The sequence below is a fragment of the Lissotriton vulgaris genome, chromosome 7 (genome assembly GCF_964263255.1).
Source record: "Lissotriton vulgaris chromosome 7, aLisVul1.2, whole genome shotgun sequence".
Taxonomy (NCBI): domain Eukaryota; kingdom Metazoa; phylum Chordata; class Amphibia; order Caudata; family Salamandridae; genus Lissotriton; species Lissotriton vulgaris.
The window spans coordinates 800,446,046-800,590,224 of NC_141695.1; the positions used below are offsets into that span (position 1 = coordinate 800,446,046).

A 144,179-nucleotide genomic window follows, 5' to 3' on the forward strand; every position below is an offset into this window, starting at 1 on the left:
CCTTGAACCCTACCTAGTTTTTGTAACTAGACCGTTTCATCGCTTTCTTTTAATCAGATTTCGTTTAAATTTGATACATTTGCTGCTTGGCTCCTATGCTACGTGGGATACTCCTGTTAACGCAAACCCTTGTGATTGCGACCATTTTTCTACACAGGACACATTACATTTCACCATGTTTTGTGAAATCTATGCACAAATTAGAAAAAAATACCTGTTACCAATTTTGCGGGAGGCTGGCTTTTTACAGGTCAGGCCAGCGCTCCTGTTTTTACAACTTTTGTCCAGTGCACGTGTAACTTTTCATGTAGCAAGTTTCTTAGTGGCAGGTGTTCCCATAAATAAGAAGCGCTTTAATTTACGGCACCAACATATTACAATTGAGTCATCTTAGTCGTGCTGGCGCTTTCTTAAAAACTAGGAAGTTAAATGTCGAATGGAAATTTTTAATGATGAAAGAAATAATTTAAAAAAAATGTTTTATTGAACTTATGAAATATGCTAATTTTAAACCTGAAATGTTATTTATATTTACTCTTTATTATGAATTGTTTGTATTGTTGCATTGTATTGTTTGTGGTTATCTGTATCTTGTGTCTTTTTGTGATTTTTATTAATCGAATAAAAGTGATTGACTGACTGACTGGCAGCAGATACCACATTTTTGCACACCATGTTGTTTTGCACATTTGCACAAACGTTGTCATGTCTATAGTGACATAAAACTTTTTCCTGCAAAGACATAGTGGATGTATTTCTGTCAAGTCGAATCTGAGCACATTTACCGATAATAGTTTGTTTGCAAGTTAAATTGTAACAAATGTCACCTTCAGTAATTTTAAACTTGATTACTTGTGCTATGTTCTTCCAATCATTATCAGTAGTTTCCGGACAAAATCGACAAAATTCATAAAGTGATATATGAGATCTCACATCATGTTCTTCTACAGCCCCGCCTACATTTGTGACATTAAAAGTCTGCAGAAGCACATTAACAGGGGTAGGCACAGTTACGAGGCATATGGAAACGCCATCCAAAGTACTTTTCACATTTGACATGCAGAAATATGATCTGTTGAGAACAGTCAGTCGTAGGTATGACCAGACATTGTCACGTTGAGTCATCAGCGCTGTCAGTCTGCGTGGTCAGCTGGCCACTTCGGGGTGAAGAACCAGGCTTTTAGAACCAAACGGCGCCAGGGGCACGCCCAAAGTCTTCAGATTCACCTGTATTGGTTTACAGAGACACAGAATACTTCTGGGTGGCGTCAGAGACCAAGTTTATTAGCTGCAGCCAATAACAGTGATCCAAGAAATACAGCATGAAGGTATTTCAGGAGACTGCTCACATTCGTAGAGCAAGACATCTCCTTTTATACACAATATTCACATTTACAAGCATACAATCCCACTGCGCAAAAAGTTAACCAATGAGGTACATTCTCAAACAAAGTATCACATGATGAAAAGCTCAGTTTGCAACATCCCAACCCAAAGTTAATCATTGGGAATGTCCCAAATCCAATCTCCACAAGCAGGACAAACCCATAATTGAAAAGCACAATGCATGTAATAAAGAACATAGAAAAGGAAACAATGTCTGATAGTGAGCAAGGTAATTATTATTATTATTATGTTTCTTATATAGCGCCAGAATCGACCCCCGAAGGGTTATCTCCGCGCTTGCCTTGGGAACCCGTCCTGGCTTTTCCCTTGAGATAGCCCCTACAGGGCATCCCCAAGGTGAAAGCCAGGCATCCCGCCGCAGGGGGCGTTGTGGAGATTAAGCAAGCTTAATGCCCAGAGTTGCAGAGTGTGAACCCATGATTAGGTCAGGCACCGAAGCGAGAATTATCGAGTCCATGGACATTTGAGCTCAAGACCCTGCCGCGTCGGGAATTGAACCCTGGTCCTGGGTCTGACCTCTGCTTCAGGGTCTGCCTGCTCTAACCAGTGAGCCACACTTCTCCAATAAGGCATGTGTAAGGAGACTAAAAGTTAACGATGTCCTGAACAATGATTGGCAATCTCCGACAACGATCCAACCAGGGAAATTGACTCGGCAGGGTCAACTTCAGGTGAAGGAATCAGATTCTTGCAATTCACCTCAAAGTCAAGAAAGACCCTGTTAATGTATACCAATACATGAAAGCCAGGTTGCTTCATTCGTTCGACCATACTCGTCGGCCTGCATGATGGCAAGACAAAATGGAGGCTTAAACAAAATGGAACCCATGTTTGAAACAAAATCTCCAAATACATGGCGAACTCGCTAGCTAACGTGACAAATTCACTCCACATTAGCCGCATTCACTAAATACGGTTCGACATCACCAAAATCGTGACGGAACCATAACCTTATGTAACAAGGCCCGTTTTCACCGAACCACAGCACCCTCCTTTTGCCATTACGTAGGCAATAACCTAAACTCACGTCAATCTGAATCTAGGTCTATCATCATCAGACCATCTAGGTGTTGCTGGAGCATCATCCTATTACTTTCTACTTCTCTCGAGACAGGTCTCCGCACACACATCGTAGCACAAAGACCACAAACGGTGGGAGCACACTGGATGCAAAGACAACAAGAGAAGAGAATAGCTAGAGCCATACCAAGGAAAATCAGAACTTTCCATCCCCATTTAGACAACAATTCACAAAACCATCTAATCAACGACCAGTTTCATTCCTCTACATGAATAGACTCAGAAACCTTATGCAATCTGGAAATGGCTTGGTACACTGTCGGGGCATTATCTGGTATATAAATACAGCAACAAGATTGGATCAATTTGCATACCCCTCCTCTATCTGCAAGTATAACATCTAACGCAACACGATTCTGCAATGTCATAACACGATCAGCCTGTAGCTCCACTGTAATATTACTGAGAGCACCTGCAGTTTCATTTATGGTGGCCTCAACCACCCTCGTAAGCTGTCGTATGTGTCTGCTATTGGCCATAGGACCCCAAAAGGGTAGGAAACCCTTGAAAAAATCTCCTACTTCCTGTGCTGCGGTATCTTCCTGATCAAAGACACCTCTAACATATCTTGTCCTGTGGTAATCCATAGCAGCCGTGTATGTAGGGGAAGCAAAAACGCCACATAACATGTGCCTGAAAAATCAGGTGGCAGCCATGTGTAGGCTCTGTCGTGACATACAAAATATGTACCTTTAGCTGGCACAAACGGAGGAGAAGTCTGGGATGCATAAACGAAGGTTTGAGCACACACACTCTCACCTAACTGAGCTCTCGGATTTCGACCATTACCACGTAAACAAAAGTGGCCTCGATGGGGTACAATCCAAATCGGGGGAGACCTCTTTCGTCTCTCCTTCTCTGTCAAACTAGTGCTATAACCAGTGACATTCGAACCAATATATGCCTTCGCTTTATCCTTAGGGATAGCATTGTATGCATCGATATCTCTGATCATATCTACTATTCCCTTTATCAAAGCACTATTGCTTGGGTTGTCTCTCATGGAACGCATAGGGTATACCTCATTCGCATAAATGAACATGGTCTGCAAAGCCCATACAGACCCATTAGAAGAAAAAGGCAAAACCAGATATGGCATACCTCTATCCGTCGTATGGGGCATAAGACCACATACCCAGCAATTTGTAGTATTGACTACCAACTGATGCTGATGGAAAAGCTGTACAAATGAGTTGTTTACAAACTCCGATCTTCGTGTCTGTTCATGTTCAGGCAACGTATAGAATTTGTGCAAAGAAACAGTAGTAGAAGAAAGCATAGGTTGGATGGTGGGTGCAGAAATCAATGATGTGGCATATACAATCCAACCCTCAAAAGCCAATGTGATACTCAAAAACACAAAAGAACACAGTATAATAAAACATTTGTTATGAACCAATGTACACAATCTCATTTTAAAATTAATTTTCTCAACAACTCTATCCATTACAAAAGACTCCATCCTCTACCGTGCTGCTCATGGCAATTTTCCCTCTTCACTTAAGTGTGCGTCCAGGCGTCCTAGACACTCCCGGAACCGCAGACCTTGTGTCAATACGCGGTACACCCCTTAAGATCTTACACCGTGACCCTGCAGCTAAACCCGGATGGTGGTTCGAAAAAGAAAAAGACAAAAAAGTCTCTCTTCTGATAGAGTATAGTTCACCAAAAAACATAAAAAAAACTCGCAATCTTTATTTGTCCTTTCTGCTTCGCAGATTATAGAGCTCTTTGCCAGACACAGTTTGATCCTGGAACAGTGCCTCTGGATTTGTAGTGTTGAGTCTCATCGGCGGAGACACAGCTTCTTGCAAAACGTCATCATCCTCACGTTCCGACTGAGTCCATGTCAAATGCGCATCACTAAAGGGGACAAACTCCACAACTCTCTCACTTTCTGAATCGGGAATACCATCAGCAATGTATCGGTCATATGGCAAGGGAAGTGGAATCTTCTTGGTGTGGGTGGCATGCACCCAATTTTTCTTCCCTGAAACTTTGACGGCTGTTGGAGTCACTAAAAGGACTTGCAATGGGCCGATCCACCTGGGCTCGAGATTCTTCGTCCTTTGGAAGTTCCGAACCAAGACCCAATTCCCAGGTTGGATCGTGTGACCTGCATCCACAGAAGCTGAAGGCAAGGTATCGTGCACCTGTTGGTGAAGAACACGCAATTTAACAGTCAGATCATGTAAATAGTCAACCAACATAGGGTACTCGATGTCACTATACTTCTTTGGCCCCAGCATACCCCAAACATTCGCCGGGCGACCAAACACAACTTCATATGGACTTACTCCCATACGAGAATGCACCGTCGTCCTTGTTGACAAAAGTGCCGACGGCAAAGCATCGGGACATGCTAGGCCAGAGCTCGCTTGTATCTTAGCCAACTTCAACTTAAGGGTGCCATTGTAGCATTCAACCAAACCAGCTGACTGGGGGTGATTCGCAGCATGAAATTTCTGCCTTATTCCCAAACCTGCACAGACTTTCTTCATGATCTGACCCACAAATTCACTTCCGTTGTCACTCCATACCTTTCTCTGCAAACCAAATCTAGGGAAAACTCCTTCAAAAGAACCTTCCCTGTAGATAAGGCAGTATTATCCTTGAGAGGGTAAGCCTCTATCCATCTTGAAAAGGCGCAAACAACCACAAGAACGTACTTTAGGTTGTTGCATCTCTCCATATGAATAAAGTCCAACTGTAGAACCTCAAACGGATACGTCGGAGTAGCAAAATGACCTTCTGGAGTTGGGGTTCCCTTACCAGGATTGTGTATCAAACAAACCATACAATTTTTCACCAGATTCTCAGCACATTTTGAAATTCCAGCATGCTGCATACTGGAGCTAACAACTTACATATCCCCTTCACATTGATGTGAGCCATTCCATGTGCCATCGTAACCACTGGAAGCACATACTCATCAGGCAACAACCATCGCTGGTGTTCTGACAACTCATTCCAACAGCCAGTCAAATCCAACATTCCCGTAGTCTCTCTCCACACACTCAATTCTTTCTCAGTAGCTTCCGCCTGAATCGATTTCACACTCTCTATTGTATCTTCACACATTCCTCTTTCCGGAACCCATCTAGCAGAGCCTGCAACATACTTTCGACTCGTCACATCTTTTGCTGTTTCTCGCGCTACTTCATCCACAAACGCATTACCACGACCAACATCATCCCTAATCTTCTTCTGTGCACTGCATTTCACAATCGCAACTTGTGTCGGCAAAGTAAGTGACTCAAGAAGTTCATTCACCAACTGTCCATGCTGAATCTTCGTACCATGAGAAGTAAGAAATCCTCTCTCTCTCCACAAACGTCCAAAACTATGAGCAACACCAAACGCATATTGGCTATCGGTAGACACAGTCACTCTCTTTCCTTTCGACAACACACATGCTCTCGTCAGTGCAATCAACTCTGCTGCTTGAGCTGAATTCTTTGGAATACGTGCAGCTTCAACAATCGTGTGCAAAGTCGTAACCGCATACGCTGCAGTCGTATCTCCATTCGGAAGCTTAAAGCATGAACCGTCTACCCATAAGGAACCATCAGAATTCGAAAGAGGAGTATCTTTCAGATCAATTCTACCCCTCGTTTCTTCCTCTGTCCTGAGAAAGCAATCATGCTGTTCCTGAACTTCTGTCTCTACAGAAATAGGCAACAACGTAGCTGGATTCAACGTGTTGCATCGTTTTATATGCACATGACTCGCCAAAAGCGTCAACTCATAAACTGACAAACGTGCACTAGTAAGGTGCTGTGTCTTTGTCTTATTCAATAAAGTATCCACTGCATGTGGGACCATCACAATCAACGTATTATCCAATACCAGACCAGCAGACTGTTGGATAGAAACAGCCGCTGCTGCTGTAGCTCTCAAACGACTCGGCAACGCCTTAGCTACTGGATCTAAAGTAGCCGAGAAATACGCGCATGGGCGTTGCTTGTCTCCAAACTGTTGTGTCAACACTGACAACGCACATCCTTCTCTCTCGTGCACGTACAGCGTAAAAGGCTTACTGTAATCGGGGGTACCCAACACCGGAGCTAAACACAACGCATCACGCATTCAGAAAAACTCTTCTGACATTCGTCAGACCAAGGAAGAGGATTCGGTGTATCCTTAAGAGTAAGTGCCAACAGAGGTTTCGCCAATATAGAAAAATTCGGAATCCACTGTCTACAATACGAGGTGATACCCAGGAAAGCACGCACTTCTCTCTGTGTGGATGGTACAGTCATTTGAGCAATCGCTTGTATACGCTCTGGGGTCAATTGTCTTCCCTCCTTCGACAAGAGATGACCTAAGTAGGTTCACTTCTTGGCGACAATATTGCAACGTCGAAAGCGACACTTTATGATGGAGGTCAGACAAATGCCGTAACAAAGAAAGCATAGCTTCTTTACAAACCTCCTCATCATCAGCAGCAACCAACAGATCATCCACGTACTGAATAAGAGTCGAACCAGAAGGCAAAACAAAGGAATCAAGCTGAGTTTTTAAAGCTTGACTATAGATTGATGGACTCTCACAATAACCTTGAGGAGCACGCTTAAACCGGAAGCTTCGGCCTCCTAAAGAGACGCCAAAAATATCTCTACTCTCTTCAGCAATAGGAAAACTAAAGAAAGCATTCTTCAGGTCTATCACAGAAAACCAAGCAGCCGAAGCTGGAATCATAGTCAATAAAGCAGTAATGTCCTGGACAACGGAAACTGCGGAACAACAATGTTATTCACTTCTCGAAGGTCGATCACAAACCGATACACAGGTGGCTGAGAAGAGTCAGTACGTTTAAGAACAGGCAAAACAGGACTGTTACACACATTAACTCTCGTTTCTTCAATCACATCTTTCTCAACCAAATCATTGATAATCCCTAAAAGAGCTCTCTCACCATCATTCGATATCCGATATTGTGGAATGTGAGGCAACTTAGCATTCGCCTTAAGGGTAACAACGTATGGTGGAATCTGCAAAAGGCCAACATCATTTGGACCCGTAGCCCAAAGAGTATCAGGGAGAGAACGCAATTCCAGTGGAAACCGACCTTTAGACAAATACATCGGAGAAATCACTCTCTTACCCAATGTAAGATGTACTCCCGCAGGAGAACAATACAATGTCGCATGCAATCTTTTCAACAAGTCCAAACCCAACAGATTCTCACCACAACTTGTCGTTAGAAACAGAGGTGCTTCCAATTCACGAGGCCCAACAGAAAGAGACAAAGGACAAGAAACCGGGTTACGAACTGGGGCGCCAGAACAACCTACCAAAACATTCGTCAAGCCAGACAAAGGTCTGCCAGGGAGTTTAGAGTGCATGATAGAACTCTTTGCCGCACCAGTATTCAACAGTAAAGGTTCTGACACACCTGATGTAATCACTTCAACATAAGGTCCACTCTGGTCTACTGGAACTGACACTACTCCCTCTCTTTGTCTATGGCTGTCCTAGCTATCATTAACATCAGCATTCTCACTCTCAACATAGTAATCATCAGCATAGTATTGAGTCGGCTGACCAGATGCAGCATTCTGTTGATCAAAACAATTCATAGAATTCTGTGGGGGAAAGGAACGTCCATTCTGGGGGAACACACCACGTCCTCTACCCCTACGTACTTGCAGGACACCGCGACCTCTCACACCAGACACACCATTCGCACGTTGTAGCAGAATCAGGCAACTATGCTTGAAGTGGCCCTCTTCCTTACAATAAGCACACTGATTAGGGCCTACCGGAATTCGCTGCGGAAAAGACTCAGGCTTCTGCAACACTCTCTGAAACAGTGGAGGTTGCTGAAACTCACGCTGATTAAAACGAGGCGGATATGCCTGCTGTAAAAGAACCTTCGTCTTCAATTCTTTAGTCTTTTTCTCTGCTTTATCCTTCTCATCTTTATCTCTATTCTCGTAATATTGTGCAGTAGCCAATATCTGAGCCGAAGAAGAACCAGCCCATAAACTCTCAGAGTCCTTCAACTTATTACAAAGGTCGGGGAGCTAATTATAGACAAACTTAACCACAAACAACCTTTGGCCACCTTCTGTACTCATATCTTGACCACTATGATCGATGAACGTCTCTTCAAACCTAGTGAAGAAATCAGATACACTTTCATCTTTCTTCTGCTTACATGCTGCTAACTGATCCCAATTCACTCGCATAGGAGGCATCAAAGTCTTCATCAAAGTAATAATCTTACCAGGGAGTTCTGTAACTAAAGGCTCAGATTTAGCCCCTCCACCTTGACGACCATCTGCAGCAACAATATTAGCCCACGTATCTCCCAACTCTACTGCATGATCCTCGTGATGGATCTTTGCCCAAAAAGGTTGAGGGACTACATTCCCCAACAACATATCTACATCAGCTAAATTCATCACTCACGCATCAACTGTCTGGGACAACTCTTTATAATAACCTGCAGGATTTTTACGGGGGTCAGGTAGAGCCTGCTTAAGAGCCAGGACTTCAGCTCTCTTCCAAGGAATATGTACCCAAACACGCTGAAAATGAGCCGGTACTCCCAGAATACCCTGATTAGGGACAGCCACAACTTCTTCTCTCCATACCGGAGGAACCTCTCTCATCGGATACTGCTTCACTTTTCTGCTAACAGAAGGATCAGGTTCAAACAATGGCTGAGAAGGAAGTCTACACCTAAACGCAAGAAGCGTCTCTACCGCTTCCTCAACATCGGGACCCACTATCTTCCCTCTACCAAATTCGGACTGAACATCAAGTAACTTCGATGGAATCGGACCCAATTTTGTATCGCCCCACTCTTCACAAAGAAAAGTACACATAACATCAAAAACATACCTTTGTTTCGGTGCTTCCCACTGTGGGAAAACATCCATAACCGTTTGCAGATCATACCTGGAGGCATTCAAAACCCATCTACGAGCAAGGAGATCTAACACAGTCCGCTCCTCGGAACTAGGGAGCTGACTACGCGTTTGTTTCCTCACCGAAACTGGGGTCATATTAAACGACCCAAAAAGAGGAGACAAAAGGCTAGTGACAGTTTCAGCCATTCGTTGTCGAGTAGAAGGAGAAGAAGTCAACATGAGAACAGGAGACAAAGTGTTCTGAGAAGACACAGACATAGGGTCAGTAGAAAAGGAAGTTAAAGGCAAAGGAGTAGAAGGCAAAGGAGTTTGAGGCAAAGCTGGCGGCACTAGAGAAGGCTGCGGCAGAGGTGGGAGAACCAACTGTGGAAGAACCGGTGCCTGAACAACAGCAGGAGGTTGAACAACTGGGGGTTGCCCAACTGGAGGTTGCGGAGGTGCCGTAGCACTCTGCATATAAGGGGGGGGTGAACTCAACAAATGTGACATCAAAGGATCCTTTTCAGGGTCCTTAGTCACATTCGAGACGAAGGTGGCAAAGCCGGATAACACTTATCAATGGCCATGCAACGTTGTCTATCTGACACCTCAATCACACGATCTTATTCATTTTCCTTATACTGCCTAGCAGCTTGCATTATCAACACATTCTTGTCTTTCCTATCTCTTTTAGCTTTCTTAATTTCTTGCTGTTTGGCTTCCTTACGCCAGAGGCGGTAAGAGTCAAACATCGCCGGCCGGGCTTTCTTCCTAAATAGAGCAACTTCCAAATTATCTAGAACATCTGATTCGAAACTACCATGTTGTGGCCATTTTAAAACACCATCTTTACGTGTATTGCGGACCCATACTTCATTATACGTAATGGGACCCACACCATGCTTTGAATAGAGCTCATAAGTCGGAGTTCCAACCAGAGGTATCGGACACGAGTCCTCCAATCGGGAATCCCTGTTGCAACTACTACAAAACAAATTCCTAAGTTTGCTAAGACCAGGCATCTTCGCTCTCTAATCTAGCTTCAAACTTCAAGGGGTTATCTAACACGATATATACTCGCAAATGTACGAGCCACTCGGCTTTGGTATTTGCAAAAACCAAATCAAAGAACCCAAGAAACAAAACCAAGTTGTGGGAGCGACCCACTTATACTTAACCAAAATGTCTTGTCACACCACCAGAAGATCGTCTATCGTCTCACTCTACAAATCATCACAAAAGGGTCCAAGACAGGGCGACAGTCAGGGCAGCAGTCCTTCGTAGCCATCGGAAAGGGGAAGCCTCGCAGCAAAAACCTTCAGTCCACATTCGACATGCCCGGGTCGATGAAGTGGGGGCCCTCTTCCAGAATTTCCTCACCATCTTCGGGCTTGGACCGGTACCGCTGAAGTCGCCGCACGTTGGGCGCCAACTGAAGAACCGGGCTTTTAGAACCCAGCGGCACCAGGGGCACGCCCAAAGTCTTCGGATTCACCTGTCTTGGTTTACAGAGACACGGAATACTTCTGGGTGGCGTCGGAGACCAAGTTTTTTAGCTACAGCTAGTAACAGTGATCCAAGAAATACAGCATGGATGTATTTCAGGAGACTGCTCAAATTCGTAGAGCAAGACATCTCCTTTTATACACAATATTCACATTTACAAGCATACACTCCCACTGCGCAAAAAGTTAACCAATGAGGTACATTCTCAAACAAAGTATCACATGACGAAAAGCTCAGTTTGCAATATCCCAACCCAAAGTTAATAATTGGGAATGTCCCAAATCCAATCTCCACAAGCAGGACAAACCCATAATTGAAAAGCACAATGCATGTAATAAAGAACATATAAAAGGTAACAATGTCTGATAGTGAGCCAGATAAGGTATGTGTAAGGAGACTAAAAGTTAACGATGTCCTGAACAATGATTGGCAATCTCAGACAACGATCAAACCAGGGAAATTGACTCGGCAGGGTCAGCTTCAGGTGAAGGAGTCAGATTCTTGCAATTCACCTCAAAGTCAAGAAAGACCCTGTTAATGTATACCAATAAAGGAAAGCCAGGTTGCTTCATTTGTTCGACCATACTCGTCGGCCTGCGTGATGGCAAGACAAAATGGAGGCTTAAACAAAATAGAACCCATGTTCGAAACAAAATCTCCAAATACATGGCAAACTCGCTAGCTAACGTGAGGAATTCACTCCACATTAGCCGCATCACTAAATACGGTTCGACATCACCAAAATCGTGACGGAACCATGACCTTACGTAACAAGGCCTCTTCTCACAGAACCACAGGGGTAAGGGGCTCCTCGTCCCCCCGGCCCTACCTGCACGCACCCAAAAGGAGTCCAGTGAGTGCAAGCCGAGCACAGACATGCCATACTGTGATCTAAAAGAACAGAAACAAAACAGGTATTACTCATTCTCACAAATAACATTTGTCAGCTGACACATGCTCCCACTTCTTGTGCCCTGGCTTCATGATTAATAGCGGTACAAAAGGGGTGGTGGTGATGAACGGAGCATCTGAATCAATCAAACACTCACACCCAGACAAGAGATCTGGGTATAATCCATCACCGTTCTTTAGCCCACTCTGCCACCCCAGTTCAGACATGGCTATATGCAAATCAGTCTGACCCTGTGCCTCATGGGAACAGTCCAGCCCGAACTGCCAAGCCATGTCTTCCCTGGACCGGAAACAAGCTTCCGAGGACCGGTTTCTGGCATTCCAGCCATCGTCAGCCCGGCTTGCTTGAATCCAGTGGCAAAGTGAGCAAGGGACTCATGTCTGAGCATACCCTGCCACACTTATGGCGGCCAAAAGCTGTACAAAAGGGGGTGGTGATTAATAGGGCATTGTCCTTTCCTGTTGCAATGATTTCTGCCTGTTCAGGGGGTCTATTTGGAGACTCTACCCACACTTTGGCTCATGGATTTCTATCAGTTGAGCCAACCCTCCTTCCCCATGTACGGTGAGGAGGGCTGGGGCAGTCCCCTTCTTAACTACCCCTCCGTACACTGGCATGATCACCATTTGAGCCTCTCTGTCTCCAGATTGTATCATCAAATCAGCATCTCCACTATTAAGTAGGATAACATTAATTTCACCTTGATAATCTGCATCAATGACTCCTCCCAGCACTTGGATACCCTTTAGAGCCAATACAGATCGATTTCCCACTCCTGTCTCAATGAGTGTAATGTCTCTTGGTTTCAGTCTGTACAGTTTCAAGGCTCTGTATGGAGCCAAAGCTCCAGGAACGGTCTCCCAATAAAGAATGGTATTAGTGGCCACATGAGGCTGAATCTGCAAAGCTGAAGTTAACATTCGCATTAAAGGCGTTTCTGCATTTGCTAAAGGTCTATTATTTAAAATTTGCAATGCTTCACTCAAACAATCTCTCCAGTTTTTCAGAGCCATCAGGCAACTTTCTCAATTGATCTTTTAACAATCCAGTAATGCGTTCAATCAAACCCGCAGCCTGTGGGTAATATGGGATGTGAAAGATCCACTCAACATTGTGCTGCACACAATATTCCTGCATCAATCCAATCTGCCTTTGAAATGAGACCCATTGTCACTTTGAATCTGTAATGGAATTCCATAATACAAAATCAGAAAGCCTAATGTTTTCAATGTATTCACCTGAGTAGCACATTTACATGGAAACACAATCAAATATCCAGAGTATGTGTCTACAGCCGTGCACACATATTGACATCCTCGACTAGGTAGCAGGGGCCCAATGTAATTTTCCTCTTCCTAGCTGACCTCTCACTATCTGTGGGACTGATCTATGTCGGGCATGCTGACAAACAGGACACTGCAAAATCACAGTTTTAATCAAATCTAGGGGAATGTGTATCCCTCTGCTCTCTGCCGACCTGCTAGTAATTTGTTCTCCAAAGTGTCCGCACTTCTGATGTGCCCACTTCGCAATCCCAACCAGGTCAGAATCCTGCGTTGCCACTTCGGCCTCTGAAATCTTAGCTTTTTCATCTGTGAGGGAATTAAATCTGCGGTCAAGTGAGTCAGCGGAACAATGAGCATCTACATGATATACGATAACTGTACTTTGTGTTAACAAGGTCCAAATCTCTTTCCACAATTCCTTGCCCCATTTCTCCTTTGCATTTATAATCCAATTATGAACATGCACGTGAAAGCCAAGTTGCTAACCCATTAGCAGTGGACCATGAAACAGTGTAAATATGTTCCTGGCAATTCTTGTTTCAAAGCTTGATACACAGCATATAGTTCTGCGAACTGACTACTCTTTCCTTCTCCACTAGTGGTCAACAATTTCTGAGTCACAGGATTGTATGACACCGTCTTCCAGTGACTCATAGCTCCTACATGCCTTGCTGCACCATCAGTAAACCACACATGTTTCTTATCCTACACGGACAATTCGCCAAATGGCTTAGTCCACTTTACAGGAGATTCCTGTATCTCAGGTACATCATGCAACACCTCTGTCTCTTCCATTGGTGCCTACGCCACCTGCTCATGCAACACTGTGGTGCCTTCGGGACCTACTCTGGACCTACTGTATATACCACTTCCATTTGATTATGCTGGCTTCCTGCGCATTTCCTATTCTGTGAGTTTTGGGGGAACTCATCACCCATTGCATTAATGGAATTTCAGGTCTCAAAATCACATCATACCCTAGGGTCAACTGCTCAGTATCCACTAGAGCCCAATCGCATGGAAGTAACTGTTTTTCAAAGGGAGTGTACCGCTCTCCAGCATCCAGCATCTGAATGAGTAAGTACCCTCACTTTGGTTTCATAGAGTCAGAGGAGTCCAATTACTGTTTATTTTATTTTAGCTCAATAGCATATACGTAATTGTTTCCTTCTCCCCCCAGCAGCTTCCCCAAGCCCACAACTCCAATTGACATTGCAGAGGTTTCCCGTCCCCCTTCCAAGTAGGTAGTGATCACCAGACATACCAGTAGCACACATTCACATCTTTGTTTCCTTATGTAATCTTTCCTATCACTCACAGGGGCTCTTCTTAGTCCTGATGAAGACCTCACCGCAAGGATAACAATCAATCCTGCCCACAGGGATCGAAACGTCGACAACACACATACATCATACTACACAAACTCTGGCAACAATGTTTTGAAATAATTGCTTGTCCATTAGAGCTATGTGTACTGTTGGGAACATTTGACCTATGAATAGGCTGGAAAAGTTCATATCATGGAATTTTGATGTTCACATGTCACCATTACCTTTTCCCTGTCCACCACCCACACGTTACCACTTAACACACATTCCCTTCCTTCTTTTCCCATTTGCACCAAGAGCACTGGAGCAAGTAGAGAAACTGATTAAAGAGATCTACGATCTGAAACTAGAAATAAACGTTGACTTCGCACTTACCAACCATAAGGAAACACTTGAAAGACCTGAGAAGACCATCAAAGACCTTGAAATAAATACACAAACAAAGAAACTAGACAAACAAGCCAAAGACGTGCAGTTTTATGACTAATAAACGGATTGGTGTCATTACAACGCATACATTTACAACGACATACCATTACAACGGAACTTTTACAACGCAAAAACTTTTACAACGCATGTATTTACAACGCATGTTTTTACAACGCAGGTACCTTTACAACGCATACCATTACAACGTAAGTATTGGTAAATATATATTAATTTTATAATCGTAAATTAATTAAAAAAATATAATTTAATGTAATTTAATTTCATTTAATTTCATTTAATTAATTTAATTTAAAATTAATTTTAATTTATTTTTACCCTGTACCCCTGTACCCCAAAAACCCAAAACTGACCCTCAACCCCAAAAATACCCCTATGCACAAAAACCCCAAACTGACCCTGAACACCATAAATACCCCTTTACCCAAAAACCAAAAAGTGACCCTGAACCCCAAAAATACCCCTTTACCCAAAAACCCAAAAGTGACCCTGAACCCCAAAAATACCCCTTTACCCAAAAACTAAAAACTGACCCTGAACCCCAAAAATACCCCTTTACCCAAAAACTAAAAACTGACCCTGAACCCCAAAAATACCCCTTTACCCAAAAACTAAAAACTGACCCTGAACCCTAAAAATACCCCTTTACCCAAAAACTAAAAACTGACCCTGAACCCCAAAAATACTCTTTACCCAAAAACTAAAAACTGACCCTGAACCCCAAAAATACCCCTTTACCCAAAAACTAAAAACTGACCCTGAACCCCAAAAATACCCCTTTACCCAAAAACTAAAAACTGACCCTGAACCCCAAAAATACCCCTTTACCCAAAAACTAAAAACTGACCCTGAACCCCAAAAATACCCCTTTACCCAAAAACTAAAAACTGACCCTGAACCCTAAAAATACCCCTTTACCCAAAAACTAAAAACTGACCCTGAACCCCAAAAATACCCCTTTACCCAAAAACTAAAAACTGACCCTGAACCCTAAAAATACCCCTTTACCCAAAAACTAAAAACTGACCCTGAACCCTAAAAATACCCCTTTACCCCAAACATATAACATTTAAAATATAATTATATACTTACCAATACTTACGTTGTAATGGTATGCGTTGTAAAGGTACCTGCGTTGTAAAAACATGCGTTGTAAATACATGCGTTGTAAAAGTTTTTGCGTTGTAAAAGTTCCGTTGTAATGGTATGTCGTTGTAAAAGTTGCGTTGTAAGTGATGTTTCCCCTAATAAACAACATACCCCTATCTCCAGGAGGATTATTACATACAGGACACCCATGGTTGCTTTTTCAACAGAGGGAGAGGAGCATATAGAGACAACAGACGTTTCACAAATTTCTCAGATTCATCCTACATCACAGGGACCGACAGTGAAAAGCAGGGCCCAGCAGTGGATACCAATACCAGGAACCATGGTACCAACCTCCTCAAGGCCAACACATGTCTGGAAGTGCTTTTAGAGGATACTCAGTGGAGCCCGCCCAGGAGACGGGGTTACAATTGGAAAAGGCCATCTCGACGCGGACAACACCAACAAACATGGGACACTGGACGACCACAGGGAAAGAACCCGAAACAGGTCAGGTCCCAGCCAGAAAACCATGGCGACATCAACACCAGATGGAGAACATACAGATGGTAACAAGGGATACAAGTCCAATCATCAACCTGTCAACATACACCCTTTCGGATGACAAAACCAGCATCCTTACAAAGGTATTGTCCTTTGTACCCACATCATTCCCCAACCGCTTTAACCTCAAGGCAGAACTAAACTGTTTCTTCCGTAAAGTGCGGTTGCGGCATTTCTAGAGAATTCCACCCCATCACTATCTACATCACCCACTGGAATGAGACCACCTTCTACATTCATGCCACCCAGCCACATGATGTCGCATAAAATCCTAACTTTTGAAAGTGTGGTAATTCGTGATGTCCTCAAGGTATGCTCAACCAAGTCATACGTCAAATATACCATTATGAAAAGAGAACGAGAAGCACCGAACACACTCAAGAACATCAAGAACATAGTCATCAAACCAGAATACAAAGGCGTGCCATTGTGGTCCAGAACACCAGTGACTACACAAAGGAAATCGACTCGCAGTTTCAAGATGGGATAAAGTATAGGTCTGTTACCACAGACCCTACTAAAGAAGTAAGAAGACATATCCGTCGCATAACTGAAGATGGTAAAGAGGCTGGTTTCTTGTCAGAACGTGAATTTGGCTACCATAACAATGCCCAACCACGCCTCCCTATACACACTACCCAAGGTACACAAGAACCTACAGACACCGCCTGGAAGACCAATCATATCAGGATGTGGCACCTGTATGCAAAAACGTTGATTTCTTCATGAAACCTCTGGCGGAAACAACCAAAACATACCTCAGGGACATGATGCAGATCGTCAACCTGTGGACGAAATGAAGTTCGACCCAGAATCACAGTTGTTGGTAACCCTAGACATTATATAACTCTACACGCAACAAGCACTAGATGTGATGAGACAGGCGTTAGATAAAAGACCTCAACCAGCTAATGTACCAATGGAATTCATGGTGGATCTCCTTGAGGTGGCCATGATGCAGAACTTTTTTATCTTTCAAAATGACTTCTACATTCAGACCAAAGGAGTAGCTATGGGGGCAGCCTTCGCCCCAGATCTAGTGATCCTATATATTGACAATTCTGAGAATTACCACATCTTCTCTGATACCAATCCATACAAGGTAAATGTCACACAATGGCACAGGCATATAGACGATAGACTGATGATTTGGTCAGGAGATGAAAATAAACTACAGAGGTTCTTTGAGTGGCTGAACACCTGCTCCGAAGACATCAAGTTCACCAACCCTTGACCCTTCCAGGTAGGTCGCTCCCCCTCCGCACAGCTCTGCCTGTGTGCCCCTGCCGCTGATGAGGTCTCGCTGGCAAGTGTGTTTCTTCCGTTTTGGTGCCCCGTTTTTATTGCCTTTTGTGCCACTGTTTTCCTCCTCCTTGTGACCCGTTTTTTAGCCTTCTGTGCCACTGTTTACCCCCTCGTTGTGCCCTGTGTTTTGCCTTCTGTGCCACTGTTTTCCCCCTCTTGTGTCCCATATTTTGCCTTCTGTGCCACTGTTTCCCCCCTCCTGTGCCCCATTTTTGCCTTCTGTGCCACTCGTCTCCCCCGCCGCTGTGTCCCCTGCGGCCTGCCCCTCTGACTAACCACTGCCCATTCGCTTCTTCCGCCTCCCAGCTGCTTCTCCTTCCCACCTCCCCATATATGCCGGACCCTACATGGCCGCGCTGATGGCACGCCTAAGGCAAGCCCGTCTGCACCCGCTACAGACCCCCAGGACCCCGACCGCAGTTCTGCGACCCCATCACTGACCTCGTCAGCACACACGCCCTCGCCTCCATGGACTACATCCTCCTCGGGGACCTGAACTTCCACCTCGAGAACAACAACGACGCCAACTCCTCCACCCTACTTGACAAACTCGGCAACCTCGGACTCAGACAACTCGTCACAGCAACCACACACTCCTCTGGCCACACGCTTGACCCCATATTCTCAGCGAGCACCCACGTCTTCTTCAACCGCACCACCGAACTCCACTGGACTGACCACCGCTGCATCCATTTCACTTTCCGGAAACCCACCACACACCACCGCACCCAGCAGATGCCTTGCCTCAGCTGGGGCTAGATCACCGAGGACCAGCTAACCGCCGCCCTTGCCCAGAACCCACCTGCAGACCCAACCGACCCAGACGCTGCAGCCCACAGCATCAGACAATGGATCAATGACTGCACCAACACTATCGCCCCGCTCAAGAAACCCCCAAACACCCACACCAGCAAGAGAGCCAGCTAGTTCACCGAAGACCTCCAGGCCTCCAAGCGAACCTGCCGAAAACTAGAAAAAAACTGGACCCGCGAAAGAACACCGGAAAGCTACACAGCTCACAGGAACGCCACCCACCGACACCACCAAGTCATCAGATCTGCCAAAAGGAGCACCTTCAAAGACCGCCTAGACAACAACGCACACAACAGCAAAGAGCTCTTCAGCATCATGAAGGAACTCTCCAACCCCAGCTCCAACACCAACGACATCCCACCGTCACGAGACCTGTGTGACTCGCTGGTCACCTTCTTTCATCGCAAGATCACAGACATCCACAACACCTTTGACGCCGTCACCACCCCGGCAACAGCCTACACCCCCCTTTCCACGACCACCACCTGCACCAACCGCCTGCGTGCCTGGACCCACATCAGCGACAACAACACCATCAAGATCATGAACACCGTCCACTCCGGATCCCCGGAAGACCCCTGCCCACACCACATCTACAACAAAGCCAGCAGCACCATTGCACCCCACCTCCGGAAAACCATCAACATCTCCTTCAAGACAGCGGCCTTCCCGGGCGGCTCGGCAGCGTAGATGAATGCACACGCTCCGGAGCGAAATCCACGAAACCACGTGGACTGCGAGATTTGTTCGTGCACCTTGAAATGTCTCAACCGGACACGAAAATACCAAACAGACTGATTGGAAAGCGTTTGATGTCCCAGTTATATTCACCCACAGAGGAACCGACGATGGTCCAACTGTAAAGGCCACTGAACGGCCCACTAATAAGCGCTCCTGTTCTTTTATGTCCTGAAGAAGACCCCAGCATGAGGCTTCAACCAACCCTTAAACCAGGGGTCAAAACGTACACCAGACTATACCTACCCTCTAACCATAGGAGAAATTAATGGAGTAATACAGATCCTATGTTAAAGAGCCGATTGGAACTACTGATCTAAACTAGACTGTAAAGGCTGCACTGAATATCACTGTGATTGTTTTATGGTCACAACAACCTTTACCCAGTCCTCACCTTTACCCCATCACACCCATCCCACCTTACCACCTCCTTTCTTTATCACTTTGAGCGCGTTGAGTTGTCACAATGCAGATAACATGTGTTATTCTTTATCTACATACAAAGTCTATATAAGAATTCAATTGAGACCTGTGTCCTTAAATATGTGTTTGATTCAATGAAGTAATTGATTTTTCCATATGTTAAACTTGTATTCTACTACCTTTGGTACTTATTGAATGATACTAAGCACCCAGGTTACTATATGCTAAAATAAATGCTTTTGTACTACACGTATGGAATCTTGATAATTCATTAATGTTAATATTCCTATGATACATTTAATGTTTCAGTCAATCAATAGACCCTGATCACTGTATACATATCCACACCACATCTACAACAAAGCCAGCAGCACCATTGCACCCCACCTCCGGAAAACCATCAACATCTCCTTCGAGACAGCGGCCTTCCCGGGAGCTGAAAGCACGCAGAGATCAACGCCCTACTAAAGAAACCCAAGGTGGATCCCAAGGACCTCAAGAACTTCCGACCCATCTCCCTGCTCCCGTTCCTGGTGAAGGTCATCGAAAAGGCTGTCAACATACAACTGACCAGCTTCCTCGAAGAGAACAACATCCTGGACCCATCCCAGTCAGGGTTCTGCAGCAACCACAGCACTAAAACTGCCCTCATCGCCGCCACCGACGACATCAGGAACATGCTCGACAACGGAGAAACTGCGGCCCTCATCCTCCTGGACCTGTCAGCCACTTTCGACACAGTCTGCCACCGCACACTAAGAGCACGCCTCCACAATGCCGGAATCCAAGAGAAGGTCCTGGACTGGACCACCTCCTTCCTCTCCCGGAGAACACAGAGCGTCCGCCTCCCCCCTTCCGCTCCGAAGCCACCGAGATCATCTGCGGCGTACTCCAAGGCTCATCTCTCAGCCCAACGTTGTTCAACGTCCTCATGGCACCACTCACCCACATCGCCCGACAGCACGACCTAAACATCATCTTCTACGCCGACGACACCCAGCTGATCCTCTCGCTCACCAAGGACCCCCACACCGCCAAAACCTACCTCCATGAAGGAATGAAGGCTAGAGCCGACTGTATGAGGAACAGCCGACTGAAGCTGAACTCGGACAAGACAGAGGTCCTCATCCTCGGCTCCCCTCCCTCGGCCTGGGATGACTCCTGGTGGCCGACGGCACTAGGAGCACCCCCTACACCCACCAACCACGCACGAAACCTAGGAGTCATCCTCGACTCCATACTCTCCATGACAAAGCAGGTCAACGCAGTCTCCTCCTCCTGCTTCAACACCCTCCGCATGCTTCGCAGGATATTCAAGTGGATCCCCACCGAGACTAGAAGGACGGTCACCCAAGCCCTCGTCAGCAGCAGACTGAACTATGGCAACGCACTCTATGCAGGAGCCCCGGCCAAACTCCTGAAATTACTCCAGCGCATCCAGAACGCCTCAGCACACCTGATCCTCAACATCTCCCACCACAGCCATATCACACCCCACCTGAAAGACCTGCACTGGCTCCCCCTCAACAAGAGGATAACTTTCAAGCTCCTCACCCACGCCCACAAGGCACTCCACAACACCGGACCAGCGTACATCCTCAACAAACGACTCAACCTCTACACCCCCGCCCGCCCGCTCCGCTCCGCAGACCACCCCCTCTTCACCGACCCCCCTTCCGAATAATGACCGCCGGAGGCAAATCATTCTCCCACCTCGCCGCCAAGACGTGGAACACCCTCCCCATCCGCCTACGGCAGACCGAAGACCTTCTAACCTTCAGGAGACTCCTTAAGACCTGGCTCTTCGAACAGTAGCAGCACTCCCCCCCCTAGCGCCTTGAGACCCTCACGGGTATGTAGTGCGCTTTACAAATGCTATGATTGATTGATTGATTGATTAAACCCATGGGGACAGACATACAATAGACTTTCTGGGTATCACGATTAGAACAATGGATGACCCCTTGTACACAACACTGTATAGAAAGCCAGCTGAAAGGAATTCTCAGCTGAGATATACCAGCCACCACAACAGAAGCCTAAGAGACAACCTTCCGCTCGACAAGTTTCTCCAGATCCGGAGGAACTGCTCCTTGAAGGAGGACTACTTTCGGGAGTCAGATAATATCATTGACACCCTGAAGAACAGAGGATACCCCGGGAGTCTTTTAAAAAAAGAGCCAGAAAAAGGTTCCACAACGGAGAAACACTATTGACCCCCAATCAACAAAAAACAAGCACCAACAGAATGATCTGTGTCACAGCGTACTGCACCCGAAGCAATGAGTTCAAGAAAATAATGAATGGCCAGTGGAAACTTATATCTGATGACCTGGATATACAGGATTCTCCCATGCATTCTTTCAAGAAAGCAAAGAACATCAGAGACCATGTGGTCCGCTCACTCCCTTACACACCACCAAGACCAACAATCCAAACTATGTGGAACCTTCCAGAAGTAGTGGGACATTTCAAATGCACACAATGTAAGGCATGTAAAATGACGATTGAAACCAAGACATTTACTTATAAACACCGCGTCATTCAACTCAAGGCACACACAAATTGCAATTCTAGTGACGTCATTTACGCCATCTTATTCACATGTAATCTACTATATGTGGGACAAACCAGACAAAAAGTTAAGACACGGATACTGCGACGCTGCAGCAGGATTTGCTGCAACACCCCTGGGACCCCATTAGTGGAACCTTTTCAGGACACACACACACCCATCAGACTCCATTAGATGGCAGGTCCCTGAAAAAGTAACATTGGGATCAAAGGGTGGTGATCTTGTGCCTATCTTGAACGTCAGGGAGTGCAAGATGATGTATCTTCTTGATACAGTTAATAATGGACTGAATGAAATAGATGGCACCAATGCACAACTGGCGGGTCTCACCATAGAATAGCTGACAGTCAGTTGTAGCTAGGTTAACCCACCCTTTGACAATTTAGTCTTTAACTGACCCACAATGCAGACAATTCCAGTGTGCTCCTCTAGAAGACATACTCCACTAGTACAGCACATACCACAACAGGCACACAATGATAGGGAGTCTGTGCTGCGCAACTGTACATAAACCTTATATCACTCTATATCATGTGATATCTGACCACGTACTCAGTGGTAGCAGGCAATTTCGGAAACACATCCCCTACTCCCATGAGCTGGGTCCCTCATTGAATGTCATGATGTTTTTATGTACTGCAAAACTGCCTGAGCATTGATACTACATCAGTGCACAGCGAGGAGTTGAGATAAACAACCATGTAAACTGTACATTGTAATTGTAATACCATCCACATTGAACTATGAATGATATTGACTCGGTAGGAACAACATGTTTGTCATTATGCCACAACAGTTTTCACTAAGACTTTGTGTATAATGCTAATCATAATGAACAGTGGACACTATCAACTCTTTATGTGCGACGAGGGTGCATAGTGGAACTACAAGACGTGTAATTGCTATTAGTACTTACCGTTTGACACTACCAACTGCGCATATCCCACGTGGTTGTCATAGTGCTTAATCATCCTTTAAGTATGACAATGTATTTCTAGCACAGCAATGACTAACCGGGATGACAGGATCAATACTTTGTAATACATGTGTGGCAACCAATCATGCATGAAGGTATCTAGTGCGCAATGTATAATGCATATGGTAGGGTTTATCATCTATTGAACCATTTACTAGGATGCTCGCATCATCGAAACACATGGAGGTAAACACACGCATCCTTTGGTCCTGGGCATACCAACACTACAGCACTATCGCCACAGGGCCTTTTCGTGATACATTCCTCCCACATACACGACATGTTTTTTGTACTTGTTCCCAGGTTAGACTTTTAACATACTCCCTACGTAAGTTGGAGTATGTTCTGACACTTCCACTATGGAAGCTAGTGATGATGGGCGAAGTCACGTCCTCGTGCACGTACACCACAGCTTACTTTAAATTACTAACAAAAAGTGAGCGACCCAAATAAACCCTTGAGGGCTTGGGTAATTAAACTGAAAAGGTAAAAGTGCCTTCAAGGGAATTTATTTTAGTATGTATTTTGTAATTTGTGATGGCTTTAAAAGGATGAATTCATAATCCTTAATGTGAACAAATCGAGTGCTATTAGACTCTAATTCAATGTAAACTCAATTTTAACAGGACACAACATATAAACAAAACACGAGGTGTATTAGAAAAATAGATTTTTATCAAAAGGCACTTTTACCTTTTACTTTAAATTACGGCATCTTTCCTTTGCCGGCCTCCTTTCAGATCGACAGCCATGAAAGTCAGGTAAGGAAGACCATCCAACCCTTTCGATTTACTGTGTGAGCACCAGCCGTGATGGTCATTGCCAGGACATTTAACTCATCCGCGACCTCACGTTTAGGTTATCCTTTAATCACTCTGCCTATTAAATAGCAGGGTCTAGGCCCAGACCTTACAGCAGGTTCCCATAGTAGTCTGCAGGTTTTCGGATCTTTGCCTGATTCACTTTGACCTTGCACGATCGATTAATATAATCTGAGCACTAAAACGCTCTGTTACCCTGTAAGACTGCTGCATTAATTACGGCTCTTCGGCACTCACCCATCCTACTCTCCCCTCGAACCAGCACCCGCCAAGGGGGATCGTTGATGACAATGTCCACCTACAGGGATCCACCTTACAACACACTAGGGGGTCTCCATTGAGTCACCATGCTGCTACAAGCCTTGTAATCACTTGGGAATCAGTTGACATTTTGTTGTCCCCATGGGTTCCTCTTGTTTTTACTGAGAACCACTTTGATTTCTCTTTTATAGATATAACGGGATTGATTCCCTTTTTCTTGCAAGTTGGTATGATACCGCTGCAGGTCCCAAGATGCATATGAATGAGTAAGTACCCTCACGTTGATCTCATAGAGTCAGAGGAGTCAAATTACTGTTTATTTTATTTTAGCTCAATAGCATATACGTGATTGTTTCCTTCTCCCCCCAGGAGCTACCTCAAGCCCACAACTCCAATTGACACGGCAGAGGTTTCCCGTCATCCCTTCCAAGTAGGTAGTGATCACCAGACATACCAGTAGCATACACATTCACACCTTCATTTCCTTACGTAATCTTTCCCATCACTCACAGGTGCTCTTCTCAGTCCTGATGAAGACCCCACCGCAAGGATAACAATCAATCCTGCCCACAGGGGTCGAACCGTCGACAACACACAGACATCATACTACACATACTCTGGCGACAATGTTTTGAAATAATTGCTTGTCCATTAGAGCTATGGGTACTGTTGGGAACATTTGACCTACAAATAGGCTGGAAAAGTTCATATCATGCAATGTTGATGTTTACATGTCACCATTACCTGTTCCCTGTCCCCCACCCACACGTTACCACTGAACACCCATTCCTTTCCTTCTTTTCCCATTGCACCAAGAGAACTGTAATATATTGTGCATTAAGCATTATGAGCAATGGTGTTGCCTTTATTCAATAATGCTTTCAATATAATCGCATTAGATATTTTTCAACTAAGTAAATAAATTGGACTTATGCCACAACTGATATTTTGTGTTTTGCTACCACTATATATTGTTTAAGAAAGAAGCTCTGCGCTACCGCGATCACGTCTTATTGTACTGTACTTATTGACCCAGGTCAGGTAGTATTTATGGGTTACCCCCTTAATACTCAATGCTCTCCAGCACCTGGCAGTTTCTTTGTCCAGAATTCTAAAGGTATTTTCGATCTTCCCTGCTTCAGCCACAAACTCCAACTAGCGTACGATCCTTGCGCTGTTGCATTCAGTTCAACATCTCTCTCCCTATGGTACTGTCCATAAATCCAAAGCGTGCTTTATAGCCTCTTTTGCTAGTTCAAATGCAGTTTGCTGCTGCTCTCCCCACTCAAATGCATTTTTCTTTCGTGTAACTCTGTACAAATGGGCCACAATCTGACTCAAGTGAGGAATAGGCTGTCTCCAAAAACCAAACAAACCAATAAACCTCTGAGCTTCCACCTCTCTGTGTCCTTGATGATACTGAATACCCAAAATCTCCACACTTTGAGCGGGTCCTTGAAATTTGGCGGGATTTATTTCCCATCCCTTGCTCTGCAAATGCTCCACAATCCTGTCTGAGTTTGCACTTGTTATTGTATCTCTCCCTGTATCATCACATCATCAATGTAATGACAAAGCCGTACTTCAGGAATAACTGATACTTCATCTAGATTTTCTGCCACTAGGCGGTGACAGATAGTTGGACTATGCAAGTACCCTTGAGGCAAATTTTCTTATGTCATTTGTCTACTATTCCATGAGAAACTGAACTGCTCTTGACATTCAGGGGCAATTGGTATAAAAAAGAGAGCATTGGCAACGTCAACAGTCGCATACCAAGTCCCAGGGGGCTTCTGTATTTTCTCAATTAAAGTAACAGTGTCTGGGACAGCAGCAGTCAAAGGAGGTGTATGCGTATTCGATTCGCGATAATCAACTGTCATGCGCCAAGAATTATCACTTTTGCGCACGGGCCACACGGTATTATTCCAAGCGGTAGTGATTGGGGGACACCAGCCCTGCCTCTAACAAGTCTTGTATCGTTACACTGATCTCTTCATGCCCACCTGGGATTCTGTACTGTTTCAAATGAATTACCTTTGTAGCCTGGGGCACCATCACTGGGGGAATCTATAAGTGGTCCACCCTTAAAGCGCCAACTGAAATGTACTTTTTGATCCAAATTGATAATGCCCATCTTCCAAATACAAAGTCATTCCCTTCAAAATATCAATTCCAATAATATATTCAGAAAGGGGCACAATCAATACAGTGTATTCTCTTTTTGGTATTCTCCCTATTTTAATGTGAACCTTTCTCTGCACTGCTGGTGTCTCTTTACCACTTAAGCCTGTAACTGTGAAATATTGTCCTTTAAATTTTCTGTGATTTCCATATATCAAAGTGGCCTCAGCTCCGGTATCTAATAGGGCTCAGGCCCTCTGAACATTACGATGTTTCCAATAAATCTACATATAAACATAAGTTCTATTGTCTTTGCGAGTCCATCTCTGCACCTGAGCTTGACCTATTTCCTAATCTTCCTTGTATCTGTCAGTCTTTGCCCAGGTCAAATCCGAGTACAATCCTTCATATCTTTTAGGCAGGAATTCATCCTCCTTTCAGTTCTCATTCGCTTTCTAAGTCTCTCTCCAGACCTCTTTTCCAGTAGATTTCCCACAGACTTTTAGTAGTTATTTCATCTATCTGTTCTTTTTCCACACCAACGTTTAACAGAGCCATAAACATATCTCTTCTAGACAGCCTGTTATTGTCTGTATGAGTCTCAGACCTAAAAGCTCTCTCAGTTTTCATCCATTCCCCCAATTCTCCTAACTCATGAACTGCCTCAACCACCTGCGCAAAATTATTACCAGTCTGATTGATCAACAAAGTCATCATCACTTGTTTGTATGCAGCAGGACCTGTACAAATTATCCTATTTTGCACAGATGCATTCAATAGCCCATCCATAAACCTATGTGAGTTGTCACGAATAATAGCAGTTTTCATCACCTCTTCCTTAAGCCTCTGCATAGCAACTCTCAATTTATACCAAGGTTTATCATTAACTGGCCAATCTGACTCTGTCACGTATTTATGACTACATCCAATCAAAGCCAACTGCAACAAGCTTATTTGATCATTGTCACTGTAATTCCTAAACTGCTCCTGCACTGTAGAATCCAAACTGAGCGTACAAAATTTCACTGCATCTCCGTGGTCTACTATCACACCAGCAGCACCGAGAAAAAACAACCGAACCATCCACGTAAGCAGAGATTCTCCAGGTCTCTGTCGAAATCTGTCTGAAATGTCATTAATCTCCTGCTGAGTAAAATCCTCCATACTGTCCATCGAAACCCCCATGTGGGTAATTTGGACCACCCTGTATATCTCGACGATAAATGGGTTGCGCCTGAATCACTTTGTGTCCCACTGACTCACCCTGCCTTTCAGCCTGGTTACGCTCATCAACTTTATCACATTCTCCACTGGAGTCTGAAAACTCTGAAGAATCCCAAATATTTCCATCCCACGTTTCAGGGTCCCAGTCAATTCCAAACTTTGCAATAGCTAAACGCACTTTCCTCTTGTTAACTCTTCCTCTCCTGTTCCTATACTTGTATTGCACGATACAAACTGCTGCATTTTCTGCTACAGCTTGGTAGGTTTCCAACTTATCTTGTAATAATTTATTCTGACAGGCTAACATTGTTGTAGAGGTATTTTTGGCTTTCAACAAACTGCTTCTCTAATTTTTCACATTCACTTTGCAACTGAACATATTTCTCATGTATGATTCTGTAAGCATTTAAGAGAATCCAACCTCTTCTTCCTAATGTAGAAAGTTCCTCTTCTTTTTTGACAGGCACTTTTGACAAACACGCAACCACTTGTGCTGGCACAGTGTCAGCTAAACACGCTCTCCAATTTTAACTTAATCCAGCACAATTAGCCCACTCATGGGCAAGCGCACCCTATGGGACTATCTCCCATTTTAGAATCTCAATTTGTATCTGGGAGTCTGCTTTTGATTTTGTACAAACATATTTCTTCCCCTTTAATCTAACCTTTCGAATCCTGTGAAAGTGACACCAAGATGTAATGAATGTGCTTTTCGCTAAAAGAACACACCCTTACCCAACACCCCCAAAAGGCAAGTCAAAATGCAGCACTTCCTTAAGGCGGGTTAAGAAAACACACCCAAATGTAGGTAAAATAACATATACAAGTTTATTAATGCAACAGTTTCAAAAGGCAGGCCAAATACATCAACCATGGGAGGCTCCCACAGATCAGGTAAATCATTAAAATGAACGATTGAAATAGAATGCAATATGTACACAGGTAGCAAAGAATAGAAAATATATACAAGAGAGAGAAAGAGAGAGTATGGTTATGAATACCTCACCGACTGATTCTGCAACCTCCTTGCCAACTATAGCTGGGGGAAGTCCTTTTCAACAGCCCAGTAAGGAGTTCGGTCAGGACCCAAGTTCCAGCACCAATCCACAGCAATACGTCGATTCTGTGGTGAACTTCCACCTGGCCCACAAAAGCTTCCAGCTTTAATACCATTATTCAACGTGGGATGAAGCTTCTAGAAAACCCTGCCTGCCAAAGCCTCAGTATTTTGACTCAGAGACAAAGTTGTACATTCTACAGATAATATCCAGTTCACTCTAGTCGGTAAAGAGCGAAAAATAAGTGAGGAGCGAAAAACATGCCCTCCCCACTTTTGCAGCTAAGTGCGAGCACAGAACATGGCTTAAAATGGAGTCAGGTTTGCAAGCACTGCCATGCACACAGAGAAGCTTAAGGCAAAGCAGAGTTAGGAAGTTAGATGACATGAAGCCATGTCAAAGCCAAATAGTAAGCACTGCCGTGAAGCAAAGTGAAGTCAGAGAGCAAGATGACATGAGGCCATGCCAAAGCTAATAGTAAGAACTTATAATATAATGTACTGTTCTACTATGCAACAGCTCCTACTGATAAAGGGCCGTCCTACATTAAGGCTAGGATAAAATAACACACTAAAGTCAGTTTAAGATGGTGGTAGTCCACTGTCATCATGGGGTGCTCAACCACAAAAGTGGCTCTTTTACTACAGTTCTGAAAACCAACAAAATAGATCCCTATTTCATTATTCCTAGCCTTAGTATTCAGGCATCTGGCCTGCTTTGAACACTCTAATTTTTTTCAAAGTAAACGATTTTGACCCTACAACAACAGCATCAGAGGGGAGTCGAGAAGCAGTGGCTGGATTTGGATTTATGGGACTGTCAGGCATGGGTAGATCATTCAGCCCTGTTTTTTTCTGTCCATTCTGTGACCCTCAGGTCTATATATGTGTAAGCATAAGCGTAATTACCAGAATTCAAAGACTAAATCCAGGAAATAGCTACTTACACATGTGTGAGAGCAGCAGCCATTACTGAGTTTTTAAACCACATACTGTGCATGCCGGCCCTTTTCAGTTGTATGTAACTTTATCTACCTCATTTACATCACCTTAGTACTACATCGTTATCTGCACTACATCACTTACCCTTACACCATCCAATTAAGTATAGTATTTTTTTTAATCATTTTATTAACTACCACTAGATCATCCCTATCTTTTTTATTAAAGTTTGTTCAAAGTTTTTTTTCATTTTTCTAATTGCTTTCATTTTTTTTTGTTTAAGGTTACATTTGCTAATGTAGGTACTCCAGACTTACTTTAATGTAGCCATATCTACATATCTGTATATAGCTACGTGTACACATGAAAAAATACTGTTATGGTTCTGGCTTAACCACATAAAACCATAGAAATTTGCCTGTTATGATTCATGCTGCAAACCATAACTCACATATTCCTGTTGCATTGCGAACAACATTACATATGATATCATAAGTGATAACATTGATTACATTACTTATGACATCTCTTCTTGAAACATAACTTGTGCCACTCCCTGTGCTATGCATGACATCACACATGACATCATTGATGTATGTATGTATATGGTATTTCTATAGTGAAAATTTATCCAAAAGGCAGCTGTACAGAGCACTGTACATGGCCAAAGACAAGTATAAAGTCAATGAGTAATTGGAGAGTAAGCTGCGTTGTGGACGGTTAATGCACCGTGATAAATGATCTTGAGTTGATGATATCACACAGTGATCTTTCAGGAGGAAGCATCCTTCTGGTTGTCTAGCCTTTATATCACTCTACTCATGGATGTGGATCCCACATTGCCCAACCTCCTGCATGGACCCCTAATGAAGCTATCCCAACCCAAATGGAGAAAGTGTTTTTGCAATCAGAACACACTGGCAGTTCGCCCTCCATAACAGGTCTTACACCCAAACCTAATGTAGATATCCCCAAGCATTTGGAGACCAGGCATAATGACTTTATGGCCGGTTCGACCTCTATAACTGATCATACGCCCTCACCTACTACCTACTTTTCCAACTCAGTCTGGAGCACTCCTATTAGTGAGTTAGCCACTGGTCTACCCCATCTCATGGATGAAATGCATAAGCTTTCTACTATCACTAAAAAAATTCTTATCTTACAAAGAGCCACCAATGACACTGTGAATCAAATCAGTCTCCAAATGAGAAACTCCACCCCCACGAAGTATCATTCTGAGAACACTAGTCAGTACAACCAAATCAAAGTCCAACACACTAGTCACATACCCAGGTTCACACTCCCTAATAACACTAATCCAGGTTGTTTACCCTCCCCTTCATGGCCTAGGAGGTCATGTGATGAACTATCAGAAAGTGACAGAGACAACCTCCTCTCATCCTAAGCCAGGGATATCGACAACAGGAAGTCTCAAAGTGACATCATTCAAACCATTGCTACCAATCCCCTTAGACAACCGACTCTCAACAACAGATTTATAAACAGAGATAACCTCACAAATATCAATCTAGAACAGATTACCTTAAACCATTCTATGAACAAGTTAAAGTGTGGGCTCATTAATTGCAGATCTGCTAGCAAACATGCTACGGATATATTCAATCTCCTTCTAGAGAACGATTTAGATATTATGGTCCTCACAGAAACCTGGTTAAATAGCTCCTCCTCACCCATCCTCTACTTACTTGTTCCTCCTTCCCACGACCTAATATGATTAGATAGAATCGGGAAACTAGGGGGAGGGGTAGCCTGCATTTATCTTAACTCAATATCAGTCAAGCAAGCGGACTCTATTTGGCTTATCTTACTGTGATTATCTATGCATTAATATTTCCGAAGCTAAGCGCATCACCAGCAAGCTACACATATTCTACCACCCCTTAGGTGATAACTTGACTTGTATTGATGAGATAATGGAGATCATGGCATCTAATGCCAACTCACAAGTTCATCATATCTTCTTGGGTGACTTTAACCTCCATTGGAACAACACAAACAATCATATTGCTGGCTGTCTTAAAGAGTTTCTGTCAGTACAGGAGCTATCTCAATTCTGTGACAGCCCAACTCATAACAAGGGAGAGACATTGGACCTCATCATTGCTATAACCAAACATCGTCTTACTAGAATCCATCACCCCTTGCGATTGGTCTGATCATTACTGCATCCTCTTCTCCATCAATAGCGAAGCTATCCAAAAAAAGGGGCCAACCATCAAAAACAAGGCAATGGAAAAGGAACTTACGAAATATCAACCCCATCACCTTGGTAAACCGTTGTAACTCCGCTCTGACCCCCATGATGGACATGACTGATGTACATGACCTCACAAACTTCTACAATGCCTTGTTGCTCGAAATACTGGACTCCACAGCGCCCCTACAGGAAAAAAACGTCACCTCTAAGATTTCTAAACCATGGTTCAACGAGGGATTGAACGCAGAGCTTAGACACCTAAGAGTTGCAGAGCTTCTATGGAAATCGGCTCCTATCACTGATAACCTTGAGCACCTGATAAGGTTAAGGAATTCTTACAATAGGAAGATGCTTAAGGCAAAGGCAGATTTTTTCAGAACTCAGCTGAACTAAGCTAGCAACCGGCCAAAAAAACTCTTTGAAATCGTCAAGCATCAATCATGCAATACAACTAACTCTATGGAATTAAATGACCCGGCCACACCTACCTGTGATGTGCTTGCCAATTTCTTCCATGAAAAGACTAAGTCCATCAAGCTTGACATACAATCCAAGATGGCGCTACAGCAAACTATGGGCCAAAATTCTAACTGTGGCAATTTTTTCAAAGTACTTTTTAATAATCCATGGGAAGTCACAAAAAACAATGCCTCTTGGCACACCTTCTTGCCAATCTCCCAACAAATTATCGACAACACTCTTCAAGCAATCTCCCCCTCCAATCATTTCTCTGACCCTCGCCTCCCGCCTTGTTCACAACTTAAAAATCATCTATCCTACCACTATGGGCTAAAATTGTAAACGCCTCCCTGAGTCAAGGTGTCATTCTGGAGTGCCTTAAAATTTGGCAGGTCACACCTATACTTAAGAAAGCTGACGCTACTCCATCTGATCTAAACAACTACTGGCCTATAACCAATATCCCCACTTTGGCAAACCTATTGGAGAAATGTTTACAAATTCAATTATGCAACCACATTGAGAATTATAAACTCTTAGATATTTACCAATTGGGCTTCCACCAAGGATACAGCACAGAATATGCACTCACACATATTATGGATGACATCCTAAAATTACTTGATTGAAATGAATCATGCCTATTGATACTTCTTGATCTGTCCTCCGCCTTCGATACGGTCAAGCGTGATAATTTTCTGTCCCTATTGGAACGAAGATAGTGGCTCTCGAGCACAGTGCTGCAATGGTTCGCCTCCTTCCTGAATAACAGAACTCAAAGATTCAAGATGAGGAATTCACTCTCGCAATCCTTTATGGTCACCCTGGGTGTTCTTCAGGGATCTGCCCTATCACTCATTCTTTTAAACTCCTAACGGAGCCTTTGGCGAATGCATGAAATCTGCAAACATTCTTTATCGATCGTACGTGGATGACACCCAACTGTATCTGAAAATTACCTCACCAGAAGAGTTCATTGCCCTCGACACTATTCTACTGAACACGCAAAGCTGGCTCACTAACAACCACCTCATGCTGAATACCAAAAAAACTGAATTCATTCTCATCTCGCCACCGAGCCACACACCAAAGCTAGACTTATAGTTAAAACACCTAAACTCCTTTGACTGTGTCCCTCTCATCGTTAATCCAGCAAAATCGCTAGGAATCACCATAGACAAACATTTGAATATGCAGTCGCACATCTCTATTGCCTCCAAGGGAGCGAATTACAAACTGAGTACATTAAGGAAATTCAAACCCCTCCTCCCTCAGGCTGATCTAAAAATGGCAGTACAAGCCCTAGTGCTAACCAGTTTAGACTACGGAAGTACCACCCTCTGTGGTCTTCCTAAAAACAAGCTGGCTCTGCTATGAGAAGCACTGAATGCTGCAGCTAGACTGGTATCAGGAACCAAAAGAAATTGTCACATCTCTCCAACCTTGAAAGCCCTGAATTGGTTGCCCTACGAGGCAAGAACACATCTTAAAGTGACCTGCATAACACACAAAGCAATTCACAACAATACACCCAGTTCCCTGGCTCTAAAGTTGGAAAGGTCTGGAGTCTGGAGACGACTTCGGAGTGCGAGCACTTTCCTTCTGAAACCTCAATCTTTCCATAAGAAGAGAATTGGTTGTAGAGGTTTCTCAGGGATTGCACCAAGGATATGGAACTCCTTACCTCAGTAGTTTGTGGAATCACTTCCTTTACCGCTTTCAAAAAAGAAGTAAAAATACTACTAATGAACAATTATTTGCCGTAAGTTGTATTTCTAGGATGTCACTGAGTCATCTTTATGATCGGAATAATATTGCCTATCTCAGGTGGAATGTTCTTTAACTGTATATTGTACTACGTCCTGCAGTTTCATGGTCTGCTATGTTTGTGATAAAGTGAACACAGAGAGGTAAAAGGAAGGTGAAAGTTCTCAGAAAAAAGAATGAGTAGGGGCAGAAGACATAAGCAGAAGGGGAAGGAGAAAGTTGGAGGGAAAGTTAAGGTCGAGACTTTGAGAAGGGACTTTAAGTGTTGAAAGAAGTGCTAGAATCAAAGGGGGATGGGAGTCAAAGAGATCAGATTAGAGTACAGTATAGGAGAGAACAAGTTAAGTAGGGTGAAATTTGAAGTTCGAAAAGAGAGACAAATCTTGAAGAAAGGGCTAAGGAGAAATGGGAGAAGACATGGTGAAGAGTGAGCGAGCGAGGGCAGAAAGAATTGGAAAGGGAGACATAACAGGGCGATTTGAAGAGGGGAAGGAAGGAGCAAGCACATATGGTAAAACATGGCTGTGAAGTAGTAAGCAAGAAAAGGAAGGGGAGGTTGAGGAAGGTCGTGTGAGAGTCAGAGTGACAATGTGCAAAATACAAAAGAAGTTGAAGGTAGGGGTAGAGTATGAAGGTAGATGCAAAGGGCATGAAATGTGCGATGGGTGTGGACAGAAATGGATCATATCCTATGGCAGAGGGATACTGAATCTAAAGATGACACATTTAAAGAATTTAGTGAGAGAAAGTTTAAACAAGCATTTTCAATGCAATGGTTTCGCCTTTGGAAAAGTTTGAGCTATTTGCATTGTTAATGACCCCATTTTTATTTATGTCTTGGTTTTGAAAACAGATAAATAAATGGCATTGTCACTTACATTGTTATTAGCGTAATCTTTGCAGTCTCTAGAACTCTATAGCACTCCCTAGTTACTCTACACTCCCTAGCACTGTGCACTCCCTAGCACTCCCTAGCTTCCCTAGTCACTCCGCACCTCTTAGCATTGTGCACTCCCTAGCACTTTCTAGTCATTTCCTAGCACTCCTTAGTCACTCCCTAGCACTCTGCACTCCCTAGTACTCTGAACTCTCTAGCACTCTGCACTCTCTAGTCACTCTGCACTCCCTAGTCACTCTGCACTCTCTAGTCACTCTGCACTTCCTAGTCACTATGCACTCCCTAGTCACACATGCACTTAGAGCTACACACACTCCCCCAGAGCCACGCACCCCTCCCAGAGCTACACACACCTCCCCCCAGAGCCACATACACACCACCCTAGAGCTACACACACACCATCCTAGAGCCACATACACACTTTGAGCTACACATATATATCTAGAGCCACACACATACACACTGATTAAAAAACACACCCAGAGCCACACCCAGATGCACACACATACAGAGCTACACATACATACCCAGAGTTACACACATACACACACATAGAGTTATACATACACTTAGAGTTACACACACATATACACACCCCTACAGAGCCACAAACGCATACACACGTAGAGCCACAAACACACACCTAGAGCCACACAAAGACTCCCCTCTCCCCTCTCCCCTCCCCTCCCCTTTCCTCCCCTCCCCTCTACTCTCCTGACATTTTTGGCCACATTCATAAGTGATGACATTTGTAGTGGTGGCTTCGGACGAATTATTTGGCTTTGCAAGCGAAAAATGAAAACTGTCCCCAAACACCAAGTGTTCATCAAGGCGATAATGAGCTGAGAAAAAAAGCAACGGCAGAATGGATAGAAGAGCAAATCGGACCCCCTCGATGTCCCCACCCGGCCCGTCACTCCCCACGCCACATGACATGCCAGTGCCGCAGAATAAAGTCGGGTTTAGGCTGAGTGATTCATGTCAAGCACTGCATGACACGTGACTGACTGACTCCGTTCCAGCCCATGTGCCCGGGGGTCCGAAGTGTCTGGAATCTCAACCTACACCCGGTTCCATTCTAGTGACGCGCTTCAGTTGTCCACATGTTCTATCAATGTGCTACCCATACAGTTTTGTAAATCACCGAAACATCACCTAGGTCAATTCAGAGCGCTAAGATGTGACAACCATATGTTCGTCTAAATTGGCTTTTTTTAAGTTATCTCATATGGAAGGTGTTCAGCTATGGCGACATGGCAAGATGCAAACATCAGAAACCAGCTAAACCCTGCCACCTCCGTGCAGAGCCCAGACTATTCCGGATTCCACCACAGCCCATTCTGAACAGACTGTGGGCAGTCCTTTGCCTAACAAAATAATAAAGTGATCTATCTACATAACCTCAATCACAGACCACAGCCCAAGCAAACTCCCAGAAAGACACAGAGCAAGATGTTGAACGACGCCCACAGGCACAAGGTGTGCACAATAACCTGGATTACAAGCAGGGTGGGTTTGTACCTCCAGCTACTAAACTCACACTAGTGCACTAACCACGCAGAGAGATTTCACAAAGCTTTCCTCACGTCTTCCAAAGTAATGATTTTGCCAGAACACCACAGTCGCCCCAGAAGCTGAAGGAAACGCACAGCTCACCACAGCAACGGGCACACGGACAGCGGGAGGTGGGACGGCACACGGACAGCAGGAGGGGGGAAGGCACACGGACAGCGGGAAGGGGGAAGGCACAAGGACAGCGGGAAGGGGGAAGGCACACGGACAGCGGGAAGGGGGGAAGGCACACGGACAGCGGGAAGGGGGGACGGGCACACGTACAGCGGGAGGGGGGACGGGCACACGGACAGCGGGAGGGGGGACGGCACACGGACTGACACCTTCGAGTAAAGTCTGCGCATTATAAGAATGCATTAAAGAAACAAATAAATAAAGTAGAAGAGCAACGCACAAAAAGCACAACTGACCGCACCAGGATACAGAAAGACCAGCAGGCGTGCGCCAGACCTGAAATATGCAGAAAGCCAAACCCCTAAAAATAAGGAGAGGAGTAGACCAAAAGCTCAGGAAGTAGAGCGGCGAAGCCGAGACACAAACCGGCAACCCCAGCCACAGGAACGAGTACACTAGCCACTAGGCTATCTTCCAGCTCACTCACACGCATGCATAGTGCACAGAAGTATGCAGGAACAAAGGGGAAACCAATACCCGCAGAGCGGGAAAAATAACCCCAGGACAGGAGAAAGGCGTACACAGACTCATGGCCGGAACGTGAGTCCGAAAGCCCCAAAAGGAGAGTACGTGGAATCTGACGCACAGCAATGGGACACCAGTGCCCAGCTTAGAGAAAATGTCATATGTAACAAAACAAACGGGAAGCATTCATCAGAAACGAGAGCCCCTTTCAACAGCACTCGCCCACTCCCCTGACAAAAGTAAACCAGACACGCAGCTGGAAAACTAAGCGGAGCGCAGGCGTAAGTGCAAGCTCCAACCAACTGGAAACACCGGAGGCTACAAGCATGAAGGAGATAGACAAGAACCCTACACAGCCCACAAGCCGCACGCCGACATCCAGAGGCATGGGAAAATATGCGGCAACCCTTGGGACCGTCTGAGGCAACGGCCGCAGAGAAACCGGGCCAGCAAGATAAGCCCAACCCGCAGAGTTCGCCCACGCCGGGCCGCAACCAGAGTCTGCTAAAGCAGTGAAAAAAAAAAAAGACCCCAAGTCGAGGGGGTGGGGGGGTGGAAAGCATACAGCAGCCCCGGGGAAGGCAGTGAGCGGCTTGCAACACAAAGCGGCAAACATTTTCACGAGGCAGGAGCCAAAGCAATCGGCGGGCAAAAGCGGCCCACGCATGACAAGCGCAGACAGCCACTGGAGCGACATAAAGGGAGCCCTCACAAATACGAGGCACAATGCCCACAACCTCCCGCAGTGGGTACAACGTAGCACTGAGGTACAGCAGCTGTCGCAACGCCAGCACCGGGCCGAGAGGGTGGACTGGAGCGGAATACAAGAAACCCCATAACAAAGCCTGTAGCCCTCCCGGGGGCCGAAGGGACCCCGACAGAGAATGTATCCACAGTGCGGTCCAATAACCGAGAGGTGGGGAGGGACTCCCAGGGCTATGTGGAGCAGTGAGGCAGCTGAGCCGAACCACAGAGCCCGCAAAAGCAGGGCAAACGGCCTCAGAAGCTGAAGGAAACGCACAGCTCACCACAGCAACGGGCATACGGACAGCGGGAGGGGGGACGGCACACAGACAGCGGGAGGGGGAGGGCGGGCGGACACACAGACAGCGGGAGGGCGGGCGGGCACACGGACAGAGGGAGGGGGGCGCACTCACCTGGATATTGATCCGGCAAATGATCAAAACATGGCGTCGAAAAAAAAAAATAACATCCGCCCACAGCCGCATGACGTACTACAAGGGGCATGATGAGAAAAACATTGCCGGAACGCCCACGAATCGCCTCGGTGAATGACGGACGCCTATGTCTTCCAATGGTTAGCCTCCATTTATGGAGCTAGCCAATGGGAGACAGAGGCGGGATTAACCCTTACACTGTAGAAACATAAGATTTCTCCTGGGCGGAGCTAGGAGCTCCGGACCCAGGCGAAACCTAAAAAGGGGGGTGCTTGTACCTTAGTGGTGTCTGAGCACAGTTGAGTAGCTCCTGGAAGCGAACCTGGCACCTACGATTAAGTAGTGAGAGCTTGGATTAGTGTAACTATATCCCAGGAACACTAGGGGTACAACTCGAAGTGAATGAGATTCTAAGAATGAGATTCTGAAGAGTTAATTGTATTAGGAGGTTACATTTCCTCGTATCCGGATAACCACAGCCGGCGGCAGATCCTTCTCCCACCTCGCCGCCAAGACCTGGAACACTCTCACCACCAGCCTACAACAGACTCAGGACCTGCCGGCCTTCAGAAGACTCATCAAGACCTAGCTCTTCGACCAGTAGCGGCCCCCCCCCTCGCCCCAGCACCTTGAGACCCTCATGGGTAGGTAGCACGCTTTATGGGTAAGAACAACACGCTACAATTTAAGTAATGGCAAGATAAGGACCTATTTTTGTGTGCCTGTAGTGCCCAACTAAATTGCATAACTGATCTAAGTATTTATTGACCATGATACAATTTAGACACTTCATTTTGTACAATATCAATGACAGAAGCATTGTTATCTAGAGTGTAAATAGGAGATGATAATGTAATATTGCTGTTGTGGACAACAGCAAGCATTTTGTCTAAATTGTCTTTATCGATTTGATGTAAACGCACAGCAGCTTCCTTTAGCGACAATTTCCAAAACTCATTATATGCTGCATAAACATATCGTTTGGCACGAGGGGATTTGGGACCTAATAGGAAATAAGAAAGGTTTATGTCATCCAATAGGAGAGAAAGATGCTGTTTCATGGAAGAATGTTGAATGTTCTAATCCTTGTTGACACAATTTACCTACACAATAAGTGGTAACAGTGTGTGGAAGTGGGTAATGCAGTACAGGTCTATGTATCGTAAATCCTGAAGTTGTGTTCACAAAACGAGAATGACAAACATTCGTGTTCAGAGGCCATAATGACCATCCAGATGGGGATATAGCAGTGGAGTTAAATGTACCAATTTGTATCATACTATTGAGTTGGTCCACAGTATAATTGGTATAGGATTGCCAATTGTCAAAAAGGGCCAAGGAAGGAAAAGTAGGAATATTAAATTCTTTCATTTGGAGAATGGTGTTTGGTAATATTTACATATGAACCACAAGGTTCAAAAGTTTAATCTGTCTGCAAGTAAATACTACTGTGCAATCTAGTGATTGAGCTGCAGTCGTCTCTGTTTCCACCTCTTCCTGGCCCACTCCATCTGCACATCACATGCCACCTCAACAGCGAAAGAGTTCAAAATAATTAATTACACGCCCATGCGCTCGAGCCAGGTGGGCATGTGCTCTTTCAGTCAGAGGGGTAGCAAGGTCAGGTGGTACCCGCTGTGGACAATTTCTTGTCACCCATGAATCACCGGTTGTATACGTCTCGCTCGAATACAAACTGCAGAGACAGACTTCACCGAAAGAAACACCACCTCCCCTTCCTTATCCATACGCTCTCCACTACACAGCGAGTTCACCCGCATTTCGTTGCATTTTTTTGACTGAACTAAAAAGTTTCAATATGTATTATGTTGACTTGTGGAGGTTAATTAATTGTCAGACGAAGTTATTAAACTCGTTTTAAATATTATTATTTTGCCAAAAAAAGTGTTGCGAGAATTTGTTTTTTATTAAGTCACCCCCCTCAGTTATGACACCCTTGGCGGCCCGCAGCCACCGCACCCCCCTTCCTACGCCTCTGCTTTCAGTAGCGGCACGTCCTTAAGCATTGCACAAATAAACTGGCTTAATTAAGGACGAAAGTGCCGGGACAGGGAAGGGCACTAAAGGTAGTCTGAAAGAGAAAATGGATGACCCTATTCACAGCTGGGTTTGTGAGGGCGGCCATTACTTATAAACGGTGCTCCTTGTGCCTATATACCAGTCCAGGCCCATTTTCCACTGTGCCTCCAAAGGAGGCTCACTGCTCCCCTGCCATCTCACAATGTGCTGCTGTGCCTCTGCCAGGCCACAATGCAAAAGAGTGTAGTGTATTTGGGTAGCCTTTGGTAACCCCCTATCCCCTGTCGACAGTGGTCTAGTGATTATCGGGTCATCTTCTATTACCCCGGACAGGCATCTACTCCCTCCCGACCAGAAGGTTTGTATTGTGGGGCAGTTCCAAAGAGTGCGCGCCGGAGTGCTGCACTGACCACAGTTTCGCTAGCATTTACCCTCTCCCGCCCTACCCATACAAAGAAGACAGTGTTGCGTGAAGTATGCTGAGTGCACTATCTTCAGTTACACTAGCCTGAAACCAATCATAATGGCTACCTTCTGTGGTTTGTGGAGCCTCTCTCCCCAATCCTAATCCCACAGCCTACCCAGGTTAGCCTCCCACCTGTCCCATAGTTTCGTGAGGAGTGGCTGGCAGTTAGAGAGCAGTGTCCAATGAGTTTGGGGAATTGCATGTCTGTTAAGGAGGGCCCCAGGGATCCTAAACTCTAGCGGGTATTCCTCCTCCGCCACCCGGGACGCCTGTACCCCAATCATGTACCACTGCATTTTATACTTCAGTCCCCTAAACTCTCCTAGGCCCGCCGAAATCCTATATTGGGTGCTCCACTGTCAGCCGTCCCTTACATCCCATTTTGGTTGTGGACACCTTCCAGGCATTAACCACCAGGTCTGTTGGGGAGGGGTCTCTTGTTGGGTGGATTCCTTCATAGAGCCATTGTATATTCCCATGAGGGGCCATGGATTCCCTGTCTGCCCTGAGTCAATGGTTCTTGTTGTCTGGCGAATACCCAGTTATTCGCAACTAGTAGCTGGGAGGCAATAGAGATATAGATCTAGGATTGCTGGCCGTTCTTCAAAGGGGCCCTACTCAGCGTTTGCAATGCAATCCATGGTGACCCCTGTTCCACAAGAGCGAGTGAGTCACGCCATCCACTGCTCAAACAAATTGGTTGCGGAACCTGAATGCGTGTTCTGCAATTGTCATGGAAATTTGGGGTGCGCAATTATTTTGTAGGGGGTCGCCCTACCCATCAGAGACAGGGGAGGGACCTCCAGTGACTCACATGTGCTTTGTAACCCTCCAATACCCTGCCCAAGTTGGAATTCCGAAACTCCATTGGGTCCACTTTACCTGGATTCCCAGGTATCGGAAACAAACTGAGGACCACCTCAGCCAGCATGTCCAGCCCATGGGCGGAATCCAATCTATCAAAGGGAAGGCCACAGACTTGTGCCAAGGGTTTGTATTCTCAAGTACTCACCATAGATGTTCAGACTTTACAGGGCTTTAGGAATGATATGTCCATACCAAACCTCATCTTGGCCAGTACGGCAAGGAGGAAGTGTCATTTGACTGAATTGAAGGTCCTCTCGGCATCCAAGGACACCAGGACAGCGGGCGCCCTAAAGGCCTGTCACCTTGCCGGGCATCCAAAGAGTTGCCGTAAGTTATGGCAGGTGGAGTGTGTGGGCATGAAACGTGATTGGTCAAGTCTGATCAATTTGTCGATCACTTTGTTTTTTTGGCAAGGATTTTGACCTCCGTATTCAACAGCGTAATTGGCCAGTAAGAGACACACTGGTCCAGTGATTTACCCTCCATGTGAATAATGACCATGGCGCCCGCCTAAGTTCATATGGTAGACATCTCTTTCCCCTGGCCTCATACAACATTTTGCGAATCAAGTCACTCAGTACAGCAGTGGAATTCCAGGGGAAAGCTGTTCGGTCTGGGCACTCTCTCTCTCTTAAGCTATACTGATTAAGCTTAACTCTGCAAAAGTACCTTTGTTGGAAGTCTTCTGACTCGAGAAGATGTCAGTGCTTCAAAGAGCCCTCGGTTTAACTAGCTTTGCCATCAAACTTGCTTTCTTTGATGTTGGGGCTTTCTGTTACCATTTAAGCCAGCTATCAGGTATGGACACTGCCAGGAGATTAACTGTGGACATTTGGATTTACTACGTTTGTTAAAGATATTCTCTCTTTTTTAGGGTTCTCTGACCGGGTCTCCATACTTAAATTCTAATATAGGCTAGCTAATTAATTCATAATTTGAACAATAATCGCTCACACCCATGGACTTCAGCTGTGCTCTGTAGATAACACTATAAAGGAGGCAACCACATACAGCTAGGACACAGACAACCCAAAACAAAGCCAGAATATTGGTAGGAAACTGCTGCATTGCGGTATCTCTGAGAAGGAGCAAGTTGTAATTATACCAGTTGAAAAAAACGTAAATAACCATACCCAAGAAAGAAAAGAGCAAATTATGATCCAGAATACTTTAAGAGGGCTACAGTGAAAAGAAGCAGACAAGTCATATTCCATCCCATGGTTTATTGCTCATACCACATTTACAATACTCATTTCAGCTTTGGTCACCGCTTTATAAAACCGCCCTGAAAAGCCACAGAAAATGAATACGGAGAAAAGAAGTTAGAAAAATAAAGACAGAAAGTCTAACAAAAACGAATATAGCTTCAGTTTTTGTGGGCTGGTGAATGTTGTTTGTGGAGTTGTGGGTCTGTGGGTATCTTCGTCTGCACGTGTGTGCTTGTGTAAGCCAAAGAGCTGGCGTGTGCGCGAACAGGAGTGTTTTTAGGGGTAACTATGCCTTCTGAATCGGATTGTCGAATGTGTGTTTCTGTACATAGGTTTGTGCTGCTTACCTCTGCAGGGAGTGTTGTCGTGTGTATACGAGTGCAGGGGTGTTTTGGGGTCTCATTGAGCTTGTGTAGGCAACTGGTCAGCCCCGCGTCCTCGTGATTGGGGCTCCAGTCTCGTGCTCTCTGAGACATAGGTCGTTTATTACTGACATTCCCTCCAGATACAACCGGGAAAGGGTTGCATGTCTGTCTTCAGCTCATTTCAGTTTTGCAAAGATGCTGGAAAGGGTTTCCAGGAAATTGGTTGAATGCGCCCGCCCCTTTCACTGTAAAAACTCGCATATATTTTAGTAAAAAAGTGCATATATTGTGGTACAGGATGCAGAGTCATTAAACCCATTCCCCCGCCCCCCACTTCTCCTAAATTCAATGAAATCACAGTCTTTGATACATTTCCGTGCGAGGCAAATCCAGAAGTTCCAGGGTTGTGGTTTCTGCGAGACAAGGCGATCTTTGATCTCGAGGTTCAGCACTTCCAGCTTCACAGTGCTTGAGGGTCTTGAAGCCAGCTTTAGGTTTTTCTGTCTGTGTTATTTCAGCGCCCCCAGTCGAAAATGGTTCCCAATGCCCTGGTTTGCGTGTACCTCAGACTTCCTGCCACCGGACTGCAGCGCTGCTTGGAGAATTCTAGGACCTGGCAACAAAAAAGGAACACGTGACACAGCTAACAACACACTGAGTGGGCACATAGGGAATATGGGGGCAAGGCCTCTAGTGCTAGGAAGCACAGCCTGTGCTAGAAATACAGGGCCTCCCACCAGGGCCGGACTGGCCGTAGCGGGCACCAGGCAATTCCCCGGTGGGCTGCCAGGTTGTGGCCGGTTTTGGGCCCCTGGATGACCGTTTTTGTTACAGGGCTGTTTTTGCAGCATAGCGGCAATATCGCACCCTGTAACAAAATCAGCCACAACCGGCCCTGGCAAACAGCTCGTCTGCACCCCCAACCCCCAGGGGGCGGCCGTCCGAGCACTCTGTCAGGGCCGGTTTTGGATCCCAGTCCGGCACTGCCTCCCACACTTGGTGGAGGACCCGTAGTAGTGGGGTGTGGGTGAACTTGTGGCGGGACATCCGCAATGAGAAACTGCAATGTGTGGGTTCTGCTCCACAAGTGTGGAGGCCCTTTGTGGATTGGGCCCTCAATATCTCACTGACTCATGGGGCTATCTTTGCATGTGACCAACTGTCGCCGGGTGCAGGGCCTATTTCAATGACATTGTTAGGGGGCAGGACCCGCCTATAACAGAAGCAGTTCTGACACCATTTTCAGAGTGTGGGCGTTACTATAAATGTTAGATCACTAGAGTCATATGAAAAATTCAAGTGTCGCACAAAGAACAAGTGTAGCAAATTAGCAGCACCCATTCTGTTGCAGAGTTGTTTGGGTGTAGTATGTAGCCGAAGATGCATTTTAGATGCGCACTGTTGTAAACATATTACCAAAGCCCTGTGTGCAGCAAACTGTCATTTACAGATGGAATATTTTCTATTGAAATTGCCATTAAATTTGCACAGTCATACAGTTCTACTGATACAACTATTTAGTGCACAAACATTTAATGTGTGGAAAACAGGTTTCAGCGAATCTTTATCATTTGCACATCACCAAGTAAAGTGTCTTGAATAATTTTGACCCTTTTAAAATCTTTGTTTCCTCAACACTTCAAAATTAAAAATGGGCCTCATTTTTTGCTCACTTCGTTTATAGGCATTTACATTTTGTTGTATTGGAAAAAATGCCAAGAGCAAGATTGTCACATAGTTCCTTTACAAAATCCTCTCCCTTTGCAGGAAAAGAAAAGTGAAAAACGCCATCTCTTTAAAAAGAATAAGGAACAATTTGTCGGAAGACATAAACCAACATTTGATCTCTGTCTTTGAACACATTGCAAATAAGACAAGACATAGACACACTTTGAAGGCTCATTCACCTTCTGAACTACAGCTTGATTATATGGGGGTGCTGCATCACCGCCATGCCCCTACCTCCAGCGCCTATGTATAAAGAAAGATTGTCAGTGCTGCGTCTGACTCTTTAAGTGACAGGTTTTTGTGTGCAGAGTATGTCTTTGAAGTGGCAGACTGTGAGAGCGTTGAGGGCATGTGTCTATAAATGGCAGATTGTAACTGTCTGCTTCTACTAAGACGTCATTGAGTAAGCAGGCTCTCTTTACAAAGAGAGCCTGCCAGTGAGTGCAGAAGTCATCTCTACTAGTGACAGCATGGAATTGTCCGCTGAGCCCATTTTTAGGTTTTGCCTAGTGGGTGCATGCGCCTATATGAGGCTTTTGTTTACATACAGTGCACTGACAGCCCATCCATAGCTTACAATTAGTTAGCTTCAGCGTTGCTCTCACTTCCTTCCTCTCAGTTTGTCACAGTATGCCTACGTCATGTCCCATTCTTGTGTTTGGTCCTCCCTTGGAGCATGGAGTAAGTGCGTGTGTCCATCCACTACTCCTTTTTTTGAAGCTTCTCACACTCCATATGAGTGCTTGTGTTTTCAGTCCATCTCCCATATCCCCGTCCATGTAGCTTCTATTCCTTCCCACCTGTCCTCCTTCCATGTTGCTTCTTTTTCCTCCCAACCCTTACCCTACTTTCTAGGCCACTGCACTCTACTTCACACCACTGCACTCTACTCTGCACTATTCTACACCACTGTATTCCACAGCAAACTACTCTACACCACTGCACTGTACTCTGCACAACCATACTCTGTGCCACTACACTCTAATATGACACTCTGCTCTTCACCACTCTACGCCACTGCACTCTACTCTGGACCACTCCACGTCACTGCACTCTACTACACCACCCTGCTCTTCACCACTCAAGTTTATGCTGCTAAACTCTGTGGTACTGCACTTTGTACCACTCAACTCAATGCCACTGCACTCTGTGCCACTCTACTCTGCACCACTTTACGGTACTGCAATTTCTGCTACTGCACTCTATGACACTCCTCTCTGTCCCAGTCTACGACACTGCACTTTATGCCACTGTACTCTAGCCCACTGTACTCCACTCAACTCTACTCCACTCTATTCTATGCCACTGTAATCTGTACTCCTGCACTTTATGCAACTTTATTCTACTCTGCACCACTTCACGTTATGCCACTGCACCCCACCCCACCCCACGCCACACTACTCTATACCATTGCACTCTATGACACTCCACTTTGCACCGCTGCGCTTTACTTATTGGCACGGTACTCTATGCCACTCTACTCTGTACCACTCCATGCCACTGCACTCACTCTAAGCCATTGCACTCTATATAACTGCACTCTACTCTGCACCACTGCACCTCTCTGCTCTATATCACTGCACTCTAAACCAGTGCACTCTACCCTGCATTACTTCTCTCTATGTTGCTGTACTTTACACCACTGCATTCAATACTACTCTACTCTACTGCACTATACACAATTATACTCTGCACCACTGAACGCTACTGCACTCTACGCTACTCTCCTTTTCACCACTCTACTGTATGCCACTGTACTCTACGCGAGTGCACTCTACTCTACTGCACTCTGCTCTACACCACTTTACTCTATGCCTCTTCACTCTGTGCCACTCTACTCTACACCACTCTACTGCATTGCACTATCCCAATGCACTATATGTCACTCGCTTCTGAACCACTAGGCGTTACTATGTCTACACCACTCTACTCTATGCCACTACATTCTATGCCACTGCACTCTAATCTATGCCACTCCACTTTGTGCCACTTCACTCTACGCCACTCTACTCAATGTCATGCCAATCCACACAATGCCACTCTACTCCACTCCACATAATGCCAATCTACCCTATGCCTCTGCACTCTACTCTGCACCACTCTACTCTATACCACCGCATTCTAGGCAGCAGCACTCTATGCGACTGCAATCTAGTATGCCACTCTGCTGTTCAGCACTCTACGCCTCTGCACTATACGCCACTGCACTCTGCTACTCCACTCTGCGCTTCACCACTCTATGCCACTGCACCCTGCAGCAGTCTACTCTATGTTACTGCACTCTACTCTGCATCACTTCTCTCAATGCCACTGCACTCTACACCGCTCTACTCTAGTCCACTGCACTCCACATTACTGTGTTTTATGCCACTCTACTCTGCACCACGGTACACTGCTGCACTCCACAATACTCTACTGTGCACCGCTCTACTCTGTGCCACTGCACTCTACACCACTGCCCTCTATTCTACTGCACTCTTCTCTACGCCACTCTATTGTACTATGCTCCACTCTATGCCACTGCACTACTCCACTCTACTCTACACCACTTCACTCTACTCTACACCACTCCAAGTCACTCTTCTCCACTCTGCACAACTCTACTTTACGCCAATCCACACCACACTACTTCAACCACGCTGCTGTATAACATGGCTAAAAGACATTGGCAAGGCCAATAGCTCTTCCGTAGGCGAAGCCTATTGGCTTTTCCAATGCTTGTTATAATTGTCAGTATTGCGTGGGTGTCTCTATAAATGGCAGAGTATCACAGATGTGTAAAGGTGGGTCACCCGTTCAAGCATACAGTTTGACAATTTGAGCCTGTTGGCTGGATATGTCTGCTGGCCTCGGACATGCCAGAGTGGTGAAATTAAATAACTGCACACAGCCAAACTGCAGCAAAATGGCTAACTGCAATAAGGATGAAAGGCCATGGATTACAAATGTATGAATCAGGATCATTGTTTGAATGCAATTACTTGGCATTAACGGCTGCGCATGAGAGATGCCTTAATTTGGAAAGGTGCAAACGCAAGCTGTCATGGAGTAGAGGACCCGTCTATAAGAGAAGATTGTTGGTGCAGAGGACAAGCATTTTACAGCTGGCAGCAGGTAAAAGATTGAAATGGCATTAAAAACGGTTCTAGCAACATCTCTAGCTCAAAACTCTTGCAGGGGTGCATCTTACTCCATATTGAATGGGTAAATGAGGAGGTTCCACAGGAATCATACCTACAATCTCTATTGTTTACCATCCCCATTTCCAGATGCAGGACAGAACACCATTTGTACTGGGCTCCCACAGAAACTCTCTGACACGCTTCAAAGGCTCCATAGCCAAGCGGCCAGAATCTGCATGAACTTACCACCTCATGAAACCCCTCTTAAAAGTTCTCAATTGGCTCCATTCAGAAGATGCAAGAACAAAGTTCGAAGTTCTTAGCCTCATTCACAAGGCTTAAGGGCCCAAGACCAAGCACACCCATTGAAACTCGCAGCAAACTCCATGTACAAAGGAAACAGTCCGGGGCTAAGGAAAACTTTACATCAAATGGAAAGACGTGAAGGGAGGTCCCTGGAGTTCATGGAACCCATTGAACCACAGCCTCAGCTTGGAGCCAAACCTCCTCTGTCTCAGAAATGGCCTAAACTCTGACCCGTTCAATGCGATTTTAGCTGAACCCCACTGTCCAAGATCCGTGATAGCAGAATATCGGGCCAGACCCATGCCTCACTGGTTGGATTTAAGTTTCCCCTTTCCTGCATTTTGTATTCTGTACTCTACCCAGTGGGCTGAACCAACTGGATAACTACATGTAGCGCCGTATGGAATCTCTACATAAATAAATACGTTTGTATTATACCTATACCATCCTACAGCTGTTTCAAAGCGCTGGGACTGGAGTGGACATGAGCAAGGGAAGCGATATAATGCATACATGACAACAATTTGAAAGAGAATAGTGGGATGGGAGCTTTAAAAAAAATATGAGAGAATGTATTTCCCCCAATGACTTCTATTGATGCCTGATTCGGGTTTTTGTCATGTATTGGACTTGGAAGTGTGCTGTTGTCGGATCAGATGTTAGAAATGCAAATGTATGTTTTTTTTATCCTTCCCTGTCAGGAGCACGGAGAAAGCGCTGTGGCATTTGCCTGCAGGAGCAGGTTACTGGCATTGTATACTCTGAGTCACACCAGACCAGTCCCTGTGGGCTGAAGTCCACCGAGGAATCAGGTTTTCGCCTGCAGGAATTGGGAGGTGGGAGGCTAGCCTTGAAATCGGTAGTCTCCCGTCTGATTCGGGAGGGTTGACATGTATGATAATGTTGTGTAGGCCTTATGCTTGTGGAGGGCTGAAACACGCCTGATCTGTTGCTTGAGTGCAGAGGTGATGTGATTAACTGGAGGTGTAGTCTCAGGGACTACGAGGGTTGTCTGAGTGACAGGTTTTCAGGGGAGGCAGACGCCCTCTTAGTGAATCTAGCGGCAGTTCTTGACAAGGGCTCATGGAGTGCAAGGAAAGCCTCAATGCGTTCAAGGTATGCCTCCGTGAGTGGAAAGCAGCTGCACAGGTGCTAGTACCACAAAGTAAGAGTGGTCTGCACTCACCGGGCCCGATTCACAAAAGTAATCTGAGACAAAATCCTAACTTTACGACATTCGGTACTCAGAAAAGGCATTTAAGAGTAGTAAAGTTAGGAATCCTAACTTTACTACTCCTAAATGCCTTTTGTGAATACCGAAAGTCGAAAGTTAGGATTTTGTCTCAGTTTAGGAGTAGTAAAGCTAGTGATCTTAACTTTACCACTCATATATGCCTTTTGTGAATACTAAAAGTCGTAAAGTTAGGATTTTGTCTCAGATTACGTTTGTGAATCGGGCCATATCACTAATAGTCAAACTGCTCCAAATTATTAATACATTAAAACAGAAAAAAGATAATGGATAAATGGGTAAAAGGCATCAATGAGTCTTGGATGGCCTCATTACTTGCAAAACACATCAGTGAGCACAGGGCTGGTCTCGGCGACAAGCACCCAGTGAGTGACCCACTTGGTAAGGGCAGAACCCATCACTGAGTTAGGGGACAGTATCAGTGACAGGATATTAGTGAGTACAATAGAGGTCTCAGTGACGTGCTGGGTGAGAGGCTATCAGTGAGTGCAGCTCAGGTCTTAGTGACAATCTGCCTATCAATGAATGCAGTTGAAGTTGTATTCGCCGTGAACATAGGCACAGTTGTAGAGACTCTCACCTACTATTCCTCCTCTTCACAGCAGTGATGATGATGCTTGGGATGAAGATCAGGAGCAGTACTCCCGTAACTGAGGCCAGGCCGATGGTCACGTGAAACAGCAACTCTGATTGGTCTGTCGAAGGGCAAACAAATGAGAAAGAAAGAGTGCAGAGATGAATGGTCACATTTAAGGTGAGGAGTCATAGAAAAGAGAATAGTTTGAAGCTCTTGTCAAGGTTCACAACAAAGATCAGGGTGCATAGCCCTAGGTCATGGTTCACAGTAAGGTCACCAGTCAAAGCTAAGGCCAGGGTCATCCAGCAACCCGTGGAAAGCATGTACAATCAATCGAACGGATTTCACATCTGAGCAGCGCGGCCAATGCAGATAAGAGCGGTGGGCCCAGTGGGGGAAAATCAAATAAATAATTAATTTTCCCTTGTCATCGTCCATCGAAATCCCTCCACTGGGCCCCACCGCCCTTACCTGCACGGTTGCATCTGAGGTTAGAGGATGCAGCTGAGGTCACAAATACATTCAGGTTTTCCGGGTGCCATGAGGGTTCACAGTCAAGGTCAAACTTCACAGAGAACATCAGGATACTCAATCGTGGCCAAAGCTCTCAGCCAGGGTTTAGCACAGGGTTCACAGTTAGTGTTTGCACAAGAGGAAAGGGATCACAGCTCTGAGAGTTTAAAGGAGATGCCAGAGGTCTACAATAGTAGTTAAGCATTTTATATTGTACGTTAAAAAAATAACAATACAATAACATTTGTAAAAAAGGAAAGAAAAGGCTACATTTAATTTGGCTCATCGTCCTTTAACAACTGGTATTACAAAACAGAAGTTAAAAACAATATAAACACTCCCAAGAAAAAATTGCAAGATTAATATTCTCTTTGTAATAAATGTTTTTGCTACTCTTTACACCCCATATGTATTTGAGACTCTGAGTTCGGATATTTCAGGTTGCCAATTTTACAGACTCATACAGGTAGAGTTTCAAGTCATCAGGAGTCGGTCTCCGGTTGTCCTACTTTGCCAAGTCTCTGCAGAGTAATCTGTCAGCATTTCACAAAGCTGCTGATGGTTCCATTACTGTTGCCGAGACACATACTGCAGGAGCTGCTTGTATGGTCCTACACAATTCTCCATTGATGGTTAGGTGCAGACCTTTTTTTGCCCAGATCTGGCAATGCAGGGCAAAAATACATTAGGCGGTCGAGGGCACACAAGAAGCGAGGAAAGCTGTTTTTGCATGAACCCTCAAAGAAGATACAAAATAGAGAAGGCTGCCTGAAACGATGCTGTTGTTAAGTACTTGGATCCTCGGTTTTGTGTTGATTTCCTTTAGCTCACACTCAAATAGCCATTGCCTCGAATTGTACCTGAGAAGCCCTTTCCATTTGGCATTGGATATGTTCTGCAGGGTTTCCCATCTTCCTAGTTAGTATTGCTTCGTTAATAGGTCAATCTTGGGAAATGAGTAGTTCCCTGGCTTGATCCACCACCTAAAAGTTGGGCTCCAAGGGTGTTTAGAGTCGATCTGGTGCACGCTGTGTAGCAGATCAAAAAGCTTTTCTTGATGGCTGGAGAGACTGCCATTAGAATTGGTTCTAGGTCTACTTTGTGTTGTGTAGTTGATTAATGAAGATTTAATAGTTGCTGTAAATAGTATGTCTAAGTTTTTATCTCGACAACCAGTGAACCTAGCTTGCCATTTGACTTATCTGGGTTGCCTTTGTCAATGCTCTTAGTACCTCTTAAATGGCGTGGTCACTGTGTGAAAGAAGGAATCATGTGGGCCCTACTGTGATATTGTAACATATGTTTAATAGAGATTTCTTGCGTGCTTGACCCACTGATGTGTCAGCCTTCATACCTGGCTTATTGTATTGGTTGACCATATATATTTTTAATGTTTATTTTCCACATACAGTTTCCAGTTGTGTCTAATAATACCATGATTTTTGTTTTTGAAAGAATTATTTGAAGGACGTTTGAGATCTGGCAGTCAGCCAGATTGTTTAGTAGTCTCTGTAACCCAACCTGGTGTATTTGAAAACAAGACTAAATCGTCAGAATAGATCAAACTGGAGATGAAATACTAAATGAATGTAGCACTTACATAGTTCAAACTTAGACCTCAGAAAAAGGTATCCCAATGCTTCACATGACAAGCCGTTCTCTGTGGACCATCAGGAACATGCAATAAAACAGCAATAATTTACAATGGTAATAGAGTTTAAGATCAAACAGGTAGGTCTTGAGTTGTTTTTTTAATTTTAGGAAATTCGTTTGCAATTTTATCCTGTAGTGAATACTTTCCAGGCCTTCAGTATGATTACTGACAGCGACAGACCCTATATTCTAGATTTTGTTTTATCTGGGAATGGCCAATAGGTTTTGGAATGCTGATCTAAGTATTTGGGTTGGCGCATGTCAGACAAAAAGTGAATATAGAATACTAAGGGAGAAAAAGAGTCTGAAAAAGCATGACACCTGCCTCTTAAATAACTATATAACACAAAAATGCTGTGGTGTCCTTTTATTGGAAGCTTAAGGAGGGAAATGTCAGCAGCCAAAGCATATGTCAATTATTTTTTATGTACAGAACAATATTATGTTTGTGTGCCTCCTACTGAGAATGTAAAGTCCAAGAATTGGACGAGGTGGGCTCACTCACGCAATGGGGCATGCTTCATCATAGGCCACCTCATCCCACCATAGTAAGACAAGAAGTGAAGTCATGTAGTTGTCCCATCTGGGACCATGCAATGTTCTGTGACATAGCAGGGTGCCTTGAAGAGGTTATTTTTTGCAATTGGTAACCAGTGCAGATAGCAAAGATGGTCTGAGAAAGATGCCGTGCAGGTCTGTCTAAGAGCTAATCTTGCTCCAGCATGAATTAGCAAGCTGACCAGGGTAATTCTAGATGATGCTCAGAGCAAGGGTAGAATTTACGAACAACTCTTACTAAGCGCATACACGTAGTGGCAAGTGTAGTTAGTTATATGAGGCTTAAAGGTAAAGATTGAGTCAAATGTAACTCCCAAATTTCCTGCCTGTGGTACCGGAATTGGTGAGGAGATCAGTTTTGATGACCACAAGGCTAGGGTTCATAGAGCCACAGATAATACATGGGTTCGAGCCAGACATAACATGTAATGACCGATGCCGAAAAAACTTCTTGCTCACTCTGGAGATGACCTTCACTCGAATATTTTCTGTGAAATTCTGGTAATAGTAATTTGGAAATTTAAATGAGTGGGGGGTCATTTTTTTCTCCCAGTGCTGCACGTTTTGCGTATTTGGTTTAATTTTGTTTTGAAGTTAATGAATTATTTTTTTTTTTATATTTAAGCAGGCGTCATTTCTTCCAATTTCATTTCCTGAGAATATCTCTCTTGACAACTTCACTTCCTGTGATTAGGCATGGGCGAATTTTGCGAATCTCGCGTTCGCGAATTTTGCGGATTTGCGAACTCGCAATCCGCAAAATCCGCGAATTCTCGCAAATTTGCAGATTTTTTTTTTTTGTGTTTGCGCGGGTTTCTGCCAGGTCGTGAGGGTTTTTGTACAATTTCGCAAACGCGAACTTACCTGTCGGGTCGCAAGTTTTGCGAACTTGTTGTTTCTACGTGTCCAGCCTGTTTGGGACACTCTTCTTCATCACTGCCACCCTCTGTCACCACATGCCACCCTCTGGCTCACCCATGCCACCCTCTGTTTCATCACAGCACCCTCTGGTTGTCCAGTGTACATTATTGTGGCAAAGCAAAGCACACCTTCCCTGCCTCAAGAGACCTGAATTAATTTGGGGCTGATTAATGTGTCACAGAATATTTTTTTAGCTGGCACCTGCTTCCTTAGTGCTTCCTGATTAGTGATCTTTTGCACTTGCTAAGTGCTTTCATTGTTGCAAAATTAGTTACAACACCTGCCCTGCCCCAACTGACAATAATGAATTAGGGGCTGATTAATGTGTCACTGGATTTGAACTTCCAGCCTGGCTCCTGCTTGTCTCCCTTAGCTGTAATTCAGGACCTTTGTGGCACATGTGTAACTATTCTGAGGGTCAGAGCAGGGTCACGTAATAGTTGCAAGTAGGCAACTGAACTCTGGAGGGGCCCCTCAGGAAGCACTACAGGAAATGGCTACTAATGATGAGCTTGAACTTTTGAACCTGGTAAGTAGTTTCAGTTTTGCTAAGATCGTATTTCTGCAATTTAGCGCTTATTCGCGGGGCGCGAAGTTGAACTGGGAAGCCGCGAACTCACGCGAACAGTGCGAGCAAGCCATAAAATCCGCTGCTTGCGGATTTGCGGATTTTGCGGGAAATTCGCGAATCTCGCGGATTGCGAATTTACCGAAAATCCGCAAAATCCGCGAGCGGAACGGATTTTCCGCCCATACTTACCTGTGATGCAATCAACCAGAATACTAATTAGTGAAATTAGTGCGCTTGTAAATACAGCCCTGGCAGACAGTGTTAAAATATAACCCCTATGTGGCTTTGAAAAGCTGCTCTGCTCTGTTGTTTTGTTTTTTGGTGATCGGCCATGTTTTCCCTTTTTGGACTCAAGAATTAATGCTCTGCTCTAGTCGTTTTTAGAAGAGAATAACTATAGTGAAACGAGGTACACTCAAAGTGTACGCTCCATCCTGAATGAAGGTCGTTATTGCCCATTTACACTAGGCTATGAGGGGAATAGTAGTAGTCGTAGCACAATGTTAGTTCTGTGATACAGGCACCTTCATCTGTAGCTCTGTGAGGAAACCGCCCTCTGGCTCTCCCGAGTAAAAGTACAGTCTCCCCACACCTGTACAGTGCCGCCTTAATCAATGAATCAAAAAAGTGGGAGCCCTTGAACCATGGTAAGGGTTCCAAGGGCAAGGGAAAAGCAACAAATGTAGATAAACGCCCCTTAACAACCTGGATTAGAACTATATAACTGATAAAGATATAAACCTGAGGAACGTGTGAAAATATAGATATGATCTTTAATTTATACGATACATGAATATAATATTAAATTGATGGGGTCTAAAAACCTTCTAACGCTTAGAAATAATCATAAATACATCCGTACAAACAGAGTGTTCAAAAATACAGTGGAATACAAAGACATGAGACATAACAGGAACAGGGCACATGAATTAGATGACGCATAAATAAAGAATATGCACAATAAAAAATGTATGTAATTTGTTTGCACAAAACAAGATTCTAAATCACAGCACAATCCGATAGTCATCTCTATAATCCCTTTAAGTGAAATGAAATATGATGCAAAATCCAATATAGACTATGAACGTGGCAGCAGATTTGGCTTAGCTATCTGTCATGTAATTCATGTGCCCTGTTCCTGTTATGTCTCATGTTATTGTATTCTTCGGTATTGATGAACATTGGGAGAGAGCTTTTAAATTTGAAAAAGCAACAATTTGGTTGGTCCAAGCTTCCTGCTTCTGTCTTCAAAGTTGAAGAAACACTGCCCTCGGGTTAAAGTAACTTATACTTCATCTAGACTTCAAAATAACTCTGTGCTCCACTGTTGAGCAGGTGTTTACCTCGGGCAGACCCGGTCTGCTCCTACTATTTATGCTTGTTTTTGACCATGGACAGTGGTGTCCTGCCTTTTGTCTAGGTTCACGCTATAGAAGTACCACATACATACATATATTTCCAAGCCAGGACCAAGACTACAACCAGAAACGGGCTGCCACTGCGCGGTCACCACCCGTTGTGGAAAGGAACTGTGGTTCATCATATGTAGGGACCATGATTAGTTCGGTCCAGTGGGGGGTTCAGGTCTTATTTGACTCGATGGACCTCTGGAATTGAACACATGGCGCCTTCACCATAAGTAAACACGATATGGAAGGTATGAGATACGGTAACAGATAGTTCATAAGGATCAAGAAAATGTTTCTTTATCCGTGGATAAAGTATTGCGTGCTGCAATGGAGTGTACTTCCATGAGTAAAAGAGAAATTTACCAGATTGTAAACCTGCCGTCCTACGACCGATACGAGAGCTTAAAATGCAAATATAAGAGTGCTGGCACTTACTGTCCAAGAGTACCAGTTTGCTACTACGAAGTGCTGGTAATCTCTCATAAAAGTGTTGCACCCCAGCTGAGAAGTGGTGGTACAATCCCTTCCAAATTAAAGAAGTGCAGTTACTTCGTACCTGACAGTCCCTGCCCATTTAAAGTGCCTCGCCACTGGAGAGCTTGACTGGCAGTTCATTAACTTACTGAAAACTAATTGCTTTAGATTCGAAAATGCTTGTGTAATTTCAAGAATTGAGGCTCACTGCATGTCCTAATATGCAAGAAAGCGAACAGTGATGGTTGATTATGGTAGGCTGTAATTTTAGATAAAATACAGCTGGCAAAGTCCTTAGAGCATTCCACCAAAGCAGGTATCATATCAGACACACCAGTATTCATAAACTCGTTTGCAATCCGATAAAAAGCCTTTTGCATATTTCTGATGGAAAAAAGCTCTCTCTTTTGGTATAATAATCTGTTTTGGCCTTTTCAGCATAATCTTCACATGGCCTTACAAGTGGCTGAAACTAATTCAAGCATTCCACACATTCGTTTTTAGGTCTCGCTGAGGCAATGCATGCGCTGCTATGCGAGATATTTAGTAGTAGGCCTTTAAAAGTGCTATCCCAGGCTTCTGCTGGCCTAGCGGTTGCGGTCACGTGCATCCACGCAGCAGCCAGCTTTTAGCGCCCGAGGCGCCATCTAGAGCATGATTACTTTCTCTTTTGCCACTGCTACGCGCGCACCACTCGCTTGTGACTGCCGTCGTGCGGGCACCCCAGCTTTTACTTTTGCCGTCTTGCGATCACTTTCACTTTCACGGCCAATGCTTGTTTTATTTTAAAGGCAGCTTATCATATTCTGTATGTTATATTAGAATACTTTTGCATGACTTACATGCTAAATATTGTCAAGGGTCAGTTCGTGCACAGACTTTTAACTGCAGAGCCCGCACTTGGTTCGGCTCTGTTGTGGCTCTTACTGTTAATTTGTTGGCTCGCCTTCTTATCAAGCACTAGCTCACATTGTGTGCCTTGGTGGTGCTGTACACATAGAGAGCAGGAGACACGCTGCAGGGCACGGCTGGCTGTTGCCTTGCTTCTGCTCCTGGCATGTATGCAAGTTACCTTCAGCGCTAACAGTTCCCAGTTAATTATAAGGCGACTTATTAATGCAGCACTGAAAGGGAGACAGATGGGAGAACAACAGCTTATGCGTCCACACAGCATCCAAAAAAAGAGAAACTAAAGCTCATGCAGCCCAACATTTCAGTGCAACAAGCACCTGACACCGCCCAACCCCCCCCCCTCTCCCCCACAAACGAAACGTGAGCTTGTGCGCCCCCTGCACAAAGCGGAGTCTTGACGGGACGAGAGTCTCACCCAGACAATAATTACAACTGTCCGTTTCACCCACCTCGAGAGCAAGACTGTGATAGGCTCTTTTCCCCTCTCCTGGTTACCAGAAGCTTGTGGTGGTTGCTAACCACTAACCGGAAACGCGCAATCTTCTTGTCCGCTTATAGAACATATTGGACTTAGATTGCTTTAGACTCTGAAAGGGAAAATATAGAGGCGAGGTGGAGCGCTTGAAATTTTGCTTTCGTATATGCTTACACAGGCGAGCAACTAGAGCCAAATTTTGGGGGGGTGGCTGGAAAATATTTCGAGGGGGGGGGGGCTATTTCTTCCAGCACAGACAGAGAGACTGTAAGAAGGGGTGAACACACAGCAAAAGCCTTATTTACAGATAAATGCTCTTTTAAAGACCTGTTAAGTACTTGGGTGCGGCTGCAATTTGATGCTTGCCAGCCCGCGAAGCTGTCTCCCCTCGGGCTGACAAACACAACGGGGGGGGGGGGCTGAAGCCCCGTGAGTCCAATGGGTGTTGCGCGTCTGCGCTTACATAAGGCAGACATCTTTAAATGATGTCCATGTCTTACTGCTAGTCTTAAGATTTAATGGGTTGGGGAAGGTCCCTGGGACTTTTTTCTGCACAGAACCGTCTTGATCAAGGACAGCATGTTGGTGATTACTTATTTTAGCAAGAGTCTCACATCGCGGTTGCATAATATGTATTTTTTCTCCCAAGTAATTGTCTTGAAACTGCTCGAATTATTGAAAGGGTAGGCATAAGCGTTTTGTTCTATGTCAAAACAGTGTGCGCATATTTCTCATTTAAGAGAGGTTTATGTAAAGAAGCAAAAGGAAAAACTAGTTCAATCAAATATATTTCACTAGTTCGCATACATGCCAATACAACCGATTTAGGTGGGAAAATCCCGAATTTTGGAGCCACTCCCCTCTACTCCAGGACACAATACTCCATGACACCCCCCCTCTGTGGCACTCTACACCATTTCACATTCGGCCAGTCTATTCCACTCTATGACACACAACTCTATTTATTTATTTTAATGCAGTTTTATTTACTGCAGACTTTACCCAAAGGCATACATGCCAACATTTTTAGGACAGGGATGTGGGAGATTTAAAGTAAACAAGCACTGGCGTTGCCAATAGGTTTCGCAGTAGGAAAGTTGGAGCTATTGGTTTTGTAAATGACACATTTTATATTTATGTGTTGGTTTTGAAAATCGCGAAATTAATAGTTTTGTCATTTACAATGCCAATACTTTTAACTTTTGCAAATGTGACACTCATAGTATTTGTAATGCAAATGTTTTGTATTTACATGACTTAGATGTATTGATATTACAAATAACAATGGTTATGAAATTTTTAAAATAATTAATACTTAAATAAAAGTTATTGTAATTTATAATGGCAATAGCTTAAACTGTTGTAAATACCTTTTGTGAAGATTATGTTCAGTGTATTTTACTGTGAGGAAAATAAAAGAACAGAAGTGAAGTATTAATGTCTTTTTGTGACATTTGTGTAATGTGAGAGAGTGTGAGTGTGAGTGAGTTTGAAAAGGGTGATTGATTGTGATATGATGTGTGATGCTGATAGGGTGTGTGAGTGTGTTAGTGTGTGTGATTTTTGAGAATGTTATTGAGGGTGTGTAAGGGTCTTTGAGTCTTATCGTGTGTGAGGGTGAGTGTGTGTGAGGTGGTGTGAGGGGGAGGGTGTGTGTATTCCGATGGTGTGTGGTGTTGTGAGGATGAAGGTGTGTGCATGTGCCTTTGTATGATGTAGAGGGTGTTATGGTGACGGTGTGTGTGTGAGGTGTTATGAGGCTGAGGGTGTGTGAGGGTGAGTGTGTGTGAGTGTGAGTGTAGGTGCGGCTGTGTGATAGTATGTGTGAGTGTGAGATGGTGTGTGAGTTTTAAAGTGTCTGTGATGATGACATTGTTTATGAGTGTGAGGTGTTTGTGAGCTTTGGTGATTGTGTGATGTTGAGGGAGTGTGTGAAGCAGAGGGTTTTGTGAGTGTGTGGTTTTTTGTGGGGTTGTGAGAGTGTTTGACGTTGTGTGATGTTGAGGGTGTGAGGGTGTGTGAGTGTGAGGGTGTTGTACGTTTGTATGGATGTGTGGGTGTGAGCTTGTGTGTGTGTGTGTGTATGTTTTGTATAGTGGCTTATAAATAATAGTATTTCTTTTGTTGTGTGTTTTGTGTATGGAGTGTGTAATAGTATTGTCCTTTTTCCCTTTTTGTGTATTTTTTTCAAAATGGCGCAATTGATACTGTCCCCTAACGCTACCTACGTTTTTTTAGGTTAGCGGTCTAGTCTTTTTTTTTGTTTTTCACCCCCATTTTGATTGACGTTTTTTCATCCAATCTCATTGCTACGTTGTGTTACGTAGCGCTGTAATTGGGGCTCGTCATTTGGGAAATTCCCAGATCCTTGTGCCCGCCATTTGTGGAAGGCGTGCCGTGTTTCCTGTGTGGTTGCTGCGTCGGCTGACAGGTAAGTTGTAATTTTTTTTATTGCTTTGTGTTTGGTTATGTAGTCTCTCTCCTGTAGATATATTTTGTACGTATATATTTTTTTGTAATGTATTTTTACCTTTGTTATACCTATCGTAATCGGCGTGAGTATGTACTTAATGTATACCTGTAGAAGGTTTATAATATAATGTTTAATATGTATTTGTGAAGTGTTTGTATTAATATAGTCCAAAATTTGTTTTGTTTTTGATATACTACTGCCAAATGTTGTTAAACTGTGTGTTTGACACTATTTTTTTGATGCTAATATTTTATAATATGCACTGTGTATTGCTTTTGCTTATTTTTTCTTTTTCGCCTGTTTTGGCTTGTTGTTTAAAAGTTATAATTTGTGATTTCCCCTCATCCTTAAGTATTATTAGTCAGTGTAATGGTATTGAGCACAGATTGTGTATTTTTTATTGAAACATACATGATTTAAAGCGTATGAGCTTGAACTCCATCTTAGTCTCTTGTTAATTTTGGTTTTGGGAGGCCTGGTAATTGTCGTTTGTTTTGCTTTATGTTTGAGCTAAATACACATTTGTCGGTCTTGAATTACTTCGGTAAGGCTGTGAAGTCTCTTGCCCTTTCGATGAAGCACTCGTCAAGACTCCCTTTTTTTGGTAATTTCCCCTAGTGTTTTAAAGGTATTTCTTTGGTGAAATTTTGGATTGACTATATCTCTTAATTATATTTGTTTTATGGTTCAAGTGCTCCATGTTGTGAATCTGTGTTTCTTACATGGACAGCCTTTCTTTAAATTTGTCTAATAATCTCTGTGTATTTGTATTGTTCTTCATTTGGTTTAGAGGTATTGTGTTGTTGTTCCAAATGGATAATTTTGGATTTCCTCTCTGCATTATAAATTAGTAATCGGTTCACTGTTTTTGCAAAGACATTTTTTTTAACATACATGTGTTTAATTGGATGATTTATATTCCTACTCCTGACTTTTAACTCTATTTTGCAGCGTGTGTGTGTGTGTGTGTATATTTTGTATTGTGTAATTTTATTCCTAATTTTCTCTTTGTGTGTTTTGTGTATGTGTGTGTATTTGTTTCGCAAGTTGATAATTAATTCCTTTTGTGTGTGTGTGTAGTATGTGTGTATATTTTTTGGAAGTATGTGAAAATGGAGCCTCTGTTAATGTCCCCTAACGCTATTCACGTTTGCTCTTAACGGACGGGTCAAGTGCAGGATGTTTCGAAAGAACACACTTTCTCTTGCTTCTTAATGTTCTCATACCACTTAGATCTGTCAACTGTCGACAGAGTTCCGTTTTCTTTCGGGCCATTAAATGGTGTCCTTTTCTCTTTACGGACGTAGCGCTGCATGGATTAATGTTGAAATGCAGTGCTTTCCTCCTCAGTTAATAGTGCTTTTTTTAACGCACTCATTCTATTTCTTGCTAATGCTATAAAGCAACACAGAGCTTTTCTGTTTTTACAGAGACATGCATTGTTTTGTGCATTAAACGCTATTTTTTGCTCTTAACCGAGCTCTGCGGAGCTTGGCATTTATTGATTACACTTGTGCTAGGTAATGTATGCAAGCTCTTTTTGACCCTATGCCCGTTTGTTGAATTTTTCATAGAACTTTGTTCATTGGAATTGGAATTAAACTGTTTTACATGAGAAAATGCAGACCTTGTTTACTATTGATGAATTATTCCATTAGTTCTCTATATCCCAAATCTCTCCTGCTATTGAAAGAGGTGACAAAAATCATCACTCAATGTTTGTATGGTAGGTGCAGGTGTAGACACATTAATGTTTATATGTTCAGGCAATCCCGCTTTCTTTTGACTATAGTTGTTATGTGGTTAGAGATGTGGTTAGAGCTGTTGCGGCTCTGGTGTTGTTTGCTCCTTTTGTGTGTGCTAGGATGGTGGTTGCTAGTGTGGTGTGGTGTAGGCTTGTGTGGGCTATGGTCTTTGCGGCTACTGTGTTTGTGGCTAGTGTGTTTGTGGCTAGGGTGTTTGCATCTATGCTTATGGGTGAGAGTGTGTTTGCGGCTAGTCTAAATGCTTGCATAGCGTTAAACTACTGAGAAAAGAAAGTATATTTGTCAGTAAATAAGCCTGCATCAAAGTAAGATGGGAATTCTCAATGTGTGGACAGGGAAGAGCCAGTGAAAAGGCGCCCAAAAGTTAAAAGACGACTAGAGCAAACATATGGAGAGGGAGGCGTGGGCTGCCTGCAACTTGAACGAAGAACATAGGGAGGAGGGGTTGGGTGGCAACAGAGAGAGAATGGCGCACGCATGCTGGAGAGAGAGGGGGTGGTCTGCCTGTTTTGTGTTTGTCAACAAACGGAGAGCGAGACGCGCGCTGGAGAGAGAGGGGAAGGGATGCCTGGGCAGTGCAATGCGTGTGGCTAGAGACAGATAGCGTGGCGCGCGCACACAAAGTGTGTAGGAGACAGTATGTTGTTGTGTCCCTGAGTGTTGTGTTGGTATCCATGAGTGATGTTGTTGTGTCCCTGAGTGATGTGGTGTCCCTGAGTGATGTCATGTCCCTGCGTGATGTTGTGGTGTTCCTGAGTAATATGTTGGTGTGCCTCAGTGGCGTGGTGGTGTCCGTGAGTGGCGTGGTTGTGTCCTTGAGTGGCGTGGTTGTGTGCCTGAGTGGCGTGGTTGTGTCCCTAAGTGATATGGTGGTATCCCTAAGTGATATGGTGGTATCCGTGAGTGATGTGATGGTGGCCCAAAAGGATGTGGTTGTGTCCCTGAGTGATGTGTTGGTATCCCTGAATGATATGGTGGTGTCCCTGAGAAATGTTGTGTCCCTGAGTGATATGTTGGTATCCCTGACTGATGTGCTGATGTCCCTGAATTGCGTGGCGAGGTGGTGTTCCTGAGTGGCGTGGTTGTGTCCTTGAGTGACGTGGATGTGTCCCTGAGTGGCGTGGGTGTGTCCCTAAGTGATTTGGTGGTATCCCTGAGTGATGTGTTGGTGCCCCTGAGTGATGGTGTGTCACTGGGTGATGTTGTTGTGTCCCTGACTGATGTTGTGTCCCTGAGTGATGTGTTGGTATTCCTGACTGATGTGGTGGTGTACCTGAATTGCGTGGTGGTGACCCTGAAGTAGAAACGAATTGGGGCGCTTAAATGCACAAAAATATGTATTATAGAGTAAATCGCCATGCATAAAAGTACGTTGAAACTAAACAATGCGTGTGAAGAAAATAGCCAGTGTGAACACGCTAAGCAGCAGAAAATGGGCCCAAGGGACCATATAGAGAGGGAGGGTGTGGGCTGCCTGCAACTTGAGAGCTTAAATGAAATAAAAACAACAAAACGTGATTCTTGCCCATCATCGGTGAAGTGTGTTGCTTTCATTTACGGGTGCTTCCGTACTGAATTAATGAATGAATTTACTATGGACAAAAACCAAACAAACACGATATAAGTGCGTCCATCCCAGTGACACCCGTCCAGCTCAGAATTTCACAGGTGTTATTCACATACTGAACACGTAGAACTCAACCAAATGCATTATGGTCAATGCAGTTCAATCGGGTCCTTTTATTCACATTTAGGTAGGTTTAGTAGTAGTTTTAGATGTTAGTATTCAAGTACTTGCCCCACCAGTGCTAGAAATCTCCTTTCAAATTGTTGGTGTCTCGTGCCACTTATTAGAGAAAACTATTCCTTCCATTTGAATGTGCTTGCAAGCTGCTTGCAGAAGCTCTGAGGTGTGATGCGAGCCAAACCCAGGGCTCTCTGTATGTTGAGAAGCGACACAAACCGAACTTGGCAGGAGGAACGTGGACGGACCATTCGGGGATTTTATGCACAAGTGAGATATACAGACTTATGGGGTAAAAGAAAGCTCTGTCAGGCATGTGGGCCAAGTATGTGCACGTCTGCCAAACCTACCAAATACTGTTTTTTAAAATCATTTTAGTGTACCCATCCGAGTTGGCTCAGTAGAGACAAAAAAAGTAACCTGGGTGGAAAAAGAACGTAAAGAGGAGGAAGTAGGAATGCAACATGAGGGCGAGGGTGAAACAGGAATGTCAGGTGATGCAAAACGGGTGGGGGAGCAACACAGAGGGTGCGGTGGGGGAAGCAACATGGAGAAAGAACAAAGGAATGGTGGAGGCAAACAAACAAGAGAGCGCAACATGGAGTTTAAATGCACAGGAGAGCGGTCGGAAGGGTGAAGCTTTATAAAAGTGAAATCGCACTGCAGCTCGAAGGGCAAAGTTGAGGAAATTTTTTTTTTTTTAAGTTAGGAAAAAATATGCCGAGGAAGTGAGAAAAAAACGGGGGAAGCACTTTCATGATGCTTTAAACAAGTTGTGATTGAAAGAAGGGACAGAGAGGAGGAAAGGTGGGAGGGAACACGGCCTGGGGAGGGGGAGGAGAAATCCAAGTAAGGCTGTGTGCGGGGAGAGGGAGGGGAGGTGCTGGAGCTGGGGAACAGCTGTGAAAGTTTATGGCCCAAAAGCGCGTGCCTGTGGCCACGTGAACTCGAAGAAAACCGCACGAAAAAACCTGTGGTTTCACGAGTATTTTGAGCACTTGAATTCTCGCCATTTCCCATTCCTTCGGAATGGAAAAGGCGAGACCTAAAAATATCGAGAATGAAAATTCCCCACTGACTTCTATTGTAGAAAACAAAATTTAGGCGGGAGACAGCTGAAGTAAAGCCATTTTTGGCTTGAAAAATCGGTAGTCTCCTGCCTGAATCGGGTCTATTGGCATGTATGCCCAAAGGTGTCAGAGCGCTTTACAATAGAGCCAAGTAACGTTACATAAGGAGATTTTCACATTAACAAGTTACAAATACAGTCAGTATAATTAAACAAGCATTGGCATAGCCAATACGTCTAGCTTTTGGGACCTTATTAGTATTTAGTTATGCAGCACAATATCCTTGGTGCAACAACATCAACTGTTGCATGGCTAAACACGTATATGGTCCCAAAGGCGAGACCTATTGTCTATGACAATGCTTGTTTGTTTTTCTCAGAGGTGCATGCCTGCTTGGAATGTGTGGGAGATGTAAAACTGCCAGGAGGGTGTGTAATACATATCTGCCCAGATAGTCGACAAGTAGAAACCTGCCTGGAGTAAGGGGCAGTACATATCTTCTTAAAATATGCAGAAGTACATATATGTAGTGTGTGTTGTATACCTGTTTGAATCTCTCTAATGGAGCTTAACTGCTAAAATGTCCTCCTTGGTGGGAGCACTCCATCTTTAGGGAGAAGCAAAGTCCGTCTTTTAGGAGCAAGCCCCCATTTCACTAACCAGCGTTCGTTCCTCTTTGGGAGTCCAGAACCCCCTCAGAGGAGGCAGGTCGCAAACGACCATTTTGATTGCATTGTTCTCTGCATCTTTAAACTCCATTGAATTGTACTGGGAGGTGAAACTTTTGTTCATTGTCATTTCAGGTGCTTCTATTTTTAACTTTCTAATAGAGGATAGGGTGCCTTTAGTACCCATTTATATATGGCGTTTACTGACTGTTGCAGTCACTCCTATTTCATGGAATTCAAGTTTTGCCAGAGCTAAGATGAAGCGAACCTATGAGTTAGACCACACAAGCCGCAAGTTAGCCCTTTCTGAATTCTTCTATGTGGAAGACCCACAGCAAACCAGCAAATTACAAGCCTTTACGTTATGGGGGTGAGCGGAGTGTGTTGGTGTGGGGGTGGGGGGGGGGCAGTTTCTGCTCCCTTAAAATGTTTCTCGATCAGTACTGTGCTTGATGGCCATTTTTCTGTGCATTATTTCTCTAGCATAAAAAATTGACCAAATTCATTCACACACCACTAGTCCTCTCTAAGCCTTTGTCAAGAGATTTATCCCGTTATCAACGCAGCACTGGCAGGGGTAACAGCACAATTAGGCACTTTTGAAACAAGCATTGGCAAAGCCAATGGGTCTCGTCTACCAGAGCTATTGGCTCTGCCAATGTTTTGTTATCATATTGTGCACCATCGTGTTTGTTACGAATAATTATAAAAAAGAGCATATGACATGGCCAGCGCTGGTCTTTCCTAGCGCTTTTTATGGCTACCCTGAGACAACATGGAGGGATGGGCAGCACACCGGCAATGCACGGTGTGCGGAAGGGACTGGAGGCAAGCGGACAGACAGGGTAAGGGAGGGGGTAGGGGAGAAGCTGGGGCAAGTACAAAGGCAACGGAAGGTGGTTGGGAGGGGCTGAGGGTAAGCATCCAGACAACAGATGATGGGAAGAAGGGGATTGAATAGGGCAGGGGCCAATCGAGGGTCGGCAGGCGAGAAAACCTGGGGGAGGAACACAGAGGGGGAGGAGTACATAAGGGAGACAGCTGAAAACGCACTCTCTCGTAGAGTGTTTAAACAAAAATAAAATAGTGCCTGCAAAAATGTGCAATTGAAGGACACAAGTAATCCGTCTATGATCCAGGGGAGGGACAAACACACAAAGAGGAAGGAAGAGCACCGCTTGTGACCAATAGGGAGCAAGCAAATGAGAGTCAGAAGGAAGCCAAACTATGGTAAGCAATAAGACCCCGGTAAGATAACAAAACGTCTCTCAAGAGACCGTCTTAGACGAGACCTAAAAAGGAAATGAATCAGTAAGGAACTGGAATGTAGTGTGAATGTGAATTTGCTGCTATCTACTATACGAACAAAGGAGGGCGCCCAAAGAGAGGCAAAGAAAAACATCGATTCTCTCCGCCAAACACAGTTTGTTTTCTGTAAATTAACTAGTCGGGCGCTTCAAGTACTTTATTATAAATACTAGGATACTTCCACCAGGGTAAATTTAGCGCCACAGACTCCAAGGAATGCGCCCACACAAATAGAGAGAGAAATTCACAGAAATACTTCCTCATACTCAGGAAGAGATGAGATGGGCAGGCAGACGTCCTCCCTCAAACACTTTCAGACACCCACAGGGCGGCAGCAATCATGAATAGTCAAAGTCTAGATGCACAGAAACATTTTGTACACACAGACCTAGAGACACTGACATTCAAACACACACGCCCAGAGTATAAGTAATAATTAATAAAAGCACTCAAAGACAGACACAGACATTCTGAGGCAAATTCAGAGCCTAAGCTACTCAGAAAGAAATCCCCCACAAACAACAGCAGATCAGACACTCAGGAATACTCGCACTCAAATAAAGAAATAAATATTCCTCGACACATTCGGATACACCGCAGGCGAACAGAGAGACTCAGAGGCCAAGGCACAGGCTCATATACACCATTTAGACACATGAGCGCTTGGGAATACTCCACTCATGAGACACAGAGAATCCATAATTCTCTGGCACATACACAGATAGATATAGAGGTATAAATGATACCTGCAGCTCAAGTTTATGATTCCTCTTAACCTATCTGCAGCTTTGATGTGGTCAGCCGCAGTCGTTGCATTTGCTGGTATTGGCAATGAGTGTTTGTGTAGCACAGTCTGCTATCAGTGAGGCATTGCAACACCTTTCGCTCACATTCAGTCCTGAATGAGCTCAGGGATCTCAGCTAGGTGTGAAATGTCTTTCATGTGTTGACATTTTGAGAAACAGCTGGCAGGTGTCAGGGTATTGGAGGCAAAGAATGGCACAGAATGCTGGATTTTGTATAACTGTTGCATTATCAAGACCAACAATTGTGGATGCCCATATCCAAGGCCGCTTATAGGCTAAGCGGAATCAGTAGGTTTGAGCTGCCAGTATCAGGAGTGCGCAAGGCATCAGCTGCACAACAGGAGCAGGATGGCCTGTCTCTGTGCCGCAGTCCGATCTGAATCACTCGCCATTGAATACAAGTTTCATATTTGAGGGACAGGGCTCCTCAACTAAGATCAACAGTCTCAGGGATGAGGAGCAAAGGCCGAGTTTGAGGTAGCTTTGGTTTCCGACGCTGATACATTTTAGGAGTAAATGCTTCAAAGAGTTTTTCCACGTTTGCTTTTTAACACTACGACTCAGACGATATAAAACTCACACTGTCAGGCCACCACTTGGATCTAGCAGCCTTACTAGGTTTGGAACCTGTGACATACAGGGTACACACAGAAAACTGCAGTAGATGAATGAATCCACCTTTTGACCTCACTGTCATTGGAACTGGGAGTGGTAAATTACCCACAAATATCTTCAGTGCATGCATTATGCGACTGAACTTTCTCACAGGGATTAGAATCTGTGACCCATAAGTTACACATAGATCTCTGAAATAGGTGAGTGGCCACATAGTTTTCTAGATCTGAAATATTAATGCATCAAACTCACAAGCATTGGAACCAGTGACCAGCAGATTACACGTGGGGTTCTGCAATAGGTGCTGTAATCAATGCGGTATCTCACATGCTTTCCAGGTCCTGCACCCCACACTCCGCAGGCAGGTAACCCCGCACTGTGCATAGACTTTCGCCACTGCGGGAACTGACCGCAGTACCCGGCCCCTTGAAGTGGGATTATCTACAAGACCTGGCCACCCATAGCAGGGTTAGCTGCATGGTCCCGCCCTTCCAGCCAGGCCCTGTGACCAACTCATCCCAGGCAGCCAAATCCAGTTTCGCACTGCCTTCAGTCATGAGTAGCGGGGATTGGCCTAAGAGCCTGGCCTCAAACAACTGTTATGCTGATGGACGCCTCACTTTCGAGCACAAAATTAGGGAGAAGTGAGAAGAGTGACATATCTCAGTATCTCTCTTTGTCCCTCTCTGTCACGCAATACAGTGCGTTAACAAAAACAATGGTCCTTGACCCAATTCAATGCAATGATTATATCACAAAAGTAGTCCTTAATTTACTAACTTGGAGCCCAAATAAATTTTGCTCTTTGAAAAAGATCCAGACTTATTCATACAGTCACAGAGCCCAACAACTGTGTCATATTTATAGAAAAATATAATATTTTTATTTTTGCTAAACCATGCTTATAACCTCTTAGAATTCAAAGGTTTCAAGTTCCAATTTTATCAGGTTTTTACAATATTTACAATGTTTTTAAAGGTACGCATAACAAGGTGCTCATGGAGAACGTGCATAGAGTTAGTGCTCGAAAGATGGCGCGGGTGATTAAGAGAAAGAGAAGGAAGAGTTGGTGACAATTTATACAAGTGAATATACTGATTCAATACTAATAAAACAAAATGTCCTGTCCACTTTCAAAGTTCACAATCTAGTGTATTAGAATCTCATTCTTTTTTTACACGTTTTAACACTAGATGTATAGTGGTCCAGGGAATCTTAATAGGGGTGTCGACGTTTCGACCCGACTTAATGCCTTGGGGTAACTGATAGCCTCTGCTTGCGGGTCTTCTTCAGGACTAGAGAGCACCCTCCGTACCTGACGTAAACCAGTTCCCTAATGGTAATTCAAGTGGTCGTCATCAGAAATCGACCTAGGATCTATATATCCATCTCGCAAAATGGAATCCGTGAGAGTTAATCCACTCTCAATGGTGGTGAGCTCACTCAGTCTATGTATCCAAGTTGCCAGAGTGCTTATGTAGCGACGTCAGAATAAATCCATTCGCAATGATAGTAAGTTCCAAATGATGTTGAGGACTCCCTCACAGTTTGAGATATCCAATGTATCTTCCCACCTCAATGAGGGATATTATATGTTAGTGCCGGTGTGGTCACTCTTGTTAGATTCCATGTACGCCAAACGTGATGCAAAGGGGGGCCTGGTTTGCGAGCGGTGAGAAACGACCGGCGCTGTATAACGGACTCCCCCCTTTGCATCACGTTTGGCGTACATGGAATCTAACAAGAGTGACCACACCGGCACTAACATCTAATATCCCTCATTGAGGTGGGAAGATACATTGGATATCTCAAACTGTGAGGGAGTCCTCAACATCATTTGGAACTTACTATCATTGCGAATGGATTTATTCTGACGTCGCTACATAAGCACTCTGGCAACTTGGATACATAGACTGAGTGAGCTCACCACCATTGAGAGTGGATTAACTCTCACGGATTCCATTTTGCGAGATGGATATATAGATCCTAGGTCGATTTCTGATGACGACCACTTGAATTACCATTAGGGAACTGGTTTACGTCAGGTACGGAGGGTGCTCTCTAGTCCTGAAGAAGACCCGCAAGCAGAGGCTATCAGTTACCCCAAGGCATTAAGTCGGGTCGAAACGTCGACACCCCTATTAAGATTCCCTGGACCACTATACATCTAGTGTTAAAACGTGTAAAAAAAGAATGAGATTCTAATACACTAGATTGTGAACTTTGAAAGTGGACAGGACATTTTGTTTTATTAGTATTGAATCAGTATATTCACTTGTATAAATTGTCACCAACTCTTCCTTCTCTTTCTCTTAATCACCCGCGCCATCTTTCGAGCACTAACTCTATGCACGTTCTCCATGAGCACCTTGTTATGCGTACCTTTAAAAACATTGTAAATATTGTAAAAACCTGATAAAATTGGAACTTGAAACCTTTGAATTCTAAGAGGTTATAAGCATGGTTTAGCAAAAATAAAAATATTATATTTTTCTATAAATATGACACAGTTGTTGGGCTCTGTGACTGTATGAATAAGTCTGGATCTTTTTCAAAGAGCAACATTTATTTGGGCTCCAAGTTAGTAAATTAAGGACTACTTTTGTGATATAATCATTGCATTGAATTGGGTCAAGGACCATTGTTTTTGTTAACGTACTGTACCCAGGTCCCAGACCGGTTTGGGATACCCCATTTTTGATAACGCAATACAGTGCGGCATTTTTGGTTTCTGCGCTGCGTTCCATTATATGTTGATTTGTCTTTTAAGAAACCCTAGCAATGTACACTGCTTTCCTTTCCACTGCCCCTAGCTCCCCCATGCCCTGCTTCTCATATAATATATTTTAGTAAGATATGCCACAGTGATTGTTGGGAAATGTAAAGCTCCCCCGCACCCACCCCACAATTTTACTGACCAAGCTACACCCCTGGGTGCAGGGTGCCCAGGGAGTGAAGGAGACCAAGCAGGGGATGAGGAGTGCACTGCGTCTCCCTGCAGGATGTCTTAACCCGTGGCTGGCAGGATTGCTATTTGGCCTCCTGGACTTAACCAAAACCCACCGATTCCAGAGCAGGACCACCTCTTCAGATGGCCCTGAGCTGCTTCTAGGTACTGCTGTCCTCCTGACAAAGGGTGCTCCTGTTCCTGCTACTCAAGGTAAGGCTTGACAGCTGAAATGAGATAGAGATCTTCACAATCCTTGACTTCTTCTCCTAGACAGGGGCTCTGCAATGTGTACTTTCTGTTGGGGTTGGTATGTCTGGTGCAACACCATGTCTTGGACAGCATCTACGGTTCTTTTATTTGCAGGAAGTGTTCTTCTACCACCAGCTTGTCTTCTATGCCCCCCTCTGCATGCTCTTGCAAAGTGGTTTTGGAGGCCACATGGGGAGCATGTTTTACCTTGTGCAGGCCATGCAGATGAAAGGTGAATGTCTTCTTGACTGTAGCCACAAGCATGTGAGCTTCCTGTGTTGCTTCTGCTCCAGGAAGGGGCCGCCTGGACTGGCGGTACGGTGATTCTGTTTTGATGTGCCTGCCTCCTTCTTAGCTGTGACCGAAATCCATTTTGGCCATATCTGTTCTACAGACAATTTAAGCTGGCTCATGTGACCTGCCCATTGTCAGGATTTCATTGAAGCTGATTGTCATCATCTTGAGGATTCACCATCTGAGGTCTACCAACTGGCAGCCTTGGATGATTTGTGCTCATAATTCTTTGTTGCAAAACCAACTGTTTGTCCAGGAAGACTGTTAATCACAAGTTTAGTGAACACCTAGGACCATTAATTTGAAGGTGACAGAGCTTTAATTAGCTTATTTCTTAATATTTATGAAACAGTCAATCAGGATTGATTACACATGCATTGGAGTGAGAGACACTAGGCTGTAGTAGCGTCATGCAAAACTCATTTTGTATACATATTCAAACTAAGTCAACATCACAACAAATGAAACAGTGACAAAAGCCATTGATGAGAAATATATTCTTTGTTGGCAGTAGCGTACACGGATGTGCATGTCAGTTCCCGCAGGCATGCAGGAAAAATATTGATAGACTCTTGCTCCTTTTGTTTAGCTTGTTGGAGGCTGGATGAAACACTCATAGTCAGGATTGAGGTGTGGTTTGAAGTGCCCCTGTGGTGCTGTTACTCCTGCATCATAGTCATTGTTGTTTCCGGTGTCTGCAGATTTTGGAGGAGTTTCTCAATTTCTTCCCCAGTGTAGTGGAGTAGAAGTCGCCATTTGACGATAAGATCAGTCTCTCTTATGGCAATGAAATAGGTATTGAACCAGCCTTTCGTTGAAGCTACAGCTCCTGTTTGTGTAGGCCTTGGTTCAGGTGCTGCTGGAGCAGGGGGCTGTGATCGAGGTGTACACCTTCTTCCATGTCTGGCCAATGGTCAAATCATTCCATGATCTACTGGTGGATTTTGAATGAACATTCTTTCATTTAAGGGGTTTGGTTGACTCTTTGCTCATGGAGGTGCAGTTCATGCAGTGCACTCACGATGTACTATTATGTGTGCGCTTGTAGGGTCATCTACATCAGTGTGGTGCTGCATCTCAAGGCAATCATGCATGGCTGTATTGATGGGCCCACAGGGTGGCCACCGAACTTGTGCACTTCTTTTCCGGCGCGTTGTCTATGCATGGAGTGAGTGGATATATCTGAGACCACTATCTTACTCTGCCCAGTCGGTTCTTATATGCAGAACCTCTTAGCCTCCAGGGAAGGCATTGCAAGTCTGGAAGCTCCCTGGCTGCCAATGTGGTCCGGCAGTATCAGGAGGTGCGAAAGACACACATACACATGAACTCACATGCACACAGGATTACTGTCAGGTACTGTTGCACTCCAAAGCCGACCCTATTTATTTAACTTCTGACATGTATCACACTCCTCACTGTGCTTGACATCATCATACTGAGCTGAGTCGCACATAGGTCCTGTGGGGCGGAGAGAGACTGGGGGACCATGGAGTGAGAAAACATCAGATACCGGGGAGAACAAAAGGAGTACTCCATGCCTTCTATCACAGGGTTTTGAACGTCTATGTCCTGCTCAAGGTCAGCAGTGTAAGGGGAATGATTAGGGTCCCTGCAGAAGTCCCCTATCTCAGATAGTCCTGGGTTTTGGTCTGAATGGGATCCATTTTGGAGGCCCCTGACCTAGCTTAGCACAATATTGAGGATGCCAGACCCCGTTCGGAGGGAGGGCAGGGGGTCACATACAACCCGGGGTTACTTAACCCCAACTATGGTGGTTGAGTTAATTTGCTACTGGTGCCCCTCAGCCCCTCCTACTATGGCTATGCAAACTGGCCCAAGAACAAAACTTTCCTCACTTGATTCTCAAGCTTACGAGGGCGAGCAGTTAAAGGATTCTCAGGGAGGTAGAGTGGAGTGCTCAACTCAGCACTCAACAATCAAGCAGCACACCCAATAATTTCAATGTCCGGCCCAGTGATTGTCTTTTCAGAAAAAGAAAGTACCTCTAATCACACACTTGCACTAAATATTACACAATTCAATTGCTATACCAGGCAGTGCTCCATTGGTGTAACTCTCCTTTTTGGTACTATGCCCCCTGATCCCCTCAATAGTCTTTCCTGTGTGGTTGTCGTTGAGGTGTATTCCTTCTTTCGGGAATCAGGTAAAGCATGAAACAAACACAGGTGCAGTATTATAGCTCTGTCACAGTGAAATGCACACTCAGTTCAAGTTTCATTCATTGAGTCTTACCCGTTTGGGGAAATTGGATGGGCAAAAGATTTGAGGCCAGATGTACATAGGTTTGGCTTTGCGATTTCTAAATAGCGAATTTGTGCGATTCGCTATTTGGGAATCGCAAACACCTATGTACAAAAGTGTGTTTCACACTTTTAGTGAATCCCAGTGTGTCGCACATATACCTACCTGTTAGACCTGTCTGCCATCTGGGTAGTCCCTCCTATTTATTTATTTATTTTTGTCCCCTTTTTGCCCCTCACATCCCTTGATTTTTATGTCCACTGAATTTTTGCGGTGTTGTCCTAGGGGTTAGGTGTTCTTTGCCATCATGGTCCTTTATCTCTGGGCCTAGGTGTCCTTCCTGACTAAAAACCATCCAGACTCACGAAATGGTGGTTTTCAACTACCATAACGGTCACCCCTGAGACCTGACCCATAGGATAGAATAGGGCATTCCAGAACCTTCTGGTCCCTTCTGGACCTCCTAAGGTCAGCCTATATAAGGCGGAAGGCTGGGCAGCCATTTTAGAGGGTGCCAGGTAGTGGGCATCTGTGAGGAGCTGTCTGGAGCGCAGACTGCAGTGAATAGGGAAGGGAGATCTTGTCAGGGTTGATTGTCCACTAAGGTCTACTGCTCGTGCAGAGAATCTGCCTCCCTTGCTGCTGATCTCGCCCAGCTGAGAGAAACTTTCTTGTGGCAGATTTCATGGTTATGAGCCAAGTGAGGACGTTAATGGTGAGAGCGGCATAAGAGCCCTGCCTGGTTGAGCATCAGGAGAAGGAGCTGAGGTGTCATCCTCTACCGTCACCCCACAACGTCTGGATTGTGAGGGAGACTGGAACACAGCAACCCTTTGCTTCACTTACCCACGTTCCCGGGTTCTGATGAAGACCGGGAGGTTGTCCTGACATTGAGCCGGGGAGCATTCGGTTCCGTGGCCCCACCCATTCTCGAGGAACTGGGGCACCGGTTGTGAATTGAGGAGATTTGGCCGGCTGCTGAGGTGTCCGGAGGAGGAGAGAGCGCTGCCGAGGGAAGTGTTCCGCCGACCGCGCATGACAGGAAGCGAGTGAGGCCTCTTCCCTGAAGAGGGCGGCGTCGCGCTGCAGTGTACTGGCTGCCGCGCACACTCCGTGAGGCGGGGCTGGTGAGAAGTGTCTCCTCGACGGCGCGGAACCAGGGGGGAACAGAGGCTCGGCTTCATCCAGCGGGAGTCACCCCAGGACCGAGGACCGCCGACCAGCATAAAGAATTCCCCCCTCTCAGCTGAGCTCACCGGAACACTAGCGGAGGGGAGGGCTCATCGCCCCAGGAGCTGGACAAAGGCCTGTATCTTCCACCGGGGGGGGAAAAGTCTGTGGTGATATCGAGGACCACCCGGCGGCTATGAGAGGTCATTGACAGTTGCCACACACCACAAGTAAGCTGGGGGAGTGGGGCTCTGGAGGGACACCACCGCAGCAAGGTGGTTGTCGAGTCAGCTGAGTAACCCAGGTGAAGAGGGAAGGATTGTCAGGGGTTCGTGGGGAAACCAAGACACTCTTCCTTAGAGGCAGGAGTCTGGCCAAGAGTAAGACGGTCCTGGGAATTTCAAATCAGTAACCAGGGTACCGCGTGCTATTAGTATAGGGTCAGAGTCCTGGTAAAGACTAACTATCCTTTTGCTCCTCTAGCAGTCCCTGGAACCCACTCTGACAGTAAAACTGCCTGAACCCCACCTGCCAAGGAGGGCGTGTGTGTGTGAATGGTAAAGTTAAGCCCAATTACTAACTGGGTTCTATAGATAGGAGAAGGTTGAAGAATTTTGTAGAAAACTACAGGGTGTTCATTCCAGAAACGTTAGCACTGAGTGAGAATGTTGGGATCAGTGCTTGGGAGTGGGAACATATTAACCAGTACAATGCAATGCAATGTCAAGTGTTTGAATTATTGATGTGACTAAACCAATGGAGTAACCTGGGATGTAAAGAAAAAGAATTGACAAAAGAAGTGTGAAAAGGTAATAGAGAAAACAAAGTATTTTTATAAAGCAGCACTTATTTTCCTAAAAAAAGACTGGTGTGGTGTCCTTTTTGAGTGGATGGAGGTGGTGTTACCGATGGGTGTGACGCAAACTTAGCACATGTACTTTGGAGTTAGGCCTTCTCTCTTAGTGCCAAGCTACCCTATGTGACTTGGAGACTCTAGGTCCAACACTACCTCATTAATATTCATTAAGCAGGTTGCTATTTGCAACCCTTCGTGTTCGCTAAGTATCTCATGAATAGCAGCCTGCTGCTTACAGGAAAACAGGATGTGGTTAAAAACAAAATTCAACAGATTTCTTTTCGTTTTTTAAGAGTAGGCAGTGGACTGTGAGTCCAGTGCCTGCTCTTAAAAAAACGTTTGGAAGCCATTCACAAAGGCCTGAGGGACCCCTTCTTGTTTGTGAATTGGTTACCACCTACTTGAAGTAGGTGGTAAAATACAAATGTTTTGTGACTGCATTTTGGTAGCAAAATATTTAAGTTGCTATTAGGAAAGAACGCCCTTAACACGCCCCTTCGTAATACCGAATCATAAACCCATTGTGCAATTTGGTAATAGGTTACCGAAAAGTAAAAGAGGGATTTGTACATAGAAAAATGTTTTTTTCCAGTCACAAATGTGCCAATTCTGCAAATTGAGCAGTTTTCAACCTAAAAAAGCTATGTACATCTGACCCTTAGTTTCTGTTCTTCTTTGGCAACTCTAGCGGGTATTCGTGCATCTGCTGAGAGGCCCGTGGTAAGCAGGAAATTCACAAGGCTGTCCGGTTAGATGAGTTTAGGCCGTAATTCCAACATGAGCCTGCCCAACTATAGTCTTCCAAAGCTGTGATTTCAACATAGGTGTGGAACCGGCAGCAGCGGGTTTGCTTGATTGCAGTGATCAGCCCATCTGGGCTTATGGCGGTCGCAGCCCTAAGCAGGAAACAGTGGTCACTGCAGTTGCAGCCCTGATCAGGCCAGATGTAGCTGATGACCAGCTTGGGCCTACAATAATCACAGCAGTTGCAGCTTCCACATGGGTCTACGAAGATCACACCAGTTGTAGCTCCCATCCAGGCCTATGGTGATCAAGGAAAGTTGTAGCCCTTGTCCGGGCCTATGGTTATCACTACAGTTGTAGCAGTTCTCGCCAGGAATTTTCACTATCACATGGGTTACTCCCAACTCAGTCTCAGACAGTCAGGTCACTCTGCATGTTCTTCAACAACTGGGGATATGCTGTGCCTCTCTGCTCCTGGTTTGGAGACAACCTCGGTACTACCTGCTTTGAGATGCATAACTCTACACAAGGGCTGTGTATAGAGAACATCATGATTAGGACATTTGAAAAAAGAACCATCCCAAATCGAGTCTACAATTTAAGACCAAGGATTTACATACCATATCTGCAAAGGATATATCAAAGTGCGACTCAAGTCGCCTCACTTGGTTCCAGTTCCACGTCCTTCATGACCAGGGGAGGGAGTGCTCTGAAGAATCCTAAAAGGATTGCTGTGCAACCAGCGTCTGCCTGAGAGCCAGGCTTCCAGAGCTGAGGCTAGAGCAGTTGAGGACTTGTGTGAAGTGCCTTGGAACCTGTTTGCCTGCAGAAAGAGGGAAGGAGTATGCCATGCATTGCAGGAGAAGAAGCTGTCCAGGAGGAGAGAGGAATAGTGTGTGCTCAGGAACTGAAGGACATCCAGAGAGAGCTGATAATCTGAGAGCGAGCTGAGAGTGACCTACATTACAGAGCATCTTCCTGGTGTCTCATCACTGGTCCCCAGTGGGAACTCTTGCAAGTTGCTGGGCCTTTAACCCACTTTGGGCTACATCTGCTGTGGTCATCATTTGGCCGGATTGGGGCTGCAACTGCCTTTGCCCCAATCGAGACGTCCTCCTTTGTTATCATACTTTGGACCAAGCTGGTCTGCAACTACATTAGCCTGGGCAACACCACACCTGCTGAAATCCTTGCATTCACTCGATCCGGATCACATAAATCAAGGTTGACCTGGGTGGGGTCCACGACATACCCGTTATTCAAGAAGACTGCTGTGGTTGGGCCCTCACTTATGCCGCAGCATCGCAGGGCTGAGTCTGGAGGTGTTCAGAATGAAAAACCAGCATCTTGCCTACTCAGAGACCTTAGTATATCCGCGTTCACCATGGACCCACCAAGAGGTGCGTGAAGGTACCACCAGAACTGCACTAAAGGAGTGAGGAACAATCACCTACTCGCTTCTCCACAAGGAGGTATGACTAGAGAACAATTGAGAACTGAGTGTGGATTTGGCTGTGGGGAAAATAAGGACTGCACCCAAGCTTTATTCATGCGTCCCCCCCACCCCACCCTCAACTACTAAAAAGGGAGTCTCCAGAGAAGGGACATACAGGAGGAACTAACAAGAGAAATCAGTCGGTGCAGTGCCACAACCGAGGATTGCACCCAGAGACACTGTCTTTCATAATAAGTAGGATTGTGCAGGATTTAGCCCTATTATGTGATTAAAAAGCACTTTCTTTTACTCAAAAGATGAACAGTGGACTTGACATTAAACTTGTTGTATTTGTCAGGTATTTTTTGAGTGCAGAGCTTAGGCTCACCCCACTGAGAAGCTTTTGACTGCTCGCCCCCACTATCCTGTGAGTCAAGTGCATAAAGGGTTGCACTGGGCCCAGTTTACAGAGGCAGAAGAAGAAGGATACCTGGACAATAGTGGTAAATAAAATCGACCATCACATTTGAGGTCCAATAGTGATGTCTGCCCTGCAGCCCCCGTAAAGGGGTCTGACAAATGGGCTTAGACTCCACGTAGAGGAGTATTACTCTCTCACCTCATGCTACTGGCTGTTTGGTGTGTTTTTCCTCCTTCCATGAAGTGATTCCATTGGAATGATCGAGGGACTATTTTTCATCTGGAAAGTAAGCTCAAACATCACATTGTTTGTCACATTTAATTATTTAGCCCTAAAAAGAAATCCTCTGTGCTACAATTTTCTAGCTTTGGCAAAGCCAATGTGGCAGGTTTTAATATGATAAACATTATTCCAGCAAACAATGAGCGTAGATAGCATTTGTGAATGCCTGTGTTTGCAAGTTTTGGAATATTAAAAACAGAACGATTTCCTTTTCCAATGCTTGTTTAAAGAGCATGTCAGGGTCATGACATGATTACCTTTGGGGTGGGGTACAGGGATCTGCAGTGATCTTCATCTTTATTTTGCTGACAGATCACCTGAAACCACGCGACATGGCTGCAGCTTGCCTGTGAGAGACTCTGTGGAAGGTAGTTTGCATTTCAATGTCACCTGGCAACCTGGCAATCATTTGCAGCTTATTGACAAGAATATAAAGTAAAAGATAAAAAATCCTTTCTGGATTAAAGCAACAGTGAGTGGCTCCTGTACACGTGCCCATTGTCCTTCTCGAGTGCGGTGTGCAAGAGGCGGGTCCTTCCAAGGGCAGAAGCACACTCTGCCCACACCATTCTAATATGAAGGCTGAAAGAGGGAGATACCTGTGCGACCGCAGGTGAACGAGCTCCAAAACTGACCTGTAAGGTGGGTCTCCCTCGCACCTCCAGTTGTGAGATCAGCATATTGCATCGAAGAGAATGGATCAAACCAGCACCCTCTGACACTGCTCCCACCCGCCCATGGCACAGGTATGCCTAGAGGAAGGTTACCTTGGGAGTGGGGGTTGCAGGATGTAAAGCATGCCCAGCTGTGCCAGGCGCAATGTACGAAGTCCATGGGCCCTGGTGTGGTAGGTTGAGAGGCAATGTTGCCGCGCTTGGAATGAAAGAGATTAAACACAGTGTCAAAAAACACAGTAATTCAGCTTCCCTCTCCAGAGAAACTCTGTACCTCGAGGTGACAGCGCAGGTCGGCTCAGTATCACAGAGGCTCTGTGAAAATGATATCAGGAAAGATGTAATAGGGAAGCGACCCGGCGAAAATGTATTTAGACTTGATTGGACAGATTCATGCAAATGCTCATTTCTTCCTGTTCAGTGTAATCGATCGATCGATAGTCCATAATGCACTGTTGCCTGTAACTACCCAGATTCACTTGTTGCCTGGAGAGTGCTTTATAGCCTAGTAACTAGGCTCGAGCAATACAAATACTAATTCAATAAAAGAGAAAGTAGGCAGAAGTCAGGGAGGAATTGGGTAGAATAGAATCAAGGATAATAGAAGGAGAACATAGGTCAGAAGGTACAGTTTCACACAAGAGTAGAATAAATCTGGCAATTATCATCATTATTATTATTAGATGTATTTATTTCCTAAGCACGTGCTCATCATGGTACTAGGAAGAAAAGGGAAAACTAAGCAGAACAATTGAAGGTAACAGTAGCTTTGAAGACTGAGTATTTGGTGACAATTCGGAGTCCTGGCTGGGGGTCCTTCCAAAGTTTAGGTCCCAGTCCGTGCTCTGCCTCCGCGCCTCGTGTATCTGAACCAAGAGGAAAGAGGAGCGACGCCCAAAAAAGGCTGGATGGCCTGCAGGGGGGTCAAAGGCGTAGCTAGAGCTTTTGCCGCCTGGGGCGGTCCCTGAGTTTGCTGCCCAGTGACGGCCGGTGCATAGCTGCCAAGGTTTCAGATTGCTATGTGTCATTTCCATAATTTCAGGGAAATTATGAGTGACATTTCAACAACTATGAGTGACACCGTCTCATGAGCAAAATCAAGTAATGATGACGAGCGAAACAATTTAAATATCAGAAATGTACACCCATTTGAGCAACAAGAAACTCTAAAAAGATCTTGAAACTGCTGCAAAGAACCAGAAATGGAAGGGCACTAACCGGAGACGGACTGAATGCCTGCACTTCTCCGTAACAGAGGGAAGGGAGGCACTCAGAAGACGAACCGTTTTTAGGTCGAGCAGACCTACCCTCAATGCGTGAGCATTGAAGGTGTCTGCTTCAGACATATTGTGGCCCGTATTGGCCTGTACCTAGGAATGTGGACACATAGCAGACGCGCGCTTTGAGGCTGTCAGATTTCACCTCGGGAGCGCGCTGCTTGCTGTGTGTGGAGTGGCGTGTCAGTTTCACTTTTTATTACTTTCGTTTTTGCCTAGACTGGCTTTCAATGAAGAACGCTTGCTGGAATTAAATGTTGTTTTTTTCTATTTTAACATGCGAAACGGGGTGAAGACTGATAAAGAAAATGACGGTAAAACGCTGACAAAGGGAGAAAGCAGGGATTTAAAAAACCCATGCATGAGTGAAATAAATGGGCAGGACATGTATGGTGGTTCATGAAAGAGATATGAGGTGGAATCAAGGTTAGACAGCCTTGGTAATAGCATACATACCACCATACCCGATTTGGGTGGGAGACTCTCATTTGTTAAGCCAAAATGCCTTTGTTTTACCTGTCTCTCACCCAACATTGCGTGTGCAGAGTGCAGAGTGGAGCTTCAGAGTGCAGAGTGGAGCTTCAGAGTGCAGAGTGGAGCTTCAGAGTGCAGAGTGGAGCTTCAGAGTGCAGAGTGGAGCTTCAGAGTGGAGCTTCAGAGTGGAGCTTCAGAGTGGAGCTTCAGAGTGCAGAGTGGAGCTTCAGAGTGGAGCTTCAGAGTGCAGAGTGGAGCTTCAGAGTGGAGCTTCAGAGTGCAGAGTGGAGCTTCAGAGTGCAGATTCAGAGTGGAGCTTCAGAGTGCAGAGTGGAGCTTCAGAGTGCAGATTCAGAGTGGAGCTTCAGAGTGCAGAGTGGAGCTTCAGAGTGCAGATTCAGAGTGGAGCTTCAGAGTGCAGATTCAGAGTGGAGCTTCAGAGTGCAGAGTGGAGCTTCAGAGTGGAGCTTCAGAGTGGAGCTTCAGAGTGGAGCTTCAGAGTGGAGCTTCAGAGTGCAGAGTGGAGCTTCAGAGTGGAGCTTCAGAGTGGAGCTTCAGAGTGGAGCTTCAGAGTGGAGCTTCAGAGTGGAGCTTTAGAGTGCAGAGTGGAGCTTCAGAGTGGAGCTTTAGAGTGCAGAGTGGAGCTTCAGAGTGGAGCTTTAGAGTGCAGAGTGGAGCTTCAGAGTGGAGCTTTAGAGTACAGAGTGGAGCTTCAGAGTGGAGCTTCAGAGTGCAGAGTGGAGCTTCAGAGTGGAGCTTCAGAGTGGAGCTTCAGAGTGGAGCTTCAGAGTGGAGCTTCAGAGTGGAGCTTCAGAGTGCAGAGTGGAGCTTCAGAGCGGAGCTTCAGAGTGCAGAGTGGAGCTTCAGAGCGGAGCTTCAGAGTGCAGAGTGGAGCTTCAGAGTGGAGCTTTAGAGTGCAGAGTGGAGCTTCAGAGTGGAGCTTTAGAGTGCAGAGTGGAGCTTCAGAGTGGAGCTTTAGAGTGCAGAGTGGAGCTTCAGAGTGCAGAGTGGAGCTTCAGAGTGGAGCTTCAGAGTGCAGAGTGGAGCTTCAGAGTGGAGCTTCAGAGTGCAGAGTGGAGCTTCAGAGTGGAGCTTTAGAGTGCAGAGTGGAGCTTCAGAGTGGAGCTTCAGAGTGGAGCTTCAGAGTGGAGCTTCAGAGTGGAGCTTCAGAGTGGAGCTTCAGAGTGCAGAGTGGAGCTTCAGAGTGGAGCTTCAGAGTGGAGCTTCAGAGTGGAGCTTTAGAGTGGAGCTTCAGAGTGGAGCTTCAGAGTGGAGCTTCAGAGTGGAGCTTCAGAGTGCAGCTTTAGAGTGGAGCTTTAGAGTGCAGCTTCAGAGTGGAGCTTCAGAGTGGAGCTTTAGAGTGGAGCTTCAGAGTGGAGCTTCAGAGTGGAGCTTCAGAGTGGAGCTTCAGAGTGGAGCTTTAGAGTGCAGAGTGGAGCTTCAGAGTGGAGCTTTAGAGTGCAGAGTGGAGCTTCAGAGTGGAGCTTTAGAGTGCAGAGTGGAGCTTCAGAGTGGAACTTTAGAGTGCAGAGTGGAGCTTCAGAGTGGAGCTTTAGAGTGCAGAGTGGAGCTTCAGAGTGGAGCTTCAGAGTGGAGCTTCAGAGTGGAGCTTCAGAGTGGAGCTTCAGAGTGGAGCTTTAGAGTGGAGCTTCAGAGTGGAGCTTTAGAGTGCAGAGTGGAGCTTCAGAGTGGAGCTTTAGAGTGCAGAGTGGAGCTTCAGAGTGGAGCTTTAGAGTGCAGAGTGGAGCTTCAGAGTGGAGCTTCAGAGTGCAGAGTGGAGCTTCAGAGTGGAGCTTTAGAGTGCAGAGTGGAGCTTCAGAGTGGAGCTTCAGAGTGCAGCTTCAGAGTGGAGCTTCAGAGTGGAGCTTCAGAGTGGAGCTTCAGAGTGGAGCTTCAGAGTGGAGCTTCAGAGTGGAGCTTCAGAGTGCAGAGTGGAGCTTCAGAGTGGAGCTTTAGAGTGCAGAGTGGAGCTTCAGAGTGGAGCTTCAGAGTGCAGCTTCAGAGTGGAGCTTCAGAGTGGAGCTTCAGAGTGGAGCTGCAGAGTGGAGCTTCAGAGTGGAGCTTCAGAGTGGAGCTTCAGAGTGGAGCTTCAGAGTGCAGAGTGGAGCTTCAGAGTGGAGCTTCAGAGTGGAGCTTCAGAGTGGAGCTTCACAGTGGAGCTTCAGAGTGGAGCTTCAGAGTGGAGCTTCAGAGTGGAGCTTCAGAGTGCAGAGTGGAGCTTCAGAGTGGAGCTTCAGAGTGCAGAGTGGAGCTTCAGAGTGGAGCTTCAGAGTGCAGAGTGGAGCTTCAGAGTGGAGCTTTAGAGTGCAGAGTGGAGCTTCAGAGTGGAGCTTCAGAGTGGAGCTTCAGAGTGGAGCTTCAGAGTGGAGCTTCAGAGTGCAGCTTCAGAGTGGAGCTTCAGAGTGGAGCTTCAGAGTGGAGCTTCAGAGTGGAGCTTCAGAGTGGAGCTTCAGAGTGGAGCTTCAGAGTGGAGCTTCAGAGTGGAGCTTTAGAGTGCAGCTTTAGAGTGCAGCTTCAGAGTGCAGCTTCAGAGTGGAGCTTCAGAGTGGAGCTTCAGAGTGGAGCTTCAGAGTGGAGCTTCAGAGTGGAGCTTCAGAGTGGAGCTTCAGAGTGCAGAGTGGAGCTTCAGAGTGCAGAGTGGAGCTTCAGAGTGCAGAGTGGAGCTTCAGAGTGCAGAGTGGAGCTTCAGAGTGCAGAGTGGAGCTTCAGAGTGCAGAGTGGAGCTTCAGAGTGCAGAGTGGAGCTTCAGAGTGGAGCTTCAGAGTGGAGCTTCAGAGTGGAGCTTCAGAGTGCAGAGTGGAGCTTCAGAGTGGAGCTTCAGAGTGGAGCTTCAGAGTGGAGCTTCAGAGTGGAGCTTCAGAGTGGAGCTTCAGAGTGCAGAGTGGAGCTTCAGAGTGGAGCTTCACAGTGCAGAGTGGGGCTTCAGAGTGGAGCTTCAGAGTGCAGAGTGGAGCTTCAGAGTGGAGCTTCAGAGTGGAGCTTCAGAGTGGAGCTTCAGAGTGCAGAGTGGAGCTTCAGAGTGCAGAGTGGAGCTTCAGAGTGGAGCTTCAGAGTGGAGCTTCAGAGTGGAGCTTCAGAGTGGAGCTTCAGAGTGGAGCTTCAGAGTGCAGAGTGGAGCTTCAGAGTGGAACTTCAGAGTGCAGAGTGGAGCTTCAGATTGGAGCTTCAGAGTGCAGAGTGGAGCTTCAGAGTGGAGCTTCAGAGTGCAGAGTGGAGCTTCAGAGTGCAGAGTGGAGCTTCAGAGTGGAGCTTCAGAGTGGAGCTTCAGAGTGGAGCTTCAGAGTGCAGAGTGGAGCTTCAGAGTGGAGCTTCAGAGTGCAGAGTGGGGCTTCAGAGTGGAGCTTCAGAGTGCAGAGTGGAGCTTCAGAGTGCAGAGTGGAGCTTCAGAGTGGAGCTTCAGAGTGGAGCTTCAGAGTGGAGCTTCAGAGTGCAGAGTGGAGCTTCAGAGTGGAGCTTCAGAGTGCAGAGTGGAGCTTCAGAGTGCAGATTCAGAGTGGAGCTTCAGAGTGCAGAGTGGAGCTTCAGAGTGCAGATTCAGAGTGGAGCTTCAGAGTGCAGAGTGGAGCTTCAGAGTGCAGATTCAGAGTGGAGCTTCAGAGTGCAGATTCAGAGTGGAGCTTCAGAGTGGAGAGTGGAGCTTCAGAGTGGAGCTTCAGAGTGGAGCTTCAGAGTGGAGCTTCAGAGTGGAGCTTCAGAGTGGAGCTTCAGAGTGGAGCTTCAGAGTGCAGAGTGGAGCTTCAGAGTGGAGCTTCAGAGTGGAGCTTCAGAGTGGAGCTTCAGAGTGGAGCTTCAGAGTGGAGCTTCAGAGTGGAGCTTTAGAGTGCAGAGTGGAGCTTCAGAGTGGAGCTTTAGAGTGCAGAGTGGAGCTTCAGAGTGGAGCTTTAGAGTGCAGAGTGGAGCTTCAGAGTGGAGCTTTAGAGTACAGAGTGGAGCTTCAGAGTGGAGCTTCAGAGTGGAGCTTCAGAGTGGAGCTTCAGAGTGGAGCTTCAGAGTGGAGCTTCAGAGTGGAGCTTCAGAGTGCAGAGTGGAGCTTCAGAGCGGAGCTTCAGAGTGCAGAGTGGAGCTTCAGAGCGGAGCTTCAGAGTGCAGAGTGGAGCTTCAGAGTGGAGCTTTAGAGTGCAGAGTGGAGCTTCAGAGTGGAGCTTTAGAGTGCAGAGTGGAGCTTCAGAGTGGAGCTTTAGAGTGCAGAGTGGAGCTTCAGAGTGCAGAGTGGAGCTTCAGAGTGGAGCTTCAGAGTGCAGAGTGGAGCTTCAGAGTGGAGCTTCAGAGTGCAGAGTGGAGCTTCAGAGTGGAGCTTTAGAGTGCAGAGTGGAGCTTCAGAGTGGAGCTTCAGAGTGGAGCTTCAGAGTGGAGCTTCAGAGTGGAGCTTCAGAGTGGAGATTCAGAGTGGAGCTTCAGAGTGCAGAGTGGAGCTTCAGAGTGGAGCTTCAGAGTGGAGCTTCAGAGTGGAGCTTCAGAGTGGAGCTTCAGAGTGGAGCTTCAGAGTGGAGCTTTAGAGTGGAGCTTCAGAGTGGAGCTTCAGAGTGGAGCTTCAGAGTGGAGCTTCAGAGTGCAGCTTTAGAGTGGAGCTTTAGAGTGCAGCTTCAGAGTGGAGCTTCAGAGTGGAGCTTTAGAGTGGAGCTTCAGAGTGGAGCTTCAGAGTGGAGCTTCAGAGTGGAGCTTCAGAGTGGAGCTTTAGAGTGCAGAGTGGAGCTTCAGAGTGGAGCTTTAGAGTGCAGAGTGGAGCTTCAGAGTGGAGCTTTAGAGTGCAGAGTGGAGCTTCAGAGTGGAGCTTTAGAGTGCAGAGTGGAGCTTCAGAGTGGAGCTTTAGAGTGCAGAGTGGAGCTTCAGAGTGGAGCTTCAAAGTGGAGCTTCAGAGTGGAGCTTCAGAGTGGAGCTTCAGAGTGGAGCTTTAGAGTGGAGCTTCAGAGTGGAGCTTTAGAGTGCAGAGTGGAGCTTCAGAGTGGAGCTTTAGAGTGCAGAGTGGAGCTTCAGAGTGGAGCTTTAGAGTGCAGAGTGGAGCTTCAGAGTGGAGCTTCAGAGTGCAGAGTGGAGCTTCAGAGTGGAGCTTTAGAGTGCAGAGTGGAGCTTCAGAGTGGAGCTTCAGAGTGCAGCTTCAGAGTGGAGCTTCAGAGTGGAGCTTCAGAGTGGAGCTTCAGAGTGGAGCTTCAGAGTGGAGCTTCAGAGTGGAGCTTCAGAGTGCAGAGTGGAGCTTCAGAGTGGAGCTTTAGAGTGCAGAGTGGAGCTTCAGAGTGGAGCTTCAGAGTGCAGCTTCAGAGTGGAGCTTCAGAGTGGAGCTTCAGAGTGGAGCTTCAGAGTGGAGCTTCAGAGTGGAGCTTCAGAGTGCAGAGTGGAGCTTCAGAGTGGAGCTTCAGAGTGGAGCTTCAGAGTGGAGCTTCACAGTGGAGCTTCAGAGTGGAGCTTCAGAGTGGAGCTTCAGAGTGGAGCTTCAGAGTGGAGCTTCAGAGTGCAGAGTGGAGCTTCAGAGTGGAGCTTCAGAGTGCAGAGTGGAGCTTCAGAGTGGAGCTTCAGAGTGCAGAGTGGAGCTTCAGAGTGGAGCTTCAGAGTGGAGCTTCAGAGTGGAGCTTCAGAGTGGAGCTTCAGAGTGGAGCTTCAGAGTGGAGCTTCAGAGTGCAGAGAGGAGCTTCAGAGTGGAGCTTTAGAGTGCAGAGTGGAGCTTCAGAGTGGAGCTTCAGAGTGGAGCTTTAGAGTGGAGCTTCAGAGTGGAGCTTCAGAGTGGAGCTTTAGAGTGGAGCTTCAGAGTGGAGCTTCAGAGTGGAGCTTTAGAGTGGAGCTTCAGAGTGGAGCTTCAGAGTGGAGCTTTAGAGTGGAGCTTCAGAGTGGAGCTTCAGAGTGGAGCTTCAGAGTGGAGCTTCAGAGTGGAGCTTCAGAGTGGAGCTTCAGAGTGCAGAGTGGAGCTTCAGAGTGCAGAGTGGAGCTTCAGAGTGGAGCTTCAGAGTGCAGAGTGGAGCTTCAGAGTGGAGCTTCAGAGTGCAGAGTGGAGCTTCAGAGTGGAGCTTCAGAGTGCAGAGTGGAGCTTCAGAGTGGAGCTTCAGAGTGGAGCTTCAGAGTGGAGCTTCAGAGTGGAGCTTCAGAGTGGAGCTTCAGAGTGGAGCTTCAGAGTGGAGCTTCAGAGTGCAGAGTGGAGCTTCAGAGTGGAGCTTCAGAGTGCAGAGTGGAGCTTCAGAGTGGAGCTTCAGAGTGGAGCTTCAGAGTGGAGCTTCAGAGTGGAGCTTCAGAGTGCAGAGTGGAGCTTCAGAGTGGAGCTTCAGAGTGGAGCTTCAGAGTGCAGAGTGGAGCTTCAGAGTGGAGCTTCAGAGTGCAGAGTGGAGCTTCAGAGTGGAGCTTCAGAGTGCAGAGTGGAGCTTCAGAGTGGAGCTTCAGAGTGCAGAGTGGAGCTTCAGAGTGGAGCTTCAGAGTGCAGAGTGGAGCTTCAGAGTGGAGCTTCAGAGTGGAGCTTCAGAGTGGAGCTTCAGAGTGGAGCTTCAGAGTGGAGCTTCAGAGTGGAGCTTCAGAGTGCAGAGTGGAGCTTCAGAGTGGAGCTTCCGAGTGCAGAGTGGAGCTTCAGAGTGGAGCTTCAGAGTGCAGAGTGGAGCTTCAGAGTGGAGCTTCAGAGTGCAGAGTGGAGCTTCAGAGTGGAGCTTTAGAGTGCAGAGTGGAGCTTCAGAGTGGAGCTTTAGATTGCAGAGTGGAGCTTCAGAGTGGAGCTTCAGAGTGCAGAGTGGAGCTTTAGAGTGGAGCTTTAGAGTGGAGCTTTAGAGTGGAGCTTTAGAGTGGAGCTTCAGAGTGGAGCTTCGGAGTGGAGCTTCAGAGTGGAGCTTCAGAGTGGAGCTTCAGAGTGGAGCTTCAGAGTGGAGCTTCAGAGTGCAGAGTGGAGCTTCAGAATGGAGCTTCAGAGTGCAGAGTGGAGCTTCAGAGTGGAGCTTCAGAGTGCAGAGTGGAGCTTCAGAGTGGAGCTTTAGAGTGCAGAGTGGAGCTTCAGAGTGGAGCTTCAGAGTGGAGCTTCAGAGTGGAGCTTCAGAGTGGAGCTTCAGAGTGGAGCTTCAGAGTGCAGCTTCAGAGTGGAGCTTCAGAGTGGAGCTTCAGAGTGGAGCTTCAGAGTAGAGCTTCAGAGTGGAGCTTCAGAGTGGAGCTTCAGAGTGGAGCTTCAGAGTGGAGCTTCAGAGTGGAGCTTCAGAGTGCAGCTTTAGAGTGCAGCTTCAGAGTGCAGCTTCAGAGTGGAGCTTCAGAGTGGAGCTTCAGAGTGGAGCTTCAGAGTGGAGCTTCAGAGTGGAGCTTCAGAGTGGAGCTTCAGAGTGCAGAGTGGAGCTTCAGAGTGCAGAGTGGAGCTTCAGAGTGCAGAGTGGAGCTTCAGAGTGCAGAGTGGAGCTTCAGAGTGCAGAGTGGAGCTTCAGAGTGCAGAGTGGAGCTTCAGAGTGGAGCTTCAGAGTGGAGCTTCAGAGTGCAGAGTGGAGCTTCAGAGTGGAGCTTCAGAGTGGAGCTTCAGAGTGGAGCTTCAGAGTGGAGCTTCAGAGTGGAGCTTCAGAGTGCAGAGTGGGGCTTCAGAGTGGAGCTTCAGAGTGCAGAGTGGAGCTTCAGAGTGGAGCTTCAGAGTGGAGCTTCAGAGTGGAGCTTCAGAGTGGAGCTTCAGAGTGCAGAGTGGAGCTTCAGAGTGCAGAGTGGAGCTTCAGAGTGGAGCTTCAGAGTGGAGCTTCAGAGTGGAGCTTCAGAGTGGAGCTTCAGAGTGGAGCTTCAGAGTGCAGAGTGGAGCTTCAGAGTGGAGCTTCAGAGTGCAGAGTGGAGCTTCAGATTGGAGCTTCAGAGTGCAGAGTGGAGCTTCAGAGTGGAGCTTCAGAGTGCAGAGTGGAGCTTCAGAGTGCAGAGTGGAGCTTCAGAGTGGAGCTTCAGAGTGGAGCTTCAGAGTGGAGCTTCAGAGTGCAGAGTGGAGCTTCAGAGTGGAGCTTCAGAGTGCAGAGTGGGGCTTCAGAGTGGAGCTTCAGAGTGCAGAGTGGAGCTTCAGAGTGCAGAGTGGAGCTTCAGAGTGGAGCTTCAGAGTGGAGCTTCAGAGTGGAGCTTCAGAGTGGAGCTTCAGAGTGGAGCTTCAGAGTGGAGCTTCAGAGTGCAGAGTGGAGCTTCAGAGTGGAGCTTCAGAGTGGAGCTTCAGAGTGGAGCTTCAGAGTGGAGCTTCAGAGTGCAGAGTGGAGCTTCAGAGTGGAGCTTCAGAGTGCAGAGTGGAGCTTCAGATTGGAGCTTCAGAGTGCAGAGTGGAGCTTCAGCGTGGAGCTTCAGAGTGCAGAGTGGAGCTTCAGAGTGCACAGTGGAGCTTCAGAGTGGAGCTTCAGAGTGGAGCTTCAGAGTGGAGCTTCAGAGTGGAGCTTCAGAGTGGAGCTTCAGAGTGGAGCTTCAGAGTGCAGAGTGGAGCTTCAGAGTGGAGCTTCAGAGTGCAGAGTGGAGCTTCAGAGTGGAGCTTCAGAGTGGAGCTTCAGAGTGGAGCTTCAGAGTGGAGCTTCAGAGTGAAGCTTCAGAGTGGAGCTTCAGAGTGGAGCTTCAGAGTGGAGCTTCAGAGTGCAGAGTGGAGCTTCAGAGTGGAGCTTCAGAGTGCAGAGTGGAGCTTCAGAGTGGAGCTTCAGAGTGGAGCTTCAGAGTGGAGCTTCAGAGTGGAGCTTCAGAGTGGAGCTTCAGAGTGGAGCTTCAGAGTGCAGAGTGGAGCTTCAGAGTGGAGCTTTAGAGTGCAGAGTGGAGCTTCAGAGTGGAGCTTTAGAGTGCAGAGTGGAGCTTCAGAGTGGAGCTTTAGAGTGCAGAGTGGAGCTTCAGAGTGGAGCTTTAGAGTGCAGAGTGGAGCTTCAGAGTGGAGCTTTAGAGTGCAGAGTGGAGCTTCAGAGTGGAGCTTCAGAGTGCAGAGTGGAGCTTCAGAGTGGAGCTTCAGAGTGCAGAGTGGAGCTTCAGAGTGGAGATTCAGAGTGCAGAGTGGAGCTTCAGAGTGCAGAGTGGAGCTTCAGAGTGCAGAGTGGAGCTTCAGAGTGCAGAGTGGAGCTTCAGAGTGCAGAGTGGAGCTTTAGAGTGCAGAGTGGAGCTTTAGAGTGCAGAGTGGAGCTTCAGAGTGGAGCTTCAGAGTGGAGCTTCAGAGTGGAGCTTCAGAGTGGAGCTTCAGAGTGCAGAGTGGAGCTTCAGAGTGGAGCTTCAGAGTGGAGCTTCAGAGTGGAGCTTCAGAGTGGAGCTTCAGAGTGGAGCTTCAGAGTGCAGAGTGGAGCTTCAGAGTGGATCTGCAGAGTGGGGCTTCAGAGTGGAGCTTCAGAGTGCAGAGTGGAGCTTCAGAGTGGAGCTTCAGAGTGCAGAGTGGAGCTTCAGAGTGGAGCTTCAGAGTGCAGAGTGGAGCTTCAGAGTGGAGCTTCAGAGTGGAGCTTCAGAGTGGAGCTTCAGAGTGGAGCTTCAGAGTGGAGCTTCAGAGTGCAGAGTGGAGCTTCAGAGTGGAGCTTCAGAGTGCAGAGTGGAGCTTCAGAGTGGAGCTTCAGAGTGCAGAGTGGAGCTTCAGAGTGCAGAGTGGAGCTTCAGAGTGGAGCTTCAGAGTGGAGCTTCAGAGTGGAGCTTCAGAGTGGAGCTTCAGAGTGGAGCTTCAGAGTGGAGCTTCAGAGTGGAGCTTCAGAGTGCAGAGTGGAGCTTCAGAGTGGAGCTTCAGAGTGCAGAGTGGAGCTTCAGAGTGGAGCTTCAGAGTGCAGAGTGGAGCTTCAGAGTGGAGCTTCAGAGTGGAGCTTCAGAGTGGAGCTTCAGAGTGGAGCTTCACTCTCTTGGGGCCGCCTGGCCATGCCTACGCCTGATCCGAAACGGTTTAAAGAGACCTCGTCCTGATCTGTCCGACCCCCACAGAGCGGTCGCACTTTAATTCTTCTACAGCTGTCAGACTTCTATCGCGCCTGCCCCCCTCCCCTCCCCTCACTCTTTCCAGGAGCTGTCAGCCGCTTCTAGGAGCTGCCGCACACTGCACCGTGGGCAGAGCTGGGAGACGCGCCACAGATCTGCCAGACCACCCCTACCCGGAGCTGTCTTTTTCCAGGGATCTCAAGGGCCCTGATTTCCCCGCCAGTGCCTCCAGAACCCTCAACCCCTTCGCCGTAAGCCCCCTCCCCAACCAGCATGCCAGACCCTTCTCATGAATGTCAGACTCCCTGTCACTCAATTCCCATTCCCCCTGCCCCGTCATTTATGTCAGCTCCCCTGTGCTAGAGTCCAGGACCGCGCACGCCCTCAGTCCGTAGCTGAGACCCCATCCTACAGACACAAGACCCCTGCTCCGAGATGTCCGATAAAAACTATTTAAAAAAAAAAAAACACACTAGCAAGGCACCCTCTGGAGCGGCCTCCTTTCTAAAAGTGTCAAACCTCCCACATCAGCCTGGCCCCGCTCAGAGTTATCGGAAATGACTCTTAGAACTTTAACACCCCAAATGCAGCTCAGGCCCCCAAAAGATGACACACACACCCTCCCCAGGACTGTCAGAAACACTCACGAGTGGCCAGACGCGTCTCCCCTTGCTGTCAGACACCCCAAAGCTGTGAAACCACCGCCGCCCCCCAGACACACACACACACACACGTCCGCCCCCTCTGAGCTACTAAGGGACAGCTCCTAGGCGCACGTGCCACGCCCCTGCCACCCCCGCAACATAAATATTAACCCTTCATTGCCCCGCCTCCTGCTCGCCAAGTCATGCGGGTTCACGGGCCGTGTCCTTACCTGCTCTGTCCCAGAGGGGCTGTCGGTGGCCGGGTCCAGTGCACACGGGGTTCAGGGTTTGAAGGGGTGGGGGGGGGCTTCAGGCCAGCCCGGTCACGCCGCAGCTCCGGGGGCTGCCGCCCCTGCTCAGCTGCAGACAGTCCTGCTCGCCCCCTCTCCACCAAAGCTGCATGGCTGGCTGCTGCAGGAGAGAGCGGCCCGGTGCCTCCAGTCCAACACCCCCGCCGGCCGGCTCCTCACTCCACCTTGAACGCCTGGTGGTCCCCTCCTTCAGATCCCGCCCCCACTGGGGCTGCTTTTGAAAATTCGGGGGTGCAGAGTGCTGTTTTCTGCTCTTCTCGCCCTTTCCAGCCTCCTCTGCTCAGTGTGTGTCAGGGGCAGAGGAGATCATGAGACAGCCCTGCCAGCTCCCGCCCGCTCCTCCCAGCCTGGTCTGGGCCAACTCCCATTGGCATTTTTGAGGTCTAAGCTACATCTTACTGGTAAGACAACTGTTAACAATATACAGGTGAGAATTTTGAAAAGGTACTCACGTTATTTAAAAATCAATGTGTGGGAGGAAAATTGTTTTCTTCTTTAAAAATCAATGAGAGTTTCTGGAAAGGCACTTTTCTGTACATACTGTTTTTGAAGATGAACTGGGTTTCTCCCTTCCTTCCGTCTTTGTCAGCTTTAATATCCGCAGCTGACCCTTTACCTTTGTGCAAGGCAACGTGATCACAGGACAGTTCATGATTGTCCCACCTCCATGTCTATTCATCACACTGTCAACATCTCAATTATTTTAGCCAACTTGAGTTTGTTACAGCACACATACCATTGTCCTGAAGCTTCTCTATCCCACCCAATGCTGTGCCTCTTTCTCTTTTGACTTTATTCAAATGTCTTATTTCCAAATAATATGTAAATGTGAATCCAGTATTTGTAAAGCGCACAGCTACCCGGAGGCATCCCGGCGCTGGGGGCCATTGGGAAGATTAAGCAAGCTATTGCCCAGAATCACATGGTGCTGGGCAGACCCCTGCCGCCTAGCCCGGGGATCGAACCATAATCCTCTTACTCACAAATAGCGCGAGGACGTGAATTACTTTTGGAGGTGTCTCTGGAGGAGGAGAACTTTGAGGTCCCTTTTGAAGGCCTGGGAAGAGGCAGTGGTCCAGAGCTTTTTTTTGTCCTCTCGCGGTTTGTAAATACAAAACATATTGCATTACAAATGCTATAGGTATCACATTTGCGAAAGTTATAACTATTGGCATTGTAAATGACGAAGCTATTAATTTATCTATTTAAAAAAAAAGAAACATAAATAAAAACTTTGCCATTTACAATACCAATAGCTCAAACTTTCCTAATGCGAGACCTATTGCATTGCAAATGCTTGTTTGTTTACATCAGTAATTGTCCGCTTGTGTGTACCGTGTTTACTTGACTTATAGATTGGGTCCATTTGTATAGAGTCCATCATCCGGAGGGCTCTCTTGGTGCTTTTAAGTGCCAAGTCTTTTATTCCGCGGAGTTCAGTTGCATACTAAAGTATCATTCTGATGCCATTTAGATTGGGCATCCCCGTTTGGCAGCTCTCAATTCACATTCATTTAATACTCCATTAATGTTTCATCGATGCGCAGGGATTGTCAGTCTGGTATGGCAACTGTGAGTTTGCTATAAGTTTTATGAATTAATAGTCGAGTGGGATCCCTTGGGTCGTGACGCGTGGATTTAAACCAACCATTTCCAGTGGAGAAGTTGGATTTGTGCCATTGTCTAGTCCCAGACTCTCAACTTTTGGTAATAGATCTACCCATAATTCATAACTAGAGATGGGTGGATGCCTACCAACATCGCAAGTTGAAATCCCTTCACAGGAGCTATGTTGACTGCTCTTTAACTCCCAGGTCAAACCTTGGGAAGTGGCGGGATAGAGGCCATAGACAGTTTTGAAACTTCATTGATTTTGAATGCAACTTTTTTACCCATAACCCAATGGAGCACACAATCTGTTCATCACTTTTTTTTGTTGCTGCCATGATTAAGACCCGCAGTTGAGCTCCTCTGTTAAAGATAGAAGCACTTCTTACTAAATTGGTTAACATTGGTATTAAACATTATAGAGCTTTGTGAGTGTTCTAAATCTTACTATCTGTATTTAGGAGATGATTGGTTCATGAAATTCATCGCAGCCTAACATTTTGTGTTTTAATGGCGCTAAAACCTAAATACATTTAAAGAATGCTAAGAAGTCCTCTTGCACCAGCTTACTAACTAAACTGGAGATCTAGAGAATTCAGCTGCGGCACAGTTACTTTAATCTCGAGACGGGAGAATCCTACATTAGAATACATGCAATTTTGCTCTTGTAGCCTTCCTGTGCTATTACTGTTTTTAGTGCATGTGTCCTTTCTGTGTGTTTATTTATCTGTACAAATTGAATTATATTGTTCTTGGTAGGTGAACGTTCTGAAAATTCGCAGGACATACTGCAAGAACTGCAGGAAGCATCAGTCCTACAAAGTAACTCAACACAAGAAAGGAAATGATTCCCTCTATTCCCAGGGTTACACCTAGCTATTCTGCATAGTGATGTGACCTTTGTGGACCCCTACCATCTTAGAGATTTGTGTGGTTGCTTGCTAATCATGCCCTTTTAGGTTTCGCCTACACAGCGTTTGCACTGTGCTTTTGAAATCTATTGTTAATATATATCTTAAAAGGGGCTTACATTCATCCACCAGTCTTCCCAGTTAGTGTTCATACGAAACACACTCCCCGTCATGTCTGGCTTCTCCCTCTGGACTATTCTAGGCTGGTATTTATTTCATACGCAGCTGTTACAACTGCGTGAGGGTTCTCTCTTTCCTCCTGTTGCAGATGAACTTGTTCCTGCAGTAACAAGAACTGCTCTCTTTTGTCATACTTCCTCTGCTTTATTTTTCTCACATCCTGCAACCCCCTAACTGATGAGTCTGCACCCATCCAGGTAAGGCTTGCTGTCCTTGTAGCGACGTACTCAACGCTATGAAAAGTGAAGGGATGCTTAGCAACAATACTTGGCGAAGGAAAACGAGTGAATAGTGGGCATACATACACATTGTTTTCCCTACATCCAATGTGGTGCAACTTACACATTTTATAAGCGCGCTCTGGTGTTTCAGGTAGTGGCGGCATAGGGTGTGAACGCGTGATAATCCAACATGGCACACAAACAGTACTTAAGTGAAAGCACAACAGAAGAAAAATACCACGCCAATTTAGAAAAATAGACAATACTTGTGCTATGATTTCATTCAACTTTCTGTGAAGTCGGTTCAAGGGGCACCTACCTGTGCTGGGTATGTCCTCAACCAGCATGTTCCGCGTTGTCTCCAGTGAGCCATCATGGGCTTCAGGGTGTATACCCAGCAGCTCACACATCAGTGCATAGACATGCACGCTCTCAAAAGACTCAACCATCAGATTGCTCTTGAATGCCGGCCCAACAGCTCGGAAGATGGTCTTCATATCCATGTCATTATTGTCAAAGCCATGTTCCCCCTTGTTGAACTGAACTTTGAATCTCTGTAAGAAAGTACAAAAGACCAGAGTGTTACCTATACACAGTAAGTCTGATATATCCATAGACTGACCTGGGTGTTAAACTGGATACATCCATGAAGGAGCCACCAGAAGAGGTACTAAATTAATGGTATAGCCTAAAAGAGAGTGGTGCACCCAGGTAAAAGTATAGATTGCTTTTTTAAAAATCAAATGGCTATATAGTCAAAGCCCACCTTCCAGACTAGACTCACCCCATGAACCACATATCCAGGGTCTCCAAATACAACCAGTGGCAAGATCCTTGGGTTCTTAGAATAGTGCAGTGCCTCAGGTAGCTCCTCTTTCTTGTAGACATTAAGATGGGGGTGGCCTTTCTTCAAGGCCTGATAGACTTGCTCCAGTTTCCCCTCCTTGGGTAGCAGAAGACCTGTGGGGCCATAGTCCACCAGGTCGAATTCTATGTCTTTGAAAGAGAAGTCTTTAATCTGAGAAAGGATGATCTCGTTAACCTCAGGCGTTTTCATCACCCTTCTCATGCCGTGGTCAGCGGTAAGGATCAAGTTCAGTTTTGATGCAAGGCCATGGTGGGTGATGCTGTTCCGGATGTAGCCCAGGATACGGTCCAGCTGGCTCACCATGGCTTTCCGCTCTGAGGAGTCTGGTCCATACTTGTGGCCCGTGGTGTCTGGCTCCCCAAAGTAGAGTGCCACAAAATCCAGGTTGTCCTCGGTGAACCACTTCATGACTGTCTGTACATTGGCCTGCCACTCTGTTTCATTGCCCCATTTGTGGCTAGGGGATTCCACCTTCTTCACGTTCACCTGTTCGTTCTGATAAGTGGCATTACCCCCTGGGAAGAACAGGGATCCAGTCTTCAAACCCTGTGGGAAATTAGACACAATTAGTGTGGCTTCAGCAGTGGTGAACAGCTGCATGCACTCTCCCTTCTTGCAGCATGAGAGATGGGACCCCCTCAAAGAGTTAACTGTGACCAAGGAACAGAGGGGAGAAGAAAAACATCACTGTAAGAAAAATGTTCCTTCAATGGCCATGAACTTCAAGTGTCGGTATACATCCTGTTCATTTGAATTGGTGACAAAATTATTCTAGGCAATTTTTATTTTATCATTATTTTTATTCTTATTTCATATGATTTCTCATTTAAATTTCTAAAAAAGATAAGTCATCATGAATACATTTTTAAAGTGGGTATTTTTTCTTTTTTTTTAAACACATACAAATTATTATCACAAAATTAGTTGTAAATATATACGATATTGTAAGACACAAATAATTTAAGAAAACACCACCTGATATCAAACACCCAACTCAAATCACTGACACTCACACATACAACTACAGTCAAACCACACCATCAAAGGAAAAAGGGAAAGCTGAGTTTCAGTTGGCAAGGTCAAAATGCCAATACTAGGGTCTCAAAAGACAATTCGAAACCCCTGCACCAGGTCGACGCGCATTTCGGCGGCTCTATGCCACCTTCCTCAGGACCTTTTCAAAGATATCAGGGGACAGTAAAAGCAGAGAGTTCCTATTTCTTTGATACTATCTTCATAAACCGAAGAAAAGCGAGCGGCGTTAAAAGCCTTTTAAAAATACTCTCCATGAAAGTATTCTCCCGGAAGTGATAAATATCGTGCATGAATAGAACAAGCTCCGTTATTTCAGGAATCATCCCATAACCTTACTCTGGTCATATAAGTGTGGTAATCACCAACCATCTAGGACCCAGACTGTTTTACGGAAGAACAGACAACTGCCACCATGGAGATCTGATTAACCGCTATCACCGTACCATTTATTGCACTAAGAACTGGTGCTTTTTTTACATATATCCTGTTTCCTAATCGGTAATCTCTTATGAAGATAGTATCAAAGAAATAGGAACTCTCTGCTTTTACTGTCCCCTGATATCTTTGAGGTGAATCATAAAAGAAAGAAGGTCCTGAGGAAGGTTGCATAGAGCCGCCGAAACGCGCGTCGACCTGGTGCAGGGGTTTCGAATTGTCTTTTGAGACCCTAGTATTGGCATTTTGACCTTGCCAACTGAAACTCAGCTTTCCCTTTTTTAGGTCGAGCCTGGGAATACGCATCCGAAGGATGCGGTCCAGGTGGAGAACTATAGCTAGCTGACTCGGGGGAATGAAGGACAGGAAACTGCCACGCGCTTCTCTCCGGCTGGATTCAGCTGCGTGCACGCGCACCCACACTCACGCATGCGCACATCACAGCCACACACATACACAGCCACACGCATACACAGGCACACCCCCCTCCACCCCCGCACCTACACACACACTAGCGCACCTACACGCACACACAGAGAGCCCCACACACACACCAGCGCACCTACACACACGCACGCACACATATAAAGACCACCCTCCCCCCGTTGCCGCCGCCATCGTACACATACACATACACACACACACACACACCAGCACCGGACCCCACTCACCGGCTACGCAGGATTTCTCTTCTCTGGGGCGGCCCCGGGGCTCTCCGTAGCTCACAAGGGGCCCCGGGCCGCGGGAGGACTCGCTTCTTTGCTCCATCCCGGCGGGCAGCCAATCATAGCCCAGCAGCAGGCGGGACTTCCTTCTTTCTTCTGGCCCGGCCTACGTCTTCTCTCCCGTTGCCTGGCTTCCTGCCTCAGGGGTCCGCCAATGGCAGCGCGGCCCCGAGCAGGGAGGCGGGCACAGCGTTTCCTCTGGAATCCCGGGCCCGTCGGCGCTGATATTTTTAAAGTCACTACCCAGCCACATGCTGCCTTGAAAACACTGATGACTCTACTATTGTTATGAAATGGGCGAAGGTTCATATAAAGATATTTGGATCTGAGACAAATGTATACAAAATATACGTGGGGGGAGGGGGGGTGACAAACAATTATTGGTTTTGGAAATATTTTTGGGTCAATGGCTATCTTTAGGACTTTTGAATACAAAACGAAAACCTGAGGTGTTGTAAAAAACAATGCATCTAAATGAGAAACTATTACCAGCTACGCACAAATTATTAATTCGATGAATAGTTGGTTAAATTGCAACTAAATTTCACATGCCAGAAATTCGGTAGGGAAAAGGACAACGTTTGTGAATGTTTGGCATAAATAACTCTGACAGCTTTTATTTTATTTATCAACAATAACAGGTCTGTGGAAGGAGGTGAAATTTAGAACCTCTCACGTCTCCGATTGTGGAGACCGCATATATACCGACAGCAGACACAGTCCAAACCCTCCGACGCCTCACACTGTGTGTTGAATGCTCGTACACTCTTGCACCTCGTGCTCATTCATCTGTATACTGGCACCTTCCCACAGAACTTTTAAGTTTCCCAGGCCTCTCCATGTTGGGCAGACAGCCAAACAAATACATTATTTCGTTGTGCTCCGTGGCCTGTCATCACAAAGTAAACACAGTTTGTGCATTACGTTTTATTTTTAAACGTGCAGTAGAAGTTTGTGGTAGCTTATGGGAAAGGTGGTTTTCCATTACCAGTATCGGCAATAAAACGCAAAATTCAGTTTTCACTAGCTATTGGCCAGCATCTTTCTAGTCAACAGCAGGTGTTGCTCTAAGAACTCTCTATGAGTTACTGTGACACGCAGTGAGATCCGTGCTTGTCACGGGCCTGCCATGCTGCTCACGAATGGGCAGCGTGGGCTCCTAAAATAGAAACCAATCAACAGATTTGCACAGCTGTGACCATAAATGCTCTTAAGCAAAGTTTAAGGTCGATAATATTAAACCTCCAGCGGACAGAAGGCACTGTGATACATCGAGGCGCTGCGGTGCATCGAGGTGCTGCGATGCATCGAGGCGCTGCGATGCTTCAAGGCGCTGCGATGCATGGAAGCGCTGCGGTGCATAGAGGCGCTGCGGTGCATAGAGGGGCTGTGATACATCGAGGCGCCTCGGTCCATTGTTCATCGCCACCTCGCGGACCGACCACGCAGGCCCCCGGAGCGGCGGCCCAATTATTTATTGATTCCCATTCTGCCCTTATCGGCTGCTTGTCTTCTGAGATTGTTTCCAGAGTGTTCTCGACGCACTTTAAGCTGCGGGGCCCTGATCCCTCCTTTAAGCTGGCGCCGCTCAATCACGGGCCACAAGACGAGTGATGTTGGACAGACATCCCTCAGTCCACGCCGCTCGGAGCCAGCAAAGGTCACTCCGAGGCGGCCCCGGTGCTTAGCCCACGTCGCGTGCCGGTGTTTAACTCCCAGAGACCGCTGCTCCTGGAAGGTCGAGCCTTCATCCTGACAGCCAGGCGCCTACGGGCCTTGTCAGGCAGTGACCAGTCACTCCATCAGGGCACTGCACGGGGCCTCTCAGAGGTCAGGCCAGGCATTCCACCAACACTTGTATTAAAGCAAAGCTTCCGAAACCCTTTAGAACCACATCTCAGTAACCAGGGGCTTAATTTTTAGATTTTTGACCAGATTTGCATTCTATTTATGTACCCTCTTTACAAGCATCAATCTGTGCAACCATTCAACAACACCTAGTTCAAATATATTCTCTCAATGTTTCAAGCTTTATTACAAATGTAACAAAAAGATGTTAAGATTTCACTTCTGTTCTTGGATTTTCGGCCCAATAAAATACATTAAACATAATCTTCACAAAAGTTATTTACACAACTTCAAGCTATTGCCATTATAAATGACAATAACTTTTATTTAAGTATTAATTATTGAAAAAAAATGAAACGCCATTGTTATTTGTAATATCAATACATGTAAGTCACGTAAATACAACACATGTTGCATGCTATACGTGTCACATTTGAGAAAGTTATAACTATTGGCATTGTAAATGACAAAGCTATTAATTTCGCTATTTTCAAAAACAAAACATAAATAAAAAATTTGTCATTTACAATACCAATAGCTCAAAATGTCCTAATGCGAGACCTATTGCATTGCAAATGCTTGTCCTTTGATGGTGTGGTTTGACTGTAGTATGTATGTGTGAGTGTCAGTGATTTGAGTTGTGTGTTTGATATCAGGTGGTGTTTTCTTAAATTATTTGTGTCTTACAATATCGTATATATTTACAACTAATTTTGTGATAATATTTTGTATGTGTTTAAAAAAAAGAAAAAATACCCACTTTAAAAATGTATTCATGATGAATTATCTTTTTTAGAAATTTAAACGAGAAATCATATGAAATAAGAATAAAAATATTGATAAAATAAAAATTGCCTAGAATAATTTTGTCACCAATTCAAATGAATAGGATGTATACCGACGCTTGAAGTTCATGGCCATTGAAGGTGCACTCTCCCTTCTGCCTACTTATATGTTTTCTCTGCCTCTGGAAAGTTGTTTAGATCGGTTCCATATGGCTCAGTCACGTACTTTGTCCAAAATGTTACCTTTCTACATATGATTTTGCGGTCTCTCCGTGACAGTCAGTCGCCATTCTGCTCCTATGATGAATCTTCTATGGCTACAACTGATTTGTAAAAGGGCTTTTTTATACTTTGCTTAATCCTTACTCTGCCCAAGTCAAAAATGTTTATCTCGGTGATTTAAATGTTTGGTATTGTGCCCGACAGCAAGGCCAAAACAACGCTGGTACGAGCAAGCAGCTTTTTGCTGTGAAAATCTCATTTGAATGTGTGCAATTGACTCATTGGGGTTTCCTTCTAAAAAGTGCATTAAAGTGACACAAAGGCCACACAAACTTCATGAAAACCCTAGTTCAAGCGTGTAGAGGTTGTTTAATCTATTTTACTTGTGATCAAGTGTGTAACAGAAGGCCCTGCAGCCCCTGCAGTGAAGGGGTGAGGGCGGGAGGGTGGTAGAGGGGGATGCCAGGTGAGTCCACCCTACAGGGGGCTCCTATTTACTTCTGCAGCCTGGTTGCAACAGTACACAGAACACATCAGGGCAGCTACTGCCTGGCTACAGCCTGCTGCACAATGCGTCCATTCACCTGTCTTCCTCTTGGAGCATAAACAATAAAGTTGCAAAAGATTGAATTATTTGCATTTAAAAGCCCCCAAATGAAACTGCACCCCCGAGTTTCTGGACGTCAATGACTATTGAGTAGAAAGAAAAACATAGCACAGTTGAGAGTGGGAAGGTCGACCAGGAAAGGTGAAGGACAAAAGAAATAAAGCTAAAATTACAGATGTACAGGAGAGAGAGAGAGAGAGAGAGAGAGAGAGAGAGAGAGAGAGAGAGAGAGAGAGAGAGAGAGAGAGAGATGCGAAAAAGACAACTTAGCAAGTGAGAAACAGACAGGAGTGCGTGTGAGTGTAGGGCAATTGTAAGTCAGCTGAGCGAGATAGAAGGGGAGACCCGGTGCGAGACAAGTCATAAACAGATACAAGCGAATTAGACAGCTGAGAGAGACAGGTGGAGTCACGTGAGACAGCCGAGTGAGAAGGAGAGGGTGATAGTGAGACAGTAATGTTAGAAAGGAACAGCTAAGAGTGATGCGAAGAGATGTGTGTTGACAAGTAGAGATAGTTGAGAGACATCTGAGAGGAACAGAACTGAAACTTAAGTCATTTGACACTGAGCGAGGCAGGTGTGTGATAGGGGAGTCAGGTGAAGAAAACTGAACGATATAGAAGGGGAGACCTGTGAGGCAGAGACAGAGAATGGCGAGTGCCAGCTTAGAGAAAAGAGGAGGGGACAAGGGAGAGGGAGAGACGAAAACAGGTGAGGGAGAGACGAATTAATGAAGAGACAGACATGCTACAAAAAGGACAGTTGAATGAGAGAGAAAGAGAGAGATGTTTGATGGATATGATGAGAGTAGAAAGCAGAGAGAGGAAGAGAGAGAGAGAGAGAGGGGAAGGCAGATGAGAAAGAGAGAGAGAGGTCTTTTATGGCCCTGTGGCTCCTTGTGGAGGTGGGAGACAGGGGACACGATTCACATGTGGGTGCCAAGGGAGCCCCTTCGCCGCACCTTGCAGGGGGCCACCTAACGTTTCACTACGCCACTGCTTGTGTTAAACTATTCTGACACTGCTTAGTGCTCACTTTTAGGGTGTTTAGAGAAGGGTTATTTAAAGTGTGTGATAATATTCCAGGTCGGTTGGATTGGGCCTCACATGCAGTGTTGAGCAGGAGCTGGAACATGTATTGGGCTCTCTGTAACCAAGGATACTCTGGTCCCCTCTTCTTGGCTGTAGGGCTGAGACTTTGGGCTCCCACAGCTTCATATGGTTAGGGTTTCTATTGGCTTTAGGGCTTGGGCTCCCATGGGTTCCCACATCTAGAGGTTCTTTTGGGCTGTAGGGCTTGGGCTCCTGTTGTTACCCAGAATTAGGGTTTCTATTGGCTGTAGGACTTAGGGCTCCCTGTGCCAGGATTTCTATTGGTTAGAGTTTAGCACTTAGGTTCCCATTGATTCACTAGGCAAGGGTTTCTATTGGTTAAGGCTTAGGTTCTGGGATCCCATTTGTTTCTAGGGCTAGGATTCACATTGACCCACATCACCTGATCACTAAGGTGATTTAAACACTGGGTGCTGCCTGTTCGTACCTGGAAACAGCCTACGGTCAGAAACTCTGCATCTCCACCTTCAAACTTCCAGATGACAATCCCTCATTTACACAATCTATATCTGCTACTACCCCCCAAAGAATGTCCTTTTCACCCCTCCTATACATTCACAGGATGCACATAAATACGATTTAACTACCCAATTCACCCATATAGCCACATCGACCACAAAGCCAACAACCACAGTTACACCACACAACCTATTACAAAAAAACATACTAACTGTAAAACCACAACACAAACAACTGACATACACAATGCCATTTGCCAAAAGGAAATTAAAAATCAAGGAAAGGCACAGACTTATGAACACTATGTTTCCTGATCTCATGTTCCTCCAGAACCCTCCGCAGCTTATTCAAACCACCAGACAACTCATCAGTTACACCAATACCAAGTCCACACATGCACTTTTCAGACCTCAAAATTCCCTAACCTAACAATCTTCCTTCCACCACAACCCCTAGCTGCAACCAGACTAACGACCAACACACCGACACCAATATTCCCTATGCCCCTGCTTCTCCTCCCACACTGGATCACACATTTATTTATTTTATTTAATTTAATGCTTATCCGTGGACGAAAAATGCTTCAACATTTTTGATCTACTGTCCGAAACCCCGCCAGACTTGAATGGCATTATCAAGTCCCACATGGAATATTGAAGCGCATTCATTAGCAGTCACCTCAATGAGTCTGCAATGTTGGGCTTTCAAATTTGTTACAGGGATCAACGCTAGGTAAACCTTTTTTCTCCCTCACCTTCTTCAGAGTCCAGAAAGGCTTAAGCCTAAAACCTAGTATATAGTTCTCATTCACTGTGGGAGGCGGTATGTGTGAGTGATTATTTCTTCGCACAGCATACCTGTCTCTGAGCAGTAATCCAGATGGGCAGGCTGCCGTTGTCCCACCACGAGGACACTCCCTGGGTTGGGTAGTACGGGAGCTTCACTTTGGAGGTGGTGTTGAAGAACATGTTGTGGATAACACCGTGGTTTTCAATGTACTTTCCTGGAGAAGAAGTGATACATGAGAAACCTTGTGATGAAAGACACATACATGCATGCAGAGTGGGCCAGAGAAGACAGTCGTTGTGATCAGAGCAGAATGTTTGTAGATTGTAGGCTTCCCCATCCTTTAGGTGGTGAGAGTCGTAGGACCTGGTTTTGAGGCGGAATGTAATGGAGGAAGTGCTAACCCTGGTGGAAACCCACCAGTGGAGTTTCCTCCACCACAGGAATACACCCCCGTAGCTCCTGCTGCAGACTTAGTACTACCTTGAGAAATGTAAGGGTTTCTATTATCAGCTGTAAAATTGTCCTCTATAGGCCAAGCAAAGTTGCGCCACCAGAAGGACGAGGTAGGCGTGGCATAGCTGCCATGTGGCCTACGTCTTGTGTGTCATCTTTAGTCAGTTCTTTCTTGTAGCCAACAACACATGGAAGCTGTGGTTTCTACACCAATGGTTTTCAATGTTGAAAAATATACTACAATTGCCAGAATGCAAAGTGCTGTTGGCAAAAATGCCAGGAACTGACTGAAAATTTCACATTTGAAATTGGGCTGCAGGTTGGCCATTGTTTTTTACCATCCTACCCTGCATTTTTGGGTCCTGACCGGTAAACATAATGGGGGGAAAAGTGTAAAATCTGGATTTTTTTCCTACTGAAACACTAAGTAGTCAGTTCAAAGTATTTGAGAGCTGTCTAAATCATTTCAGGATGGCTGTTAGAGCAAAGGGGAGGGATTATTGCCATGATTAACACAAACTATGTTTCACCTGCTAGCTCTTTGAGTAACGGAACATAAGCAAATGACCAGTATTTTTTCTTAAGAAAGGCAGCAACCCTACTCGATATTGGCGACTTGTTGGATATATTATTAGGAATGCCAATCTCGGTTGCTAGCGCCAGGCGAGGCAGTTTTAATTCATGCCCCGGAGTACCACGCAGCGGGGTAGTGGATTTCTTCACTTGCCTTCCCTATCCAGAGATGGTGCCCTCTCTCCACCTCCTCTCACTCCTCGACCCCCTGCAGAGCCTGGACGGGCCGCCGCTACGCTCCCAGAATCCCGCGGGCTCACCCACCTGTCAGCAGCGTGAAGTGGCAAGGGCTGGTGATGGTGACGAAGGCCGGGGTGAGGTGCTGGGCTTTTACGCCCTCCAGCGCCATGGCATCAAGGTTCGGCGTGGGCACGTCCTGGTCGTAGTCCCACCGAAAGCCATCGAAGGACACGAGCAGGAGCTTGTGAGCCCCTCGGCGGGCAGGCATGGGGGAGCCTGCGCCCAGCGCCAGCAGGGCGGCCGCCAGGAGCGGGACCAGCGGTGGCTGCAGCTGCATCGTCCTGGGTAGTAGGTCTGAGAGAGAAGTGGCGGCAGCGGAGCTAGCGCTACCCTACGCCCCTGAGCGGAGAGAGCAAAGTTTACCTCCCTATCTTATCCCCTTTGCATCTTTATACAGGTTCCCTACTGACCCTCTTATCAGAAGATCCATTTATTTTTTCTCTTCCTTCAGCACGGTCAGGACGCACTCTGACCGTGGGCGGGCTTGCTTCCAGAGATATCCGCAAGGCTTGCTAGGGTTGCCAAACTTGCCACACACGGACTAATATTTCACCGGCTTGGGTGTTATTTTCATGCTATGATGGGCTGAAGAAGTCGTGAAACTAAATTAAATCCGATTTTTTTTCTTTGAAATATAAACTTGAAAAAAACAAACACGAGAGAAAAATGTAAAACAGTAATGGTGTTTTATCAAGAGAGACTCAGTTTGTTAAAAAATAATCCAGATTTTAAAACAACCTACTATTCGAGTATCAGGCCGTGACCCTTTTTGAACCCCAAAAACGAACACAAATTTTCTTTTTTTTCCTCTAAGAAAGTAGTAACCCTGCCTGTGCCTCCGTGAGGCCGTGTAACCTAGCGCAGCCATTGCCAAGTCAGGATTACCTCATCCACTCAGTACGACCTTTTGAATGATAGCCCTCCCAACTGTGACAAAATAGGGATATTCTGCATTTTCAAACGTTGTACTCAAGTACACCTTCCTTGCTTTTCACTACTCAAGACCTAGAATTAATAGAACCCTTTACTTCCTGGGTATGTTCCCTTTTCTCACTCTTTATTCAATGAGGCGAGCTCCCTCCTACTCATGCAAGCATCTGGTTGCTACATAATTTTTAAATGACTTTTGGCTATCATAACTTAAACCCCTACCGCCTCTGGAAACAGCACAAAAAGGGCTATATTTATTTTTTATTTTTATTTTATTTATAAAGTTTTATATAGCGCAAACTTGATCCCGAAGGATATCAGAGCGGTTTACAATACGTTTTTATAACAACAGTTGAACCGCATTGTAACAGTTAGGAACATAATTCAAAACAAAAAGTGAGACAACAAATCACAGAGGGCGCATGCATCAGGTGCAACTACTACTTAGCAATAATCTGTTGGTAGCGTCCTTACCAATTTTAAATCATACACTTGGCTGAGCTATATTCCCATCCTGCACCTCGGTATCGAGAATACTAGTGAGTGTAACCCTTGCATGTGAATTCTGGTATCAGTTTGTCCATATTGCTAGATTATTAGGGGAAGAGTGACGGGGGATAATTCATCCTTTGAAATAAAAGTACTTCAAAATGATGACATTAACTGCTACGAAGCACTTTTCGTAAAGAAAAGTGATATATGATGTTTCAAATGTAATATACAATATCATTACCCTTTTCAACCCCTGCACCGTCGCCGTACAAATAGGCACAATCCTCCTATTAAAAACCCCAACTTATTTTTTTCGCCTCACTGCCCATTTTCTTTATGTTGTTATGAATTTGAATTTGAATTTAAAATATTTCTATAGCGCGGCGTTCACCCAACGGTTTCTTGGCACTTTAGGAACATGGAAGGCAGAAGCAGAGAGATAAAAGGAGACGGATTCACTGTGGAAAGGCTTGGCTAAACAGAAAGGTCTTCAAGCCCTTGCGGAAGAGAGAGTAGTCTTTGACCAATCGTAAATGGGCGGGGAGGGAATTCCAAAATGTAGGAGCCAGGAATGAAAAATTGGACCCACCCCATTTTTTTCTCTTAAAACGGGGTACCTGTAGGAGGGCTTGGGACGATGACCGGAGCTCCCTAGTGGGGACATATTCCTTTATCAGGGAGGAGATAAAAGCAGGGGCAGATCCCTGGCGTGCCTGAAAGACCATGCAGCCGATTTTAAAAAGAGAGCGTTGCCGAACAGGCAGCCAGTGTAAGGCCTTTAGAAGTGGCGTAGAATGATGCAAGCGGGAAAGGCCGTACACTAACCGAGCCGCCTGATTTTGCACTAGCTGGAGTTTCCGTAGACTGTAGGCCGGAATGCCGTTGTACAGGGCATTGGCATAGTCCAGCCGGGAGATCACAAGGGCAGACATAATCAATTTTAGTGCCAGAGGGGAAAAAAAACGGGCGACAGTGCGAATAGTGCGAAGAGTGAAAAAGCAGGAAGAGACGACAGAACTAACTTGTGAGTGAAGGGTGAGGTGGTTATTCATTTTTATGCCTAGGGTCTTGACTGTAGGAGGGGGAGTGGGAGGGGGACCAAAGGAAGAGGGCCAAAAGGAGGAAGTCCAGGGACTAGAGGAGCCACCCGTGAGAACCAGCTCGGTTTTATCCGGGTTCAACTTCAGATGGTTGTGGCTCATCCAGTCCCTGATGAAAATCATAATAGTTTGAAAATTAGAGATAGAGTGGGGAGAAGAGGAAAGATTGAAGACGAGCTGGAGGTCATCTGCATAATTATATACAGTGACCTCCAGCTGCTGGAGTGCGAAAATAAGAGGGTAGATATAAAGATTGAACAAGAGAGGGGAAAGAGAGGAACCCTGGGGGACACCACAGGTGATCTTGAGGGGAGTTGACGTGAAATCCCCCAGCCGGACCGCCTGGGTGCGGTCCCGCAGGAAGGACGAGAGCCAGACCAGGGCTGAGCCCCCGATTCCCGCCGCTCTGATACGTGAAAGCAAGATGGAGTGGTTCACCGTATCAAAAGCGGTGGAAAGATCGAGGAGCACCAGAGCCTGGTGTTTGCCCTGGTCCAAGCCCTCCCTGAGTTTGTCCTGGACCGACACCACAACGGACTCAGTCGAGTGCCTGGGCCGAAATCCCGCTTGACAAGATGCCAAGCCGCCGGTTGCTTCCACGTGAGCACTGAGTACCGAGGTGGTATATCGCTCAAGCACCTTGCCTAAATAGGGTAGCAAGGAGATGGGCCGATAGTTGATTGGGGTGGATGGGTCGGCACCAGGTTTTTTTAAGATAGGCACAATAGAAGCCGATTTTAGGGCAGGAATTACAACCCCTTGTGCAAGAGAGCTATTGAGGAAGGTAATCGGGGGCTGAGTGCAGACGGAATAAATCCGTTGGAGAATATGGGCCGGACAAATGTCGGCCGGGGAACCCGACTTTACCTTGGGGAGTAGTCCCAGAAAAACTTCTTCCGTTAGAGGGGGAATCGAAAGTAAGCAGGATTGGACAGTGGGGGGAAGGGGATCAACATAAGTCGAGGAGGGGGGGGGGGATATTAGTCTTGATCTTAGAGATTTTATCCAGAAAGTAATGATTCAAAGAATCACACAGGGATTGGGTAGGAGGGAGTTTGGAGCTGGTCCTGTCTGAAAAGGCCAACTCATTAACAATAGTAAAAATTTCTTTCGATTTGTTCTCTGACGCTAAGATTTGGGAGGAAAAGTGGGCAGTTTTGGCTTCTAGGATGGATTTTTTATACTCCTGCAATAGTGTGAGGTAGTGAGTTTTCTGTACAGGGCAATACTCCCTTCTCCACAGTCTCTCAGCTCGCCGGAGGGACAACTTTTTTTCCTTTAAATCTTCGTTGAACCACCGGTTCGCCTCCTTAGGTCTTTTGGTTGATATCCGGCGTAAGGGGGCTATTGTATTGCAGCCTCCCGTAAGCCAGGTATCAATCGCAATAGCTTGTGAAGAGGAGGGTAGGCCAGCCAGGTCAGGAGAGGAATTTAACAGGGAGGATGATAGGGAGACAAGATCGGCACGATTTATGTTAAAATTATTTGTACAACGCACGGACACCAAGCGGTTTCATGGCGCTAGGGCCGGAAAGGCAGTGATGAGGGGCGATGTGCAATTTTTTACTCATAGGCTTGCCGGAACAGGTGGGTTTTCAGAAGTTTTCTGAATAGAGTGTAGCTGGATGTTGATCTAAGTTCGTTCGGAAGGGAGTTCCATAACCGGGGGGCCAGAGATGAGAACCTGAGGCCCCCATGTTTTTTCCGTTTGAAAGTGGAAATGGTAAGTAGGTTATGGTGGGAGGAACGAAGATCACAGGAGGGGACATACCAATGAATCCTGAAGGCAATAAAGGCGGGGCCATGACCAAGTAGTGCCTTGAAGATGGTACAGCCAAGTTTGAAGACGCAACGTTTGGCCACCGGGAGCCAATGGAGGTTCTTCAGCAAAGGGGAAACATGTTGGTGTTTGGGTTGGTGAAAGATCAGCCTTGCTGCTTGGTTTTGTACCAGTTGTAGGCAGTGGAGCTGGTAGGCTGGAATGCCAACATAAAGGGCGTTGGCATAGTCGATACGAGAGGTGACCAGGGCCATGATGACAAGTGTGAGGGCCTCCGTAGTCAGGAACCTGCAGATTTTCTGTATTCTGGGAAGGTGGAAAAAGCATGAAGAAATTACTGCGCTGATTTGAGGTTTTAATGACAGGTCTTTACAGATGATAACACCAAGACTCTTCACGGAGTCTGCAGGATGAGGGGGAGTGCCCAGGGAAGATGGCCAGAAGCTAGAGTTCCAAGGGTTAGAAAGCCCTCCAGTTAACACAAGCTCCGTTTTGTCAGGATTGAGTTTCAGTTGGCTATGATACATACATTCACTAATAGAGAGCATGGTGGATTGAAAGTTAGTGCTGGATGCAATGGTGGAATCAAGATTAAATACCAGCTGAAGGTCATCGGCATAGTTGAAAATGGTGACCGGGCTATTGCCTAATGAAACAATCAGAAGTTGCATATATAGATTGAATTTAAGGGGCGATAAAGCGGAGCCCTGAGGGATCCCGCAAATGAGTTTAGTTTGTGTTGCTGAGAAAGTGGACAATCGAAACGCCTGGGAGCGATGGTGTAAGAAGCATCTGATCCATTTTAGAGCCAAGCCCTGAATGCCATAATTGTTGACACAGTCGATCAGAAGTTCATGATCGGCCGTGTCAAAGGCCGCCGATAAGTCCAGAAGCACTAGTGCCTGGGTGATGTTTCTATCGGCTCCGCTCCTCAGCTCGTCCATCACAGCCACGATGACAGATTCGGTAGAGTGCGCTGGCCTATAGCCCGCCTGCTGGGAATCGAGAAACTGAGAATGCTCAATAAATGAGCTTAGGCAGTTTGTGACATGGGCCTCTAGTAGTTTACTAAGATAGGGGAGCAAAGAAATGGGTCGGAAGTTATTCAATACAGAAGGGTCTGCGTTAGGCTTTTTCTTGATAGGAACAACTGCGGCGCATTTAAAGGTGTCCGGAACAATGCCTGCTGCCAGAGAGTTGTGAAGAAGTGAAACTAGGGGATCAGGACAGGCGAGAAAGGCTTCCTTCAAAACATGGGGAGGGCAACAGTCATTAGGAGAGCCAGATCCCACTTTATTCAAGAGAATCAAGAAATCTGCTTTAGTGATCAGGGGAATGTGGTCCAGCGAGAGTGAGTTCTTACAAGGTGTGATAGGAATGGTTGGAGAGGTAGGGGTAGGAATGTTATTTTTAATGGCAATGATTTTATTTATAAAGAAAGAGTTTAGTGAGTCACAGAGTGTTTGTGAGGGGACAGGTTTAACGATCACCCGGTTGGGTTGTGTAAGTTCATTGACAATAGTAAAAATGTCTTTTGCCTTTGTGGATGAGTTGGTGATTTTTTGTGAGAAATATGAAGAATAGAGTGTTTGTATTGTTTTAGCAGGACTACATATGCTGTTTTCTCCTTAGGGGCATAAGCACGCCACCAACAGCACTCAGCCTGCCGGAGGGCTAGCTTTTCCTTTTTTAATTCCTCAGAAAACCAACGTTGAGCATCGTGGGGGCGTTTAATTTTTATTTTTCTCAGAGGGGCAACCTTATCGCTGGCTAATTCTAGCCAGTTATGTAAAAAAAACAACAAGGGTTGAGGTAAAACAAATTGCACCTGCTTTCACCTGTAGCTTGTAATTAGAATTGATGGTGCTTGTGATTCCAAGGAACACAACCCCGTTTGTTCCTTCAAGGGCAAAGCCCAAAAATTGCAATGTATAATAAGAAATCAGCACCCATCCAGAAATTATTGTCTTTATAGTCTCAAATGTCCACAGTACATATAAAGATGCACACTCTTGTGAAAAAAAGGTCCAAATTCTTGCAGAGTTTCTTGTTCAGGTTCTTTATTATAGTATTTCAACACAAGAAAAATCCAAGAACACAAATGGATTTCCTTCTTAGCCAGCCAACGCGTTTCGTCTCTACAATTAGACTTCTTCAGGGTTTCAATGTAAAATGGTAATCATAAATCATAAATCAGTACATCATGGTAAATTTCCTCAAAAACAGCATATTATGGTAATTTCTGTTTTCGCTGTGCTTACTCTTAGTAGTCTTAGAAAAGGTATGGTAACCAGCGGTAGTTCCACATCGACGGTAGTAGCACTGTGCTACTCCTATGCTTAATAACTTTGATAGAAAAACAGACATTTGAGGTGAGCAGATCTAGAGTGTCGCTGGTGTTGAGAGTGATCTAACAGGAGCTGCTTTCCACCTAAACTTGAGAACTACCCAGAGTTCTCTCCTTCTTTTTTGCATAATTTATGCGTCACTCTAAGCCTGAAAGTGTTTTGTTTTGACTTATACTGGGTGCCCCCTTGTGTCTGGACAAAGCTATACCTCTCTGAAGAGCTCTAATTAGAGAGAAACACTGTGTCAGGCTTTGCTTTTACTCATTTCAGGTTGCCTTGATTTGGTATTTTACCAATTTAAAGCTGTAATACTGTGCCTGGAGTGATAAATGGCTTTTGTTATTTTACAGCTCGGCAAGGACAGCACTTTACTAGTCCTATGCTTAAAGACTTTGCTGTATAAATGGCAAAAGACTTTGTCCTTTTCTATCTCGGCGTGGATAGCACTGTGCTAATCCTGTGCTTAAAAGCATTGATAGAAAAACAGACATTTGAGGTGAGCAGATCTAGAGTGTCGCTGGTGTTGAGAGTGCTCTAACAGGAGCTGCTTTCCACCTAAACCTGAGAACTACCCAGAGTTCTCTTCTTCTTTTTTGCATAATGTATGCGTCACTCTATCATTGAAAGGGTTTTGTTTTGATATATATTTATATATACATATTCACTGAAAAAACAATAGGTTTTAGGGACGTTATAGTTAGTAGGATATTTGACTCATATAAAACCAGAGAAATTCACCAGTTATAGTTAGTTGAGCTAACTATAACTCGCGCGCCCGCAATGCACGGCTGATGACGTCACATATTACATCACTCATGACATGGTCAGTGACAACACTGATGACATCACTATACACACATCCACAGATGAACACACAGACACAGATAGATAGTGGAAGTGGGTACGGGCACGTGCGCGCAATTCCTTTTTAATATCAGGGTCACATATCCAGTGACGTCTGTGCTGGATGCGTGTGGGGTGAGTGTAAACCAGCCCACAGGGAATGGTTGCTGCTAGCATCAACTACAACAGTAATCATTGGATCACACACAGATATTCAATATTAAAAGAATCAATAATTTGTGCTGCAGTAAGGTAGGGACAATGGATGTGAAATAATACAGAAAAAACTCTATCATAAAAGAACCACAACTTGTGGTATACTGAGACACAATCAATAGATCTGAAATAATACACACAAAGATTACATAATAAATGCTCCATCAGTTCTAGTGCACTCACATAGCCACATCAAAAGCATTCAGCATATGCACAGCCAGCGATGATGCGTGCTGCGGGCGGGCCGTACTAGGAGCAATATCTGTTACCATTAACACTGCATCATCTGCAATAGCGACTCGATCTGAATTGTGAACACTGCTGTCTGCAGTGTAGGCCAGACAGAGCGTTCAGCAAGGGCCAACAGCCACGTGGCATTGAGTTGAGCTCCGTAGTTTGCAATACGCGAAGAAACAAAAAAAGCATGTGCAGAGCCTACAATGATAAGTATGCATGGTGCACACAGAGCGCACTGGAGCAATGTCTTTTCCTACAGGACTGCATCATCGACAATAGTGACTCGATCTCAATTGTGAACACTGCTGTCTGCATTGTAGGCCAGAGAGAGCGGCCAGCAAGGGCCCACAGCCACTTGGCATTGATTTAAGATCCACAGTTTACAATACGCAAAGCAAAAAAAACGTGTGCAGAGCTTGCAATGATGCATATGAGTGTGGCAGACAGAGCGCACTGGAGCAATGTCCTTTCCTACAGGACTGCGTCATCTACAATACAGACTCGATCTCAAATGTGAACACTGCTGTCTGCAGTGTTGGCCAGAGAGACCGTTCAGCAAGGTCCCACCGCCACGTGGCATTGACTTGAGCTTCACAGTTTTCAATCCGCGAAGCCAAAAAGACCATGTGCGGAGCCTGCAATGATGCGTATGATGGGTGCAGACAGAGCACACTAGAGCAATGTCTTTTCTTACAGGACTGCTTCATCTACAATAGCGACCCAATCTGAATTGTGAACACTGATATCTGCAGTGTTAATTGAAGGCAGTACTCACATACACAACCATGAATACTTTTTCTCACTTCCTCTTCACAAAATACAACAACATAAATTACAGAAAACTCTGCAATAAATAAATCAAAACAATTCGAACTGCGATTTCTGCTGTCCACAGTGTAGACTATTCAGTGTTCCTTTGGACTTGCAAAATTAATTTACACACAAACATGAATACTTTTTCTCATTGCCTCTTCACAAAATACAACATAAATTACAGAAAACTCTGCAATAAATAAATTGAAACAATTCGAATTGCGATTTTTGCTGTCCACAGTGTAGGCTATTCAGTGTTCCTTTGGACTTGCAAGATGCATTTGGTCATTGTAGTAAAGCTATAAGTCTTCAGAAAAAATGTCTTCAAGCAAGTATACTAAAAGGATATTGTGTATATTTCAAAAGACGTTGTAGTTACTTGACTACTGGATTATGTAATTAAACAATAACCACTCGATTTGAATTGTGAACACTTCTGTCTGCAGTGTAGGCCAGAGATAGCAGTCAGGAAGGGCCCATAGCTACTTAACGTGGACTTGAGCTGCCCAGTTTGTTGTAAGCGAAGCAACAAAAAGCGTGTGCGGAGCCGTTAATGATACATATGCATGGTGCAGACAGTGCGTACTGGAGACATTTCTTTTCCTACAGGACTACTTCATCTACAATAACGACTCGATCTGAATTTTGAACACTGCTGCATGCAGTGTTAATTGAAGGCAGTAGTCACACAGACATCCATGAATACTTTTTCTCATTTCCTCTTCACAAAATACAACAACATAAATTACAGAAAACTCTGCAATAAATAAATCAAAACAATTCAAATTGCGAATTCTGCTGTCCACACTGTAGACTATTCAGTGTTCCTTTGGACTTGCAAGATTAATTTGTTCATTGTAGTAAACCTATAAGTCATCTAAAATACTCTTCAATCAAGTATACTAAAAGAATATTGTGTATATTTCAATAGACATTGTAGTTAAACAATAACCACTCAATCTGAATTGTGAACACTTCTGTCTGCAGTGTATCCGTAATACTCCTGCGATCTTTACCCAAGACCCCAAATTCAGAACCGGCTTTAGTCATCTGGCCACCACGTGCTCACGGCACTGGATGGTGCTTGGTATTGAAACAGCCATCACCCATAGCTGCCAGGAATTTGAAGAAATTGCCGAGTTGGAGAAACTGATACTGGCTGATTCCACTATCCCTGACACCAAAGCACTCCTGGAAAAGGTCCAGGCCACTATCACAACCTTCAATACCTTCGAGGTTAACAAAAAAGTGAACAAAATAGAGAAAGACATAAAGAACTAAACGGTCATGCTAACCTATCCGTATCTAGCGGACGATTTCTACAACACGCCATATATCCCACCTAGAACAAGGAACTGGGGTAGATTCCGCCAAAATCAAAGGATAACATTTTCAGACTCGTCCAATACCTCAGCCGAAGACTCGGACCTTGGAGAAGGCCCTAGTACCTCCAACAGACCACCACCCCTTTTGCCACCCGGTTTTTTAGCCAGGGGCCGCGGAAGCGGCCAACCACCACCCAGACCAGCAAGAAATCGTCAATATCAACCACAGCTCGCAGCCGAACGCCGGACGCGCAATTGGTTCTACCAATGGGGGCCCCCACAGTGAACACTGTATTAGCACATTCATCCGCACCAGCAGGAGCTCAAATTTCCACCATGGATAAGGACATTATTCCCATCTTCAATCTCTCTGGTCAAAACTTAATGGATGATGAAACCAGGTTACTATCCCGTGGCCTTAGCTTTGTTCCTACGGAAAAAACCAACTTCTTGGAACTACAATCCAGCCTATTGCGATTCTTTTGTCGCTTACGACTTAAACAATTCTTTGTTGATGAACCGGATTCAACAGACATGACCGTACAACGTTTCCACCCCCCCTCCACGTTCAACCCTCCATCTATGCCGCCTGAAAACCTAGCCTTTGAAAGACTGGTTCTGCTTGAAATTGCCAAACTACAAACGGAATTCCAATACATTCCATACAACATCTCACGCCAAGAGAAAGAATCATTGGTGAATCTGAAAAATAAGGATAATATCATAATCAAGCCAGCGGACAAAGGGTGCGGGATAGTGGTCATGAGTACAGAACAATACGACTCGGAAATCAAACGCCAACTAAACAATGCAAACCACTACCGATCCCTCTCTAAAGACCCTCTCACAGACATCAAACAGAAGATTTTCTCTGTCACGGAACAGGCTAAAGCAGCCAACATCATCTTTCACAAAGAATACCTATTCCTTAACAATCCCCACCCCAGGACCCCGGTGATCTACATCCTGCCTAAAATCCACAAGGATAACACCAATCCCCCGGGACGCCCCATCGTCTCTGGGTGTGGATCCATCCTAGAGCCGCTCTGCAAATTCATTGACGTCATTCTCAAAGAGTTTGTCCCCCTTACCCATACCTTTATCTGGGACACTATGGACTTCATTAATACCATTGAGGACAGATCATTTGACATGGACACCGAATTGATGGTGGGATTGGACATTGAGTCCTTATATACTAACATTCCACACGCAGAGGGCCTACAAGTGATTGAATCCATCCTCAACAACAGACCAAGACCCAACCGTTTTCCCACCAACTTCATCATGGATCTACTACGGATTGCATTACAAAATAATTACTTCCTGTACAGAGAGACCTTCTACCTGCAAATAAAAGGCGTCTCCATGGGCGCTTGCTTTGCCCCTAATTTCGCTATACTGTTTGTCCACCATATGGAGAACACTCATATTCTTCACACTACGAATCCGTTTCTGTCCAACATAAATTTGTGGCGACGCTACATAGACGACATCCTACTATTGTGGAAGGGTACCCAATCTGATCTAACCGCCTTTATCGATTGGCTTAACAACTCGCAGGAACATCTGACCTTTACCAGTGACAGCAGAACAAATGACCTTCCCTTCCTGGATGTCACAATACACACAGAGGACGGCAAACTTGGGACTTGCCTCTTTCGAAAACCCACAGAGAGAAATACCCTCTTGCAATACGCAAGCTACCACCCCCGCGGGCTACGTGATGGTCTATTCCTTTGAATTAGACGAAATTGCAAGTGGGGTGTCAACTACTTCCGCGAATCTGAAGTACTGGCCAACAAACTCATCGCTCGCGGATATCCTAAACAACTTGTTTCAAGAGCTAAAAAGAGGGCCTGGTATTGCCTCCGTGAACATCTTCTCACCCCACAAGTTAAGAAACCAATGAAAAGGATTCCATTTGTATCTAAATTCAGCCCTTCAAGCAATCAAGTGGCCAAGATTGATTACAAAGAAAAATTGGCCTATATTGCGGGCTCTTAAACTATTTCAAGAACAACCACTTTTCTCTTATGAGAGAGGCGATAACCTTGCTACTCACCTGGTACATGCCATTACTTGGCTCAATAAATCTATTGACAGAAACACCCTGACAGCAACATGGGCGCTCCCACCTGTTATTGGCCATTTTAAATGCCAGAATTGCTCGGTCTGCGACCTTACCATCAACTCTAAGGTTTTTGCATACCTGAACAGAACACACAATTTGAGACACTTCACCAACTGCCGATCTACCAACGTCATCTACGCCATTAAATGTCCCTGCGACCTTGTGTACATCGGCCAAACCATCCAGATGGTAAAAAAACGCATTACCCAGCACAAGAGCCGCATTAACTGCAAAACCATTACCGCACCTTTGGTCACACACTACTTAGAAGAGGGACATAAGGACACAGACATGACTTGGCAGGTTGTAGAACAAGATTCTTTACCAGTCAGAGGAGGTGACATTCGCAACTTGCTTAACCGATGTGAATGTAAGTGGATGACATACTGTGACTCAGTCAACCAAGGGCTCAATACCCTAAATGAATGGAATAGTACCATTGCCATATAATTTCAATAGTGTCATTCCATACTGACTCCTGCTTCTACATCCTCCACCCACCACTGCTGTACCCATGATCCCTCGGGGTCATCACAATTGTTTGCTATAGGCTTAACTATATGATTGTTACAGCAATCTGTCCAATACTTGCCTTTAGCTTTCATAACTGTTATTGTTCATAATTTGATTTTGTCTCATCTTGAATTGTAAATGAATGTTATGAATGTTATGAATTTATGCTCCCTACTGCTTCATTTATACCTGCTGGTTCCTACATTATTGACTTGATGGAGGCCACCAATTGCTCATGTTCATATTTATTATGTGTCATATTTAGCTGTTCTCCCTTACTCCATTGCTACCCTATCCGAGCGGCAATGTTTACGCTCCCCTTCGAGAACACAAAAGTGCTAGCTCCGCCTTGCTACATGCCCCCTTACCCCCCCGCAACTCCCCGCCATCCCTCGTTAGCACGCTACTGCTATCTCTGCCTTGCTACAAGCCCCCCCGACCCCGCGCCACTCCTTTCATTGCCTGCCCTTCACTCATTGGGCCCACCCTCTCTAGTTAGCCACGCCCCCAGACTTGATTTCTCCTTGGACATTCCTTGTCTCCATGACTACACCGAGGCTCCCGACTGACCCGGAAGCACTTCAGATTCAGCCAGAGGTATGCAGCGCCGACACTGCCAACTTTTTGACTGCCCATGCCTACCTCGCTGTCCCTTGATTAGTTTTCCATCTATTCCCAGAATTAATTTTCGGCCATTGCGGTTCCCTTGTGGTGCTACCGCACACTCTACCGGATGGAGGACATCGTTCCCGACCGCTGGACCCTGGTCCTCGACTACCAAATTGTCATAAGAGACTACAGACGCCATCCAGGTATACTCCTTTACGCGATTACACTCCTAGCCTATGGTCATATTCGATTGACCCCTCACTCATATCCTGTTCTCCCCCAGGTCACAGTTCCCCTTGACATCTGATTTAGCCGACACCCGGGAACTTACTCCGATACCTGACAGGTAACCTTAACGCTCGCGTTTCACTCCCTTTTTGAGCCCCTAGGCACTAATTGAGTCAGTCCACGCGCGCTATGCTTCACATGCGGTGTATAGCCTTCCCGTTTCCCTTAACTTCACGCATGGCCTGATCCGGTTCTATTCACGGCCCGGTCCTTCTATTAGGTATACCGCCCACACCCGAATTAATATCGACGGCTAATTCAGTCTATCACCAATGACTCCCGGCCCCATTCCTTCACTCGGCCTCTCACTCCGCTGCCGTTTCATAGCACTAACGGCTTTCCTCCCCTCTTTTTCACTCTGTTTCCACGCCCGGCTGCCGTGCGATTTTAGTTCCACTAGATGGTGGTATTCTACACGGTGCACGGTGCACCGCCATCCTCGCAGACGCTGATTCTGACCTTCATGGTCGTACCCACCCCCTGTCCTACGTTGGGATCTATGATTCCAATTATGCAGCAAACAGTCTCACTCTGTTTCCCACATTGCCGTAGACGCTGGTTCTAACCATTCGGGTCGCATTCTCGCCATGCTCTACACAGGGATCCTTGATTATCTTCATGGGGCAAACAGTTTAACTCTGTTGCCCACATTGCCTAGAGGCCTTCCCACCCTTTGGCTCTTTCAATAGGACACTCTCACGGCTAATTGACGACCTTACCTGGCGCTTAACTCCCCTCCCCCTAACCCCACTCCTTTTCCCCCCTCTACAGCACTGCTTCATCCTGCAACCCTGTCCTGAGGATGATCCTAACTTGACTGGATCGAAACATCGTCGACTCCCCAGCCCATTCAAATGGCGCTACCTACAATGTGACCACCTTCAAAAGCCAATAAATTCAGTTCCTACTTAGGATCGAGTCACATTGTATTCTATCACTGTAAATATTGTACACCTGTATTTCTTGCGACGTTCACGCTGAGCACGTTTATCACTTGCGTCGCTGTTGTGCACATCACTTGCACCTTGTTTGCACCAAGTACAACTTGGGTTGTATAATTTTAACTTCCAGTGCTGATAGTACTGCTTCTCCCTTTTTGTTTGCATTAATATATGATGCCAATGGCACATACAAACGGATATATTGAGTCTCTTGTTTCTGTCATTGATAATGTTTTTTTCATATCCTATTTAATTGTCTAATTGAACGATACCTGTTGGGATACTGTTTGTTTAATACATGTAATGATACCTATGCATGGTGCAGACAGTGCGCACTGGAGCAATGTCTTTTCCTACAGGACTGTGTCATCTACAATAGCGACTCAATCTGAATTGTGAACACGGCTGTCTGCAACCATGAATACTTTTTTAGGTCGAGGTACTATCCGGTTCTGCCGAAGGCAGAACCGGAAGTTCCGAGATTTAATGATTCTCAGAGTGGACGATTTGTCCCGCCTCTGTTTTTGCCTCTCTCCCATTGGCTCTGCTTCCTAAACGGAGGCCAGCCATTGGAAGAGAGAGCCGTCCCTCCGAATAGGCTCCGTCCTTTTCGGATTTGGAGGTGTGTTCGGTGTTCTTCTTTCCACTTTTAGGCCACGCCTACTTTTGAACATCGAACACGCCGCCAAATCCGAAAAAAAACCTAGAAGCTTGTGTCCGCCATTGTTTGTCTCGTCTGGCCGTGAGAGGACATGAGGCAGCCGGCTGCCACTTTAGGTAAGTTTTGCTCTGCCGCGGGCTCCGTCACTTTGCCAGTCGGCCTCGGAAGGATGAAAGGCTCCTCTCCTGTGTGGGGGGCCCAGGACCCTGCCCGTCACACTCCATTCTTGCCTTCAAACCCCCCCCCGCGCCGCCTCAGCCTTGTGATTCGAGCCCTCGCGGCCCCATGCCCCCCTCTCGCCCCCATGTATTTCCTTTGTCCCCCCCTAAAGTGTCTTCTGCTGCCGTCCCCCCTCTCCCCCCTCCTTGGGAGTCGCACCGCCCGCCCAGGGTCACAGGAGGCGGAGGCGCCGGGATTCAAACTCTGCCCCCCCCATCGCCCGGCTCTCTTGCGCCGCTTACAATGTGAATAACTAACTGCTAACATGAGCCTCCCGCGCCCCTCCGAGCAGACCCCCGCCACCCGCCCGAGGAGCAGGTCTGCGGAGGGGGGAGGACACTGTCCTGTCTTTCGAGGATCACCGCCTGACACGCCGAGCTCCAGTCACCGCCCCCCTCCCCCTGGTCTCTGTCATGGACTCCTCGCAGCCCTGCACTGAGCCTTAGCACCGAGAGCCAGCCCCCCTCACCAGCGTGCCCACACCCCCTGCCTCTCTCTCCCCCCGCCTCTCTTCCCCCCCATCCACGTTGGTGCCCCCGTTGCTATCCCTGCCATGTTGTTGTTGCAAGACAGTCACTGTGTAACTGAATCCTTCTTCTCCCCCTTTGATCTTATTATGCATTTAAAGCAATCTGTGTTCATATATTCTGTATGCACTGCTGGCGGAATCTGAGTAAAGTGTGTAGTAAAGCCAGTGTTTGTATATGCTAGAGGGCCAAACTTCACCCCTTTTAATTAAAAGCATAACTTGTGTCTGGGCATCAAAGCATGGCTCAAGGTGGACTCTTACTCAGACCTCTCGTCCGTTTCTTTCTTACACGTCATTTTTGTTTTGACTGCAGTCACGGCCGTGGCCTCAACATTCCAATGTTTACATTCTGAAGCTTCAGGTAACACTACTTTTGGTGAGTACGGCTGCCAAGTGGTCCCTTGCAATTTGTGACCCAGGCACCCTTGGGATTTTGGGATCCACCTTTTTACACGCTGGAATGTCAATATCCATCATTAGAACAGTACCATTGCAAGACTGAAGAGTTCTAGGGCCCGATGTAGGAGCCCTAATACTGGTCGGAAATGGCCGATTTTGGCCGTTTCCGACCGGTATTAGGGTTTTCTAATGTAGGAGCATGCTTTACAGAATCGGTATTTTACCGAATCTGTATTTACAGATTCGGTACAATTACCGAATCGGTAAATACAGACTCGGTAAAAATACCGATTCTGTAAAAGAACATGTAGGTAGCACATCTTTGAGTGCTGCAGGCCTTTCAGATTTGGTATTTTACCACCCAATCCAATTGGGTGGTAAAATACCGAATCCAGGTGTGCATGCACATCTGTGCATGCACACCTGTGCAATGTGACACACAGACATGCCCTTAGGTCATGTCTGTGTGCCACATGGCACCCAAGTCCGGAATTGGGGTGCCAGAGGGTGTCAAAGTGACACCCCCTGCACCCTTGCAAAAATCGGAATATACCGAATCGGTAAATACCAAATCGGTATTCAACATTGATTCCTATGGGCTTCAAGGCCCATAGGAATCAATGGGGGATACCGATTCTGTATTTACCGAATCGGTAAATACCGAATCTTACAGATTCTGTATTTACCGATTCTGAAATACCTACATGTGCCCCCTTCTGTTTTACCACTTCTTAAATACCGATTCGGTAAAATTCGGTATTTTAGAAGTGGTAAAATAGGATTACCTACATCTAGGGCCAGATGTAGGTAGGCATTTACCGGTCGGTAACGGCCGAATTCGGCCGTTACTGACCGGTAAATGCAATTTGAGATGTAGGGCCCTGTATTTTACAGAATCGGTAAATTTACCGATCGGTAAATTTACCGATTCTGTAAAATACCGAATCGGTATTTTTTCCGATTCGGTAAAATTGATATGTAGGTGGGACTCTTCTGAGTCCCACAAGCATTACAGAATCGGTATTTTACCATCAAATACTATTTGATGGTAAAATAACGATTCTGGTGTGCATGCACATGTGTGCATGCACACCTGTGCCATATGACAGGCAGACCTGCCCTTAGGGCAGGTATGCCTGCCACATGGCCCCCGAAGCTTTTTTGGGGGTGCTAGAGGGTGTCAAAGTGACACCCCCTGCACCCTTGTCAGAATCGGTATTTACCGATTCGGTAAATACCGAATCGGTAAAGCCTATTGGTTCCTATGGGCTTTGAAGCCCATAGGAATCAATAGGCTTTACTGATTCGGTATTTACCGAATCGGTAAATACCGACTTTTACCGATTCGGTAAAAGGGAACATCTGGATTCCCTACATACCAACCCCTCACATTTACCGAATCGGTAAAATTCGGTAATTTTCGGTAATTAAGATTCGGTAAATGTTACTTACCTACATCTGGCCCCTAGCCCTTAGTGGCCAGAAAGCCAGAAGTGGTTGAAGGCGCCGCATATGCCATTGGTCCATTTACAGATCTGCCCATGCACAAACGGATGCAAGGACGAATGGTTGGAAAAGAAAACATTTTTAATGAGGAGTAATAGGTTTAGCTTTCTACATTAAAAAACATATGCTTTCGCTTTATGATGAAGTACATCATTTGTTTTAGTTAGCTGTTTTCAAAGTACTTTAAAGCGCTCTGCCATTTTTTAATAACGTAGATAAAAATATGCTCATTAGACCGGTTCATTTCAGTTCACTCTGAAATTTTTTAATTAGCCTCTATTTACATTAGATCAAAGAGTGCAATACATCTTTGTATCCAGACAAGAAGGGAATATGTTACTGCCAGGAATTTATATAAAAATACGCGCACAGAAAGTATCTGCCTAGTCAAATAATTTCTTTAAAGAAGAGACTTCTTTTTAAAAGCAAAACCAGTGAAAACGCCAGATTCAACATTATTGCAGAACAAAACTTAACTACGTTTCTTCAGCATGAAGCGCTGCTTGGCTCCTCCTCAGCCAATCACAAAGCAGGAAATTCCCCAACGCACGTGAGCCCTTATTCTGATGCCTCCAAAACGCTCGGTATAAAGGAATGCTGCAAATGGAACTGAAAAACCGATGCGAGTTGACTATCAATGTAATTTATTAACATTTCTAACGCGGTGTCTGATCAGTGAACCCTTCCTTTTTGAATGGGGTCTGCTAATACTCTCCTGAGAGACAGCTGCTTGAAGCTCTCACGTTAAGAGCTAGTGCGTGGTGCTCTTCCAAGAGAGTGCTGGGGTGCTGTGCTGAGACGCTTCTTCCGTGCAGGGAGGGTTCGTCTCCGAGGTAAGCTGCCTGCAGTGTCCCCTCCGAGGTCCGGTCGAGGGTCAGCAGCTCCGAGGCACCCTGCGAGAACAGCCACCCCCCATCGGCAGGCTTCACCCAGAAAGCCACCATCAGCCCTGCGGCCAGAGCCCGCGGGCACTTCATCTACCCAAGCTCCACGCCCTTCAGCCCAGGCATGGAGGACCACCTGAAGGCAGGGGGAAGAAGACAGGGGAAAGGGCACGGAGCCGTCCCCCAAGATCTAGAAGTACAATGTGCCCCTCAACAACCTGAAGATGATGTTCGAGAAGGGAGAAGTGGGCCATCACAAGGTAAGAAGGGTCTTTGCTGGGGGAATGACTTCAGAATGTGGATACATGGAGCTGTAGCCCATGCTCTGTGATATCTGCTTTGTTCGAGCGGAGAGTCCCACTTGAGGCCTGATCTGCTTTACTTGCTCTTGCCTTCTGTTGCCTTCTGCCCCCTGATTGCACTCGTTTTTCTTGCCTCTGCTCCCCTGATTGTGCTATTGGGAATGTAAATGACAATGCTATTTATTTATAATTAAAAAAAAATCATGAGCAATGCCAATAGCTCTACCTTTAATAATGCCGAGACCATTGCATTGTAAATGCTTGTCTCACTTCCTCTTCACAAAATGCAACAAAATAAATTACAGAAAACTCTGCAATAAATAAATCAAAACAATTCGAACAGCGATTTCTGCTGTCCACAGTGTAGACTCTTCAGTGTTCATTTGGAGTTGCAAAATTAATTTAGTCATTGTAGTAACTCATGTAAAGAAAGTTCTCCAAACAAGTATACTAAAAGGATATTTTGTATATTTCAATAGACGTTGTAGTTAGTTGCCTACTGGATTCTGTAATTGAACAATCACCACTGAATTGTGAGCCCTGATAACCGCAGTGTAGGCCAGAGTCAGTGGTCATTAATGCCTCACAGCCACGTGCCGTTGGATTCAGAAGCATGAAGTTGTTGGCACCTGATCGCAGGGGGTACACAGAAATCATCACAGACTTTAACTTCTGACATCCTCAATCATAGAATCAAGACCCCGTTGCACTGTTGGGACCTGCTGTACCGTGGTGTATTACACCGACTGGTGTCAACCAAGCACAATAATCATGTGCAACAGTTAGCTACGCAAGCACAGAGTCTGATGCACCTCAACGGAAGGAGTTCTATGAAACAACAAGAAACAAGAAATATCGGGCATTGTAGGATCAAGACACCGTTCCACTGTTGGGACCTAGAGTTGGTTGCACCTGGTCATAGGGAGTACTTTCATCTCCACTCTCAGATGCAGCTCTAACATCGCCCACTGTGGGATCAAGACACCGTTCCACTATTGGGACCTAGAGTTGGTTGCACCTGGTCGAAGGGGGTACACCGAAATCATCATAGACTTTGACTTCTGACATCCTCAATCATAGAATCAAGACCCCATTCCACTGTTCGGACCTGCTGTACAGCGGTGTAGTCCAGTGACTACAGTCATTCATATCCCTACGCTAGCTTTGTGTACGCCGAGCCAGCCCACTATGCTAAAGATTTGGAGGGAGGGGAAGGGGGCACGTACGCGCTGTGGTTCCGTAATCTTCCCTACTGACTACTATCATGGTTGCGTCCACTGTCTACTTCACTCAATAGACCATCAGTGTATGTTGACATGTACATGTTTGTGCTCTGCAAACTCAAGTTAATCCGGCACATCCCCTCAACACTTTGCATTGTATACTTTTATAATCAAGAATAACTTGCCACCTTCACACATAATTTGCTCCCATCTTTCCCCGCATTCTGCATTGCATTACAGATATGCAATGCCATGTTTGGTTTGTGTACATGGCTAGCCACGGTTCCCACAGTACCTAGTGTAGTTGTGTCTGCTAGGTGTACATGTTGTTTGTCATGTTCTATGTGATTATACAAGGTAGCACTTTTATTCACGAACAGTGTTTTTCTCCTATTTACATATCACTGTCTTAAAGAACATACAGAAGTTTTTCTCACAGTTGAAAAGTGCGACCACGGGTGTGACCTAGGCGGCAAGCATGGCGGACATACCCTAAGAGAGCTCCGACCCACCGACAACATATCCGTTGATTATCCTGCGTCTCCCCGACCCAGAGACGTCCAAACGGGGTGAACGGCTATCGGAGGCGACAGTAGAGCCCCCACGGCGATTTGAGCAACATCGACGCCGGAACAACGGTGGTCCGGGCCCTGAAGCGGTGAGGCCTCCTTCACACGCAGAAGCCGGGACCTCGAGTTTGGTGAGCCCGGGCGGAAGTACGGTGACGCCGGGGCCGGCGAGGAGCAGTGGGCTGGATCGCACCTCCAAATAGCAGTGGCCCGGGGCGATCAAACAGTGCCGCGCAGAGGCGACAGCGAAACCTACAGCATCGCTGCAGAATCGAACCACTGGAGGCGGCGGGGTAAGCTGGAGACAGAGGGCACGCGGGGGAGACTGGGCTGATCCCATTCGGCGGTCGTATCGGACTGCGGGGGCCTGGTGGGCTGTAAGTGCTGAAGGACATTTATCCTTCCCCCCCGCCCTCCAACAGATATTTGAAGGCAGAAGCGGCGCTGTTCGTGGCTGAGGCTGGTGGCTCGTGGCAGGCCCAGCCGTGGTCCTGGTAAAATTATGCTCCACACACAGCGCACCGCTGAATGCCCCCCGTTCGGCGGTTAGATCAGACCGCAGGGGAGGCCTTCGAGGACGGGTACCTGGGAATCAAGGACTGGGCCTTGGGCGGTGACGGACTGGCGGTGGTGCGGAGGTGAGCAGAGGCGGAGGCAGGCCACCCCTCACGGGCCCTGGAGTTTGCCGCGCATACGAGGCCTCAGAGATTCGCAGGGGGGATCTTCTGTGGAGCAGCGATCACATCCCCAGAGTGGCTCCTGAACTGAGGTGGGACATTTATATTGTTGGCATTGGAAATGGAGTGCCTGGGCACAGCGAGGATGGATGGGGGCGCTGCGGCATTGGAGTGAGGGGACAAGATAATACAGGCAGCCATACAGATTGCTCGAGAAGTGGAAGATAAACTCCCCAGCACCCGGGAGAGCGGGGAAGACCCTGACACAGATCCACATCCGAGGAGGCGAGTGCAGCCGTCCAACACCCCCGCAGTAACTTGGACTCTGTACCCATATCCGTAGACCGCCATGGCGAGGGGCGGCAACAGTGGCGGTGCCACGAAACAAGGAACAATTGACAAGTTTACAGGGCCGAAAGGAGGGGCAGGGGCCTCAGGGGGCCACCAAGTGCCGGGACCGGACAATGCAGCCCTCATGGCGGCGATAACGCAATCTAGAGACATGCTGGATTCAAAAATTGGGGCAGTTGGGGCGGATGTTACTCTGCTACGTCAGGATTTGCGAAATGCCGTGGCCCGCATTACTGAGACTGAGACCAGAATCACGGGTGTGGAGGATGACGTGGCGACCCTAAAGAAGAAAGTAGCCAACATGGAAGGGATTCAAAAGGGTCTTGCATTCTAGCTGAGAATGCGGAAGGGCGTGCTCGGCGAAACAACCTGCGGTTTGTGGGATTTCCGGAGGGCTGTGAGAAGGGCGACATGGAGGCCCTTCTGACTGTGGACTGGGGTTAGGTGCGGACCGGAATAACAGGCGTGGAGGCCGTATGTATTTCGCTATGGTAGCTGTTTTATTTAAAGTTTTTGATCCGGGTAGCAAAGGGGTTAAGAGTTTGGTCGTTGTGGAACCCTCTCGAGCGTCAGCCGGACAGGAGGTCTTCGGGGCGTCCTCTGGTCACCAGGTGGATCCGGTGTAGCCTCGGAGGGAACAGAGAGACAGGGCAGCTAGTCCTTTGGCATGGACTGTCGGAGTACCAACACCAACACCAGGGTCGTGAGGGGATATCGCAGAACGTGAGGGCGGGGACGGTAAGGGAGGAATCAGAGGTATGGGAAAGCACAGGGGGGGGAGAAAGTGCCCAGGTGAGGGCGGGGTGGTAGGATCTATGGTACAAAGTGAGGTGCAATGACGCTACTAACTATAATACAGTGCTTCAGTGCTCTCTCAGTGCAATTTTACTACTTTACAGATATTTACAGCTATCTACAGAGGGGCACAGAGAAAAGGTGACAGTGTACTCACGTGCCCCGCCGCAACTCTCCAGTGAGTCACGGCCGCTCTCCAGCCACCTCCTGAGGACTCCACCACTCCTCGGTCCAGACGTCCTCAGCTTCCTCCTCTTCGCTCCTCACACTCCTTCCGCTTTCCGCCTCCGGTTCTCTAGGCGCTGTCTCCTGCCACAAGTCCGCTGCTTGAGAGCGTCTCCTCCTGTTGTTGCCGGCTTTTCTATGTCTCGGGCTGATCTTGGAGGCGGGACTTCCGGGTACACAGGAGGCCGCTTCCGATTCCGGACTTCCGGGTCCTCTGGGGTCACAGGGAGCCGTTTCCGGGTCAGTGCACGACCCTGCTGGTCGGTCAGTTTCCTGCAGGGGGAAAAAGAAAGGAGAAGTCCTGGTTGTCAAGGACACAGGAGGGTTAGCGTGTATGAAGTCCCTGCTCGGGCGCCGCCCGGTCGAGGTGAGTGGCGCTCCTCTTCCACATCCCCTTCCCCTAGCTGTCTTTCTTGTGGGGGAGGCAGGTGGGGGATACCAAGAAAGATAGTCAGCATTGCCCTGTTCTACTTCCTTTCGGTGTAATGTCTTGAATCGGTACGGTTGTAGGGACAGGAACCACCGAAGTACACGGTCATTGTGTCCCTGGTTTCTTGCCATCCACTCGAGGGGAGCGTGGTCAGTATAAAGCAGAAACTCCCGCCCATCTAGATAGTAACAAAGGCTCTCTATTGCCCACTTAATGGCCAGGGCTTCCTTTTCTACCACAGCGTAATTCATTTCCCGAGGGTAAAGCTTTCTGCTGAGGTAGAGGATAGGCCTCTCTACCCCTGTGTGGTCTTTTTGGGATAGAACGGCTCCCAAACCCTGATCCGAGGCGTCTGTTTGCAGGATAAAGGGTTGTGTGTAGTCGTGGCTGATCAGGACTGGCTCTGATACTAGGGATCGCTTGAGGTCGTGAAAGGCCTGCCTCATCTGAGGAGTGGGGTGTTGTAACATGGCCTCTGTTCGGGTGTTTTTCTTCAGTAGGTCTGTCAAGGGGACTGCGGTTTGGGAAAAATTGGGGATGAACCTCCGATAGTACCCTAACAGCCCAAGGAAGGCACGGAGGTCCTTTTTGGTTTGGGGAAGGGGATGGTCTGGATGGCCTTTATTTTGCTGTCCTGGGGTCTGATAACACCCTCCCCAAGTAGGTACCCTAGGTATTTTACGGATTGGGCAGCCAGCGTGGTTTTAGCGGGATTGATAGTGAACCAGTATTGCCCCAGGGAGGTGATAACACGTTTCAGGTGGGACAGGTGCTCTTGCCAGTCATTGCTATGAATGACAATGTCATCTAGGTAGGCTCCCGCGTATCGGGCATGGGGTTGTAGGACTATGTTCATGGCCCGCTGGAAAGTCGCAGGGGCCCCATGAACCCAAAGGGCATAACTCAAAATTGGAACAGGCCATCCGGCGTGGAGAACGCTGTTTTCTTCTTATCTTCGCTTTTCAGGGGGATCTGCCAGTATCCCTTGCAGAGATCCAAGGTGCTGATGTAGCTGGCCCTGCCTATCCGTTCCATCATCTCGTCTACTCTTGGTAGCGGATACGTATCAAAACTTGAAACTTTATTGACCTCTCGGAAGTCGATGCAAAATCTCGTGGAGCCATCAGGTTTAGGGACGAGGACGATAGGCGAGTTCCAGCTACTGATTGACGGCTCTATGATACCCATTTGTAACATTTTTTTGGTATCTTCCTTGATAACCTTTCGCCGTGCTTCCGGGACCCGGTAGGGGCGTTGTCTCACGGTCTTCCCGGGTTCTGTATGTATGGCATGCTCTATGACCGTTGTATGCCCAGGTAGAGAGGAAAATACCGCCTGTATGGGTGATAGAGTGTTCCTTAGGTCTTGTCGCTTGCCTTCGGGTAGATCTGGGTCCAAACAACACTCAAATTGCAGGGCTTCTTGGCATTGTATACTGGCTAGTACCGGCTGTGGCCCTTCCCACTTCTTTAGAAGGTTTACGTGATATATCTGTCTCTGGTTGCGAGTGTGGTCCAGTTCAATCTCGTATGTGACAGGGGTCACTTGTCTCGTTACCGGATACGGCCCTTGCCACTGGCCTAGCAACTTGTGGTCGGAGGAGGGAATGAGGAGGAGTACTAGGTCACCGGGAACAAAGGATCTTGCCTTGGCTCCGCGGTCGTACTGGCGTTTTTGGGTGGCCTGGGCGGTCATCATGTTTTGTCTCACTATTTCTCTGATCTGGCCCAGGTGGGTTTTGAGATTTGCGACATATTCTGGCAGGGGTCGGGTGCGATCAGGCTCGGCCTCCCACGCCTCCCGGGCCATATCTAAGAGGGTCCGGGGAGCCTTCCCGTATAGGAGTTCATAGGGGGAGTAACCTGTACTGCTCTGGACTTTGCATCGTATCGCGAATAAGGCTAAGGGCAACATTTCATCCCAGCGACGGCTCTCTAAACCTAACAGCTTCTTGAGGGTGGTTTTCAGGGTGGCATTATACCGCTCCACCAGCCCGTCGGTCTGGGGGTGGTAGGCAGAGGTCCTTATCTGTTTAATGCCCTATTGGGAACACACCTGGCGCATAAGGGAAGAGACAAATGGGGTGCCTTGGTCTGTCAAGATCTCACGGGGAAAACCCACCCGAGTGAAGATGGTGATGAGAGCTTTTGCTATGTTCTGGGTGGTGGGGTGGCGTAACGGAATGGCCTCAGGGAAGCGGGTGGCGTAATCCACGAGGACGAGAGCATATCTACACCCGGTCTTTGAGGGTAACATGGGGCCTATGAGGTCCATCCCGATCCTACTGAACGGGACGCCAATGAGAGGGAGGGGTACTTTTGGGGGCCGGTACCGACTGTTCTTCTGACATACCGGGCACTCACGGCAGTATTGGCTCACTTGCTTGTACACCCCAGGCCAATAGAATTTTCCCAGGATGGTCTGTCCAGTTTTCTCATCCCCGAAATGACCCCCTAACAAATGGCTATGAGCCAGGAACAGTACTTTATCACGAAAGGGACTGGGAACGAGTAGCTGCGGGTCTTGTTGGGGTCCACCCTTCCTGTACAACAGACCGTTCTTTTTGAAGAAGTAAGGACATACGTGGAGCGGGTCTTTGTTTTCCAGGGCACGCCCCAAGGCGTCCTGTAGGACCGGGTCCTCCTGTTGGGCAGCTCGAAATACACGATCGGATTCCCAGGGATGGTTGTCCACCTGGACAGGATAGGCTGTGGTGTGAGCCCTTTTTTCTTTCTTCTTTTGTCCTCTCGACTTCATGACTTTGGTTGTTGGTTCCAAGGGGGGAGGGTTACGAGAAAAGGGTGCCTCTGTCCACCACCTTTCCAGGGAGTCCGTGGCGTTTTGTAGCAGACGGGGAAGACCGCTATAGTCCCTACCCAGGATCACTTGCTCCGGAAGATTCGGCACCAGTCCAACAGTAAGGGGGCTTCCTTCTTCCGAGGTGTGCTGTACATGGACGCATGTAGTGGGATACCTCTTCGTATCACCATGCACGCATTGAATGTCCACTATGCCGGTCACAGGCCCAATAGGGGTGGGCATCTCCTGAGGCCTTAGAATGCTTTGCCTGCAGCCGGAATCGGCGAGGGCCATCATAGGGTGACCGTCGATCTTTACGGGACATCGGAAAGGAGGAGGGCTGCCATCTGTGGTGAGACACACATAGTTCCTTACAAGCCCCACCTCCATGGGTTCCTCCTTTTGCGGGCAAAAGCGGGCGATATGTCCATGCCCTCCACAGTGGTAGCATTGAGGGCCGGGTAGATGGGGTCTTGGTGGTACAGGGAACTGAAACAAGGGGACAGGTTCTGGTTTTCGGGGAACGACAGGCCTTTGGGGTCGCGGGTGACTCCCATGGGGCATCCGAGGAGGGTGTTCGTCTTTTTTCTGGAAGTCTTGTGCTCGGCTATAGGCACTTGCAATCTCCACCGCGCTGTCTAGGGTTAGCCGGGCGTGTTGTCGTACCCATTTCTGGGTGGCGGGGTGTAGGGAGGCCAGAAATTGTTCCAAATAGATTTAGGAAAGGATCTCCTCCTTTGAGGCCGTGGCAGGCTTCAGCCAGCGGTTGGTGAGATCCTGTATGCGGAAAGACAAAGCCCTGGGTGTTTCCTGGGGCCCTTCTCGGGCTTGTCGTAGGTGGACTCTATAGGTCTCGTCGCCGATCTCTAGCCTCTCCAAGATACAGGTCTTTATGTCCTGGTAAGGGGTTTGTCCCTGAATGTTGGCCTGTTGGTAGGCTGCCTGTAGTTCCCCCGTCAGCAGAGGCCCCAAGTAGTGTCCCCAGCGATCGGCTGGCCATGCAGTGGCTTGTGCCAGACGCTCGAAGTTTGTAAAAAAGTAATCCGGGTCTTCTCCCCGGACGTACTTTTGTAAGACCACCGAGGGCAAGGAGGTCATTGGTCTCTGTTGTCCCATGACGTCTGCTAGCCTCCCAAGGGCCTGATCCTGCACGGTGCCCTGGTCCTTTAGGACATCGTGGAGCTGGCCTCGGTCTTCAGCCGTTTTCAGGAAGCATTCCATCATCTTCCCTAGCAGCTCCTGGCTTTCTGCTAGCTGTGTCACTGCGGCCTCCATGCTTCCGGTAAATCCCACTTCTGACACCAAGTGTGGACTGGGGTTAGGTGCGGACCGGAATAACAGGCATGGAGGCCGTATGTATTTCGCTATGGTAGCTGTTTTATTTAAAGTTTTTGATCCGGGTAGCAAAGGGGTTAAGAGTTTGGTCATGGTTGAACCCTCTCGAGCGTCAGCCGGACAGGAGGTCTTCGGGGCGTCCTCTGGTCACCAGGTGGATCCGGTATAGCCTCGGAGGGAACAGAGAGACAGGCCAGTTAGTCCTTTGGCACGGACTGTCGGGAGTACCAACACCCGGGTCGTGAGGGGATATCGCAGAACGTGAGGGCGGGACGGTAAGGGAGAAATCAGAGGTATGGGAAAGCACAGGGGGGGAGAAAGTGCCCAGGTGAGGGAGGGGTGGTAGGATCTATGGTACAAAGTGAGGTGCAATGACGCTACTAACTATAATACAGTGCTTCAGTGCTCTCTCAGTGCAATTTTACTACTTTACAGATATTTACAGCTATCTACAGAGGGGCACGGAGAAAAGGTGACAGTGTACTCACGTGCCCCGCCGCAACTCTCCAGTGAGTCACGGCCGCTCTCCAGCCACCTCCTGAGGACTCCACCACTCCTCGGTCCAGACGTCCTCACCTTCCTCCTCTTCGCTCCTCACACTCCTTCCGCTTTCCGCCTCCGGTTCTCTACGCGCTGTCTCCTGCCACGAGTCCGCTGCTTGAGAGAGTCTCCTCCTGTTGTTGCCGGCTTTTCTATGTCTCGGGCTGATCTTGGGGGCGAGACTTCCGGGTACACAGGAGACCGCTTCCGGTTCCGGACTTCCGGGTCCTCTGGGGACACAGGGAGCCGTTTCCGGGTCAGTGCACGACCCTGCTGGTCGGTTAGTTTCCTGCAGGGGGAAAAAGAAAGGAGAAGTCCTGGTCATCAGGGACGCAGGAGGGTTAGCGTGTATGAAGTCCCTGCTCGGGCGCCGCCCGGTCGAGGTGAGTGGCGCTCCCCTTCCACACTGACCCAATGGTTAGAGGGGTGGCTCCCTCCGGAGTCCCTCTCGCGCTGTTTTATAATTGAGCGAGCGCACCGAGCACTGGTCCAAAAGCCGCCGGTGGGAGCTCGCCCTCGACCGGTGATAGCCAAGCTGCTCAATTACCACGATCGCGACACTATCCTGCGACAGGCACGAACAAAGGAGCCCCTACTATTTGAAAACCACAAAATCCTGATATTCCCGGACTACACTAGGCTGGTGCAGCAACAACGACAGTCCTTTACTGCGGCTAAGGTGCGTTTGAGAGGCCTCAATATCCAATATGCCTTGCTCTACCCAGCTCGCCTACAAGTGGTTTTCCAGTCCCGGACCCAATTCTTTAATACTCCGGAAGAAGTCTTCACCTGGACAGATGAGACGGTCTGGATCAGAGTACATACCCCTCCGGGCTATGACTCTGACTCATCCTCCACAGCTGGTCCCCCGAGGACCCCCCCGGCGATCGCGGAGCATGAGCAACTGGACGTCGCGTTCTAAGAAGAACCCTCCTCCCAATAATGGGGCGACAGAGGCAACCGAAGCTACTGACACTCAGACGCCGGAGACATGAGGCCCTTTGTCACTCGGCGGGTTTCTTGCATGGGCCCTAATGGGTGGCTGGGGGGTCGCGCTCACCTCGTGGGCGAAGAAAACTCTTGGGATTCACCACCTGAGACTTTTGACAAACTGTAACTGTATAGCTAAGGGGCGTGGGTTGGGAGATGTTAAAGGGAGGGCAGACACAACCCCTCAGTTTAGCGGAGTTTGTTTAGTGGGGGTAAGTTGGGATTGAGAGGGTAGTTCATGGGGATCCATTGGGATAGTGGGTCTCCGACCTGAGGTTCCGTGACAATTGTAAGTGGTGTTTTCGACTAGCACGAATATGGTCGAGTCTAGTATCTATGAACCGCAAATGACGAGTTTAGTAAGTGTGCGCAGTTTCGCTGTGCTAACTTAAACCGTTCGTTTGTTATGTGGGTTTCTCATCTGTACCCACGGGTTCCATCTTAGATACGGCATCCATTTTTGTCTCTTGCCCTCAAGTAGCCAGCGAACGGACGCTGTCCGCTTCGCGACCCTGGGATTCCCAAGATATTGGCGGAAGACACATGTTCTTTGTAAGTGTCTTTATGACGAGGGGGTTGCTGCTGTAAGGCAGATGACGCCGCTCGAGGCTCATCTTGCCGCACGGACTTATTGTCTCAGCCGTGCATCTCATTAGGCACGTCCCTTTGATGCCTGTATCTCGTGCTTCTCGATACCTCCCCTTTTTACACCCTTTCCGATCTCCCTACTGTCTCCGTCTTCCTCTGCACCTGTCTTCGTTCCTATTTCGATCTACTTTACTGCTGATTGGAATTTGCTAATGGTGGGAAGATGGGTTTTTACAGTTGGGAACCGCCAAATGTTTCCGCACTTATGTTCCGGACCTTGTGTGTTTCAAAGTGACCAAAGCGACCCCTCTGAGAGCGACTTGTGGGAACCAGGTTGTAAACTATTGTGTATCATGTTATCCTATGGGTAAAAACTGTATAAAAGGAGCGATCCACAAATACAATTTGAAGCAGTCTCCCCGAACTACACTCGATGTACTTCCTGTGACTTCTGTGTTCCCTGCAGTAAATAAACCTTGACTCTTTGACGCCGAAGGAAGTGTCCCGTGTCTCTGTGACTTGTACGCCGGAGCAGGTTACCCACGAAGGTTTCAGGTGTTGTGCCCTGGCACCGCTGGGTCCAAAAGAACCCAGTCCTTCAGTTGGCGCCCAACGTGGGGCTGCATCAGTGGTACCGGTCCAAGCCCGACGATCGTGAGGAACTTCGTGTGAAATCTCCGAGGGAAGGTGCACCCCGCTTCATCGATCCTGTTGTCGAAATAAGTGGCCCGAAGACTTTTCCCGCGAAGATTCCCGCCTCCTAACGGCTGCGACGGACTGCTGCCCTGACTGTAGACCTGTTTTGGCGCCTGGCGTAGACCTTGGTATAGCGAGACGATTGACGGGCCTTCCTGAGGACGCCATTGATCTTTGAGTTAAGTATTTGTGGGTCGCTCCCAGAGTTCTTGGTTGTAGACACTTTAGCGAGTGTCTTTGTTGTAAACACTTTAGCGAGTGTTTTTGTTGTAGACACTTTAGCGGGTGTCTTTGTTGTACACGCTGTGTGAGTGTTTTTGTTGGTGACACTTTGCTAGCGTACTTTGTTGTTGTTGTATTTGTTTGACGACTGCAGCCGCCAAAGACCGAGGGTTTGGTTCTTTGCTGGGACTTGGTAAATCCCGAAATCCCGTAACCCTTGAAGTTTGTGAAACTCGGCTAGTGTGCAAGATGCCTGGTCGTAGTACTTTGTTCAGTTGCTTTAGACCTTGTGGTGCGGATTCCCTGCTGGAGGACTCGTGTCCGATACCTCCGGTTGGAACTCCTACTTATGATTTATATAGCAAACATGGGCTAGGCCCGATTGCTTTTAACGATTATTGGATAAAATATACAAAGAAAGACGGCGATCTTCGTTGGCCACCTCACGGTAGCTTCGAAGCGTCGATCTTAGATAATTTGGAAATAAAGTTGTTCGAACGCAAATCTAGGCCGGCCATGTTTGATGCCTTTCGGTTCTGGCGCAAAGAAGCCCGACAGAAAGAGATCAGACAAAATAAACGTAGTCAGCGAGATACTGTTGCTACTATAGTGAAGAAAGCTGAGCAGTTTCAGCGTGATAAGGAGGATAAGGATAAGGAAGTGTTTGAGAGATTACAGCGTATGTCCATAGACAAATGCTATCCTGCTTTGCCTACGGAGTCGGATAAGAAGGAAGAGGCAGTTGAGGATTCTTTAATGTCCTATCTTATGAAGTCACCACCTCCGTACGTACAGGGTACCGCAGCTCCTGTGGTCCCTGCCGTACCTGTTCTTCCACCTGTTATTCCTCCATCAGTTCCTCAACCTGCACCCGCTCTTCCGCCTGTTCCTGCTCCTTTGCCTATTTCTATTCCTACTGCTCCTCCGCTTCCACATACTCCTGTTCCCGCTACTGCTCCTGTGTTGTTAACCCCTGTTGCTGCTAATGTCTCTACTCCTTCTCTTGTTAGTCCTGTGTCTTATTCTTCTCCCTCTACTCGTAATCGTAATTCTCCCATTGCGACAAACTTCTTCCAGTCGCTCGGGCCTGTTTTTGGGTCTGCTGGTTCTGATGGTCCTCAGAGACGTAGCCAGCTTCCTGGTAATAGAGAACGTGTTGCGCTATACAATATGGCGATGGGTTGGATGATAAACCCTGTTAGAAATCCACCTCGTGTTGTCCTCGAAACGTTTGATCAATTCAACATACCAACTCAGAGATATGTGTTTGATGAAATGTGCAAGTTCTTACATGATCAGATAGTGGTTAATGCGCCTGACGAGGTGCTGTCCGCCCTGTCTGAACTTCGGCTTCAGTTCGCAACTGGACTGATAGTCGACACTAATGTTCGACGTGCTGTTGAGCACTTACTATCTCTTCGTCCCGCTCCTATTCCTCATGCATTGTTCGTTGAGGACATTGAAAAACAAACCGAGTCTGGCCAATATCCTATGCGTGAAGTTCCGCCAGTTTGGATACCACTTGATAATACTGGTGCCCAGCCAGTTCCGGCACATTTCCAGAGAGTGTGGATACACCTCCCATGGAAACGATCGGAAGTGCTTCAGGTGAAACAAACTTTGCCCGATCCTCGCAAAAATCCTGCTGGGTATTACAAGGAATTATCGCAGCTCGTAGACGCTACGATAATGAATCTTGCCGATATCGACATGTTGTTCGGTAATATCGTACCACAACCGGTATGGGCGAAGATTCGTCACCAAGATCACGCAAATGAATTAGGTGGTGATTGGAATGCCATTACAGCGGCAGACGCTGGACAAGTGGCTGCTACTAAACCCGATCAGTTGATTGCTGAACTTCCTCAGCGAATCATTACATTAATGAAAACGCTTATGCCAGCTATGAAGGTAAATTGGGATAAGTTGTCAGCCTGTAAGCAAAAGAAAGATGAGAGTGTCTCGGACTTCTTTACGAGGTTCGAGGAAGCATTCGTTGATCATAGTGGACAGGATATGGGTACTGAGGGTGGACAGAGGTTGTTTGTGGATAAGTTTGTGTCAAACTTATTGCCCGACTTGAGCAATAAATTAAGGAATTCAGAAAGTGCGTGGGCCGTTTCTACCTCAGCTCAGATATTGGCTACGGCACAATATTACGAAAATAGAGAAAAAGAGGAAAATGACCGTGCCGATAAAAAAACGAAAGAGCTAAAAACTAAAGTGTTGTTACAACAAGCATATCCGCCGCGTTCTAATCAGAATGCGCCTCAGCAGAATAGATCGCAGTCGCAATCGAATCGATCGCAGCCGCGTAATGATTCTTCTTTCCAAAGATCTTCATTAGGGTACAACCAATGTGCTTATTGTAGACAGGAGGGACACATTAAATTCAATTGTCCTGCTTTAAATGACCGTAGTGGTGGTAATTCGTCTAGAGGAGGCCGCGGTTGTGCACAGCACGCATCACGTGGTAGAGGTCGTGGTGCTCAGAATGATCGCTCTGACCATTCATCAAATTCTAATAACTGTTTCGATCAACGTGGATCATCGCAAGGACGATCTGCGCAGTACAATGTAGACGATTATTACGTCGATCAGGGAACTGACGATAGTAATTACTAGGACAGCCAAAGACAAGGAGAGGGAGTGGTATCAGTTCCGGTTGATCAGAGAGGGCCTTACGTCGCAGTTGCTACATCGGGCGTCGTTGAGCCTTTTCTGTTGGACACTGGTGCAGCGAAAAGTTCTATCATGCATTCGAAACTCCCTGGCGCACCTTTGTCTGGCTTAACAAATGTTTCCGTTGGATTCTCTGGCGCCCCCGTTAGCAATCCAGTTTCGCGCCCTTTGCCCCTTAAAATTGGGCCTCGTGAGCTCGAAGCTCCATTGATTTTGTCTACTGGTTGTGGCGAAAATCTTTTGGGTCTGGATTTGCTTAAACGCTTGTATGCAACTTTGTATTGTTCTCCTGCGGGTGTAAAGCTTACGTTAGGAGAGAGAGTAGTCTCTCCCATGTACTTGTCTCTCGATAAGCTTCCACCGGAATTGGATTCTCTTCCTGCGTCTTTGTGGGCGACGGGTCCAAATGATGTGGGCCTACTTGATATCTCCCCTTATGTTGTTCAGTTGAAATCTAATGTGCGATTGCCACGTATTCCCCAATACCGTATCTCCCTTGATGGTGAACGAGCTTTGTTAGCGATCATCTATGATTTGATCGAGAAAGATGTCATTGAAGAAACTCGGGGAAACGTGTGCAATAGTCCTGTACTGCCCATTCTTAAACGTACTGATCCTACCAAACCGCCTGTTTATCGTTTTGTTATCGATTTACGGGAGGTAAATAAAATTGTGGTTCCTCAATTCCCTGTTGTGCCTGACATCACGGCGCTGCTGACTCTGATTCCAGCTACTGCTTCATGGTTTTCGGTGATTGATTTGAAAAATGCATTTTTCAGCATCCCGATTGCCGAAGAGAGCAGGGACCTTTTCGGTTTCTCTCTTGGTGGACGTAGCTTCCGTTTCAAACGCGCTCCTCAGGGCTACTGTGAAAGTCCATCGATTTACAGTCAAGCTTTGAAGGGTCAACTAGATGCGTTTAGGTTGCCGGTTGGTGCGGCTTTAATCCAATACGTCGACGACTTATTGGTGGCTGCTGATACTCAGGACATCTGCAAAATCGCTACAGTGTCGTTGCTGCAACATCTCTGTGAGTTAAATCACAAGGTGTCACCTTCTAAACTCCAATATTGTTGTCAAGAAGTAACCTACCTAGGTCACTTATTGTCAAAGGAGGGAAGGAGATTGACCCCAGAGAGAATTGCAGCGATTGCACGCATGGCTGTGCCACAAACCCAAAGAGATGTGCGTGCCTTTTTAGGTATCACGTCGTACTGCAGGCAGTGGATTCCTAATTTTTCATTGCTAGCGAAACCATTGGTGGCTCTTACGTGTAAGGATGTTTCGACTCCTTTACCATGGACGGAAGAATGTCAGAAAAGTTTTTCTGAATTACGTGATTCATTGTGTTCGGCTCCTGTGTTAGGTACCCCTGATTACAGTAAACCGTTCACGTTATATGTTCACGAGAGGGAAGGTTGTGCTTTGAGCGTCTTAACGCAACCTTTTGGTGGTAAACAACGTCCATGTGCATATTTTTCCTCGACCTTAGACCCAGTAGCTAGAGCATTGCCGAGTTGTTTGAGAGCAACTGCGGCAGCTGCGGTCTCCATCCGACAATCAGCAGGATTGGTCATGGATAATATGCTTACGGTGATGGTTCCGCATGCAGTCGATACTCTTTTGAATCGTACGAAAACTCAGCACTTGACGAGTGCGAGGTTGTCTGGGTACGAATTGACGCTTTTGGCAAGCCACATTCAGATAAAACGTTGTAATGTCCTAAATCCGGCAACTTTGTTACCAATTAGTGCAGAGTCAGATGAAGTAGCAGAACATGACTGTTACTTGCGGACAGAAGAGGAAACAAAAGGTCGTGTGGACCTTAAAAACACCCCATTGGAAGACCCGGATGGCATTCTGTATGTGGATGGGTCATGTTTTAAGTTGCCGAATGGTGATGTGACTACTGCTTATGCTGTGGTGACATTGAATACTGTTGTTGAGACTGCGAGATTGAATCAGAATTCTGCCCAAGCTGCAGAGCTGATTGCTCTCACTAGAGCATGTGTATTAGCAAAAGGTAAACGTGTGAATGTGTACACCGATAGTCAGTATGCTTTCGGTGTAGCGCATAGTTTTGGACGATTGTGGCGAGAGCGTGGTTTCTTGACGTCGCATGGCACGAAAATACAGCATGGCCAGCTTGTGAACGATCTTTTGGATGCATTGACTTTGCCTGCGCAAGTTGCAATTGTTAAGTGTAGTGCGCATCGTAAAGTGACGGATGATGTTGGTCGTGGTAATGCGTTTGCAGATGAGATTGCTAAGGAGACTGCTCGGAACCTTAGCACTCGAATGTATGTGACAAGTTCGGTTAGGTGGCCTACAGAATCAAGTATGTGTGAAAATACCATAGAGAGTGTGAAAGCAATTCAGAATGAGGCCACCGACACTGAAAAGATGAAGTGGAAAGAAAGTACGGGAAGGTTGGATGTGAATGGTTGCTGGATTGATTTGTCGGATCAGAAAAGATGGATGTTGCCTGATGCGTATGTACTGGCCGTTGTGCAAATGGCACATGGGTTAGCACATATTAGCGCGAAAGGTATTTGCAAGTTGCTGGCTGATGTGTGGAAGAATGATGGCATTACGAAGTGTGCTGAACGTCTGGTGAAGAATTGTATGGTGTGTATAATGTACAATCCTGGCAAAGGAACCCCAACTCCTCCTGGCAGTTTTGCTCCTCCTTCGTATCCCTTTGAGGTGATCCAATTGGACTTCGTCCATATGGAGCGATGCAATAACCTGAAATACGTTTTGGTTGTGGTTTGCGCATTCTCCCGATGGATTGAGGCCTATCCCCTCAAAGACAATACTGCTTTGTCTACTGCGAAAATCCTACTGAAGGAATACTTTCCTCGGTATGGAATGCCTAGAGTCGTGTGGTCAGATAACGGAAGTGAGTTTGTTGGAAGTGTGATGAAGAGTGTGTGTAAGGGCCTTGGAATTAATCAGAAATTCCATAGCGCCAATCATCCCCAGTCAGCTGGATTGGTTGAAGGGTACAATGGCACCCTTAAACTAAAATTAGCGAAGATTCAAGCTACGACTGGACTTTCGTGGCCTGATGCTTTGCCTCTAGCATTACTGTCAACTAGGGCGACTGTACACTCCCGAATAGGGCTTAGTCCCTATGAAATAGTGTTCGGCCGTCCTGCGAATGTGTGGGGGGTTCCTAGGCCAGGAATATTCTCTGATCTTGAGTTTCCGATGTTGATTGATTACTTACATGACTTGACTGCTAAACTGAGGTTAATTCACCAACAGGTTTACGACGCCTTGCCGACGCAGACGGAGGGTCCAGGCCACCAGCTCCAGCCCGGGAACTGGGTGGTTACTCGTAACTTCTCACGAAAAAACAATCTGGACCCCCGATTCACCGGACCTTACCAGGTGCTCCTGGCCACGAGGACTGCCGTTCGTCTTGAGGGGCGGAAAAATTGGGTACATGCTACCCATTGTAAGCGAGTCCCTATTCCTTTGCCGGCAGACCCGTGGATAAGGAAAGGCATCGCGTCAACAGAAACAGAAACATTGCCGGCGTTTGTACCTTTTAGCGACGCACAGCTTGTTGGAGAACCCTCAGCGCAGCAGAAAGCCACTGTTGAACATTTGTCAGCAAAAGACTCAAGACCAGATCAACGAACTGATCAGCAGGACGCTGTCTCTTCAACAGATCCTTTGTTCGACGAGCAGACACGTCCAGGGAAACATCGATATTCTTTGCGATCTCACACTAAGGACAAATAAAATCTGCTTGCTTTGCTGAGATTGATAACTGCAATATCCTCGTTTCCCATGATCAAATTTTGAACATTCGTATCATTGAAAATTGTTTTGTATATATATATATATCAAGCTTCTTCCTTGTATCTTTTTCCTTCCACAGCTGAGAGATATTGTGCTTGTATATACATATTGTGTATTGAAGGCCGTAGGGCCGCGCGCGTACTTCCTTCTGGACAGTAGGTCTTGACGCTAGGTTAAAGACCGTCGGTTCCTAGGAACTCCTGGGGATTGACTATTGCTGCACAGAACGAAGTGCGTCAAGAAACGTTGCGGACGGTCGTAGGGAAATGGCATTTTCGAAGCTGAATGATTTGGAAGGAGCTCAGGCGTATAGAGTCAAGCTGCAGAAACTTAGTCGTACGAAATGTTTTGTATCCCAATTGTTTGTTTTGTTTTTGACCGCTTCTGCATTTTTGGCGGGTGGGGTGTATTACACTATGTCTTACTTTTTCCTTGCTACTCCTACTCCTACTCCTTACTCTAACCTTACTTCTACTGCTTCTCCTCATTCCTTTCATATGTTACCAGAACACGAACAGGCTAGACGTGTAGAATTCCGCAATAATTCCTTTATCCAGCTCCTCCATCAGCATCAGTTAGTGGTTAACACTACTAATTGTTGGGTGTGTGGGTTGATGCCACATACTACGGGTAAGGGAATTCCATATCTGGTGTTACCGTATAGTTCCCAAGGGTCAGCTCGAGCATTCCAAACAATGTTTCGAAGCGCACTGGGTTCCCACCCCACGCAAGAACAACGTTCCCCCAACTTTGGTCCTACCTCGTATCAGAGGCTGCTATCGATGGCTATAGAGGATATGGAAGATGAGATCCATGATCCTTTTCTTATCCCTAAAGAAGAAGTACAAGCCTATAGGGTCCTAAGTAGAGGGGAATATAGTATGTTCACTAATGAAAAGCAGCTTAAAAGCTCGTCTCCAATATGGGTCGTACCCCACACTGGTAATCTTTGTCTTGTGGGTCGTGGCTCGCAAGCCTCACTTGGAGTAAGTGCTTGCACTGAAAGTTACGTTCTGCCAATGTCCCCGTCCCCTGTGTTTCTGGCTGCCAAGGGTACATACTTTATCTGTCATGATCGTGCATACACATGGTTGCCCGCAGACTTCACGGGATCATGTTTCGTTGCAAATCTGTTGCCTCCGACGTTTACTGTAGATGCCGATTATCATAAGACTAGAGTTGTACGAGGCGTAATTAGCGAAGAGGATACTGCCGGTCAAGAGGCAGGAGACTTTTTCAAGGGTTTCCTCCCGTTTTGGGGACCTATGGTTAATAGTAGGAACCTGAGACATTTGACTCGAGTGGTAGAATCGACAGCTAATATTACTGCCAGTGCCCTTGGTAATATCACCACAGAACTTCAGGCGGAGAGACTTATGACATTACAAAACCGTATGGTTTTAGATGTTGTCTTAGCAGATCGCGGTGGGGTATGTAAAGTGATCCATTCGAGCTGTTGCATTTTCATTCCAGATAATGCTCCTACTGTCTATCAAGCCATCTCGAAGTTGCATAAGATCTCCGAATCCATGCACGTGGATGTAGGGGATTGGACGCTACTTGGTTGGTTTTGGGGCCTGGTGTCGACTTGGGGTTGGAAGATTCTGACGATCATCGGGGTTGTGGTAGTGTTCCTGTTCACGTGTTGCCTTTGTGTGCAGTGTGGTCCTGCCTTATGTGGCCTCTGTGCTACAACGTGTATGAGACAACCATCTGTTACCAAGGGGACTCGATCGGACAGAGCTATGCTACAACGACATCTTGATGGTCTGATGAATATCGAATATGATTCCGACTAGTGCTTGCCTACATGAGGGCAAAAGGAGCGTCTGAGGTTCCGTGACAATTGTAAGTGGTGTTTTCGACTAGCACGAATATGGTCGAGTCTAGTATCTATGAACC

The 144,179-nt window shown here is 46.4% G+C and overlaps 1 protein-coding gene across 1 annotated transcript; it reads right to left on the reverse strand.

Annotated features, from left to right (window-relative positions):
* Window positions 1-43,054: 43,054 nt before the first annotated feature.
* On the reverse strand, window positions 43,055-105,713 carry ENPP7 (ectonucleotide pyrophosphatase/phosphodiesterase 7). Its single transcript, XM_086931060.1, has 6 exons — window positions 105,298-105,713; window positions 104,076-104,221; window positions 95,907-96,536; window positions 95,442-95,676; window positions 50,408-50,522; window positions 43,055-44,032 (listed from the first exon to the last, which is right to left on the reverse strand). Exons 1-6 carry the CDS (start codon window positions 105,548-105,550, stop codon window positions 44,026-44,028), a joined length of 1,386 nt encoding a protein of 461 aa, XP_086787186.1. The 5' UTR covers window positions 105,551-105,713; the 3' UTR covers window positions 43,055-44,025.
* Window positions 105,714-144,179: the final 38,466 nt, after the last annotated feature.

What these genes read in the sequence shown, in the direction of transcription:
- ENPP7 (XM_086931060.1), bottom strand. Translation starts at nt 105,550, where the DNA reads ATGCAGCTGCAGCCACCGCTGGTCCCGCTCCTGGCGGCCGCCCTGCTG. An exon ending in GGATTACTGCTCAGAGACAG is followed by an intron (nt 96,537 to 104,075) that starts GTATGCTGTGCG and finishes AATTTCCCACAG; the next exon opens with GGTTTGAAGACTGGATCCCT. An exon ending in CTGGATATGTGGTTCATGGG is followed by an intron (nt 95,677 to 95,906) that starts GTGAGTCTAGTC and finishes ACTTTCTTACAG; the next exon opens with AGATTCAAAGTTCAGTTCAA.